Source organism: Sylvia atricapilla, chromosome 21 (genome assembly GCF_009819655.1).
Source record: "Sylvia atricapilla isolate bSylAtr1 chromosome 21, bSylAtr1.pri, whole genome shotgun sequence".
Classification (NCBI taxonomy): domain Eukaryota; kingdom Metazoa; phylum Chordata; class Aves; order Passeriformes; family Sylviidae; genus Sylvia; species Sylvia atricapilla.
Window position 1 is genome coordinate 3,951,238 of NC_089160.1, and position 112,272 is coordinate 4,063,509.

The 112,272-nt window shown below is 53.0% G+C and overlaps 6 protein-coding genes across 15 annotated transcripts; 1 reads left to right on the plus strand and 5 right to left on the minus strand.

Moving 5' to 3' along the window:
- Positions 1-663: 663 nt before the first annotated feature.
- Positions 664-7,146, minus strand: ITGB1BP2 (integrin subunit beta 1 binding protein 2). The gene is made up of 11 exons (XM_066333989.1): positions 6,975-7,146; positions 6,739-6,788; positions 6,584-6,640; positions 6,138-6,286; positions 5,887-5,999; positions 5,588-5,646; positions 4,656-4,726; positions 4,322-4,424; positions 2,299-2,418; positions 1,815-1,877; positions 664-1,088 (listed from the first exon to the last, which is right to left on the minus strand). The coding sequence occupies exons 1-11, from the start codon at positions 7,036-7,038 to the stop codon at positions 822-824; spliced, it is 1,116 nt and encodes a 371-aa protein (XP_066190086.1). The 5' UTR covers positions 7,039-7,146; the 3' UTR covers positions 664-821.
- Positions 7,147-12,665: 5,519 nt separating this feature from the next.
- NONO (non-POU domain containing octamer binding) lies at positions 12,666-27,532 on the minus strand. Of its 6 annotated transcripts, none has more exons than XM_066333997.1 (11): positions 27,509-27,532; positions 25,829-25,997; positions 23,107-23,327; positions 21,812-22,113; positions 19,682-19,777; positions 18,629-18,825; positions 17,933-18,017; positions 16,763-16,865; positions 15,377-15,419; positions 14,919-15,028; positions 12,666-13,714 (listed from the first exon to the last, which is right to left on the minus strand). In XM_066333997.1, the coding sequence occupies exons 2-11, from the start codon at positions 25,986-25,988 to the stop codon at positions 13,577-13,579; spliced, it is 1,455 nt and encodes a 484-aa protein (XP_066190094.1). In that variant the 5' UTR covers positions 25,989-25,997; positions 27,509-27,532; the 3' UTR covers positions 12,666-13,576. The 6 variants fall into 6 exon arrangements, with proteins under 6 accessions (XP_066190094.1, XP_066190098.1, XP_066190092.1 ...); XM_066334001.1 differs by having other exon boundaries at positions 25,874-25,997; positions 27,509-27,529; XM_066333995.1 differs by lacking the exon at positions 27,509-27,532 and adding an exon at positions 26,172-26,313.
- Positions 27,533-27,536: 4 nt separating this feature from the next.
- On the plus strand, positions 27,537-60,759 carry ZMYM3 (zinc finger MYM-type containing 3). Of its 3 annotated transcripts, XM_066333990.1 has the most exons (25): positions 27,537-27,586; positions 38,163-39,059; positions 39,727-39,770; positions 40,172-40,244; positions 41,034-41,325; positions 41,757-41,934; positions 42,300-42,512; positions 43,098-43,248; positions 43,786-43,901; positions 47,401-47,487; positions 47,789-47,939; positions 48,521-48,693; positions 49,121-49,286; positions 52,964-53,022; positions 53,566-53,734; positions 54,332-54,447; positions 54,604-54,778; positions 55,315-55,461; positions 56,186-56,289; positions 56,679-56,847; positions 56,969-57,120; positions 57,574-57,688; positions 58,554-58,808; positions 58,893-59,010; positions 59,416-60,759. In XM_066333990.1, exons 2-25 carry the CDS (start codon positions 38,177-38,179, stop codon positions 59,612-59,614), a joined length of 4,305 nt encoding a protein of 1,434 aa, XP_066190087.1. In that variant the 5' UTR covers positions 27,537-27,586; positions 38,163-38,176; the 3' UTR covers positions 59,615-60,759. The 3 variants fall into 3 exon arrangements, with proteins under 3 accessions (XP_066190087.1, XP_066190089.1, XP_066190088.1); XM_066333991.1 differs by lacking the exons at positions 27,537-27,586; positions 48,521-48,693; positions 49,121-49,286 and having other exon boundaries at positions 37,854-39,059; XM_066333992.1 differs by lacking the exons at positions 27,537-27,586; positions 58,554-58,808; positions 58,893-59,010; positions 59,416-60,759 and having other exon boundaries at positions 37,851-39,059; positions 57,614-57,682.
- Positions 60,760-61,075: 316 nt separating this feature from the next.
- LOC136370543 (gap junction alpha-3 protein-like) lies at positions 61,076-62,276 on the minus strand. Its single transcript, XM_066334014.1, has one exon. The coding sequence runs from the start codon at positions 62,179-62,181 to the stop codon at positions 61,285-61,287; it is 897 nt and encodes a 298-aa protein (XP_066190111.1). The 5' UTR covers positions 62,182-62,276; the 3' UTR covers positions 61,076-61,284.
- Positions 62,277-62,948: 672 nt separating this feature from the next.
- Positions 62,949-65,892, minus strand: GJB1 (gap junction protein beta 1). Of its 2 annotated transcripts, none has more exons than XM_066334013.1 (2): positions 65,826-65,892; positions 62,949-63,933 (listed from the first exon to the last, which is right to left on the minus strand). In XM_066334013.1, exon 2 carries the CDS (start codon positions 63,919-63,921, stop codon positions 63,082-63,084), a length of 840 nt encoding a protein of 279 aa, XP_066190110.1. In that variant the 5' UTR covers positions 63,922-63,933; positions 65,826-65,892; the 3' UTR covers positions 62,949-63,081. The 2 variants fall into 2 exon arrangements, with proteins under 2 accessions (XP_066190110.1, XP_066190109.1); XM_066334012.1 differs by lacking the exon at positions 65,826-65,892 and adding an exon at positions 64,620-64,778.
- A 3,401-nt stretch (positions 65,893-69,293) lies between these two features.
- Positions 69,294-90,648, minus strand: NLGN3 (neuroligin 3). Of its 2 annotated transcripts, XM_066334015.1 has the most exons (6): positions 89,922-90,648; positions 81,817-81,876; positions 79,023-79,172; positions 77,137-77,322; positions 72,435-73,224; positions 69,294-72,025 (listed from the first exon to the last, which is right to left on the minus strand). In XM_066334015.1, the coding sequence occupies exons 1-6, from the start codon at positions 90,397-90,399 to the stop codon at positions 71,188-71,190; spliced, it is 2,502 nt and encodes an 833-aa protein (XP_066190112.1). In that variant the 5' UTR covers positions 90,400-90,648; the 3' UTR covers positions 69,294-71,187. The 2 variants fall into 2 exon arrangements, with proteins under 2 accessions (XP_066190112.1, XP_066190113.1); XM_066334016.1 differs by lacking the exon at positions 81,817-81,876 and having other exon boundaries at positions 89,922-90,647.
- Between the last annotated feature and the right edge of the window lie 21,624 nt (positions 90,649-112,272).

The window sequence follows — 112,272 nt, forward strand, 5'->3', positions numbered from 1 at the left end:
GCGTGTTCGTGTGCACAGGCACAAATATGCAATATCCTTAATAAGGACAATACATCCTTAAAAAAGACAATGCCAGCAAAAGGAGAGAACGGCAAAACCGAGAGACTGCTTTTGCTTTCTCTACCTAAGACTGTCCAATTAGGCGGCTGTGTGGCGGAAGACTGAGGGTTTCTCTCACGGGTGAATGCTCCGTTCCCGGTGCCCCGTTACCCAGCGCAGCTCCGGCGGAGCTCCCCCGCCTCCACCGCCTCCGCCGGGCCCGGGCCGTGTTCGCTGGTCCCCCGGGCGGTCTCAGGCCCCTGAGGGCCTTTGCAGCGAAAGGCACGGCTCCGCTGGACCTGCCGGCGGCGGTGATATTCCCGTGTCCGCGGGAACCACCTCCCGACAAAGAGCCGCAGCGCCCGGCGAGGGAGCGGGTAAGAGCTTACAGGCAGCTCAGCACCCTCAGGAGCGGCAGGGAAGGCTGTGTCCGCCCCCAGAACTGCCAGTGTCAGGGAGGGTGCTGGGCTCGGGACACCCAGAACCCAGGGACACCGGAGGTGCAGGCACGAGGACGGGTCCTGTTGTCCTGCCCCAGCCAGCCACAGAAGAGGAAGTGACAGAAGGCAGGGCTTGGCCCGCTGATGTTTCTTAAGCTCCCGTCACAGATTTCAGAGGACAACCTTTGCTCGGGGTGTTTATTAATTGTCCCTTCTGATCCGGGGAGAGGCTGTGCTGCAGCCTGCACACGGCTCTGGATGAGGTCTGCTCTTCTGGAGCTGGTGGGAAGATGCCCAGCAGCTCAGGAACCAGCAGGGCTCAGCTGCTGAAGCACTTGACCATCAGTTACTCGGTGTTATCATATCCGGTGTTCCCATCTCAAACTCTTCATCTTCCTCCTCGGACCAGCTCAAGCTGTCATCAGAGTCCTCATCTTGCAGAGTCCCAGGCTCCTCTGTGTTTGCGGCTTCCTTCTCTGGCTTACCACAGGACTGCAACTTGCTCTGGGGGAGCTCCAGCCTGGCCCAGGAGCCAGGGCTGGCTTTGCAAAGCGTGATCTCCACCTTGGCTGGGACCATGCTCACAAAGCTCTTCTCCACATCAATGGTCTAGAGAGAGGGAAAGGAGCAGTGAGCCGGGCAGGGGAGGGCAAGCAGCACATGATCTGCCCTCTCCTTGCTACCAAAGCCCTGCCAGAGAAATCTCCTGTGCCAGGAGAAGCCTGGGCTGCAGCTGAGCTGAGTTTCACATTGTTATGTCTCAGCAGCACCACAGCGCTTGCCTAGAGCTCAGGAGAGCTCCGCTTGCCTCAGCCACAGGCGCAGCTGCTGCACAGCCTCTCCCCAGCAGCGAGCTGTGCTGAGACACAGCCATACCCACACCTGTCAGCGCTCTGCTGCCTGCAGGCACAGGCAGCACGCACCAGAAATACAAACAAGAAATGCACATGCAAATTCCTGAGCCTCGCTGCTGCTCCCCAGCCAGCAAGCAGCTGAAAAATCAGTCTCATGGCTCAGACCGTGGCCTGCCTGCAACTCACAGCAGGTTTGAGGGGGGAGACAGGGACCTGCTGGGCCAAAGAATGTTTCGGGCAGCCTGGGACCAAACCCAGAATACCTATAGGGCTGGCAGTGACCTCCAGCTCTGACCTTAGCCCTGGATCAATCAGTGCAGCCTCCTCACAACCCCGAAGGCATTTCCCAGCAGAGATGGCCATAAATGCCTGTCTCTGGGCAACCCAGCCCATGATGAAAAGCTCAGGCTGCCTCACAGAACTGCAGCCCAGCCCCATGCAGACTGCTGGAACAGGGAAATCAAAGCAAACAGGATCTTACCCCCCAGAGCTCCAGTTCTGCCTGGAAAATCTTATTCCCTTCAAAGATGACATGAGCCTCAAGCTGAAAGATCAACAGAAAATTATCTGAGAGGGTAGCACAGCACTGCCAGAGCTCTTCCCCCAGACAGTGCAGTGCCTTTCAGCACCATATTGCCTCCCACATCCTGGCTTTAGTGTAATGGTCTGATGATCCCCTCAATACCTGGCAACATTTCACCCCTTTCAGAGCATGACAAGTTCACCTCTGTCACAGCTCAAGGGATTCAAGGCCAGCAAATCCACTCGTTGAAGCTGAAAGCCAGAGCTGCTGGGCAGATGCAGCAGTGAAGCCAGGGCTCTCAGCTCAGGGATGCCAGGTTGGCAGTGCCAGCCCTGCTTGTAGCAACAGGTCCAACAGGCCACCAAAGAGCACCAGGCACCCAGCTGGCTCTTGGGTCTGCAAACCTCAGACTCATGAGGGTGCACATCCCCAGGGCACTCACCACAGTGCGATTGGCCTTCACACTGCTGAGGGCAGGCAGGGGGTTCTTGGCATAGACTGTCACCACCACCTGGCTGCTGGTTTGGTGCCAATCCTGCCGGCACTGCACTGCCTTCTTGTCCTGTCGAGGAGAGGAACCCATCACGGCACAGCTGGGGCTCAGGCACCACCCAAACAGAGGGGATGGATGTCTGAGCCACAGGATGCTCCCTTGCACATTGTTCTAATTCTGGAAGCTGACAATCTTAGGCTTTCTGTGCTAAAAGGCACTGACCCTCAAGCAAGCACTAACATTTCACCTGAGGCTTCTGACGTTGAGTGATAACCCTGGGGTTGTGGGTGTGGAGTTTGAATAGAATTGTGATATCACAGGGTGAAAAATTCAGAGTTTAAGATTTTAGTATATAGTAATAAATGTGGGGCAAGATGGAGGATTTAAGGCGCTGGCTAAGTCCTTCTTCTTCACTTTCTTCTTCATGGTTTTGGGTGTTTTTTTCTAATTGGATGAAAAGGTCCACATTGCAGACCTCGAGTGGTCAGTTATTGGGTTAAAAGTATAAATAATATAGGTGTCCTCTCATTTTTGGGTAATTAGCACTTAAAAGACCATGGAAAGAGTTAGAGACAGATCCATTTTCTACCTTGTTAGCTAGGGCTCACAACTAGTGAGACTGTACTTTAGATAAGAATTAATAAACAAATGAGTCCCAACATGAGAAAACTGCATGTCCCGTGTCTTAATCCCAGCTCTACCAGGAAGAAAAGAAGATAAGAAACATCACAGCACATCGCCTTTGTGCTGGTTAGTTCAGGTTGTCACCAGCTAAGCAAGAAAAAACCCTGCCTTTTGTGCAGGTTTTTGAGGTTCATGCAGAGGTGGGCTGGCCCTGCCACACTGTCTGTCCCATACAACATGGGACATCTGTGCTGTGCTTGGGGTTGCTTCAGGACACTCTAAGATCAGAGACATCTCCTTCTAGTCCCTGAGTTACTCTGCTATGCCCAAGCTCCTAAGTGCTGTGCACAGTCAAGAAACTCAGCCTGGAGGGCAATGCAGGGGCTGTTGCTGGACATGGATTGTGCCACCATGCTACATTTGGGAGTCAGATGAGCCCCAACTGGCCACATTTCACCTTTGTCCACCTTGTCAGCACCACAAGCACTGACAGGCCTGTGTCCCCACAAGGCTCCTTTCTGACCATCACAAGGACACAGACCCCCTGCAGCCCTCCTGTCAGCAAAAGAAATGCTGCAGGAGGAGTCCTGGCCCCAGACTTAGGTGACAATTAGACAAAACATCTGCATCACAACATCATAGTTCCTTCACTGCAGTCTCCTTTACATTCAGGGTATGATTTCTGCTCCAGAACAAAGAAGAGATTGGGCTCAGAGAGGGTTGCAGGGAGCAGTGCTGACTCAGAGGAACACAGTGCACTTTCAGGCTTATCCTGGGCTGCTTTGGTGCAACTTTCCCAGCTCAACCCTGTTTCCAGTCAAGAACTTTCCTGGGGAGACTTACACACACAGTATGGAGAACTGGGATCGTGTCCCCACTGCCCTGCCACAACACCATGTTGGTATGTGGATGAGCTCCCTCCTGAGAAGCAGCTGCAGAGGGAAAGCTTCAATAAAGCCAAATTCAGTTATCTGCAATCATCTGTCAAAGCCTTTGGGATTTGTTTTGTAGGACTTTTCCTGTGCTCAGCCACCTGTCTCTGTGTGGCAGCCTGCAATGCTGGCTATGCTGTGTCCAGGGCCAGGTCCTGCCTCGTTCAGCTCTCTGTTGCACATCTCCCCATTGGGTGTGAGAGCTGACACACGTTGCAAATGCACAGCAGCATCTTAAAGGGCAGATGGCTGAAGATTAGGCATTCAAACCCTGAACAATCATCTGTCAGCAATTGTGAATATTAAGACAACTAAATGCAGAAACTTGTGTGAATGCAGAGCAAGGGAAGGAGCACTCTCAAATGCCAATAATGCCAATTGCTCTCATGAGTTGCCTCTGCTGAGAGCCCCTTTACCTTCTTTTCTGTCCAGCAGTGACACCCACGGCTACAGCCCGGCTGCTCCATGAAGGCACTGAAGTCTGTGGTTTTGATTCCACAGCAGCTCCAGTACTTCATCCTAAAGAGAGAAGAGGTGACCTGAGTGGGGTCAGGAGCAGGAGAGGGGACCACAGCAGGGTGGGGAGGGAAAGGGGCTCATAACTAAGAACACTCCTTGCCCACCTGTCCCCTTGCAGGGTGTCACCCACAACTGCAGTGAGCATGCTGCTGGGGCCACAGAGCCTTGCTATGCAGCATTTTCAGCCCATGGCAGGGTCAGTTTGCTCTCTGCTAAAGGGTTGTTTCTTACCCCTCATGGAAGACAGGAACGCCAGGATGAAATGTACAAACCTCTGTGTTACTCTCTGGACCCTGGTAGATCTGTGGAGAAAGAAGCAGAGGAAAGCTCTGCCTGTGTCTCTGACACGACATGGCACAGATGTCCACTCATCAGTGACCATCCATGTAGAGCTCACAGCACAATGCCCAACATCACCCTTTTGCCAGGTCCAGCATCTATGAAAACTTACTCTGGGGCTATGCCCAGCCAGCAACCCATCACTTGTCCCTGCTCCCTGCTGGCAGGGCAGCCACCCTGACCCTGACCACAGTGTCACCCCTGTGACCCTGTCAGCAGCCCTTCTCCCAAACACAGCCTGCTCTCAGCCCAGGGACTGGCAACATAAGGACAGCGGGCAAGCTTAGATACCACAGAAACTCACTCTGAGGTGCAAGAGGTCATTTTCTCATTCCTGTCCTTTCTCCTCCTTTCCAGAGCACATCAGCCTTATGCCCTCATCTATCTCCTGCCTTTTGCTCCCCGTTCCCTCACTGCTGCTTTCCCTGCCACAGCTCAATCCCTCCCGCTCACCCTCCAGGCAGGCTGTGGTCCACAAGGCAGCCTCGGGCAAGAGAGCAATTGGGCTGTGCTGCATCAGTTCAGTGCAGTTGGGAATCGTTCCACATGCATTTTGCCTATGTGTCCAGTCCTGAATATGTGCTGTATTTCACCGCAAGCAATCAGCAGCAGTCAAACACAATTCTACCACCAATCTGGAAGCCTCTTGCAGGAAAGTGGTTGGGAGGTGACAGAGGTGGCCACTCCCAGGGTGGGACGAGAATACGGAGCAGGTGGGCACTGCGACGTTCCAACTGCCTAATACCTGCCCTGAACCTGGACCTGGGATGCTCCTGGCCACAAGGCACAGGCTGGCTAAAGATGGGACCCTGCCAGGTACTCACCGCCTTGCAGGCTGCGTTCTTGCACGTGGTGCCAGCTCTCACCTGGGCAGCCTCCTCGCCTGTGAGGACAACAACACAACTTCACCCAGGGTACACACTTCCCCTGCCTGCCCCCAAATCCTCTCTCACCCTCTGCCAGCTCCCCAGCTGAGCACAGACTATCCCAATGCGCCTCCTAAATGCAGTTTTGCAGGTAGCTGAACATGAAGCACTCACTGACTGCACTGAGCCTGTCGTGCAAAACCCCACGCTGAACCTGCCATGTGCAACCCCAGTGCCATCCATCAGCTTGTCCCTACCTGCACAGCTGCTCTCGAGCATCTTGTCCTCGGAGGACAGGTTCAGTTTCTCCAGGGCCTGCTCCAGAGATGTGGATACTTTAACTGGCAGCAGGTGTCTTGGCTCATCGGAGCTGGGAAACAGCAGCAGCAAAGGCCAAGTGGGTTTTTCTGTGGTTTAAGAGTCATTGCCTCTCCTGAGAGAGCAGCAGGGCAGGACACACATGGAAGTGACACAGTAGGGCAAGACTGTTAAGCTGAGCCTATCTCACCTTGGTCTTTCCCGCAGCATCTTCTCAGCTGATTTTGGTCCTTGGACAATGAGCTCTTTCAGTGGTTTGGCCTTTGGTTCATCTGAGGTCTTCCCTTGGCTGGAAGGCTCAGGGGGTTTCTCCTTGCTGTGAAACCCCTTTGTGCATCCCTGAGCAGCAGAGACAAGCCTGATGACTGCTTCGTCCTCCTCAACCTGGTGGCTCTTGCCAAACCCTATGAGCTCCCATGATGTGGTGGCTCAGTGTCCTGCAGAGATGGGCTCTGACCTTGCACTTTGGGAGCAGCACCCTTGCTTGAAGGGTCCGTGGAAGCAGATAGCAAATCCCTGGCTGGCAGGGCAAAAGGGACATCCCTGACACAGGACAGGGATGGAACAGGACTAGGCAGGGGCCAGAATGAAAGGATGGAGGAACAGTGGGTGCATTTGGGCTGGCAGGTCACTCACCTTTATGGAGAGGAACTCAGAGAAGTCTGTTGTGCGTTTCTTGCAACAGGACCAGCCCTAGACACCAAGACATGACAGGCTAGTCAGGTGTGGGCAACCCTGCTGGGCACAAGGTCACTCCCTGCAGGTGCAGCCCCAGCTCCAGCCCCACTCACCTTCAGGGCATCATGGAAGATGGGGACACCTGGGTGATACAGGCAAGAATCTGAAAAGAGAAAACCGGGCAAAAGCCTTCAGGAGCAGCAATCCTGCCCATGAGCCACCTGTGACAGCCAGCAGCTCCAGAGCCAGCTCCTGCCATATGGGCTGCCTGCACTGGGCTTGGCCACACTCTGGGAAAGCAGCACACCATTCCCATTCCCTCTGGTGCAAGGCACACGAATTCACTCACCCTCGGCGTTGTGCTCGGGATCAAACCTCTGCCCGCAGCCCTTGTTGTAGCACAGCAATGCCATAGCTCAGGTGTATGTGCGGCGTCCTTCACTTCTTCCAGAGAAATCACATCAGTCTGATCCCTGCCCGAGATCCTCCCTGTGCTTCCCCACTGCCTCAGCCCAGGCGCCGGGAGGTGGCTTTGCCCGTCTTTGGAGGCAGCTGTGGGAGGAGGCTGGTAACCGGAGACCGGGCTAAAGATGGATAGGGCAGCTGATGGGGCTCGGCGCCGGTGATATCTCCACAGGCATTTCTGTGCTGGCCCTGTGCCCAGCAGAGGGAATGGGCACTGCAGGGTGGCCCCACAGCGGGGTTGCTGTCCCAGTGTCTGCCATCCCTCCAGCCAGCATCGGCACCACCCCAGCGCTCACACAGGCTTCGACCCACCGGGCTTTGGAGAACCCTGAAATTGAAGGGAATTCCCAGAATCACAGGGCAAAACTCATTATGATCTCCCCCAGCCCCAGAAGGCACAACCATCTGCTAAACAGAGGCACCAGCAGACCAAGGCTGTGCATGTGGTCACGACATCTTTTTGTGCAGCCCAGGAGTAACAGAGTGGTCAAAGGAAGGTTCCTGGCCAGACATGAGAAATAGGACACAGTGATTATGTGGGTGATTTTGATTAGATTTATGGCTAATACAGTTTTTAAATATTGCCAATGCAGCATCTAAACAACAACTCTACCATCTATCAGAAAATATGGTATATACAGGAATGGTCCCTCCCATTGGGTCACAAGCTTCAGTGAGACCCACTCACTTTTTAAACTTCTCAGAGAAATCTTGGTGTGGCTCAAGTCCACTTAGTCTCAGATTTGGTTACAGGCTTTGTCTAAAGGATTATAATATTCATAGGTTTGGCTGGAAACATAAAGAGATTTACAGTCTTTGACCTTGCAGAATTCACAGTTTTAAAGCAATAAGGCAACTTTGGAGCTGCTTTAGAATGTCATCTCTGTATTTGACCAGATCTTACAGTTTTTCACTACTCCTCCAAAAGTGAGTATAGTGTGTGTTCCTTGCATTCTGGTTGGACATACCCTACAGGTGTCCCCAAGAGGGGCAGAAATGATAAACACCACCCAGAAGCTGCCTGTGACCTTGGGAGAGCAGTTTGCATGGTTGGCCCAGACTCCAGCAGCACTTTATACTCTTTTGCAGGTCGATGTGCACCACAGTCAATCACAAACAGCTCAGCTCCCCCATCTCTGGTATACATTAATCATGCAAGCATTCAATGAGTTCCTCCTGCAAGACCTGCCTGATGGTTTTATCTTATCTTAGGACAAACCACATTGCCCAGCAGAGATTTTGGAAAGGGAGAGGGAAGGATGCAGGCACAGACTCAGACTTGACTATCTTCCCTTGTCATCACATCAAGGATGAAAATTGTTCCCTGGAAGATCATTGCAATCACAGAAGAACACAAAAAGTTACTCAGGTCCCCTGTATGCAGAAGGGGTTTGTTCAGAGCCCCTGCTCCCTTTCTGGGACCTAAGAGTTTTCCTCTATGAACAGGAAACCCTCCCGAGATCAAAGGTTTTACTTAGTTCCTCAAAGTGTCTAAATCAAATATTTTCTTTGTGCTGTTCCTGTTTGCAGGGACAGCTGTTTCCTGGGTGCTGCCCTGACCTCCAGGAGCACACAGCACCTGGGCACCATTTCTGTCAGGAACTGGGGTCGATATAAGTCCTTGGCACTATCAGACAGTACAAAGAACAAATCCTGCAGGCAGAAAATGCCCAGGAAATCCGCTCAGGAGGTGAGCCCACAGGGTCTGCCATGGCTGATGCAACCCTAACACTGTCCTGCAATGTTTGTTTAACCTACTTAATCCCTCTACAAAGCCTGAAGAATTTTCTGCCGTCCCAAGGAGATCTCCAGAGTTCACAGTTAGGGTGAACTGTTGCCAGAATTCTGGAGCTTATCAGGGATAAGACTCCAGATTATTTCACACTGTCCTGCTACTTCACCTCCAGTTCAGTTCTGCCACCCACACCTTGAGATGCCCCAGCCAGCAGCAATATCAGGCTTTTCCTTGTCAGCCCCTCAGCAAGAAGCCAGCCCTGCTGCAGGGGAGGACATGTATCACTGTCACACCTCTTTGTACCTGGGTCACAAACCTACATCCACCCAAAAGCTGGGAGGGGAAAAAGGAGGCAGTGGGGAACTTGTCACATCAGCCTGAGCCATGTGGTTTCAAAGCACTGTACTGCCTCAGGCCACAACTGACCCAACAGTCCCAAGGGTGCCTAAAAAAATGCTGCTGGAATCCAGAGCCTCTGCTTAGGTGAGAAAGATCACTGGGGACCCAGGGAACTGGGCAGAGGCCTGTGAAGGGGGAATTTGCAGTCCTGGGGGCTGAGCAGAGCTATAATGTTTCAGATCTCCCTGTTCTTTCCACAAGCTGTCAGCAAGGCTGCAGCTGTCACTGAGCCGTGCCAGTGAGAATGTGGAGCTCAGGTTACCCTGCACACCTCAGAGGAAACACCAACAGGATGATGTGGCTGACACACATCGCAGAGATAAACAGCAGGTACCCCAGGGACTGTGGCTGAGGCAACTCTGTACTCTGCACCTGAGACAGGAATCGAGCTCCCAGCTGCCAATTAAAAATAGAGCCTTTATGTACACTTAATTTCATATACAACAGATTTAAAAAATAAGGAAGTTGAAAAAACAGAATAAATTATTCTCAAACCCAGCTTAATATGTTTGCCCTTGAACAATCAGGGTCAGTGTAAGACAGCCTTGCAAGGTCCTGGGGAGAACATGCTGGATACCTCCAGGGAAACAAACCCAGCTCACCCCTGACCCTTCAGTCATTCAAGATGCCCTGTGGAGCCAGGGTAGCAGCAAGACACTGCATTTCTAAAGCACAGAGTAATTCCTCCATACAAAAGGCTTGTTAGGTGAAGGAATATCCCTGAAAAAAATATTACTGCTACGTATGCAGCAGACAAGATTAATGTTTTATTTATTTGGGCAATAAAAGTCGGAACCAGTCCAAAAAGAAGAGTTCCAGTCTACTCTTAATACTCAGTTGTGTGTCATTAACTGGCATCCTGAACCAAAATCTGCTGGCTGAAATCCCCTGAACTGGCACTAACTGTGAGGTTTTAGCAGTTTTCCTTTTGAGGGTCCTGTTGCCCTTACAGTAAGGTCACTGTGAGCTCATAGCAGTGGCCAAATACTAGGGAGGGAAAGTGACTCAAAACCAGGGTTGTGCCTGGCTGAGCTCCTTGCTTTCTTACTCTTTTGACTTATATCTGGCACCAGGTACCCAAGTTACAACCAAGAGGAGGGAGAATGATGACTCCTTTCAGCAAGGCCATAGAAAAATCACATCTTCCTTCTTTCAGCCCTCAAAGGTAGCTCACTGGAGAAGTAGTTTAGCACATGCCATCACTTGCAGCTTTCTATGACAAATTACAGCTGCTAGTGCCAGTAAAAAAAAAAAAAAAAAAAAAAAAAAAAAAGAAATGTTTGTCTACTGCTTTGATATGACAAAATTATTCACATACCAGCTGGATTTTTCAGATTTATCTTTGATTTTTGCAAATGCACTCACTACTGCTGAAGAGGAAGCTGCATAACACACAAGCTGTAACTTCTGAAGTCCACAAATGATGGGGGTTTAAAGCTAAGAGAAAAATGGTAAGAACAAAATTGTTCATCAGTCCTTGGTGTGATGCAAACTGATACTGGAGAACTACATTTTAAACCAACTGATCAAATATGACAGCAAAAGGCAACGGTTTCTCCTTAGAAGAATTAAAATATTTCATCAGTCTGCAATTACATAATAGCCAGCACTCTGGAAAGGCACGCAGAGGGAAGCATTCCCTCCTGCACAGTGAAGCTCAGCACAGCAGTGCTGTGAACAGCCCAGCCCCAGGAGCTGCACTCCCTACCTGAAACAGGCAGAGCAAGCACCAACACCAAATCCAAAGTGCTCCAGCAGAGCAAGGAACTGTTCTGCAGTGAGGCAGCTTTGCTTGCTCCTGTGCCCACTTTAAAAATAACTCCAGTAATAACTGTAAATACTTCTGCATTAGTCTGTCCCTGATACATGCCCCTGAAAATCTTAGTAAAGGTTTGCTTTGTGATTTCCTTACTCAGTCATAGGTTTTCAGTCTCCTCCTTCAAAGCAAATTAAGAATAGTTACCTAGAACATTCATACCAGAATTTAGTTTTCTTCCATTGCTGCCACTGGATCTTTAATTTAGATATTTAAAATCTTGTTAGATGGGCTTTGAGCAGTGCTAAATTCCTCTTTCCTGATGATTTTACACACTTTTCTCCCAGGAAAAGGCAGTAACCAGACCCATCCTTATCTTATACTTGCTCAGGACTGAGGCAGCAGCAGTGATGCTGAATATCTGAGCTCTGCTATTTCACTAGGACAGCAATTTCTTGGACTGCTCAGTAACACACAAGCCAGCTGAGGAACAGACAGGTGAAGGAGGTAATACAGACACCTGGATGCAACTTCATGGTTTCTTCTCCTCATACTTCACACTTCAGAATTAAACTATGAACTTACCCAACAGCCGTGGCACTAGTGAATATCTGCCAGCCTCAAGACACAAGGTACGAGAGCAGATCCATCTTCCACAGGACAACAGAAAAGCTAATTAGCATTCTCACTTGAGATTTTGCAAGTGAGCTGTCCTAGCAAATGAGCCAGATGAAAAGCATCACCAAACTCTTCATACTTCGCTGTGAAGCTGATAACCACATTAGATAACATATCATCTCAGCAAACCAGCTGCTGATGCTTTCAAATGTGGAAAATAAATTAAGAAAAAGAAACAAAGAGCACTGGCTGTAGCCTCTCTTCCATATATCTTATCATCCCCTTACAGGTTAATTAAAAGCCATCCAAAGACAGGGGTAAACCAACCCAGGCTCCAGTGTGATTGTTTCATCTTCCCCCACTTAAAAGAGTACCTACAGGACCAAACCCTAATTTAAGGTTCTTGTTTTGGTAACATTAGGCATCTCAAAAGGTTTCCATCTCTTATGACTTCAGAATTCTTCAAGCCACCTTCTCATGATTTTAGGCTGTAACACTTTCTCCCTTTCCCACCTAAATTTATTTCTAAGCTTCCCCCTTCGCAGTCTCAACTCTAGATAAACTCGGTGTGAGAACTCAAGTCACAGAAGGCTCCTGTCCCTACACATTCCCTCATGTATTACACCAGATAAAGCATCACTGCTGCCACCAGTGAGTCCTCTCCTTTCTGTCCCAGCACAGGAGTTCTGGGAACATCCCAGCCAGAGGCAACAGCAGCACAGAGCAGAGACAGACAACTCTGTACTCTGCACCTGAGAAAGGAATCGAGCTCCAGACTCGCAGTGACACATGGACAAGTCTTGCATCTCAGCACTGCAATCACAACAGACACATCCCAGGTATGTCAGCAGCTCCCTTTCCGCATTCTAACCTGCTGAAGTTGAAGGTCACATTCCAACACACAAATAAAACTTGTTCAGTGAGAAGGAAAACTTAGAAATTTCTCAGAGGTTGAACGTTCTCTTTTTACAGAGCTATGTTTTGTGTCATAACCTGAAGCTTCATTAAATTCAATCCACATGTAGACATTTGTACTCAAAAAAACAGAAGAGACAAGACACCAGATAAAAAAGGCTTAAAATCCACTTTAATAATGCATTCCTGTAACATTCCTTGGACAAACTCAAACTTTTTAGTGGGACAATTACAGTTTGTGTTCAACCAGTTTACACTAAATGAAAAATCTTGTAGTACTTCTACACAAAAGACAGGCAAGGTTAGGATTATACAAACATTTTTTTCAGTTAAATCTTCAGCATGAGATACAGTATCTTTATCCAATAGATTGTACTTTACTACCAGTAAAAATAAAGAGATACAACACGTTATCAAAAAAATTCATCCGAACAAGAACCTCCCAGCCATTCAGGCTGCACGACTGTTAACTACTTCAAAGAAACAAATGGTCCAGGTAAAAAGAGTAACTAACAATATAGGAGGCAAAAAAAAAAAAAAAAAAGGAAAAAAAAAAAAAAGAAAAAAAACCAAAATCTCCCCCAATTCACTACATGACGGATCATTTGGAGCTATATAAATTTACAAAATCATGGGAGCTGCAAAGTACCCAAATGCTGCCCTAGTTCTCCAGAGACTCCCCTGTGCTCTTAAACAAGGTACACTACACTATAAAAATGCCAAGACATACTGAAACTTTACCTAATTTAGTCTCATGATATCAGCTGCAAATAGGAAACCTGGAATGGTCAAGGCATTAGGGTCCTTGCAAGATTTTACCATTACTGAACCACGGCAGCCTCCCAGAATCCATTTTTCACTTTGAAATTAGGAATGCACCACATGAAATTTTTCTAAAACCTTTACCAGTGAGACTGCACTCCCCTTGTCCTAGAGTGGCTTTACCAAAACAGGCCCTAATGAACTACCTTCAAAATGTGCCCTCCCTCCCCCCACGTTGAACCCTGTGTGGCCTGCCAAGATTTCTTTCTTTGGGGCGTGTACAGGGGATAGCTTAATGCTGTTAGTATCTGCGACGCTTGTTAGGGCCAAAATCGCCCCCTGGGTTTCCTCTGTTGAAGGCAGGCGGGGCCCCTCCCATCGCTCCAAGGCCTTCCATGGCTCCACCCTGGCCGAAGCGGTCTGGAGGTGGTGGTGGAGTCTTGGAACCAGGACAAGTGCAGAAGAGGCAGGAAGAAAAAACAGGGAAGAACAAAGGGCAGTTAAAAGCCATTGGAGTTGATTTAAATTCTACCAGGATTCCACAATTCCAGCTGACATCACTGCAAACCTTCACCCTACCAAACACATCCCCATTGTCCGAAACCTGGACTGACAGGACCATTGCATAACAAAGTCCCTTTCCCCACACAACCTGCAGTCAGGCATACTGGGATTGTGTGCATCACCTCTCCGATCATGGCCCTGCCCTGGAGCAGGTGAGCCATCTAAACTCACCTTCCCTTTCCCCTCCTGGCTTCATCTTCCCCCTTAATTTCTGTGTGTAGTGCACATTGCCTTAACCTCAGCTGCTTTGCCGTCCCTACCACTTAGATACAAAAGCTTTTAGATCAATAAAACTGTTCTTTATGATAAAAAAATAAAAAAAATCTGTGTCATAGCAGTCACGACAGAGTAGGAATGTTTGCAGGAAAACTGTTTATTAGACCAGTTTATAAAAAACCACTGAAAGAAGACGAACTTTCAGGACAAGTTTTACTATAACAGCTGCTGTTTCTGCTGGTGATTGGAAGTGCTGACACTGTGGGAGAACCAATCCTCTGTGTGACAGAGAGGAATGACAGATGCCACAAAAGCCAGAGTCTATTGCAAAGCCCTGCAGTAAAGTTTAGAACTAAATCAAATACAAAAATTTTAAAAAGTCAAACAAATATGCACGAACTCCACTGATTCTCTGCTCCTGACCTCCTAAGCAAATTTGCTGAACTCATTCTGGCTTATGAGAACAGGAGATAACTGTTTTCAGAACTGGTGATGAACAGAACACTCCTGAAAGCTTGGCTTTGTGCCTGCAAGAATCTACTCTCAAAATCCTCTCAATCTAACCAAGTGCTTCCCATTAGGTCATTTAAAAACAACCATCTATTATTGCTAAGATCTTTCCAACAAGCATTTAGCACTAGCTCTCTTGGAAGTAAATTAAGCAGTTATTAGACTTGGCTCCATCTCCTGAAAATTATCAGCTAGTATCAAGGCAAGATTAACTTCTAAAGATTCCAATAGGACTGAAGCAACAGGTCTGGGTAGACAAAGAAGCTTCAACTTCAGCAGCTAGTGCTTAATACTGGAAACAACATAATCTGCATTTTAAAGGTGTGCACAAAAAGCAGATGGAGATACACTACCATTCCCATGGCTCCATCAGGGATCATAGCTCCAGGACCAGCAGCAGGAGGTGCAGGAGCTGGGACATTGGTACCACCCATGGCTCCTCTATTGTTCATGCCAATGGTACCTGGAAAAGGAAACTGAGGAATAATCCTGGCACACACACACACACACACAGGGTGACAGGGTCTGCTCCTCCCCCCAGAGCCACAAAACACTGTTCCATGCAGGGACAATGTTGTGTTGTGGGGCAAGACACAGGATAGAGCCCCAGTCTATTAACCAGTTCTGCACTATCAGGTGAAGACCAACTGATTTTGTTTGCCTGTCACATGAATACTTCCTCTTACCAGCCTGGGAGATTACTCTGACTGAGTTTCTAAACAAGAAGCCAATAAAATGAGATCACTGGGAAAAAAGTGCCAATTCTGTAAGAGAGGAAATGAATATGCACAGGAACAAAGAATACTCTTACCTCCCATGCCCATCTGTCCCATTCGCATGTCTGGTGGCTCCCTCTGGAAAGACAGACACTCATTTCAACTGATTATCAGGCTTTAAAAAATGTAATTATACAAATTCAATGAGTTCTGAGGATTTACTACTGAACAATGTGTAAAAAAATAATTCCCAAGGTAAATTTCAAAGAAAGGCAGGAGCAGCCTTCATATGATAGCTGAATGAACAGGTCTTATTTTAAATATCTCATTATAAAAGGTTGTTTTTCAGAATTATCATAAAACATCCAGCAGCAAAGCTGCACACGCAGACTTTAGCAAAGACATCTTGATGGAAATGCGTGCTGAGCAGTAGTAACACATTAGATAGAATTAGTTTTGCTACTGCCTCAGCATAGCTAAGGAGCTTTCCCTGTTGAAAGGAATGCAAGCTTACATAAAGATACAGTACTGGGTCACTTGCATTAAAATACCATTTAGTGAGCTCCATTTTTCTTTTATTAAGCAAGCATCAGAAACACCTATCACAGATTTCTCTCACTGCAAAAACCAGGAGCACCTCCTCACCTCAGTGAGGGCACTACTTTTTTCACAGTGCTAAGTGAAGACAACTTCCACTTCACCTGTAGCTTCAGTGCCATTATTTATCATATGAAGGCAGTATTATTTGTAGGAATCAGGATATCAGCTGCACAAGGAGAATATTCCCACATTTGGCTCCCATGCTATTGGTCCTTTGGTTTGACACACGTTTAGTTATTTTGCCTAGGGGCCAAGTTTCACTAGTAAGCTTTAAACACTTATTGCCAGCTGTATCAATGCCATTTTACCACCTGAACAGCCTTATAGCTGCCTCCACAATAGAAAGTGGCTGAGACTGGAAAAAAATTGTAAGGTGTTTCTCCACAGAACTAGAGACACTGTTATTAAAATGCACGTTAGCACCAGGTTACACTACAAAAAAATACTTGACCAACTGAATTTCAAGCACAAGCATATACCATGCCTGTAACAATGCCTCCAGTTGGGATCATTTTATGATGACTAAGACAGACTACAAGCTAGAAATATTGCCAGTCATATAATCATAACAGGGTTCTGCTGTAGTGCTTTAGGACTCTGTGTGTGTTGCTGTTAGAATTGAGTTAGTCAGCATACATTTTTCTGTACAGCAATACAGCTACAGAGGGTCCTACACGAAGAGCAGCGGAACAGAACTGGGGGATTTATAGTTTCCAGGCTAAACTGTATTAAGATTTAGAGGGAGTCAATAATTTAGGGTAGAATGCACTACTGCTGTACAGTCCTCCAGCCAAGTTGAAAATTGACAGAAAGCTGTGCTGTGGAAGGGAAAAATCTACTGTGAGTGTACAGATGTAATGGAAACGTAGAAGCACTCGTACCGCATCAGCAAAATTCCCTTTAAAGCCTTCCTGCTGGCGTCTCATCATCTCTTCTTGCTGCCTCCTCATTTCCTCCTCACGGCGTCTGCGTTCCTCCTCTTGCCTGTGAAGGAAGTCCAAGGATGCTCAGCACAACAAACACCAACCACTTGCATCACTGTGTTGCAGTGCTGCCTCATGGAACTTCATTGGAAACTTTACACTTCAAACTTTCAGTTTAAAGGAGCTCATTAAAAAAAAAAAAGCACCTGTGTGTGTGTATCTCATGAGGAGCAGCTGAAGGAACTGGGGAGGCTCAGCCTGGAGAAAAGGAGGCTCAAGAGGGACATTATCACTCTCTACAGCTCTCTGACAGGAGGGTGGAGCCAGGTGGGAGTCAGTCTCTTCTCCCAGGTAACAAGTGACACAACAAGAGGAAACGCCCTCAAGTTACACCAAGGAAAATTTAGATTTGGTATCAGGGAAAATTTCTTCACCAAAAGGGTTACAAAGCATTGGCAAAGGCTGCCCAGAAAGTGGTGGAGTCACTAACCCTGGAATGATTTAAAGGATGTGTAGATGTGGTGCTTAGGGACATGGTGGGCTCGGCAGTGTTCCATTTACAGCTGAACTCACTGATCCTTGAAGTATTTTCCAACCCTATGCACACAGCATCTCCCAAATGCATGCTGACTACATGCAATATCATGTATCAAGCCTGAAAGCTCTGAAACCCCTTCTATTACAAACCTTCTGATAATCCTCCTGGAGCTTCTCAGAATGACCCCAAGACAAGGAAGTGCCACAACGGAGAGAGAAATCTCTGAGACTAAGTTACCCCTCAAATGAAAACAAAGATGCTTGAATGGGATTTCCCAATCTGCAGAACTGAAGTCACTAAATCACAGAAGAGATTCTGATTTTTCTATCTGCCTCATAAAGGAGCTTAACTGAGACACAGAAATGTGAAGAAACAAATACTAACCAATGGAAGAAACTCCTAACTCTTTCATTTTAAACCAAATGTACACTCTTTCCTATGAACAAAAAAATCCCAAAGTAACAGCCATACTTGAGGTAGTAATTAAATTGTCACAATGAACAATTAGGTGCAGTGAAGAGATATTGTGCTGTGAATTCACAGGAGTTCTGTGCTATGGATTCACAGCATTTTACAACTTGCCCCCTTACCTGAGTTCCAACTGTTTACGTTTCTGTACTTCTTGGTTATGCAACTCCTCCATTCTCCTCAGCTCCTCCTGGCGTCTCATTAAATCTGTGTAACACAACAGTAAAACACACAATCAGACCCATCTCCCATGTTACCTCTTAGGAATTCCTGAACGAATTCACAACCCCCTGCAGCTCCAGTCTGGGGCAGAGGGGCTGGAAAGTGCCTGGTGGGAAAGGCCCTTGGGGTGCTGGGCAACAGCAGCTCAACATGAGCCAGGTGTGCCCAGGTGGGCAGGAGGCCAAGGGCACCTGGCCTGTCCCAGCCATGGGGTGGCCAGCAGGACCAGGACAGTGACATCCCCCTGACTGGGAGGCCACTCCCCAAATCCTGTGTCCAAAAAAGGGAATGGAGCTGGGGAAGGGTCTGGGGCACAAGTCAGATGAGGAGCAGCTGAGGAGGCTCAGCCTGGAGAAAAGAAGGCTTGAGGATACTCAACTGCTCAACAAGTACCTGAAAAGAGGTTAATGGTTGGATTTGCTGATATTTTCCACCTAAACAATTCTAAGGTTCCATTTATTTGCTGCTATCATGCCTGGTTACATGACAAGCAACCACCACAGCTCCCCTTCAGTGGTCTCTAGCCAGTCTATTGAGCCACCCACTCCTAGATGGTGCAGGGCCCTGCTCCCATCCTGCATTTCTCGGACTGATACCTTGCCGCATGAGCATCACTTGGTGCTCATGGCGAGCTGCTTCCATTTCCATTTCCAGCTTCTCTCGAGCTTCCTTGATGTTGCGATCTACTTGTTCCTGCTGCTGCTTCTCCATTTCTATCAAAGCCTTCCAACGCATGGCATATTCATATTCAAAGCTGCCAGGCTGTGCAAACCGAGGAGGCTGCTCACGCTCCCTGTCAAACAATGAAGAGCTAGTGAATGCTTCAGGAGAGCAAGGAGGAACCAAGAAAACTCCCTGTGACAAATGCAATAGTAGGCCCTTTTAATAGTTAACTGTGCCTGAGACACCAGTTTGTCTGCTCCTCAGGCATAATTTTGTTCCTGCATGGAAGCTGTCTTCCTCCATAACAAGCAATGACAGTGCTTTCATAAGACACCAAGAGATTCTGGTAAAGAGATTTAGAAATACCCTTGTAAGCAACAGCCCTTGCTCCTGCTGCACATCTTATGGACAGATGCACTCCAGAAACAAATACTGACCAAATGTGCATGTTATTTTCGCTCAGCACCTGTAGAATAGGACTATTCCTAATTCCACCTCCTGAAGTTCTAATCTTCCTTACTTGAGAAATTCATGAGCTCACATGGTTTGCTAATGCAAATTGCTCAGATCACAGGATTCCTACCTATACTGGGAAGCCTTTGATGACTCTGGTCTTATACCTGGATAGCTCTACAATTTCCAAAGGCTAGTCACACAATTCCTTAAATTTCTGTTGTAGGTTCAAGTGTTTCCTACATAGACTTTCTGTATTACCTCCCAAGGAATCTCATATCACCTGTGTTATCTCAAATTGACCCCATTTTTTATTCCAACAACTGAAATGAACTTATAAGAAGTACGGGAAGGCTGCCAGTCTTAGCCAGCAGGGTAGATTCCAAATCACTCTTTTCTTTCAGCCAATCATGGCAAGAGAACAGTGAATGCTTCCAGAGTCAGGTCACATTTATGGAAAAAAAGAAAGACCTGATGAGCCACCCTTCTAAGACTAAGGCACTCTCCTCTCCTGTTGCATGTCTGGCACATACTTGTGATATTGCTGGTTTTTGATGACTAGTTTCTCTGGTAAACCCTCCTCATCATCATACTGATCCATGGGCTCCACAGTGACAGGACGAGGGAATCTGTAAAGAAAAAGTGAGGTGCTTTCAAGAAAATTCAAGAAAAAGCTTGCAGTTTTGGAAAGCACAACTTACAATGCTTTTAGCACTGCCCAAATAAACTCAAGAGCAGCTGGGGATCTCAGCCAAAACGAAACCAGAAATCACTGTGAACACTCATTTTTCTTTTTTTCTAGGATAGGAGTGTATCTGTTAAACCAAATGCTTGTTTAATCCAAAACTGTACTGCAAGAATAATATTTGTAGTTACTTGGTTCAAATTAACAGCCTAAGTGGAATCCTGACACGCTCCAGTAGGACCTATGCACCATGAAGTCTTGTCTCTAGAGTGGCACCAGTCCATCTGCACCCTTTTATGGCTGTTTAAAGCAAAGAGTCACTACACCACACCTCACTGGAGGCTCTGCCATCCAGTTACACTCTCCGGGTGAGGCCACCATGTGCTACAGTTGCTTGGCAACAGTGCTCCAGGAAGGTCCACTGGGCCCTCCTCTGAATTGCCACCCCCCAGGGAATCCCACTGGCACACTTCACAACAGACACTGCAGATGTGTGCTTCTGTCTTCTTGGCTTCTGCATGAGGAGGAAAGTATTGCCGTGGTGTCTGAATCAGCTCCCCACACTGCTCGTCCTCAGCACAAAGCAGCACCCCAGCTTCCCATGAGCTCCTCAGTCCCATGTGCCAGGGCTGGGGAAATGAAGAGAGATGATCCTGTTGTGCCAAGTGGCAATGGGTACCCAGGCTCCAGCAGGAAAGCAGGATATGGAAGGCTAAAACCCTTTTCCAAGATCCATAATACAGCTTTTCACTTTCGTGTGACATACTCCGTTATTAATAATCTTATTTTCTAACACAAACCAATTTCAAACTGTTTATGTAGCTTTCTTGTCTTGAACTAGGACAAACCAGAACAGGTTTAATCAAAACCAAACCATAACTAGAAAGGAACAACAGACTTGCTTGTGGTCTTAGGTATCAAAACCTAATGTACTGATAGCTTTAAAGAGACTGAATGTTCACCTTAGTTATGCATTGATAGTGATTAGTTTTGCACGATCACTTAAAAAAAAACCTGTTTTCATGGTTCTTTCAGGTAAATACTTCTGAATCAGCAAAAGCTCCCTAAAGGTAATCCTCCTCTAGGGTACTACTCACTATGCTCCTTATCCTCAAGGAGTGCCAGAGAAAAACCAGGTATTAAAAAAGAAATAAGCAAAACCTGCTTTTTGAAACTAAATGTGCCTGTGTATAGCTGTGCCACTGCAGATGCACAGGAGGTGAGAAGCACAAAACTTAAAAAAAATACTTTAAAAATGAGCAATATAGCCCCATTTCAGAAAGTGGTCTAGTCATAAATTCTAGGAGTGTAATACAAAATAGAGTAATTTTTTTCCATTAGATAATAAATGGTTTCCTCTTAAGAGACCAATAAACTGCTTTGTGGAATGCAGCTGAATTGGCCATTTGCTTGAGCAAGTTCACGTAATTATAAAAGAACATGCTTTTCTGCTTTATTACATTCAAGCACAGGAAAAACAGTTTATTATGATGAAAACTTCAAACAACCCAATCTACCTGAGCAGCCTCTCCAACAGATCCCATGCCCACAGTGGCATTCCACCCCAGCAGTGCATGCTCTAAGTGGAATCCTATCCCAAGACTCTCCTCTTTAGTGACCCAGACTGTAAAATTAAAACACCTTCACTTTGTTTCCAAACAAGTTATATAGATGATCTCTGAAACAGATCCTGCTCTTAAAGGCTGCTTTACTTATCCTAAGGTTATTTTTTGGAGAAAGAGTTATCTGGAAGTTTTATGCACTTACTCCACTAGCAGCTTCCCAGGAGAAAGTTTTCAGACCTGAGCTTCAGCACAAACTGTCTCTTGTTGGAAAGCTAAATAAAATTCTCCCCAGGCCAATCCCCCACCACCTCATCCCCCATCTGTCCCATTGTGCTGTTAAGAACCAGCATTCCCCAATAAAAGCCACCCAACCTGCACATGCCAGCAGAGCCCCTCTCCCCATCCACACTTACGTAGTTAGCAGGAAAGACCCATCACTACATCTATCCAGCGCCTTCCTAGCAGCAGGCTTTCCTGAGAACTCCACAATGCCTTTCCCAGAGGATCGTCCTCTGTCATCCACAATAACCACAGCCCTTTCCACCTGGCCAAACACTGAGAAGGCTTCCTCCAGGAGCTCATTGGACACAAACTGAGGCAGGTTCCTGACTGTCAGCGAGGCGCTGTGGCAGGCAAAGCGCACTCGGAGCTGCTTCCCACGAAGAGGCATGTTGTCCAGCTCCACCTTGGCAATCTCTGCCAGAGTGCGAGTTTCCTGCAGATAAAAAACAGCCACCATTATAACTCCCAGTAAGGATTAAACACGAGCTTATTTCTCCCTAACCAATACTCCTGAGAGAAATAAATGATTCTCCCACAGCTTGGTAAGAAGTGTGCCAAAAAACCACAGCTATTTCTTATCGTGAATGACTGAACAGCCAGAGTTTGGGGGCAAGGAGGGCGAGAAATGTACAACAAATACCTAAGTTTAGTCCAATGGGTAGTATGAACTATGTAAACAATGAAATTCTCATTATCACACATAACTATATTAAAGCTACAAAACACCTTTTTTATAAAAACAAATGCATTTAAAAAATATAATAAAAACTCATCTATTAACCAAGTCTGATAAGGAAATGCTGATAGTATGACAATCCATGAAAGACCTTCTATGCCACTTTTACATCTTCCCACTCATTTAAGTCACTACTCAGCAGCTGCAACACATGAAAGCAGCTCAGACATGGGTGTAGGAACCTCATCCACTCACCTCAGGACTTTCAGAAAGGTGGTGCATGAGCCACAGAAATCTGAGATCTACTCTATAGTGGTAGCTACTTCCCTTCCAGACACACTTCAGCATGATCATCTAGAGAACCCCTACCTCAAGTGAATCAATCATGCCAGAAATACTGCATGACAAACTATGCCCATAGGAATTTCATATTCCAGATATAGATAATTTCACTTTGTCTATGAGATCATCACATTCATGTAGGGTTTTTTCCTGCCTTTTATCAGCTGATTTCAGAACAAATTTATCAGATCTCTCCTAACTCCTGCCACAAGCTGCCTAAATTCACTTTTTTTTCATAACAAGCTCTAGACAAACCCACTTGGAAGCTAATCCCATATTGCAGGTTACTAACATCATCAGTAGGTTTAAACAGCAAGACATCTGAACATCTACTACTTTCAACCAGCAATACTGCTCCAGTGTGAGGCACCACCACAAAAAACTCCCCAAAGGTGCCAAGTCACTCACCAGCCTGATAAAACCAAAGCCTTTGTCCTTGTGTATGAAGACTTCCCCTGCCTTGCCATACTTCTCAAACAACTTTCTCATCTCTTCCTCTGTGATATCTGGGGGCAGATTCCCCACAAAGAGGCGGCTTCTTTGGGTGAAGGTCTTTTCACCAGGTTTCCGGAAATTCTTCAGGTCAATAGTCAGGCCTTCATCTGAGGGGAATAAGGTACACAGCTGCTCTACAGTTGGGGGGATAAATTTTATTAGGTTTCATCAAGTGACCACAGTGACACAGGATAATACAGATAACACCATGGTTCATTTTAGTCTTAAACATCTCCAGCCATCCCTTCAGCAACAAGGGGGTCTTATTTCAGAATGGCCCCACAGTTTTTTTAAAGAAAATTGAACCTCAGTGCTCAGTAACACCAGTGAATGACAGTCTAGAACTGGAGAAAACAACACGCTGCAGCTTGAAATAACATCAGATATTTCACTCAAACTTTTTGAGATCTGGTCAAGATAAGTGGCCCACAAAAAAAAAAAAAAATCAACAGTAGTCACAACACAGGAATTTGCTTGTACAAAACAAATAATTACAGAAAAGCCACAGTTTAGCCAGAAAATAGATTTTTACTCAAAATCACACCAAAACAACTCCAGATGTCTAGAAAAAATGAAAACAAGAGGAAATTTTGTTCAAACAGGTAACTTTCAGATAGCTGTCATTCCATGAGATGGGTTCCAGAGTATGGGTCTCTAAGCTGAAGAGAAGGCTGGAATAGTGAAAATAGTGGGGAGAAATACCAACCCAAAACTCAAAAAACACCCCACTCCAAAAACCAGCCATATAGGTGAGCCCTCAAAAAATTTACAAGATTAATTACAAAAAACCCCAAAACACCAAAACCACATCCTATTCAGTAAGTTATCCTAGAAGGGATTTTTAAAGTTGGAAAAGATCTCAGAGATCAAGTCCAAGGTTAAAATACTTTCTGAGCTATCCAACAGAAATAAACATAAACAGTAACATTCTCAAATCCCCACAGGAATATACAATCTTAAATCTTAGCATCACTTTATCATCCTGTGCCCCATTTTCTTAAACACATGTGGAACTTCAGCCCACAGGACTACAGGGCACAGAAAGCAACTCCTTTGCCTTGCAGAGGACACAAGTAACGGTCACACATGAAACAAACTGTGAACATTAATGGCTTGATTCCAGATTCCAGCTACAAGGCAGGGCACTAAATGAGAAAGACTGTCCATGCAAAGACAATGCATGCAAGAGACTGCAAGGAGTAAGGAGTAAGCACACCTCCATGGCTAACACTAAATAACCAGACTGAGAGCGTGCCCAGAGAAGAGCAGTGAGAGTAAATTATCTACTTCACACAGCAAAGGTACAGGAGTGAAGTGTTTTGCCTTGTTCACAGCATTACCATGAGTATTTCGGGATCAAGTAGAAGGCCTGTGGATACAACAGGAGGCACTTGGAACAGAGTTACACTCAGGGGTACACAGAGTACCACTGTTCTGCCTCAGGAGATCCATGCAAAGGAGTGAGACACAGCCACTCACTGCAAGCTGATCCCTGGGGGAATTCCCCAGTACAGCTGTACTGTTATTGTTTCCAACCTGACTGGAAACTGCTGCTCTGCCACCCTTGTCAGTTATTGTCTGGGAACTGATAAAGAGCCTGTTCAACTCAGCTGCCTAATAAAAACATGCAGGTTTTTTACCAGCCCAGGATCTTTGACACAAAAAAAACCCCACCTGGAGGAGTCACACTAAGCACACAGGTGACTTCTACAAGCTTTTGAACAGCCAAAGTGTCCAAACTTAAAAAAGAAAAATCCACGTCTAATAAAACTAAAGCACTTTCTCCCCTCTAAAAAATGCTAACGGTGATGTCTCCCCACCATATTTCTAAACTATCAGGTTAGATCAGTTCAGGCCCCTGAAGCCATTAACACATCCTGTCCCAGCTCACAAGGGAGCATCAGTCCACACCGACCAGGAAAACCTGGAAACCTGCTGGAGCAGAACAACTTTCATCAAAGTCAACTCGCATTAAATACTAAGGAAAGCCTCCTGGTTCCTCATAAAAAAATCCAGTTTTAAGAGGTGCCTGCAGAGCACGGTAACAACTCCTCACTACAACATAATCTTAACTGAGAGCAAAGCTACTTCTGTATAATCTAATAATTGCTCTAGCAATCGAGCTTCTTAAGGTTCTAGTTTCCTAAGAAAACCTGTATTGAGAAGTCATCTGTTATGCCCGGAAGGAAAACAGGAACCAGACAATGAAAGAAAAAGCTTGTTATACACTGTCAAGAACACACTGACTTCCAACTGTAAGTGGTCTTTTCCTGAAATCTTGAGGCAGAGACAGAACCTCTATATCGCTGCACTGGTTCTGGGAACGCAAGAAACTTACGAACACAAAAAACTAACAAGCAAACACCACAGTAGTCATGTGTACTTTCGAGCGTACTGAGCAAAACCAAAAGAAAACCCACAAATACAACCCAGGCTCAATTAAAACCGTGGTTTCCAACAACGGGAAAAACCTGATATAGCAGGAGATGCTGCAGGCTGCTTAGGAATCTAAGGATTTATTGTTTTAACGTGGAAAACCGGGTTCCTTTTGTTCCTGCCGAGACCTGTTGCACCCCCGAGGGCCGCAGCTAACCCGAGGTTTTTCGCTGCACCGAAGCTGTCGCTCAGCGCCTACCCAGAGCGGGGCCGGGCGGGCCCCCGCGGCGGGCCCGGGACTCACTCTGGCTGTTGGCCTGCTGCCCGTTCGCGGGGATGGACGGCGGCGGGTGCTGCTGGTGCTGCTTGCGCGGAGCGTGGTTCTGCTTCTCCATGTTGAAGCCCTTGTTGCCCTGCATCTTCCCCACCTAAAAGCGACACACGCACGGTCAGGAAGCGGCCCGCAGGTCGGCCCCGGGTGGCTCCCGCCGGCCCCGCGTGCAGGGGCGGGGCGGGCCGCGCAGGCCTCGCCGGGCCCCGCCACAACCCCGGCGGCGACGGAGCGGGGCCGAGCCGCGACCCTACCGCCCCCGCGACCTCACCTGGCGGCAACACCGGACAGGGATACGGACACCGGGACAAGCACCGGCCCCGGACACAGACACCGGGACGAATACGGGCACCGGGACCACGGCGGCCCTGAGAGGAGAGCGCGCGGCCGGAACTCGCGCAGCCTAACACGGCGCCCCTCTCCCTGAGCTCCTATTGGCTACCCGGCGCCCGCCGCCGCGCCGCTAATTGGCCAAGGCCGCCGTCAGTCACAGCGGCCGCCATAGCGGGGCGGGAGCAGCTGGCCGTGCTCGCATCCCATTGGTAAAAGGAGCTTCAGCGCGCGCTGCCAATCACGGCGGTGGCACCAAGCTTGGGTGAGAGGCGAGCGGGGGACAAAGGGAGCGCCGCGAGCGGCCCAGCGCGCGTCGCGCAGGCGCGGTGTGGGCGTGCGGGGGCCGCGCGCTTTTAAAGGGCCAGCGACGGCACCGAGCGCGTGCCGCCCCGCCGCGTCCCCGGGATGGCACCGGGGCGGTTCCGGGCTCGGCTTCTCCACCCCGGCCAGTGAGCACCGGAGTCTAGGCAGCGCCGGGGGGCTGGCGTGTGCTGATCCGGTCTCCTCCAGGTGCCTTCCAGCCCCGTACCCGCTCCTTGCCGGGTCCAGCCGCAGCCTCGTCGTCTAGACCGCGTTCCCCTCGCTGCCCCACTGAGGGGGGGAAGGCGGCTCGGTCCGGCTCGGCAGAAAGGTCCGGCCCTGCCATGCCCCTGGGAGCGCGATCGTATCCTCCCTCGGGCGGGTATCATTTCACCGCCTTGCAATAAAACCTTCCCGCCGCCTCCCCGGTGCAGGTGCTGCACGCCCGTGGCCAGCCCGCTCTCCCGGCGGGGGACCCCCGGGCGGCTCACAGCCCTTGCGGAGCGCCCGCTTTTCCCGCAGCTCCGCCGCCCGCTCCCGGCTGTGCCCCTGGGTTCTAGCCCACGCTTAGCCCCGGCACTCCTGTGTGCTCGCAGGCTGGGAAACCACGGGTTCCCGGGGGCGGGAGCGATGGGAGAGCCCCCCCAGTGGAGCGGAGCGGCCAGGAGCTGGATGCTGCCCCGCTGAGACGGAGGGGCCCGGGTTCCGCCGGCAGGGGAGCCCCCGGGTAGTGCGGGAGCACGGATGGAGGCACGAAGGGGTAGGGGCAACGAGGCCGGGTGGGTGCTGTCATGGCTGAGGAAGGGCGCCCCGGGCTCTGCGCGGTGGTGCGGGAGCGCAGCCCGGGCACGCCGGTGATATCCCGGGTGAAAGCGGGGCTGGGAATGGGGGGCGCCGGCCCAGGAGGTCCCTCCGGGGGGCGGTGCCGCGTCCCGGGCCCCCGCGCAAGCCCCGCCCGGCCGCGCTGTCACTCACCGCCCCGGGGAGACGCTCCAGCTTCGGGGAGGCGGTGGCGGCGCCCGGGCTCGGCCGGGTGGGTCCCCCCGCGTGCAGGTAGAGGCCGTGGCGGCGCGGCTGGACCGGACCCCCCGGGACGGCAGCGAGAGGGTTAAAGGGGGGGCGGGGAGCGGGGTGGCGAGCCCATTCCGTGCGATCCGCTCCGCGCTTTGCGGGTGGCCGCACGGGCACCGGCGGGAACCGAGGTGCCCCGTTTCGGCCCCCGCCCCCCGCCGTGCTCCCCCCCCGCAAGCCGCCGTGCCCCGCCAGACCGAGGCCGCCGCCCGCGCCCGGCTCCGTGCTGCCCGCCCGCCTGGACCCGCTCCTCCACGTAAATCCGCCCCAGGTTTTCCAGCCGCCCGTCGCGGTCCGGGCTGTCGCGCCGATCCCGCGCTCGGGTCTCCGCTCCGCGTTTCCGCGGCAGCCGCTCGCGAGCGAGTCTCGCGAGCCCAGGCCCCACCGCGGCCAATGAGAGCGCGTCCGTCGCTCCGCGCAGCCAATAGGGCCCCGCCGCCGCCCCCCCGTCGGGTTGCAGCGCGGTGAGGGCTCCGAGCGGCGCCTCCATTTAAAGGGGCCGCGACCCGAATCCGGGTTCTGGGTAGAGCGGGCGGTGCAGCACCGGGTGAGCCAGGTACGAGCGGTGGCGGTGGCGGGCGTGCCCCGGCGGTGTCCCGGGAGGTGCGGATGGTGCCGTGGGCCGATCCTGGGGCCCCGCGAGGAGGGGGCGGGGCGGGCGCGTGCGGCGCGGGTACGGGGGTGGGGGGGTGGGTGAGCCCCCTGGGGGGGAGGGGGCGCGCGCCTTGCGGGAGGGGGTGTGGCCGACGCCCCACGAAGGGGCGTGGCCGGTGCCCGTCTCCCCCTCCTTATGGCGGCCGCTTGGGGGCGCCCTGCGGCGGGTCCCGGGGCGCTGGAAGGGGGATCCCTGTGCGACCCTCGCCCCGCATGGGAGACATGCGCTGTGGGTCCCCCCGGGATGGATGGGGAGCCCTAGCCTGACTCTTATCCCGGTGCAGCTCCAGTCCAATGGAGACCCCAAAGCGACTTGCGCTGCGGTGCGGGGGAGGCGGTGGTCTCTGCAGCCCTCCCGCTATGGCTGGAGAACGCACTTGCCTGGCCCCCATCCCCGCCTCGATTCCATGGAGACCCCAGTGCGGCCTTCGTCTGGAGGGGGATGGTCTTTGGAGTCACCCGGGATGGATGGGGAACGCCATGTGACCCCCATCCCCGACCCGCTGCCCCCTGCAGTGGGGAGTTGATGTGACCCTTACGCCTTTTGGGGAGGGGTCTGAGCTCTAGGTTCCCCCGCTATGGCTAGGGAAGCCACCAGCCTGATCCTCATTCCCACCCTGCTTCCATGGAGACCCCAGCGAGAGCCTTGCCCCCGTTGTGGGAGGTGGTCTCTCGACCCCCCTGCAATGGATGGGAACCCCCATCCTGATCCCCATCCCTGGTGTGGGTTTGCAGAGGGAGGCGTGGGGGGCAGCCCTCAGGGGGACTGTGGCTGGCTGTGCCCCTCCAGCCGTGTCAGTGCCCAGGGTTCATGGCTCCTGGGAGGCCCTGGCTCAGCCCAGCGGGGCCTGTCCTTGCTGAGAGGCTGTGCTGAGTGAGCAGTGGCAGCAAACAGCCCTGGCACCCTCTGCCCCAAAGCTCTGCCCTGGCACCCGCCTGGCCTTGGCTCTCCCTGTGTCCCCTGGGGCTCACACAAGAACAAGGTCTGTGGGGTTCAGCAACTGCTGCTCTGTGAACTGCACACCTTTCTGACAGCCTTTCCCCAGTGCGTGGCAGAGTCTTGAGCCTCCTCAAGGCCTGGTGGGTGTGTGCATCCCTGGACACCATGTGCTGCTCTCGAGGATCGGGCCCCAAGAGAGAAAAGTGCAGCCCCACGGGGCTGAAGCTGCCTTGGGCCGCTGTGGGAGGCCCTGGTCTGCCGAAGCCTCCCCACGTGGGGATGTAGCTGTGGCCAACAAGGTGCCCTGAGGAGCATCACGTCCCTCCTGTGTGGTTTGTAGAGGTGAAGGCAGGCCTGGCGAGGCAGGCAGCTGGCTGTGCTGTGTGCCAGGTATGGGAAAAGGCCCTGGCAGTCAGATATGCTTGTGTGGGCAGAGGCAGCGCTGGACGTGGTCTGTGTCAGGTGATGGTGATGGGTAGGATTTTTAGCTGAGTGCTGAGGGCTGGTTCCTGAGGTCTCTTTTGATGAGGATGGGAGCTGCTTCATTTTTGCACTCCTCTTCTCCTGCTGTGCTTCCAGGTATGGCTTTTGTTCTAAGCTGTAACTTCTTTCCCTTTTATTATAGCTGCAATCCCCAAGAAAACTTTTAATCTGCATTTTCTCACCCAATCTTGCCTAGCCTGGGATCAAAGCTGGTGATAAGAGCATGGGCCTGTTGTTATTGTGAGCTCAACCTTATTAAAGGAATATCCAGAGTCTACAGAGCTGGAATGACTAACCTGAGCCTCACAGCTCCATAGTGCATATTTGCACAACCTCTTTTTCTCTCTGCACCAGCTCACATTCCTCTCACTGTGAGTGCCCTTGCTTTGGAAGATGACAGTGAGTAACACCAGATTCTTCCACATCTCTGGCAGCTAGAGCAAGGGCCCAGGGTGAGCCCATGACCTCAGTTTGGGGCTAAAGCCCCTTATATGACATCTTTATGGATGTCTGTCTTGGTTTGAGAAGTCAGGTATCTGTCAGGGAAAGCTGGAGCTTCCCTTGGAATGGAGAATGTAAACCACCACCACCACCCTTTTTCCAATTATAATTTTTTCAGTTAAAAGCTTTTAGGCAAAAAATTTTGGAAATAGAAATAGCAGTTCTTTACTAATATATAACAAAACAAACAAACACAACTACAGCATTGATAACAAAAACAATACCAAGAACTTCGAGCACTTTGCTTCACAAAAACCCAGGGCAGTTTGGTCTCGGTGCCTTTGTAGGATCCTCAGAGCACCAAGCTGGGAAAAGTCTCAGGCTAATAGCTGGGATGGCAGGGTGTCCCAGCGGGGCAGGGGGATGCAGGGTCACTCTGTAGCAGAGGAGCAGCGCTGATGGAACCACGATGGCAGGGCAGGGCTGGCTCAGCTCCCACAGGGCGGCAGAGAAGCTCAGAATTTCAGGGCGAGCAGATTTGCCAAGACTGGACTGCAGTGAAATCCTCCAGCAGGAGCACCAACCCAGCCGTGCCTTCTCCCTAAACGCCGAAAACCAGAGAGAGAGGCTACCTGAAGCTCTGCCCTTTACCTGCCTCAAACCCCCATCCTCCTCCGAGCTTCGACCACCTCTTTGTTTTGTTAAATAGTCTTAAGTACGACATTTAGTCTCCTTGGTAACTTAGGGGGAAAAAATTCTTTAGAGTAAGAAGGAACAAAACCTAACCCCCAACAATGTGTTGTAGTCAGTGATTCTGGGATGTACAACTGTGATGGACACAGATGTGCTGGCAGAACCCTTGGTGCAGAAGGGTTCTGGTCAAAGCAATCTGAGGGAAGTATGGAATAGTCTATAGCTGTGACAATGCATTCGTTAGGCATTGCTAGGAGGATTGCTAGGAGGATTTGACTGGATTTGTGGTTTAGTCTCAGTAGAGTGTTTTATTAACTTCTTCCTCTGCTGATGGTACACATCAGGAAATGGCAGTGTTTGAGACCATCCTCACCAGTGCTGCTGGCCTTGGGCTCTGGTGCTGTCTCCTGGCCATTTGCTGCTCTGCCGGCCCAGCCCTGGGCAGCCCAAGGGGAGATGAGTTGGTCTCTAGACAGGGTGAAATATTGCTCTGTTCAGCACAGCCTTACCCAGGGCCAGTTTGAACAGCTGTTCACGTGAGGTGAGGCCACCCAGTGCTGAGATCCCTTTCCAGTGCCTTAGTGGCTGGCAGGCACCCTGCAAAGGATCTGGGACTGTCAGTGAGGCAGAGGAGACTGCTCACATTGTGTTTCCAGTATTTTCTGCAAGGCCTCTTAGGGAAAATTACATGTTTTGCCCTCAAAGATACATCCTCTCTGAGACTCCACCCTTTTGTCTCCTGTCTCTTCCCTGTGGAGTTAGTTTTATTCACAGCACCACAAACAGATTTGGGTTGTAAGGGACCTCTAGAAGGGTCTGGTCCGACTGCCCTCCTGCTCACAGCAAAGCTGACACGAGGCGTTGTTGTTCAGGGCTTTGTGCAGTGGGTTTTGAGGACCTCCAGGCAGTCTGTGGTCTGTTCCCAGGCTGCAGCACTCCTCTGGAGAGTCACCTGCTGTCCATGCAGCTGTCCTCTCCAGCTGTCTGTAGCTGCTTGTGGGACGTGCCAGAACGCTTTGTCAGGTGTTCTGATGCCTTCCTGCAGCATTTGGGAAACAGGTAGAGAGACCTGATGACCATCTTTTTTTTATCACTTTCAGGTCTTCTATTTTTTTTAATCATTGCTTTGATATCGTTAAGGCAGCTTGGACACACACTGCTCAAACATCCTGTACCTCTGAGCCTTTTTTGTTGTGCTTCTAACAATACTTCCAAAGCTTTTTTGCCCACTCACCCTCTTCCCCTGTGTTTAACACTATTTTGGCTGTACAAACACCAGGAGAATTTTCTGTTGGACCTGATCACTGAGTGGAGTTGGTTCTTGAAGCTGAATTGCTCTCCAGACAGCATTGCTGCTAAGAGTGTACTTAGACTTCTTACACCTTTCTCTGTTGCAAAACTTGACACATAGTGCTTTGGGAGATCCTGGTCTTACAAGATGTGAGGGGATCCAAGCCATTTCAAACTGCTGCCAGGATGACATTCTGGATGGATAAGGATGCTCCTGTTGCCTGTCTTAGCATTTACTGCTGTGGTTAGCAGCAGATAGTGCTGAGATTGAGGAATGTGGTCAGTTATATTTAAAGTGTTGCAGGGAGTCTTCTGGTAAACCCAATTCCTGGTGATTTTGTGGGATTTATTCAAATTTGTCCTTCTTGCATTTTCTTGAAACCGAGGTGAAGTTCCTGGAATGCAAGCTTAAAATCCAGTTTGGTCATTCCTGCCTTTGAGGAATTTACAGGAGACTTATGGTTGTGTTCTGCACCAGCTGCTCAGTGCTGGAGGATTTAGGCTTTCTGGGTTCAGGGTGACTGTGATACTTTATTTGAGGCCTGCAGCCCTGAGCTGGGGCTCCTGTGTAGGAAAATCTAGTGTTGATCTTCTTTCCTGGCTTTGGGACTACCAGAAAACAATTGCTGGAGTCTCGATGCTGCTGCTGAAATTCTGGAAAGGCCCTTTTTCCCCCGTGTTCCAGTTACTGTTGTGTAGACAGTCCCAGTCACACGTGAAGAGTGGCCTGAAGGGGATGTGGTGAAAGCTGCTGCAGTTTGCACTGATTGAGAACCAATAATACATTTGGAGGTGAGACAATGTTTGCCAAACCCTGCCTGCAAAGCACAAGGACTTGACCAGTGGCATCTGCAGGAGCTGTAGCTGACTTGGAGTGAGTCACTGCATGTAAAACATCCAAGTCACAGAGGGCTTGCAAATCCCATAGTTGTTTAATTGTGTTTACGAGCTTGTCCAGCTTTGATTTTCAGCATTTTGCATCCTTATGTGCATCTGCCTGTAACTCTAAGGAGTAGTCTGCTGTAGATTTTACTTTGTGATTTTTTTTTCAGATGGGTCATGTCTCCCTGTTTCTTTTCAGGGAACAAAATAGGTTTAGCACTGGAGGGTATTTTCTAAACCATGGCTGATTCATAAAGCAGTGGGATTCTTGTGTTACTGTGTCAGCTTTTTTTTTTTTTTTTTTAAATTTTTTTTATTTGAAACATCTCAGCTCTTCCAATAACTGTTATCAATTGCAGACAGTAGGCAAGAATGAGACAGTGATGGTCTAACATGGCACTGTGTGCAAGTAGCACTGTACTGAATGTCACCAAGTGGGCTTTGTGCTCTTTGGAGACTGAGTTTGCAGCTCAGAGAGCTACCTCTCTAAAATCACTAGTAAGTAACAAAATCCTTTCTGATCCTTTCTGGAGCATTTTGACTGGACTGAAACATGGTCCACAGTAGTGTGCTTAGTTTACTGGTGATTTTTTGTAAATTCATTTGAGTTGAAGCGAGTTAGCCAATATGCAATAAAGGTTTGCAGTGCTTGAATTTAGAATGCTAACAGCTGTCCAGATAAACTCAGATAGGTCACAGCAGAGAAGTTGGCTTCTGCTGTACTCACCACTCAAAGTACAATATTGTTAATGAAGATATGTTGACTGAAGTAAAGCTGGTAGGATGATATTACTTTCTTGATGTTTTATTGATTGAACTGTGTATTGACACTGTTGTTTTTGTTGAGAAATATTGGGTGGAGTGTTACTGTTTGTTCAAAAATTTGGCACAAAAAAATAGAAGCTTCTTCCAGAGCTCTGCTTAGGTCTTACAGACCTCGTAGATGGGAGGTGGCTGAAATGTTGATTTAAGTTTTTTTTGTAGTTACAAGTAGATTATTTTCATATTTCAAATGATCTCTAATAGTGAAAAAGATAATCCTTCAGCCTTCAAAAGTATTGAAAATCCGAATACACATCCATGAAGAGAAGTGCAGGACAGATACCCAAGCAGTTGCTATTTCTTTGCTAGAGGAAAGCAGTAACTGCACGGCTGTGGGATTTTTTTGTGGGCTGTGAAGTCTTCTGAGATGTTCCCTTCATTGGGGGGAGTAACAACAGCATTTTTTCTTGCTGTCTGTTTTTAATTAAATGTTTGATGGTAGATCCTCATTTCTGTAGGTAGGCCACATATTCCCCTGCTGATGGTTACCTGAGTTACAGCACCACGGATGTCTTTAATAAGCTGGATAAAGTCCCAGGTGGCCACTTGGATGTGCTTAAATGTCCTGGCAGAAACGTTGCACTTTGAGCTTCCAGATGTGAGAGGAGATCCCACATGCCTCTCTTTGGCAGAAAGAGCTGGGCAGGTCAGGTAGTCCCAGTCCTGGGTTTGGCAATCTGTGCCAGTCCTGCACACTGGGGAGGACCCTCAGCTGTCCTATCACTTCTTTGGAAACACTTGCTACCTGAAAAGCATTCTGCTGCAGACTGTTGTGCAAGAGACTTTGCTCTTTCACGTTGTTCTTCCCAAGAATATATCTCTTACTGAACACTCCAGGGAGTACTTACTCCTAAGTTGGGAGTTCCCAAATGGAGCAGTTATGTCTGCTGCTAAGTGCAGGATTTCAGCACACTGCCTCCTCTTGTTTGGACCATGTCATGCTGCACTGTACTCTCCTTGCTGCCTGTTTTGTGACTAGAAAAGAGGAATATTTTGAGCAGACCAGGGACCAAACCCCTAGTGACTGAGCTGTGCATTAGCTGGTCCTGGAATAAGAGAAGTGATGACTTGTGGTGGATCATTTCAGCACCTGCCAGAAACAATAAACTATTCTGTTTCTGTTGTAGAAAGTGAGAAGAGACTTTTCCAGAGATAAAGTGCACGCTCTGTTTGCAGCTTAACATACTGTGAAGCTCAACAGAAGGCCCAGACAAATCTGACTGCCTGGGGCAGACAGAAGTAGAGCTTCTTACCTTGCTGCAGTGAAGCAACTCTAATTTCTTCAGATTGAGTTTGATTTCAGAGCAACGCACGGAACTGGAAAATACCGTTCTTTCCTGCTTTGAGACTCACCTTCCTCATCCTTATCAGCTGGTAGTTGAAAGGCACCATAAAGAATTCATTGTCAGGGACATTCCATGCTTTCCCACTCAAACTGTTCGTCAGCATCATCTTGGGTCCAGCCTCAACTCTTAACTCCATCAGTTTTTCCAGATTATTTTAAATATATCAAGAGTTGACATTCATCTGCCCTGTATCATCATCACCTGCTGCAGCAGGTTGAAACTAAACAAAAGGAAAATACTTCTAAAAACTAAATGTTACGATGCAGGACTTAAAACCACTGGAATTTTAGGAGGTCCAAAGTGTAAATTGGTTTGAAGTGGGATTAGGCAGATTCACAGAGGATTTGCCCAGTACAGACTTAGCAGGGACATTGTCAGTGCAGCTCAAGCAAAGTGCTTCTTCAGCAGCTGAGTCCTTGACTGGAGAATGTGCTGAAGAGGAATATCCTGTTAGTTGTGTTTCTTTTACACTCTCCCCAGGTATCCATCCTTGGTGTGAATAGGAACAGGATATTCGAGTGCATTTCATTGGACTGACTGCAGCAGTCCTCAGCTTTGTACATCCTAAGGAGAAATTTTGGTTCCTTCTCCAGAGTGTGTGAGCTGTTCTGCTGGGAGGATTCAGACAGAGCCAATGAGAGCAGACAGGATCTCATGCTCAGGGGACTGTGCTTTCAAACAGAGCGTGTGAGTGAGTGCTCTTACTGCAGCCTTGCCTCTGCAGGAACGTCTGTCCCAGCCACATCCCCATAGCTTGGAGTTGCCTTAATCTGCAGAATACTTATTCTCTTTAAGACTTTTCTGTTGGCCAAGGATGTTGCCATGAAGTCAGAATTTTGTCTGGCATCGTATCACCCGAAGTTTGAAAGCAGTGCTAAGGTGTACACTGTTAAACCCAGATGCCTTTGGTCCACTTGTAGAGCACATGAGTTACAGGACAACTTCATAGATTGTTGCTTGCATTATGCTCTGAGGGGGAATGCCCAAATGGATTTCTTATGCTCCAAATGTTTCCAGGGTCTGTTTCTACCAAGCAAAAACTAGGCCAGCTGAAAGTGAGAAATAGTTTAAGGGTATCACCTTAGTAGTTCATTGCAAACTTGTGCAAAATGTCTGAGGTGATTTTAAAAGGTATGTTAGCTCTATTAAGTATACCTATAAATAAATTTTCCTTCTTCATCTGGATGCCTTGAGGGTTTTTTTTCTTCTTATTGTAGGGTCTGCTGTGTGTCTGTGAAACTGGATGGGGGATATCTTTGAGCAGAAGACATTGTTCGTATTCTGAGCAGCAGAAAAAAACCCCAAAATGTGTTTATCATCTTGGGAGGGTTCTCATCTCTTTCAAATCCTTAGGACCTTTCTTTCAGATGTCTTTGTTTCTATTTCACTTTGTTGTTACTTCTGTCAGCCAACCTAAAACATGTATTAGATTCTGTATTGCTCTGGAATTGGCTTATTCTAAAAGATTTGTCTCATCTTGTAGCTAAAGTGAACAGAAGTACCGACGTCTTTAGGGGTGAGACTTGCTGAACACTTCTAAAGATTACATTTGCTTTAGTTTCTGTTTGTGATTGTGGGAACAGTGCTTTATCTGTCACCAGGAAACAGAAAATATTACTGTGTATTTAGATAAATTAAGGAGGCAGCAGCTTTGAAATCCAGTTTTTGGTATGATTTCCTTAAATTCCTATAAGTTGCAGAAGTTGGGTACGTTCTCTGTCCTTGTGTGTTCTGTTTAATTCTGAGCAAACCATTTGTGAGTGAGAACTTGGTTGTCCTTTCAGAGGGAAGGATATAAAAAGAGTTAAACAGCCATCATCAGTGGAATTACATCAGGCTTTCTCCTTCATTGATATAGATGAGTTATACCCAGTGTAAGCCCAAATAAACAATAGGACTGTGGCTTCTTATTCAGGTCTTAAAACAGTGCTAAGTTTAGAACTGGAATTAATGTGATAGGGATACATTAGGGATACACTGCCTTACTGCTCCTTCTCCCACTGATCCCAGTTCCTTCTTCCCTTTCCCTCTTTGTGTTTGTCAACCATTATCTCCTTGTGGGGCTAAAATTCACTTTTAGACCATATTACTTGCCTCATCTTGAAGTCTTGACCTTTCCATCTTATGATAATGTCAACCATGAGGAGCTGGGCTGGAAATTCCCCTCTGAGGTTGGCAATCTGCATCACACCTTCCTGCCCAAGTGTGCTGTTTGTGCCCTGCAAAGTCACACTGGTCTTTTTTCCTAACTCTGTATTGCCATGCTTGTGTCTATCTTGCTACTTATTCTTATGACTGCTTTTATCATCAAAGCTTTACCACCTTTCTTCTTGCCACTCTCCAGAACTTCTCCTAGTTCTAACTTAAGCTTTTCCACTTGTTCCATGTCTGAATATTAGCCTACTTAGTTTTGGGTTTTGCAGTAGCTGTAGTTATACTGCAGCATTGTTTATATCTGTCCTCTGACAAGATTAATGCATGTTGTCATCCTCTATCTTGCTAAGACGCACGCTTCAGGGCTTGAAAGGAGTTATTTCTACCTCTTATGTTTAAGAGAAAAAAAGGTATTTTAAAAATTAAAAATGTGTTAGCTCCATAAGAACAGATCAGGAGAAAGGACAGACCAGATTATTTGGATGGAGAAGAAGGCAGGGCTGGGAATATTACCACAGAACATTGATGTAGAGCCTCCTGAATTGGTGCTTGAGTCATTTCTGATACCCCAATGTGTCACTTAGCATAAGCAAGTCTCTTTGCTGTGCTGTGGTGAGGTGTGTGAGGGCTGTAGAGTTCCCAAAGGTCTGTTATACCAAACTGCTGAATCCTGCTGCTGACTTCTGTACCCTCACAAGTGGAGGTGATTCACCTGCTGGTGTCTGTTATCCTGGTTATGGCCTGGCAGCATTCCTGGGCCTTGTTTTGCTCCAGCAGTGTTCAGAAGAGTGGACAGTTCATGTTCTGTGTAGACTACTTTTCATTAACTTTTAAGTCTCTCTCTCATTTCCAGTTGCCATCTTCTAAATGGATTCCAGTGAATTTTCAGGAACTTTGGATCCCCTGTCCTTGCCTGACAAACCGCTCGTTGGTGATCTCCCTGCTGACATGGAGTTTGGTGAAGATCTCCTGGGCTCCCAAACAGCTTCTACCCAGGAAGTTTCAATTCTTCAGCCCCCTGGCTGGGATCAATCCAAGCAGACGACTGCAGATGAGAACTTGGACCTTGTAGTGAAAGCAGACAGCGTGTCTGAACTAAATAAATCAAATGACCGTGTTCTAGATAAACCTGTTGTCTTGGATGTGCTGGAGAAACCTGGTGTCTTAGATGATTTGGGTAAAAGTTCTGGCATGGTGGAACTAGATAAATCAGAGGGTCTGGATGGGCTGTGTAAGGCACAACCTTCTCAGGACGTGGAGGGTGGACCAGCAGACTCCTCTGCCCTGTCTAGAGAAGCTGTTGGCCCAGACACAGGGAAAGAAGGGGAGGATGCACCAAAAAATTGCTCTGGGGATGTAAAGGAAGATGGTGCTGCTGCTATTCCTGCACCATCTGGTGACAATGCCCCTGAATCACCCCAAAAACCTGTCCCTGACTCCAGGAACCTCAGCAGTGCCCCAGCCACAGAAGAAACCACAGCACAGTCCTTGAGTCCCACAGTGCCCCCACCTCAGCTCAGTCTTAAACAAACGAAGAAGATGAAGCTGAAGGCACCAAAGAAAAGCTCACCTGTACAGAGGGAAGGGCTGGCAGGGGAGGCAGAGGTACAACTGTGCCCAGACAACAGAACTGCAGCTTTGCCCCCTGAGCCTGTGGAGGAAAACCGGGCAGAGGAAGGGGATGATAATGGGAAGAACTCACATAAAGAAAACAGTGTACTCAAAGCACAGGAAGCCTTACCACCAACAGGTAAGTTGTTAGCTCTGTAGAAGCTGGCTTTCTTTTGCTCAGGAGGTCATCCAGCTACACATCACTGAAGCTGGAGTCTGCTCTGCATTCTAGCTCATCCCCTGCTATAGAAATAGCCAGCTCTTCTGATGGTCTAGATTTGGGTAAAACCTCTTGTGTAAAGGGAATGTTCTGGTGTACATAAGCTCTTGATCTGGCTTTCATGGCTTCAACTGATTTTTGGTGCTTGTAGAAGCAAGGAGCTTCCCCAGTAAAGCTGTGGCTGCACATAAGCTTAGCTCACACTCTTCATTGCTGGAGCCTTTGCTGGAACTGAGGGTCACCAACAGGTGTTTCCAGTAGGCAAAGTCTCTCTGCCCGGGCTGGCCATCCCCAGGAAATGCTCAGTCTTGGTCAGAAGCAGTTGGAGGCAACTGCTCACCCAGCCTGCCTCCCCCATGCAGGGAGGTCTCCCCCTTACAGGGCTCCTCCCAAGCTGTGTTTTTGGGTCTGCAACTACAGGTAGTGGGTTTAGGAGCCTTCTACCCCAGAACTGTACTTGATAGCCAGGACAGGTTGAGGCTTCATGTGCTGACTGACCCAAAGTGTGGCTTGGAAAACACCTGTGCTCTTCTCTTGGAGAAAAGCAAGATGTTAGATGCAAGCTTCTTCTGTGCTTCTGTTCCAGGAGGAAGCCTGTCTGGGAAGGGAAGTGAGCTGCCAGCTGAGAAGGTGAGGAGAATGCAATCAAGTATGTATGGTACAGGAGCACAGAGTGTGGCTGGCTGTTGTCAGACTCAGAGGGACACTGGCTGTCTTGTCAGTCCTCTGGAGAGGAGTTTGTATGACTCCTGTGACAGAATGATCCCTGTGCACTGCCACTACGCTGTAACGTGGCTTCACATTACAGTGTGTCCCTGTTACCCTCTACTGAAATGTCATTCTCATAAGCCTACTTTCCCATCTCCTCTGTCTTGCCAGCTCTGGTCAGGTGTCCATGGAGTTTTAGCCATTTTCAGTCTAAGTATTGGGAAACCAAATCCCAGAAGTTGGAACTTCACCATAATCTGTGATAATTATCCCTGGTTGTCCTAGCTGATAGTTAGTCTAACTATTTTCTGAATGTCTTCTAGGAGCAGAAAAGAAGTGAAAGACCCAGAAGATCAGAAACTGCCAGGCCTGAAACTGTGAACTCCTCTGAGAGCAGTGAGTAACTGGGGTTGGCCAATCCCTGGGCCAGAGAGAATGGCCCAGATCCATTGGATCCATTCTGGGCAGTTAGTTCATGGTGTGAGTACAGTGGGAACTCTGGAACTTCTGTGCAGGCTTTTCTTCTACGCAGGACAGGTCCTTTCAGCCCACAGGTCTTCGTCCTGGGGTACTTGGCTTGCTTTCTCAGGGCATTTAGGTCAAAATGGGAAGTGTCATATTTTTACAGTGGTGTATGGGCACCAAGCACTAAGTAACAGGATGAAATTTCCCAGGAAATCCATCTTCCATCTCCTCACCAAGGAACTTTCTTCTTTTCTGTCTATGAGAGTAGGCTGGCTGAAGGAAGGTTGCATCTTGGAGATTTTCCTGGAGAAGTACATGAAGTTTCTGTTTTTGAGATATTGAATGTCGCCCTGCCATTCCCCAGTATTTGTGTGTTGCTCCTTTATTGCTTGTGCTGGAATCTGGTGATCAGCACGTTCCCTTTCAGGTCTAGCAGTTCTTACAGGATAGAAGTTCACACTTTGGGCTTCTGCTCAACCTTGGCATATCATGATTCCTAGACAGGAATTGTATTTAAGCCTTGTTTGTTTAAACACCTCTTGATTCATCTCTAGTTACAGCAGAATTTCTTTAAGGGTCCCTTTATCATTCCACTCAGACAGGAACAAAGTACACAGAGGGGCTTTAGAAAGGTGATTCAGAAAATCCCAGCGTGTGTCTCACAGGAGAGTTTCTCACTTCTTAATGAGGAGTTTCTGATCTTCCTCTGCTGCTTTGCAGTTTCAGTCTCTGATGAAGACTCTGATGCAATGGTGGATGATCCCAATGATGAGGATTTTGTTCCTTTCCGTACGCGGCGCTCCACTCGGATGTCCCTGCGCACTCAGATGGCGCAGCGAGCCGCCCGCTCCACCTTCACCAAGATGACCTGTGCCAACTGCAGGACCCCACTGCAGAAGGGCCAGACTGCCTACCAGAGAAAAGGGCTTCCTCAGCTCTTCTGCTCCAGCTCTTGTCTCACCACCTTCTCAAAAAAACCGCCTGGCAAGAAGATATGCACCTTCTGCAAAAAGTGTGTATCTGTTCCCCTTTCCTCAGTGCTCTCGTGCTTGTCACCCCACTCACCTGCTCCACAGCTCTCCTGCCAGTGCCCTTCCTATGGCCCTTGTTCACCCACATCACTGCTGCCCACTGCCAGCTGCTGCTCCATGTCTTCTTCCACACACTGCCTATCCCCATGCTCCCTGCACCCCTTTCACATTCTTGCTTTCCCTGCCTGTCCTCAGACTTAGTGCCCCATATTCCAGCTTTCCCTCAAAGCAACCTCCTGTATACTCTGTCTTCAGACACCACTCCCGTGGGTCAGGACAAAAGCTGCTGTGAGACAGTTCTTGCCAACTTTTTGGGACACCAGAAAGTCCTGTGCATTGCAGTGAGCCATCCTGTCCCTTTGTGGCAGGACACACATGTCCCTGCACTAACACGTGCCCTCCTGATCCCCAGGGAGATCTGGAACACCAAGGACTCTGTGGTTGCCCAGATTGGTTCAGGTGGCTCTTTCCATGAGTTCTGCACCTCTGTCTGCCTTTCCCTCTACGAGGCCCAGCAGCACAGACCAGCACCTCAGTCTGCAGATGCCTCGGACACCAGCCGCTGCAGCGTTTGCCACAAACCTGGCGAGGTAAATCCCTTGTCCTTCCCATGTCCTAGATGAAATGCATAGGACCCACAGCACTTAGGCTTGGTCAAGACCAGGCATTTGCCAGGTTTTCCTGTGGTGTGAGGCCTCAGCCCCTGAGCTGGCTTGGGCTCATTCCCAAGCTTTTCCTTGTCCTGAGGCTCACTGCTTCCTGTCACTCTGCTGTCCCAGTTGCTCCTCTGACTTTTCGCAAGGGAAGCCACCTTGAGTCCACACCAGCTTCCAGTATGGCACTTCCCAGATTTTTAATGCCTGTTACATCCTGAGGGCTATGCTTGTGGTGGTACAGCTGCATTGGAAGGAGGCCTGTGGTGGTTTGGGGAGTGACAGCAGTGATGTCTCTGCAGATCCAGCACGAGGTCAGCAATGGGAACGTGGTTCACCGCATCTGCAGTGACGCCTGCTTTACCAAGTTCCGGGCCACCAAGGGGTTGAAAACAAACTGCTGTGACAACTGTGGACTTTATATCTACAACAAGGGCTTGCCCCTGGAGTACCTCTTCCATGAAGGCCAGCAAAAACGCTTTTGCAACTCTGCGTGTCTCAACAGTTACAAGAAGGTGTGTGGGGGCAGCTGCCTGGGGTGGGAGGTTTCTCTGTGGACACCCAGCAACTTTGTTTGGTGTGGCAAAGGGCATTTTATTAAATAGCAGATGACTTGAATCCCCTTGGTCTTTTATTGCTGACAAAGCAGTTAAAATATTGCTGTGGGGAAACTCTGAAGCAGGCAAACAGAATTTGATTTGATCTGCATGGGGCCCACCATGGGTCAGAAAGTCAGTGAGCTGATGGTAAAGTGACACTGGTACATGCAGTTAGCATGGACTGGCTTCTGGATGTCTCCCTAAAGTTGGGCTGGATATGTTCCTCTGTCACTTGAGCAGTCTTCACTTAACTGTCTTGGAAGGGATTGCCAAACTCTGTCTTCCTGCCAGGCTACCCTTGAAATGAGAAGTTGAAGTGCCAAAGGCAGCTTTTTTTGCAGCCACCACCTGAATCTGCGACTGTGAGCCTGTCCCTGGCATCTGGTGGTCACTGCAGGAGAGCAGTCCTGTAGTGGATACAGCAGTGGGGTGGTATGTGGTAGCTGGACTTTGCCAGCTGTGATGGTGTCCTGGAAGCTCTGTTCTGCTCTGTGTTTGCAGAAGAACACTCGGGTCTACCCCTGCATGTGGTGCAAGACGCTGTGCAAGAACTTTGACATGCTGCCCAACGTGGATCGCAGTGGCAAGATGGGCCTGTTCTGCTCCATTTGCTGCACTACCTCCCACAAAGTGAAACAGTCAGGCTTAGTTGGTAAGAGCAGCTGTGTGGAGGGAGTCATCACCTCTCTGCTCTTGATTCCTTCCTTGGTATTGTTTATTGCTTCTGGATGGGACTGAAAAGGTAAAACCCTGGGGAAGAGTCCAGTGAGACAAGTGGAAGTGCAGAGTGAAGAACACCTGCAGTATGTAGACATCTTAATACAGAGGGTAGTGTACATTGCTGCTCTTGAGAATGCAGGGAGCAGCTGTAGTGCTGGATTGTGCTAGCATTGCCCTTTCCATTACATGGTGTACTGGGGTGTCCAGGAATGGGACAAGTATTGCAGCCTGTTTTGTCCAAATTCCTGTAGAGCCAGGGTCACTTCCTTGAACCACTTTGCTCTCCATCTGTTTAACATTTCTGTCCTAGCAGAATCTGGTGCTTTTAAGTTTCCTAGTGCTCTTGTCCCTCACTTTTTGATAATAGCCTGACAGACTGAGGATGAGTGAGTAGGTTGCATGCCATCCTCAGAAGTCAGTGTCACATCCTCTGCTGCTGCCTTCACCAATTCCTATCTTGTTTCATCAGGTCCCTCTAGACCCTGCAGCTTCTGCAGAAAGAGTTTATCTGAACCCTGCTATTACAACAAGACAGACCGGGTTGTCTACCAGTTCTGCAGCCCCAGCTGCTGGACCAAATTCCAGGTACTGAAATATCCTTCATGGGGGCTGGGCTGTGGAGCTCATGCCTCCTTTCACTCTAAGCAGGCGCTCCACCTTCCTTGAGCCCCTCAGGGAGGATTCCTAAGAAAGTCTCTTCTGGAGCACAGGAGTTGCAGGGACTGTAATTGCTCAAATCCCAGTCTTGGCCCGATCTCCCCCATCCTCCACTGGGATAAGGTGGGCTGTAATTCACTCCTGTCTATCAGGTTATGCCCAGCAGGAGGGCAGTGCAGAGCTGGTGCTGCATGAGTGGTTTGAGATAGAGTGGCTTTATGAGAACACAAGAAAATGCACAAATAAGCCAGCAAAGTGCAAGTGTACACCTGATAGCTGGGTGGAAAGGGGCAGAGCTGCCCTCTCAGCCAGGTGTCACTGAGAAATGTAGGTCTTCCAGGATGTGTTGTCTAAAAATTTACAACTAGCAGGCCTGGATACCTCTTGTTTAATAATCCTCAAAGGCTTGACTGATGATTTTTCATCTTCTGATGTTAGGTTTCCGCATATGTGACATGTCTGTGGTATTCCTAGGCAACTTCAAGAATATTAGTTTTGTACATTTATCAAAGAACAGAGTAACAGCCAGGAAGACATGAGAAACTTAGGCCAGGACATGTCTTGGGCAACTGACAAAATGTAGAGAATCTAGAGGTAAGGGTTAGTTACCAGCAGTTGCAGCATTTCATTTTGAGATTTGGTTTATATGGGGTTTTTCTGGGGGGAGGCATTTGGTTGGTTGTGTTTTTTCTGTGAGTTTCTTTTTGTTTCTTTTTTGTTGGGTTGGTTGGTTGGGGTTTTTTTATGAACCCTTGATGTAATCCCTTACTGAGGCCACAAATAGTGTTAGTAGCGTAGCTATAGAGTTTTTAGCACTGTAGACATCATAAGACTAGAATCATAGAACAGTTTTGGTTGAAAGGGACCTTTAGATGTCATCTGGGCCAACCTCCCCTTCCCCTGCAGTGAGCAGGGACATCCTCAGCTAGATCAGGTTGCTCAGAACCATGTCAAGTCTGACCTTGAATATTTCCAGGGTTAGGGCACCTACCCTATGCCGGTGTTTCACCATCTTCATTGTAAAAAAAATTTCTTTATAGCTAATCTAAATATACTCTCTTTGATATTAAAACTGTTACCCCTTGTCCTGTTCCAACAGGCTGTGCTAAAATGTGTGTCCCCATCTTGCTTACAAGTCCCCTTTAAGTACTGAAAGGCCACAATAAAGTTTCCCCAGAGCCTTCCCTTCTCCAAGCTGAATAATCCCAACTCTCAGCCTTTCTTGATAGGAGAACTGTTCCAACCCTCTGATCATTTTCATGGCCTCCTCTGGACTCGCTCCAGCAGGTCCATGGGGACCCCAGAGCTGGAGGCAGCACTGCAGGTGGGGTCTGACCAGAGGGGAGCAGAGGGGGACAATCCCCTCCCTCCCCTGCAGCCCAAAGGGCTTTTGCTGCAGCCCAGGACACACTTGGCTTTCTGGGCTGTGAGTGCACATGGCTGGGTCCTGTCCAGCCTCTCATCCCCCAACATCCCCAAATCGTTCTCAGCAGGGCTGCTCTCCATCTGTTCATCCCCCATCCTGGATTGATACTGGAGGTTGCCCTGCCCCAGGTGCAGCACCTTGTACTTGGCCTTGTTGAAGCTCATGGGATTCCCATGGGCCACTGCCTGAGCTTGTCCAGATCCCTCTGGATGTCACTATGTCCCTCAGGCATTTCAACTGAAGGACTCAGCTTGGTATCATCTGTAAACTTGCTGAGAGTGCTCTCAATCCACTGTGTCCTTGATGAAGAAATGAAACAGTCCTGGTCCCGCTACAGGCCCCTGAGGGTCACCACTTGTCACTGATCTCCATCTGGACATTAAACGTTTGGCCACTACCTTTTGGATGCAACCATCCAACCAAATTCCTCATCCACCAAACAGTCCAGCCATCAAATCATCTTTCTCCAGTTTAGAGAGAAGGATGTTGTGGGGAACTGTGCTAAAGGCTTTACAAAACTCCAGAGAGATGACACCCATAGCTCTTTGCTTCTCTGCTGATGTAGTCAGCACTCCATTGAGGAAGACAACTAGATTGGTCAGTCAGGACTTGCCCTTGGTGCAACTGTGCTGGTTGTTTTGGCACCTCCTGTCCTCCATGTGTCTCAGCACTGCTTCTGGAAGGATCTGTTCCATGATCTTTGCAGGCACAGCAAAGGCACAGTTCTGTTGTTTCCAGGGTCCTCCTTTCCACCCATTTAAATGGTTGCAGTGTTTCCCCTTTTCCCCACAGGGACTTCATTAGTTCACCTAAGCTGAAATATTGCCATATAAAATCAGCATTGTAAACATATGAATAAACCCATGCATCACCTGGATTAGGAACTGTCCTGCTGGCAGATCTCAGAACACACTTGTCAAAAAGAAAACAACATTGAAGAGACTGTTTCAAGATGGCTTCTTGGGGAGCAGTGTTAAGCCCAAGAACTTCAAGATCTTCGTCAATCATTTGGCAATAAAGTCAAAGTAAGCATGATGAAATTCAACAGATGAAACAAAAACTGGTTAGGCCCTGCTGCGTTCAGGCTAGTCACAGAAAGCAAAGCAGTTGGGTTGATTGACAAGGTTGGTTCCTCCTGATGTGTACTTAAACACAGGTTCAGTGCAAGGTTGTGTGTCAGCCTTACTCAGGTAGTGTGGGGATGCAAATCCTGGGGAAGTAAGGATTTTGAAAAGGCTGTGGAATTACAGCAGATAAACTATTCAGTATGAGCATCTCAGTTTACAGCCACACAGGGAAGGATTAATTTTGTGCAAGTACAAGCAGGTAAACATAGAGTTAATGTTTGAGGGCCAGGGAGCAAAAGACCTACCTAGAATGATGCACATATAGGAAGGATATTTTCCAATGTCCACTTCATTTTCAATGCAGGAGAAAAATTGAAAGCATTCTGAAAAAAACCCAAAAATTAAAATTGGGTTTGAAAAACACTTGTAGTGAGGCACTTGCAGAATGTCTTATCTGAGGTTATCAGAAAGAAAACCAGGAATGACTTCATTAATAAATATATCCTTATGGATAAGACACCAAATGCTAAATGCATTGTGGACAGGACACCAAATGCTGTTTAATCTAGCAGATAATTCTAGCAGAAAATGGGATGAGAGGCTTCTTGAATTCTTAAGTTGCATTATCTTGAAAATAGAAATCAGGCACCTGTGCTTCAAGAACTTTTAGAGAAATCCTCAGAAGAGATAACAGAGCCCTGATCATTTAAGTTTTCAAATCCAGCAGTGTGGCAGCTTGCCTTCCTGAGACGAGCTGGACCCAGCACACTGGAAGCAAAGTGAAATTGCTCTCAAAAATCAGCTCTCCAGGAGCTTGAGACGTGATGTGATGGACTGACTGAGCCCCCACAGTGGCAGCAGGTCCGAGGGGGCCAGGCAGGCTGCAGGCCAATCCAAGTGCTCTCCCCCCATGAACTGTCTCTGTCTCCTGCAGCGCACCAGCCCGGAAGGTGGGATCCACCTCAACTGCCATTACTGTCACAATCTGTTCAGCGGGAAGCCGGAGATCCTAGACTGGCAGGTGAGAACTTCCCCTGGAGGGATGTCGAGGTGGAGGCCAACTGCTGAGAACCTCTGGGGTACTTCCTCTCCCTGCTCTCCTGTGCCAGTCCTCTGAATGCCTTAGCTGCAGAGATGTGCCTGAAGACTGCTGAGTGCTGCACTCCTGATGTTCAGTAGGATGTCAAAAGGGCAGGAGAAGATCGCTCCTGTGCCAGGAGAGCTGGGGACTTAACTCAGCCCTGTAGTCTTTCTCTTGCTTCCCTTATAAGTGTGGGAACCTCCTGCCAGCCTGGCTGACCTGCCTGTGGTCTCTTTGGCAGGACAAGGTGTATCAGTTCTGCTGCAAGGACTGCTGCGAGGATTTCAAGCGGCTGCGTGGGGTGGTGTCTCAGTGTGAACACTGCAAGCAGGAGAAGCTGCTGCATGAGAAGATCCGTTTCTCTGGAGTGGAGAAGAACTTCTGCAGTGAAGGTACTTGGGGAAGGCATGGGAGAGGCAGAGCCCCCATGCCAGCCCATGCTGGGGGAGGAGAAGAGAGCATGGAGAGGAACAAAGGGGAGATTGTCTTAGCCAGGCCCTGGGGCAAGAGCCCTGCCATGCAGTGAAGGGAGGACTGTTGTGGGGATGGCTTGCTGTCCAGCCAGGCCCTAGGGCAAGATCTTTACCGTTCATTGTGTCCTTGGGGAGGGCCTTCTCACAGCTTTTCTCTCTCTGGGGGCTGGGGAGACAGCAGGTGGCAGCTCCGCTCCTCCTGTCATCATGCACTTCTACGCTCTTGCGTCTGGGCTGGCCTGACCTGGCCTTGCCCTGCCTGCTGGGTTCCTGCACACAGGAGGTTGGAGTCAGACTCTTCCTAGAAGCATGGAGGTGAGAGATGGCAAGTCCCCGTGAGGTCCCATCTTATCCCAGCCCCAGGGGCCAGTGCTGGATTGTTCCCTACAGTGTGTTGCGTGTGCTCTGTTGTCTCCGCAGACCTGGATTCTGGTCATGTTTGGGTCAGGGAGGCCCCCAGTTCATCCTGGGAAGGTTTCACTCCTATTGTTTCTCCGCAGGGTGTGTGCTTCTTTACAAACAGGATTTCACCAAGAACCTGGGCCTGTGCTGCATCACCTGCACCTACTGTTCTCAGACCTGCCAGCGGGCGGTCACCGAGCAGCTGGAGGGCAGCACCTGGGACTTCTGTAGTGAAGACTGCAAAAGCAAATACTTGCTCTGGTACTTCAAGGTCAGTATTGGCACTGGCAGCTTGTGCTAAGTGCTGTGGTGGGCACAGCACCCAGATAAGTGGGCATTGCACTGAGGAAGTTCGCACTGCTGGAGTCTGGCTGGCACTGCTGCGGAGAACCTGGCACTGCTGGAGTCCTGCCCGGCAATGACGGGACACTGCTACGGGGAAGCTCATGTAGCTGGAGTCCCCAGCTGATCCTGCCAGACAGAGCACTGCACTGAGGAAGCTCACAGTGCTGGATCCGCGGCCAGTGCTGCTGGGAGAAGTTCGCACCGCTGGAGTCCCTGGCTGGCAGTGGCAGGGCACTGCTGTGGGGAAGCTCACTGCACCTTGTGATGTGCACCTTTCACTGGAGAGTTGTGTTGCACTCGGAGGGGGTGTGGTTAGTTACTCGTTGTTTCTCTCCTGCTGATGCGGGCTTTAGGCAGCTCGGTGCCATGCCTGCAAGCGTCAGGGGAAGCTGCTGGAAACCATCCACTGGCGGGGGCAAATCAAACACTTCTGCAACCAGCAATGTCTGCTGCGATTTTACAATCAACAGAACCAGCCCAACCTGGACACGCAGAAGGGGCCCGAGAGCCTGCTGAACAGTGAGTAGGAGGGAGGGAGGGGACCTGCATAGCTCAGTCTGAGACACACAGGGAAGACTCAACAGCAGGGGGTGGAAGCTGCCTGCCCGGGACTGGAGGAGACGCTAGGGAACAATCCTGCACTGGCCCCTGGGGGGGAAAGGACGGAGTGGGACCTAATGGGCTTCTCCATCTCTAACATCTATGGTTCTATGACACACAGGGCCCAGACGGGAGGAGCCGGTGCCAGCGTGCTGCCTGTAGCTCACACTCTTAGCGAGGATACTCAGGGATTTAACATCCTCAAGTTGCCAGCGGAGAGCTCGATTTAAAGGGTTAGGGGACAGCGTGGTTTGGCATGACAATCCACCTGCAGCCCCACACCACCTCCGAGCTGTGACCTTCTCAGATCTCATAAACTAATCTGGATTGGGCCAGGTCAGTGCTTGGATGGGAAACATTCAAGGACAAAGAAGGGTGCTGCAGGAAGTGGTGCTGGTGATGCTGTAGGTGGGCTCTCCTTCAGCCAGAGCTGAACCTAGAACGGTCTTGAAGGGAGCGCTGAGCCGCTGGAGGCAGTGTCTTGTGATGTTAGATTGGAGTCCTACCACTTACCCAAAGTTCACTGCAGCTTTGGGGAGTTGCCAACCTTGTGTCCCAGATAACCCCATTCTGCATCCATGGAGTTCCAGCTGGAGAGGAGATTTTCGCTGCCTGTTGCCCCATTTCCTATCATTAACTCAAGCCAGTTCCTTATGGAAGATTGCAAAGTGCTTTGGGATCCCTCAGGATGGAAGGTGCTCCTAGTGACAGTGACAAGACACCACGTGGCCTTCGGACACCTGCAGTCTCATTCTGCTTGGTCTTTTGCAAGGCCACAATCTCCTGGGTGACCTGGGGATATAGTTAAAGTGCTTGCAGCTTATGGTGAGACTTGCTTCAGTGCATCAAGCTTCAGCACATACCTGCATCACAGGTTCAGGGCTTTGCTGGCCTCCCTGGAATTTCATGATGCCTATAACCCTGGCTAGGGTGTGCCAAGGAGGGGAAACCAAGACAAGGACCTTCACATGAGAGACCTCATCTTCCATCTCCAGACTCTTGAAGTTCTTCCCCTGACTGTAGTGCGTTGATCATAGGACAGGGGAAGCTCCAGATGTCATTGCTGCTTAGGCAGCAAAGCAGAGCTGCTGTGCCAGAAGCAGCAGGTTCCCCCAGCTAGGGGAAGCCCAACTTGCCTTCCAAGAGCCATGCCCCATAACAGGCTGCGTGAGGTGGCAGCACACTGGAGTGACCTGGATAAGGAACTGTTGGTTTCTGCTGCCACAGGGGTGCCCATGGGAATTCTGTTCAGTTCAGTGTTCTGCTGCCCAAGGGCAGAAGAGGTGTGTGACGTGCTGCTTCCTGTAGCTCACCAAGTGATTCCACAGCCCTAGCCATGCTGTTCCATTTGTCCTCTACTGTCAAAGCATTCACTTTTGAGAGATCTGTAACATGGCTTTTGGGACACAGGCACAGTGGGCAAGCTCTGCCTGCAGAGGGAAGCATGTTTCACGCTGTTTAGCTGTTGTCTCCTTGGAGCCATGGACCACAAGACTGAGAAGTACCTTCACCACCACCACCAACCAGGAGAGTCTCAGGCCTCCACCACCACATCTCTGGAGGCCCCACAGAACTCTGCTGCTTGGTATGTGGGGCACCACTCTTCACTGTGCTTCAGCTGCATCTTTGTGCAACCTCTAAGGACTAAAGCAAGCCAAGGAAAAACTTGTCATCAGCTGTCAGCTGAGCACAAGTTCCAGACTGCCCCAGCAGTTGCTGTGCTTAGTGGATGCTGCTGGTGGAACTGGTCCCTCTGTATGCTCTGGCACACCAGTTCCCTGCCAGGCATGGGGTAGCTGTGGACATCCTTGCCCCAGGACTGTGGCATACTGCTGAGTTTGCAAAGGAAGGATACTGAAGCCAGGACCCCCTTGCACAGAGAGCTTTCCAGCCCAACTGTGCTGTGCAGGGGATTTTGGGAGGACTAGCTTCTGTGTGGTCTCCTGTGGACCTCACAGCTGTGTTGCCAGCTCGGGAAAGACTATTTGGATTTCAGGCTCTTGTTGGACAGAGCAGCTTATTCTTGCTTACTCTCTTGTAGCTATTGATTCCCCAAAACCATTAATTCCTGTGATCCAATGGCTGGTAGCAGTCTGATGATCCTGAGCGTTCTTGTAGCTGATCATAGAAGCAGACATTCCCTTGCTGGGAACAGTTTATGTAGTGTTATGTAGTGTGGGATTGAGGAGCTTCTGCTTCAAAACTGGGTCCAAACGCTTCCAAGAGGAGCTGGCTCTGCACTGGGTTGTCCAGCTGGAGAGGGTAGAAGTCACAGTTGTGGCAGGCAGTGCCTTGATAGCTCCTTGTTGTTGCTGGAATGAGAATAAAGAGCAAGCTGCAGCTTTCCTGGAAGCCTGGACACATAGCACAGGGCAGGAGAATCTTGTTTTCTTTAGTCCTAAATCATTGGCCAGCGGGGCAATCATGTTTGCTTTAGATTCTGCTGCAGCAGAAATTCTGTTCATGTGCCATAGCTTGTCTTTTCTCATTCAGGCCATTGTGTTTCCTATCTGGACCTGCTTTCCATCCCGTTTGGGTAGTCAGGGTGAGTTCTTGGCCCCTGAGCTTGCTGCAGATCCTTTGGCTGAATGCTTAGCTGCAGAACAGGGAGCTTCCTCCAGATGGGATTCATCTGTTGCCCCCTGTGGTGGTCAGCAAGTGCAGCCTGATGGGCCTCAAATTGTACAAGTATTATCCTGCATTTCCTTGGGTCAGAGGAAGTCTTCACAGTGCGAATGTCCCTGTGTTGGACCTTTAGGAATCTGGGTCTTTCCTGAAGGATCTGTCTGTGTATAAGAGCTGTGAATGGACCCGCCATTGCCTTTGGGTGCTGGGGCTTGCTGCTGTCCTTGCAGGGGTCTCCTTCATGCAGGGCCCACCAGTTGAAGGCAATTGTTTTTGCCAGTCACATGGGTAAGAAGGGATCATTGGAGACTGGGATGGAGATGCTCTGTTAGCTCATCAGCCTTTGAGATGGGTGCAGGTTTTCTGCAGAGCACGAGCTGGAATTATCATCCAAGGCAGGGTGATACTGTCACCACCTGAGACCAGCGTCTGCCACATGTGCCTCTTACCTGCAGGTGATCCTCTTTTTCCTTAGGGGAATAGACTGCATCCCTAGGGCTGGAGCAAAGCTGTCTCTCTGCTTTCTGGGATTTCTCATAATGCTGCTACTAGCTCTGTCACCTTCTTCCTAGGGATCTCGAAGCACTTTGCCAAGATACTTGTTGCAGGGATATGGAGGCACAGGGAGGGGCCATGGCTCGGTACAGCAAGCCAATAGGCAGAGCTGGGATTAGAGCCCTGGATTCCTCTCTCTACAAGGGGCTGGGATTTCTCCTGACCTGCTGTGATGGGGAAGGGGTGGACCGTAAGGGAGCACAAAATGACATGGGAATAACTTGATTTTGGAGTTGTAGTGTCTTCTGAAGTGTTAGGGCTAGAGATTGTGGAAACATTAACTGTTCCTGGAGTGGCCAGGAGCAGTTTCTGGGGAGCCTATCCCTGCTCTCTGGCTGCTTGCACCTCCAGTCCCAGCAGTGGGACATGTTGGCCCAGGAGCTCTTGGACTTAAGAATTGTTGCTTTCTCTTACAGGTCAGACTTCAGATCCAAAACCAGCTGTCCCTTCCCCACAGAAGGCAGAAACTAACATGGTAAGACCCAGTGGAGGTAGGAGTTTGCCAGACAAAGAGACTGTCCCCAAAGAGAAGACAGTTCTGCCATTACTCAGAGAGATTTCATTCTTCTACAATCAATGCATTTTGAGATGTCTGTAGTAGTAGGAGATAAAAAGAACTCCTAGGAAGGCAGCATCAACATATCTCCTGCAAGGGGGAAGAATAACTGTTCCCCAGGAATCAGTGATGAACTCCAGAATATGAGTGGCACTGGCTCCTCTTTGCACAGTGCTTTCCTGTGCCTGGATATAGTTGCTGTCCCACTGTTCCCCTCTACCCCATGGGACAGGAAGCCACCATTGCTGGGCTCCTGGCACAGCAGAGGCAGCACACAGGCTTGCAGCCTGCCAGGAACAGCTTGGCAGTCTTTCATCATAGCCTGACGACAGGGGTGTACGTGGTTGGGGACTGCCAGGCTCCAGGAGGTGCTTTGGGAGTCATTCCATCTGCATCTGTAGTAGGGAAGAGACTGTGCTGCCTTAGGTGGACACCAACCTCCTGCTTTCTGCATTTCCCCAGCTGTCAGCAAAGGCCTCCTCAGCCCAAGCATCTCCAGCTGTGCCACCTCCTGCCCCACCTCTGGTTCCAGCCACCCCTCGGAAAAACAAAGCTGCCATGTGTAAACCACTGATGCAGAACAGGGGCGTCTCCTGCAAGTTTGAAATGAAGTCCAAAGGATGTCAGACAGGTAGGAAAACAACACTTAACTGTAGGATTGCAGGGGCATTTTTGAAAGGCAAGTGCCACGTTCCCTGCTCCAGACTAGCTGTGAATCCAGCCTGAAATGCTGCACAGTGGGCTGGGTGTTTGACACTGTGCTGAGGAGTCTCTGTGCAGGTGCAGGGCACCACATGGCAGGGCTGGGGTTAGGGAAAGCAGCAGCATCACCAACAAAAGAGATGTAGAGAGCTCTGTAGCATGATCCTACCTCTTGTGGGACAGCTCCTGTTCCTCTGGAGATCATTAGCTTGTCTGAGGGCTGTCTGCTAAACAGGTTCCACTCTAGTTCCTGTTGGAGGTGTGTGTATGTGGTCTGCAGCATATGCAAGACAACTAGACCCCTTAGCAGAGCTGTGTAAGAGCAGGATTTGTACTTCTGGCTAAGGCAAGCCACTCTTGTTGCTGGCCTTGACTTGCTGCTATTCCAGCTCTGTCCCTGAATTACAGAAGCTGGTGGCTGAAAGGGCTGTGATGCTGGATGGCTGGGGGCATGGCAGCCTGCAGCAGAGTTGGGTGGAGGAGCTTCTGGGATTTAGGTCACTGATGTATTTTTTGCTCTTGTCAGAGGCTGACTGGAAGCCCCAGCTGGTTGTGTTGCCAATCCCCGTCCCGATCTTCGTGCCTGTGCCTATGCATATGTACTGCCAGAAAGTACCTGTGCCTTTCTCCATGCCTGTCCCGGTAAGCAACAGCTTCACCTGCTCGTGTTCTCCTACTGCTGTGATCCTGCCTTGCTGAAGTCTCCCTGCTTCTCTGTTCATGCTTTTCTTCTGCCTCTGCTTTTGTGTCAGTGTACTGAATGTCAGTTTTCTCTGCCTGGTGTGCTGCTGTCCACAGGTGCCTGTGCCAATGTTCCTGCCCACCACACTGGAGAGCACAGAGAAGATTGTGGAGACAATTGAGGAACTGAAGGTGAAGATCCCCTCCAATCCCCTAGAGGCTGACATCCTGGCCATGGCTGAGATGATTGCAGAGGCTGAGGAGCTGGACAAGGCCTCCTCGGACCTGTGTGGTAGGTTCTGCCATGGCTTGGTCTGATCCAACAGCTGGGATCAGGGGGGCTCTATCTCTTGGAGCTAAAACAGCTGCTGGGATTATGGCTCTCTGGAAGCCTTTGAAAAGGAAGCAGGGAAGAGCAAGTCCTCAGCTTCTGCTGGGGAAGTATGAGAAGGGAAGAGCTGCAGCAGGGAGCAGTGTCTCCCACTGTCCGTTTTGGGGGTGCCAGTCTTGTGGCACATGTGCAGCTCTCTTATTCAGGTGGCTGTTCAGATTCATCCCTAAAGCAGCTTCCATGCTACAGAATGGTGCAGCCCTGGTCTTGCAGGTTTATTTACTTGGGGGCTGCATTCCTACAAATCAGTGATGGGGGTTGTGGCTGGGGAGACAAAAGCCTTGCAATGTCTTGCTGCCCAGGGAAAGCTGGACAGCTCAGGTGTCATGGGACTGCTCTGAGCACAGGGACCTCGACTTCATTTTCCAGCTATCACAGGGAAAACAGACAAAAGACTTTCAAGAAAGTTGTGTTTACAATGAACTTCTTCATTTCAGACCTGGTGAGTAACCAGAGTGCAGAGGGTCTCCTGGAGGACTGTGATCTGTTTGGACCAGCACGGGATGATGTGTTGGCTATGGCTGTCAAGATGGCAAATGTCCTCGATGAGCCGGGCCAGGACCTGGAGGCTGACTTCCCTAAGAGTAAGAGCTGGGTGACACGGGTATGCAGGGCTGCTGAGGGTCCTCCCACTGCCCTCAGTTGTGGGCATTTACCTCCCCATGCCCTCTGACTGACCAGGTGTGAGAGCCCTGCAGTGACTGGTTGCAGCAGGAGTGGGGAGGCAACCACTTCTGGAGTGTATGCTTGTCCAGACTAAACTTACCTGTTGTGAACATAAAATCCAGAGAAGGGGGAATAAGAAGCTGAGCAGGGCAGCAGCACTGGTGTATTTATGAATGATGATTCCAGAGGATCCAGCAAAACGAGAAACCTAGACAGGCATGGCATCCTGAGAAATGGCAGAATTGCTGTCTGTTAACAGAGGGTGGAAGAAGAGGCAGGGACTTGGAGGAGCACAACAGTGCTAATGCTAGTAGCAAACAACAGAATTGAGATACCTGTGCCAGACTGGTCAGGACACAGTACTGGCCTGGCACCAGGCAATGAGGAATGTTCCTCAGGTTTAAAAAATAAACCAACAAAAAACTGTCAGAAAGGAAAATGTGGGGTTCTGGATATTCTGAGAAATTTTAGCATTGTCTGCCAGAGCTTTATTTCCTTTGTTGGGCTGTGGCTAAAAGTTCATGCCAGGCAGTGGTAGAGGATGAGAAGTGTTCCATGTTCATTTTGCTGTAAAAATCAGGCCAGCACAGGGGGCAGGATGAGAATTCTCAGCTGAGCCCTTCTGCCTGTGTTTCCTTTCAGACCCTCTAGACATCAACCCCAGTGTGGATTTCCTCTTTGACTGTGGGCTGGTGGGACCAGATGATGTGTCCACGGAGCAAGATCTGCCTCGAGCTGTCCGGAAGGTGAGTTCTCTGTGGGTACTCCCTGCTTAAAGCCCTTTGGGTCTGGAGTGTGAGCTGCCACCTGGGAGGCACAAGGTGGATTTAGAGTCTTTGGTGTGCTGGGGAGGTTGTGCCCTCTCCCTTCAGGGCATGGTTGGCCTTTGGGCCACTCCTTGAGTGAAAATACTTGCTTATCACTTCGGAGGAACTTTGAATGCTGCAAGTCATGTGACAGCTGGTCTCTTTCTTGCCTGTGACACTTGCAACTAAGGAGCTTTGTTGGCTTGGCTGCCAGCAGAACAATGCCTGGTCCCATGGCACACTGTAGGGAGCTGACAGTCAGCAGATGTGAGGGGCAGCCAGGACCTGTCCCAGGTAGGTGCTCAGTCTCACAGAATACCTCTCTGCAGGGGCAGAAGCGCCTGGTGCTCTCTGAAAGCTGTTCCCGGGACTCCATGAGCAGCCAGCCCAGCTGTACAGTGCTCAACTTCTCGTATGGTGTGAATGCCTGGAAGTCCTGGGTACAAGCCAAGTATGCAGGGGGAGAAACCAGCAAGGGAGAGGAGCTACGCTTTGGCCGTAAGTGCCCTGTCTGGATGCAGTGGGATGGCAGAAACCTCCCAGAAACTGGACCTTGGGGTGTTGAGGTGTTCTTGTCCTTGTAGGCTGTTGTCTGAGGCTGCTATGCTTCTCTCTGCAGCCAAGCCCATGAGGATCAAGGAAGATATCTTAGCCTGCTCAGCAGCTGAGCTCAACTATGGCCTGGCCCAGTTTGTCAAGGAGATAACGCGGCCCAATGGGGAGCGCTATGAACCAGACAGCATCTATTACCTCTGCCTTGGCATCCAGCAGGTGAGAGAGGCCTTGCTGCCCTCAAGTCCTCTACAGCAAGACTTGGGGGTCAGATTTGGTAAAGGGGAGCTTATACCCTTCATTCTGCCTTCTGGGGACCCAAAGAGGCTGGCTGGACTCTCCTTCAGTGCCTCAGCCCAGGACAGCATCCCACGTGGTTTGGTCTTTGGTCCCAAACTCAGAGGGTAGGGTGGCAACTGTTCCCCAGCCTTGCACCCTTCTTGCACATCTCTAAGGAGGGCTGGGAGATCTCCCCAAACTCAGGCCCTTCTTCAGCACCAAATTTGCTTTGCCATGCCCCAGAGTTTTCCTTGCAGCTCTCAGAAGTGCCTGCCCAGCAGCTCTGGTGGTGCAAGGAGGGGTGCTCTGCATGTGTGCTCTGGGCTCTCTGGGGAGGGTTTGCCTTCCAGGTGCTGCTGTGTTTCTCTTGACTGTGTGTTCTGTCCTTTCTAGTACCTGCTCGAGAACAATCGTATGGTGAATATATTTACAGACCTTTACTACTTGACATTCGTGCAGGAGCTGAACAAGTCTCTGAGTGGCTGGCAGCCCACAGTCTTACCAAATAGTACGTGTCTTCAGAGTACCTTCAGTCCCCACATATATCCAGTTTGTGCTTGTAGCCTTGGATCCTCTGGCCTGATTGTGCTCCCCCAGCTTCAACCTTGGCACAGGCAGCACAGTCCTGCTGTGTGTTGAGGTCATACTGACCCAAACCAACTGCAGAGCCAGTGTGGTTTACGCTTCAGCAGCTTCTGTTACCCACAGTCAGGGTAGTTGGGAGCAGAGCATGTGTGCTTTGTATCCTGGGACAATTTGAAAACCCTTCACACTGATGTCTCCACCCTTTGACAAAGGAGGATGCCACACCAGGAGGCACATGGATGGGCCTTGCACACGGTGCTAGGCCTTGACCAAGGTTGCTGTGCTGCTGCCTCATGAATGGACCAACTCAGAGCTCTGCAGAGGCTTTTCATGATGCTGTGATCTGGGCTGCCTTCCCTGCTGTCTTGTCAGTAGTTAGTTCATAGATGCAGCCTCATCTCTGCAGATTGCCTATCCCAGGCAGAGGCATTTGACTCCAGACCTGTGTATCTAGGCAGGAGCTGGCCAGATCTCTCCTGCCTGCTGCTTTTCCTTTATCATCTCTTTATGAGTGTGGTGGAGTACTGACCCGGAGCTCACTTTTTAGCCATCTATAGTGATGAGCAGTTAGGATTTATTTGGGTTCTCACCTGTGGTTTGGCTGGGATCTGGAGAGGTTTATGGCTGGGCAGAGCTCTAGCTCTGCTGGTGGCTCTGGAGAAATAACCTTGTGAAAAAAGAGGTGCTGTGAAGCATGAGTCTTTTGCAGTGAGTTTTCCTGGGCAGGGTGAAGGGATTGCCACAAAGCCACTGCTGCTGTAACCTGGTTCTCTCTCTCTCTCTTGCAGACACAGTTTTCTCCCGTGTGGAGGAGGAGCACCTCTGGGAGTGCAAACAGCTGGGTGTTTACTCACCTTTTGTGCTTCTCAACACCCTTATGTTCTTCAACACTAAATTCTTCGGGCTGCAGACAGCAGAGGAGCACATGCAGCTCTCCTTCACCAACGTGGTGCGCCAGTCCCGCAAGTGCACCACGGCCCGAGGCATGACAAAGGTGGTGAGCATCCGCTACTACGCTCCTGCCAAGCAGAAGAAAAGCCGAGGTGGGTCTGGGGGGACACGTCTGTTCCTTTCCCTGCATCCCCCATCAGGATCCAGCCATGATCCAGCTCTCTCCCTTTCTGCAGATGGCGGGTCGGGAAAACGGAAGCGTGATGAGGAGGTGCCAGTGCTGGAGCAGCGGGAGAACAGGATGAATCCTCTCCGATGCCCAGTCAAGTTTTATGAGTTTTATCTCTCCAAATGGTGAGGCTTTCTCTGGAGTAGAGGCATGTGTCATTTTGGGGTTACATGTTAGTTTTGATGGAAACCTGTGGAGTGACTGCTGCTCTCCAGACATTTGTACATGAGCATGCAGTGTTGCCCAGGCTCTGTGCTGCTTGACTAGACCAAGTTTAACAGAATGCTTCTCTCTGGCTTCTTCCACTTCTTGCCCTTCTCCAGATTGGCAGGAATGTGCAGTAGGAGTCCAGTGCTTGGGTGTTAGGGGATTTTAGCCTTGAACAAGGAGCTGTAGCTGCTTATCCTACTGAATGATGAGAGGCTGTGATGAGGTGTGAACGCCCCTTTCTAAGCAGACATCAGACCAGGCTGTCTGAGCCCCTGAAGCTGCTGTCCCAGGTGATGTCTCACCCTCCTCTCTCTCCACAGTCCCGAGAGCGTGCGGAACCGCAACGATGTGTTCTACCTGCAGCCGGAGCGGTCGTGCATCGCCGAGTCCCCGCTGTGGTACTCGGTGATCCCCATGGACCGCAGCATGCTGGAGAGCATGCTGAACCGCATCCTGGCCGTCAAGGAGATCTACGAGGAGCACAGTCGGCTCAGCAGCCTGGAGGATGACATGGACTAAGGGCGAGGTGCTGCCGGACTGGCTGCACTCCAGCCCTGGACACCTCATCTTGCTGCTTCCCATTGCAGGGCAGGGGCCGTGCAGCATAGGTGGGGATGGTGCTGCAGCACTGCTGTCACTGCATCATTACCAGACTTGGACCTCTCATCCTGCTCGTTACAGGCATCCCCTAGATACGTGGCCCCCTCACTCAGCTCTGTCTCCAGTTTTGGCTGCTGGGTGAGCCATCTTCCCCAGGGCCCATTCCCATGGCACAGGAGTGGCAGAGTCCCTGGGGCAGCTCGCCTTGCCCACCCCTGTCCCACCCCTGTCCCTACCCCTCTCTCCCCATGCCCCAGAGCAGAAATTGCACAAAATCCAGTGCACCATTGGACCAGTGGCCCCCGAAGCTTTTACTTCCCTCTTCCTTTAGCATTCCCTCACAAGGCTGGAGGTATCAAGGCAGGAACACTAGCTCTGCTGCTGGGGCAGGATTGTCTTTTCAAACCAGGGGGCATGGGCCACAGGCAGCCTGAGAATTTTTGTCCTGGGTTGGGAGGGATTTAGTTTGATTGCAGGGAGTGGATGGAGCTTGCACTGGAATTTGTGGGCAGAGATCTGGCCTTGCCACAGGCACACCTCCCTTGTGTGCAGCCAGGATCCCTGCCTCTCTTTGGTCAATATTTGCTGAACCTGCTGAAAATTGATGGGGATGGGTCTGTGCTAGTGCTGCCCCGCTCTCCCCAGTGTTCCCTGTCGTGGTGTAAGGACCCTCCCCTGTGCAAGGTGCCATCAGTGGGAACCTCCACTCCAGCCAGGGGCCCAGGCATTTGCTGGCAGAAGCAGGGAGCCCTGCCTGGCCTCCCCCTCCCTCCCACAGCCACAGGCTGCCAGCACCCTGCCCAGGGCAAGTCTGGCTCCAGCTGTGCCACTCTGTGCTGCTTCCTGCCCCTTCTCGTGTTCTGGTCAGTTTTCTTGAGCTGTACATGAGTCTCCTGTTGAGCCTGTATATATTGTTCTGGGCTCTGGCCTGAGGCCATCTGTTCTCTGTGTCCATGTGGAGAGTGAGCTGCTCGCCAGTCTTGTTGTAGTGATGCCAGGGCGGTAGGACTAACCCTGTGTCTCTGGAAAACATTCATTTCAAATAAAGATGTGGAAAACTAGCAGCCCCTGGTTTTTCCCCCTGGGCATTGTAGAACAGTGTCCCTGTGCTGCTGCACACCTTGTTCCTGTCCATCCCAGCCTGCATTTCCTACCTTGCCTGGCCCCTGCTGTCCTGGCAAAACTGGCATGTGGTCATGGCCCCTGCCCCAGTGGCTACTGGTTGCCAGCATGGCATGCCCTGCCTGTCCCTGCCCTCAGTCCACAGTGTGCAGCCCCACCCAACCCAGCAGTGGCCCTGCCCTGGCCATGCAGGGTGGCTGTAGGATGGAGCAGCCGGAGAACAATGCCACAGTGCCTGTGAGCAGAGCAGGAGTCAAGTGAGGTGCAGTAAGTGTTTTATTTTCTCCCCCTTCCAAGCTCTACTCTCAGCCCTGCTGCTCCCAGGAGTGCCAGGAGCAGCTGAGCAGTGTCCCCAGGGCTGTGCCCAGCTCTCATGCTGGCCATGGGGTCCATGCCTTGGACCCGGCAGACGCTGGAGACGCAACCACCACTGTGCCCACCCATGCATTGACCATCCCCATTGACATTTACACTGCCAGGTCTGCTGTTCGCATGTCCCTGTGGGACCCACCAGCCACCCCTAGCCATGCACCTGCCTTCTTCAGTGGTGCCAACCCATGGGGGGGTCTGCCAGCAGGCAGGGGGCTGCCACTCCTGGGCAGAGTGACATAGGTGCTGCCAGGCCCTACAGGCCCACCAGGAGTGGTTAGGATGCGGGACTTGGGGCCTGGCCCCCGACGGCACTTGGTGAGACCCAGGTGGTAGATCTCCACCAGGTTGAGCAGCAAGGACACGCAGGCCACCCCCAGCATGAAGAGGATGAAGATGGTCTTCTCAGTGGGCCGGGAGATGTAGCAGTTGACTGTGTTGGGGCAGGGCCAGCGACTGCAGGTGTAGAGGGGCTTCAGCTGGAACCCATACAAGGCGTACTGGCCCACAATGAAGCCCACTTCCAGGAGAACCTTGAAGACAATGTTGCAGATGTAGGTCCTCAGGATGGCCCCCTGCATGCACACCCGTGCCCTCCTGTTCCCTGCAGGGAGCTGGGGCTGCCTGGGGCGCTGCCGCCTGGCCCTGCTGCTGGCCAGTGCTGCCGCTTGCTGCTGTGCCTTCTCCTCCAGATGCACCAGGTGCAGGATGTGGCCCAGATACACAAGGCTGGGGGTGGAGACAAAGATGATCTGCAGGACCCAGAAGCGGAGGTGGGAGATGGGGAAGGTGCTGTCATAGCAGGCATTTTGGCAGCCGGGCTGCTGCGTGTCACAGGAGAAGCCAGACAGCTCATCACCCCAGACCCGCTCCGCGGCTGCCCCCAGCACCAGGATGCGGAAGACGAAGAGGACAGTGAGCCAGACCTTGCCCACCACCGTGGAGTGCTCCTGGGCATTCTCCAGCAGCCGGCCCAGCAGGCTCCAGTCCCCCATGGCACGTGCTGTGGTGCCCTGCAAGACAGCCACCCTCCAGACACAGCCACCCCACAACCTGCCAAAATGCCACCCCACTCCCTGGTCAAGCAGGTGTGCACAGACCCAACCCAAGGCTGTCCCAGGGGTTCTCACGAGGAGGGCAGGGGGAGCAAAGGCCTCCAGCAGAGAGCTGGGAGCGCCACAGGGAAAAATCATGGTGGCAATCCAGCATGGGGACCTCTCACCGTAGATGGTGCGTGGGGCAAAGCCCAGTGCCTCTGTGCCGTCCCCTCCTGTCAGTGGGGTGATGGGGGATGATGGTGCGAGGCCCCTTCCCAGCAGCTGGTCCCCAGCTCCTCCGTGGGGTGTGGACAGGTCTGCCTGCTCCGTCTGTGCGGTCACCCAACGGCGGATATGGGGTTATTGGGGCATGAGGCAGCTGCGTGCCCCATTGGCTTTCATTGTGACTGGCACATGAAACAGCCACTGGGGAAACTTTTCCCCTCTATTTTTGGTCTGGGCACTTTTCTAATTATATTCGGGGCTGCAGGGGCTGATGCTGGGGGAGCGCAAGCCCTTGGACACTGATCAATGCCACCCAGGGGTCACTGGTTGCTGCTGGCTGCCAGGACAACACAGCCACAGCCCCAGCTCAGCCTTGGCACTGCAGCCCCCACAGCCCTTCGTGGCACCCACCAGGGCTTGGGTGCAGGGATGGACACCCCACACTGGCACCCCAGCTTCTGGCATATCCCAGCCAGAGCAGAAAGGAGGGAGGCAGCACCTGAGAATGGAGATTTAATGGCCCAAGATGCCCTCCTGGCCATCTAGGAGAGCCTGAGGGATGCTATCCTTGGGACAGGGACAGTAACAGGCTCACAGGGTGACTGTGGGGCTGGGGCCCCTGCAGTGGTGGCCCTAGCAGGCAGAGCAGCGGTCACCCTTCTCCTGCAGCCCAGAGTTGCGGCGCAGCATGTCCTTGAGGGAACCGTCCTGCTCTGTCAGCAGCTGGTTGATCTCGTTCTGCTTGTACTCAGAGGAATGCTTGTGCCCATAGAAGGAGCTCTTCCCCGACGTGGGGTTGGAGTGGTGCTGACCTCGGCGGGCACAGGCCCTCACCACCAGGTAGACCAGCTCTGCCATGTTGAGGATGATGCAGACACTGGAGGTGACCAGCATGAAGACAGTGAAGATGGTCTTCTCGGTGGGCCGGGAGATGAAGCAGTCGACAGTGTTGGGGCAGGGGTAAGCCTCGCACTTGACCAGCCGCATCATCTGGTAGCCTGGGTAGAGCATGTAGAAGATGTACATGAACACAGCCTCGAAGAGCAGCCTGAAGACCACGCTGCAGACGTACGTCCACCACAGCGAACCCGCTATGCGCATCTTGTGCTTCTTGACCTCTTCCATGTGCTTGGGATCCCCATGCCCTGTCAGCACCAGCAGCTTCTTCTCCTGGTGCTGCTGGTAGGCCACGTGCATGGCCACGAGAAGGGCTGGTGTGGTGACGAGGATGAGCTGCAGGGCCCACAGACGGATGTGGGAGATGGGGAAGAAGTGGTCATAGCAGACGCTGTTGCAGCCAGGCTGCTGGGTGTTGCAGGTGAAGGCAGATTTCTCATCCCCCCAGACGCTCTCGGCTGCCACCACCAACACCATTATCCGGAAGATGAAGATGACGGAGAGCCAGATCCGCCCAATGGCCGTGGAGTGACGGTTCACCCCGCTCAGCACCGTGTAGAGGCCGGCCCAATTCATCTTTTCTCACGTCTGCAGGAGAAAGCAGTGACAGCGTGTTAAGAGCAGGAAAGACCCCTGGCGGAGAGCCAGCAGGTCCTGGCTCCAGTGACAACAGCCCCAGGGAGGACCTGGGAGCAACTGAGTGGCAGCCCTGGTGGGTGGAGAGCAGAATCAACAGACAGGAAGATGGACAGACAGGAGCATGACAGCATGGCTTCTGCCCCTAACACATCTCAAAGCAGCGTTTTGGCCAGAGCAGGCAGGAGACTAGCTACCCCAGCAGTGCCAGATGCTCCAGTCCTGCCACCCTACACTGGCACAGGAATCCTGCTGCCGCAGAGAATGGGGGTGAAGCTCCCACACCTCCACAGGGACTCTCAGTACCCAGTGCTGAGCTCTTTGGCTAGGAATGATCCCAAGGAGCTTCATGGGCTCCACTGCACCAATGCGTCCCTTTGTCCTCCCATTACCTGCAGCAGCAGGGCCAGGGAGCCCTGAGCTGGGGGGCTCCCCCTGTGCAGCCCTGCACTGCCACTCTCCCAGAGCCATCCTTGCCCAGGGAACACAGGACGACCCCACTTCCCGAGCACAGACACCCACCCCACCAGAGCCACCCACTGGCACTGAGCAGCCCCGGGAGCCGCTTCCCACTCTCGCATGAGTCTGTGTGGCTGGGATCAGCCACCCCCCGTGCGGAGGGTCCTGGCCACGCGTACCTGCCGGTGAGGAAGGGTCCTCGCAAGCTGCCCTCAGCGACCCCTCTAAGGTCTCATGCCTCCCGCAGGAGAGCTCTGCTCCGCCTGCCCTCGTCTCTCTCTGCCACTGCCCTGCACTGGAAGTCATATGCCGCTTTATAAACTATTTACATACAATGGGGCCTTTATCAGCCCCTGAACAACACACTTCAGCATTCAGATCTAACGCCCTGACTTCCGCCCACCCTGGCCAAACAAAGTGCCTGTGTGCAGCATTCCCGCTGCTCGGCCCTGCACCCACTCCCACCTCCCCACCACGCCCCGCACCGACCACGGCCACAGCCCCCCCAGCCGCGGGCCACTCGGGGCTCTGCCCGGCGGGACCCACGGCACACACATCGCTGTGCCGCCCAGGCCACCCACGGGGTCCGGAGGTCCCCTTCCCAGGAGGCACGGCCAAGCTGCGTGCCCATCCCGCATGGACGGCACTGGAGCAGGGGTCTGGCAATGAGGACTGGTGGGCTACCGTGGGGCTGGGTGGCACCGGGTACCGCTGCTGTGAGTCCTGCCATCTCCTCAAGGCTCTGGTGCCAGCAGCGGCAGCGTCTGAGAGGGCATCGGAGCTGCCCCGCCTGTGCCGCTGGAGACGTGGGAGAAGGTCCAGAGAAGTGACGCTGGCTCTGCGCTTGGGGCAGCGTTCCTCCCCCGAGATGGACTCACTGACTTTGCCTTACTGCTCGGACTTGCTGGTGGGGACAACAATCCCTGTGCTCGCACAGCCCCCGTGCCCCTCAGGACTGGTGTCCCAGCCACACCGTCACACTGTGCCCTATCCCCAAAGAACAGTGCCACGTCCCTGGGGTTTTGTCCCCAGCCTCAGGTGAGGAGCAGCACACCCAGTAAACCCTACCAGATGGGTGCCTGTAGGTTGGCAGGGCAATTAGTGCCTTCCCAAATGCAACCTCCTCCCCTTAGCCCAAGGTGCGAGCACCCGCAGCTGTGCAAACGGTGGCGGCCAAAGCCCGTCCAGCAAAGTTGTGATTGCGCCGCTTGTGCCCACGCTGCTCCTCTCTCCCCACTCCCGCCATGAGGGCCAGCACTGCCGGCTCTCCTCTCCCAGGCCAGGGCCGAGCCCGCCTGTGGCCCCTACTCTGCCCTCCCTGGTCCTCCCCAGCTGGGGGACGTGCGGCCACCCTCGCAATGGTGCTGCGCCCTCCAGGTTCTCACCTCAATCACCGGGACAATCAATGCTCTTTGGTATTGCAGCACGCAGCTGGACTTTATACTGCCCTGCAGGCACGTCACCCACCCCCCTCCCAAACAGCCTTGCTCCTTCCACGGCTCGCCCAGTAAACACCGCAGGTGTGTCAAGCCTGGCTCCTACCCACCCACATCCACCGCCGCAGCTGAGCATCCCCTGGGGCCAGCCCTGGGGCCACTGCAGCATCGGGGCAGGGCCAGCCCCTCAGAATGGTCCCCGGGGCGATTTCTGGTCCCCGTGGCCCCACTCCCCTGCTGTGAGCATCCTTCCCGCTGCATTCCTTTGCAAGCCAGGCACATGCACCGTGGCGGAGCCCTGCTCTCTAGCGGGGGTGACTCTGAGTATACCCCCCCCGCTCCTGGAGCACTTCGATTCGCTGCTGCAGGCTGCCGGCTGGTCCCTGGGAGGCACCAATACCCAGATTTAATGTGTAAAAGTCCAGCCAAGAAAAGGCAAACAGCTCGTCAACGATTAACCTGCTGGCCCGCTTCAAGGTCCCGGCGCCGGGCACCCCATGTGGGACACAGCGATCCTGCGGCTCATCCTGGGCGCCAGGGCTGCCGGAGCCATTGCATAAGGGTGACAATGCTGCCGGTGTCTCCCGCGTGGGGACGGCGTGGTGGCACTGTGGAGCGGCTGAGATGCCCCCGCAGTGGGGCGGGGGACAGTGAGATACCGGGGGGCCGGTGGTGCAAGACTGGTTGGGGTTATCGGGGCCAAACTTCTCTCCGATAAGCCACCGCCGCCTGAGTCAGCAGTACCCGGCCAGGAGCGAGAGCGCCAGAACCGCCCAGGTGCCGCAACCTGGATGGGTTCTGGGGGTTATCGGGGCAATATTGGGGGACACTATGGACAAGGGGTTAGTGAGACCAAGCTGGCGTGATCAGGCTGGGCGGGGGTCACTGGGGAGAGCAAGAGGACGGCAGAGTGGTGAGCACTGGGGTGGGCTAAGTGGGACGAAACACGACCGGGAGTTTGGCGCGGGGAGAGGGCTCCCTGGCAGCCAGTCTGTGGGTCTGACTGGAGGGCGCTGGGAACCAGGCTGGAGGTCACTGGGGGTCACTGGGGGCAGGATAGGGGTGACAGGGGGGCGCTGGTAGCCAGGCGGGAGGTCACTGGCGATCATTGGGGGCCAGGACAGGGGTGACCGGGCGGAGCCGGGAGCCGGGCTCGGGGCGGCCCGGGGGCTCGGGGCGGGCGGTGGTCGGTGGTCGCCGGCCGTGGCACCAGGTGGCGCTGCGGGCCCGGGCCGGGGGCAGCGGGGCCGCACCTGCCCGCGGCAGCACCGGCGAGGCTCAGCGTGGGAATACATCTAAAGTGTAGCAAAAATGGAAAAAAAAACCCCAACAAACCAACAGGAAAGAGGAGGAGGAATACGGCCCGTTGCTGTCCAGCACGGTGCCCGCCCACTGTCCTGGCAGGGAGTTGGCTGGGAGGAGCAGAGGCCCCGGGGCTGGGCGGGAGCGGGGGCAGCCCATTGCCTGTTGGCTTAGGTTAAACTGCAAAAGCCATCGGCCAAGGACAGGCTGTGCTGAACAGTGGCCGGCGCTGCCTCCAGTACTCAGAAAGGTGCCCCGCCCGCGACCACGTGGGACAGAAACAGGCTCTTTGTTAATGACGCTAATTGTGAAGTTAATCGGTGTGTGAAGTTGCAGCGAAGAGGTCCAAAACGTGGGCACGTCTAACGCAGACAAGCTGATGAGATGGCAGGACTGAGCCAGCATGCGGATGGCGGGGCTTGGGGTGACGCAGCTGCTGGCACCCTGCGAGGGTCAGAGAACTCGCAGCCCACCAGTGTGTATCGGTGCGATGGACGAAATCAAGCTTGAAGCATCGCTGAAACATCTCCACGGTCAGGAGGACTGTGGAGGAGGCTTCCGGAGTCCCCTTTCCCCGGCTGTTCTGTTCCAGGCAGGGCTGGCCCTGTGAATGGCTCAGCCTCGTCACTGGATGGCCACTGCACTGCAGGGGCTGCTGGGCTTCCAGGATTGGACTAGCAGCAGCAAAGGCATCCCTGGATCCAGGCTGCTGTTCTCGGAGAGACAAAAACCCTCTGGTGTGAGTCAACTGCCAGGAAGGTCACTGGCAGTGGGTGAGCACAGAAATCCTTTGTGCTGCTGCAAGCACAGGGCAGAGGGGGTTGCAGCATAAAACTTAACAGCTTGTCCTGTCTGCCTGTGTGTCTGCGCTTCTGGGTACATCAGAGGTGTGGGGAACAGGACCAGGGCACTATCCCAGTGATGCTTCTGTGAAGAGCAGCATCCCTCCATTCCTGCTGGCTGTGAATCCTCGAGTAGCCAGAGGCCAGCCACAGGTCACTCACTCCCTCCCATGCCAGGGACACCTTTGCAGTTGAGTTCCCTTATGGTTCTCCTTGCCAACAGCCCTAAACATGTCCCCTGAAGCAGAGGATGTCCCTCAGTTGTCAGACAGATGTTAACTGTTCATACCCTCTGCGATACAGTGTCCCTTGAGCTTTGTCAGGTCTCCAAAGAAAAGCTGTTGATGGTCAAGGACACCCTGGACAGATGGCAGCCTCAGGAGTTTTGCAAAGGCAGTAGCATGATAGCAGTGGGTTGTCTGTCACCAGCTTGCCTTGGGGTCCTAGTAGGGTTGGCCAGGCTGTCACATGTGGCAGCATGCAGCTGAGGCTGTGCAAGGATGAGGAGAGGGGACAGAAAGGCAGGACAAGCCCCTAATCTGCAGCAGAAAGGCATCGCCCCTTCAAGAGGGCACTAGGCACCCTGTGAGGTGCCACAATGGGCAGCACCAGGGCTTTTAGGGGGGTCCAGCACAGAGTCTGGAGCATAGTGCTGAACAGGGTGACATGTGCCTGTGGCACTGGAGCTGCAAAAGTCGTCCGGGGCAGAAGGGCAGAGCCCCACACTCAGCTTTCTGCACAGCCTGTCCCCCTGCCTGCCCTGGCTCCCCTGGCTCGGGGCCTCTGCCCTGGCTCCAGTGTCTGCACGCTGCCTGGAGGCAATTCGGCCCCCCCACTCCGTTCCTGGTTTCCATGGCAACTCCAGTTGAAATTATATTAAAAAGAAATGAAACCAGCAGCTTTTCTGTTTGGCAAGGAGGGGGAAGGGAGCTCAGCTGGGAAAGGCTGGGGAAGGAGTTTGGAGTTTGGAATGGGCTGTGGGACAGATGCATCCTCACATGGGGCCCCAGTTCTGCGGGCAGCAGGACTGAGGGGATGTGGGGACACCTCCCCACTGTGGCACTTGCTGTTGGCAGTCCAGGATGGTATGGTGAAGCTGGCACGTGTGCTGCACTGGGGGTCCAGCACCTTGACATGGTGGGGTGATACCAGGGTCCTCCTGCTGCCTCTCTGGGGTGGGTGCCAGGGACATGAGCACCAGCACAAGGCACCTCACCCAGCCTGGCAGTCCCCAGGCTCTGCACGCTCCAAGAAGAGGCTAGACACACTGCTATTAAAAATATCATTTCTGTTTTATTTGGAATCTGTTACTCTGCGCGGGTGACAGGGTATAAATACATTCTCCAACGAGCATCCTCACCCTCAGCCCTGCGCGGGGTGGGGGCTGGGGCGGGGTGCAGGGCAGATGTTGTGCTGGCCCCAGGCAGTGGGGCCAGCAGGGCCATCGATGCGCTGGCCCCAGACAGTAGGGCCAGCCGGCACCGGTGCGTCACGGCCGCCAGCACGGGCAGCGTCTGCCAGCCGGACCGTCTTGCACAGGGACAAGATATGGTGTCTCCACAAGGACCTGTCCCTTTCTCCTGCCTCCCCATGCCTCAGATGCTAGTATTCACCTTGGGGGGCTGAGACTGGGGTACCCCCACGTGGGATCCCCTGCAGCTCCTTCTCCATGCCCAACCACACCAAAGCCGCTTGCCTAGAGCCATGTGTGGTTCTGTGGCCACAACAGCCCAGCAGATGCCCCAGCCCCACACAGGCTGCATCACCCCCAGAGTCCCTGCCCAGGCATCCGTTCCAGCTGCACATCCTGGATGCCAGAGCTGGGGTCACCCCACGATGGGGTAAAGGCCCCAGTGGAAGCAACCTAGGAAGCAGAGTTGACGTTGGTGAGCAGCTCGCCGTGCTCCTGTCACCCCACTCCTGCCGCAGGCTGCAAACCACTGGCTCTGCTCTCGGGCAACAGCATGGGCAAGGAGGGCACAGCATGGCCCTGGGGCAGTGGTGAAGGGATGTGGAATGGTCCTGGGGGAGCAAGGCGGGGTGAGGAGCATGAGGGGCTATCCTGGGTTCACCAGAGTGAACAGACAGTGCTTGGAGCAGGTGATGCCCACGCAGGGCAGTGGGTGGCAATGGCCAGTGGTGGCAGTGAGGGACTGGGGCAGGGGTGCTCGCAGGCAGGCCGTTGGATAGGCTTTTTGGCTGAGATACGTGGGCACGGGTGACAGAGGAGGGAAAATATCAAAAAATACAAAAGAGCGCAGCCCCACAGCGCAGGAGGCACTGCCCTGCCTGGTGCCCACCCATGGCAGGCAGGCGCCATGGGGGGCCGGCACCGTGCGCACACGCTGGCTTCTAACTGGCTTTTTATTTTATATCAAGAACACTTGGTTTTAAAATCTTTACAAAGGACAAAACGCGGCGACTCCGTTAGTGTGTAAAGAACTAAAGATCTGCTTAAAAAACGTCTCTGCAAAGAGAAATGACTGACACAAAAGAGATTCTCTGCAGCGCAAAGAGGGGCAGAGGTGCCAAGTCTCCAGCCCAGGGCCCTGCTCCCAGGGTCCCTGAGCCCCGGCACCAGCCCCAGTGCCCGCATCCAGCACAAGGCCAGGTCCCTGGACCCTGCCCATTCCCTCTGCCTATAGCACCATGGCCTGGGGCCACTTCTCAGCACAGTGAAGGAGCCTTTTCCAGGGCTGTCAAGATGCCTGGGGATGTCTGGGCACTGGCCGAGAGGGATGCCCAGCCCCGCTCCTCGTCAGTCCCAGGGTGCTCGGTGGGCTCAGCACTGGGGATGTGATCGCCCCACTGGGAGGCACAGCCATGGCACTGGGAGCCCCGTGGCCATTGACAGTGGGGTACCCCTGCCCACCTGCATAGGTGGGTTGTGCAGGGTTACACCATGTCCCTCCTGCACCCCACTGGCGTCCCGGGGCAACCCGTGGGATCCTGAGGCCAGGAGAGTCAAAGCACTTCTCAAAAGTTAGATAGGAACAAAAGAAAGCGCTGGGGCCGCTCTGGGACCCCACAGGTCTCTGGGCTGGGAGCTGCACCATCCGTGGGCGCCGCCCCTCCATCTGGGGGCTCCGTGGGCGCCGCTGGTCCCTCTGCCAGTGTCTGCTGCGTGTGTGTGCGTGCGTGCATGCGTGTGCGCCGGCGGCGGGCAGCTATACCCTGGTGGTGGAGTGTGAGTGCGGAAGCCCCGTGCTGTTGAAGCCGGCGGTGAAGGTGTTGTAGGGGTGCAGGGTCTGCAGCCCCACCAGCGAGTTGGGGATCATGGTGATGGTGTTGGGGGTCATAAGCGGGATGTCATCCGGAGAGCGGCGCAAGGTGAGGGTGTAGTCGGGCAGAGCAGCCAGGCGCAGGGTGTCGTGGGATGGAACGGCTTCGCACTCGTGGTGCCCCTGGCTCACCTGCAAGGAGGGCATCTCCTCATCAGGCGCGTGGGCGATGTCGTTGGAGGCGCCGCGCTGCGGGCTGGGCTGCCGGTGCGTGTCCTGCCGACGCTTGTCCTTGCGGTAGTAGAGGGCGGCGAAGGCCAGCACATTGAGGAAGAGGAGGGAGGCGCCCACGGCAATGGTGACGCTCAGTTCGGTGGAGTAGTCGCGGGGGCTCTCGAGCAGCGTGCCTGCCTCTTGCTCTGGGCTCCACTTCTCCTTGCTGTTCTCGCTGTTGTAGGCGGGCGAGATGGCGGGGCGCTTGGTGGTCCAGATCTTGCTGTTGGGCCGGCGGGTGATGTGGGAGTTCTGTGTGGTGTCGGGTGGTGGCACTTTGGTGGTGGTGGAGGTGTAGTGGAACATATCGTGCAGGTTGTACAGGTGGGGAACCAGGTGCTTCCAGAAAGCCACCTTGGTGGCCCGGTAGTGGTCGCGTACCCGTGGCTTCAGCCCAATGTGCAGGTACAGCTGGTCACGGGGGTTGTACTTGGACCAGGCCACCTCCTCAAACCGGTTGGCCTTGGTGTGGATGAACTTGGTGTCCTGGGGGACAGGCTTGTTGGGGTCCCTGTGAAACACAGGTAGAACAGAACTAGCACTGGGAAAAGCCAAAGATGCAAAGAGGGAGAGCTGGATGCAGAGACAGACACTGAGGGGACCTTTGCAAGTGGTGGCACAGGGTGGGCTGGCAAAGGGTCTTGAATGCAGCACCCAACCCTAGATTAAGTCTCACCCATGATAACCAGGGCCAAAAAGCCTCCCCCACCCCTGTGGCTTGGCTGGGTCCTGTCCTAGCACCTGGCCATGATCTAAGCTTCTCACTTTGTGGTTGTTGCCATGGCCCCAGTGAAGGTGCAGCACACGGGGACCTCTGGACACAGGGAGCTCACTGCCCCACACCAGGCATGATAACCCCCCACCACAGCACAGCCCCAGCGGGTGCAGACCCCCAGGGCACAGCACCCATCCCCACTCACCCTGTCTTGGCAAAGTTGGTCCAGTAGGTCATCACTACAGCGCTGAGCATGACGTCGTTCTTGGAGAAGTTGCAGGGAAAGAGGTCTGTGGGGCCAATCATGGGGATCCCAAACACGTAAGGCACCTCATCCCCGTGGGCTGCATCGGACCATGCAGGCTTCATCAGGCTCTGGCAGTGGTGGTAGAAGGCGTAGAAGTAGGTGGGGGAGCCGTAGCGGGCATGCAGGTCAGCTGTCACCACGGATGGTTCTACCCACTGGTGGTCAGTGAAGAGGGCCACCAGAGTTTTGCGACGTGTCTCAGGGTTGTCCCTGTCGGCCCAGTCCGTGTACATGAACTTGATGGTCTCTCTCAAGGTGTCCTTGCCCTCAGGGTAGCCATACAGGTTGTCTACAAAGTTGGAGACTGAGTAGTCAAAGTCACTGCCTGAGACACCATCCTCAGGGTCCACCACGCCCTCCACAAACTTCAGCCCTTCACCCTGGTTGACCCCCAGCATGATATCATAGTTGAGGAACTCGCCCTGCTCCATCAGGATCTCTGGGTCATCCGGGATCACATCCCCGTCAATGACTGGCCCGAAGGCCACGTGGTAACGAGCTGGCTGGATGTCTTGCTCTACCAGCTCCTTGGCACTCTTCTGCCGCAGGCAGTCCACCATGTCCACGGTGTCCAGCACATTGCAGCCCACCTTGTCAGCCAGCATGCTGGTGTACTTCACAGGCTGGTAGTTCACTGCCCAGCTGGAGAGCGCGGAGCCGCTCTGGATGATGGCTCTCTGGAAGAGACCTGCAACACAGGCAAGGAGAGGAGGAAGCTCTCAGCAGGGTTCCAGTATCCCAGTGCTGCAGTGCAGGATGCAGCACGGAGAAGGCATTGATGCTCTTGTACCCCTGCAGGGACCCAGCACTCCAGCCCACACCTGGCCTTGTCCCTGAGCTGTGCTGCCTGCTGAGCTGGGCTCACACAGGGCTCAGCTCGGGGCTGCTGTGGGGATGGCAGGATGACAGCTGGGAATGCAAGTGGGTGCTCCTGGAAGCACCCAAGGGCTGCTGTGCTCGCTGAGGATCCCACTGCAGGGGATGACCCAGCATCCCTGTCCTGGTGTGGGGAGAAGAGGGGCCCTGGTTGCATTACAGCCTGGCCTTGCCAAGCAGCCTGTGCTACCCCAGCCACCCCAGGGATGTGTTACCTGAGCCCCCGAGAGGCACATCCTGCCCTGGCTCAGCACCATCCTGCAGCCAAGGTCAGCACCTGCTTCACTGAAGAGCCAGGCTGTGGGCTGGCAGCAGTGGGAGGGTTAATGCCTGCTTGGGGACACTTAACCCTGCCGTGTCCCACCCCACTGCTTTGTCAGAGTCCCCCTCGACCCCCTCCCTGCTGCTTCCTGCCCAGCTGGGGCTGCTCAGTGCCAATCCAGCCCTGCAGGAGCATGCTGCCAGATGCACAAAGAGGGCCTTTCTGCCACCAGGAACACAGAGGGAGTGGACTTTCGCCCTGGAAAACGAGGCCACAAAGGCCCTGGCCCAGGCAGAGAAATGCGTGGCTTCGCTCCAGTCCCATGTCAATGGTGCTTGTGCTCAGAATACAAAGGGTGGTGAGGAAGCAGAGCCTCTGGGCCGTGAAAGGCAGCCAGTCCAGGGTGCACCCAGAGGTCCCTGCTCTTTGATCAGCCCTCTCTGCACCCCAAGTGCTGCCTGCACCCCTGCCAGACCCCAGCACTTGCTTGCCATGAGGGACTGTTCCAGGTGATCCCTGAATGGTGCTGGCACAGCAGTGTGGTGGCCATGGGGCTGCCCCTGGCACCCTGAAATGCAGAGAACCCCTGTGCAACCAAGGCTGTGCCGCTCTGCAGAGAAGCAAAGCAGCACCTTCCCGCAACAGAAGTGTTCAGAGGCTCCTGGCTGCCAGCCACCATGTCGATAGCTCTTGTCTGCACGCACAGCCCTCACTCTGCCAAGTACCTGACGTACAGTCCCATGCACTGGGACAAAGAGAAGTCACAAGCTCTGTTTGTCACCTCCTGGTGCCCTAGAAAGCCATACCCAGCCTACAGGCTGGAGACTGGCCATGGGTTTGCTTGCTCTGCACCATCATCCACGTGCCAAGGAGCCAGGATGGGGTTTCCTGGCTCCCTGGAGATGCTGTCCCAGCAGCACCTATTGCGCCCTGCCAGCAGCATCACTTCCCAGACAGACCCACCAGGCTGGGCTCTGGCTCTGCCCACCACTGCCTGGGGAAGTACAGGGCACCTGATGTCACCAGTAGCTGGTCATGTCCCTGATGGAGCCCCTTTGCCATGTCTCTGCATGGTCACATCCTGATCCAGAGGGAGCCAGGACTCTGTGAGACTCATGTCCTCCCTCTCCATGCCAGCACCTGACTGAAGCCTGACAAGCACCCCAGGGAGGCATCAGCACCCTGCACTCCACACTGGACCTCTCCAGCCTGCTGAGGTCTGGGCAAGAAGGTGAAGTTCTGCCTTTCCTTCCTGTTCCCCTCTAAGGTGAGGGTCCAAACACACCCTGCCTCCTGCAGGACTGGCTGCCACAGGATAGTGGAATCAAGTGGTGGGGCCAGGGCTCTGCCAGAGCGTGGTTAGAGCTGCAGATTGCCACCAGCTGCTGCCAGCTCCTGATTTCCTCTTTGATTTGCCCAGTAGCTGAGACTGGAAACACTTCTGAGGGTGTCTGGAGCAAGGCCTGCTCAAAGCAGAGTGCTGGGTGCCTTGTCCAGTTGAGATCTGGAGGGCTGGCAGCAAAGGGCAGAAGCCCCCATGGAGAAAGGGCAAAGGAAGCAGATAAAGTTTGCCTGGCAAAGACTCCTCCTGCCCTGGCATGGCTGGCTGGGGAGGAAAACAGCACTTTGGTCACTGATGAGGGATCAGAGTGACCCTACAAGGCCTGAAGCTGGCAGGGAGCTGTGGATTTCCCCAGCAGCCAGACCCAACATGTGCTGTACAAGCCTTGTGTCTGCCCCTTGCAGCACCTGGCAGAGCAGGCACAAATCAGCAGCTTCATTAATGGCTTGTGATCACTGGAAGTTTTATTTTGATGCAGTAAAAACAAACCCACCTGTTCTGCAGGCTGCAACTTAGCACAGCTCCCACGCTGTGTTCCAGAGCCAGCTACCCATCCCTGGGGATATGGGTGCTCTGGCACAGGGAGTTTTTTGAGGTCATTTTACGGCCATTTGGCTTTATGAGACACTGGCTGAAGCACTGAGCACTCCCCTGTTGCCTCACAGCATTTACAGCCAGCAGCAGCTCCCCTGGCCCAGCAGTGAGGACACCAGAGGCACTGGGGCTGGATGGGCCACCAGAGGATACATCATGCAGGTGAAAGGCCTAGTGGTATTAAGTGTAGCATCACCTGAGAAGTGCATATACAGGCAGGACTATTTTTCATGGCTGAAAAGTCACAAGGAGCAGCCCCATCAATCCACTCTCAGCCTCTCTTCCATGCTGCTCCATTCTGGACCCCTGCAAGAGGCTGGGGCCACCTGGGCAGCCAAGCACACACTCCTGCACTCCTATGATGGAAAGGAGCACCCTCAGAAGCATTGAGAGTGCATTACACCACAGTGTTCCCTTCCCAGCCTCTCACACACAATATGGGCAGAGAAAACACTTCTTCTTTCTGCAGCAGCTTTCAGCCTGTAAAAGACTCCCCATCATCAGCCATCAGCCCTGTTGAGGTTCTGGAGGTCTCTGTTCCTGTGATTCCCAGGCTGTTGAGCAGGGCAGCAGCTCTTCACATCAGCTTCGAGTGCAATTTGCTGTGTGCAAATTTCTGCAGGGCAGACTCATGCCCGTGTCTACTGCTTACACATGTCCTTTTCTCCTCAGCATCACACTTGGGGACACAGCACTGGAAGATGGCTGCACCCTCATATAACACTCATGAGCAGATCCCTGGCAGGCTGCTCCCCTGTGGAACATATCCAGTTCAGGCTTTACTCCTATAATTTTCTTTAGGAGGTTTATCAAAAAACACCTCTAGTCTCACAGTTATTTTTTTCCCCCTCAGTACTTGATGTAAATGTCTTTGCAGGTGGTTTACATGCATTTGCTCTTATTCCAACGCAATCTTTCAGCATAAATAATTCCCTTCTTTATTTAGAGTAAACACTCTGCTATATTTACAGATATTAATCATATTACTTCCACCTGTATTTTGCTAGGCACAGCACTTCCAGCTCTCCCAGTCTCCCAGCATAGGGCCTTCCATCCCTCCCCAGGCTCAGGAGGGAGGTCTGGGCTGCTCTGTCTTCCCCTCTATTTCAATATGAGTATCTTTCATTTGAATGAAATCTTGAATGAATATCTTTCCTAGTACTGAGATCCTTGTTCCCAGTGCCCTGCATGATGCCCTCCACCACCTCCACACCTTGGAAAACCTGAACACCAGGGCAGTTCACCACAGGAGGGGTCCACACCTCTCCCCATGCCCAGGTGCTGGCTCTGGGCTGCAGCTTTGTTCACAAGGAGCACCCACTCCATCCCTGGCTCCCACATGCTCTGCCACTGGCCTCTTTCTGCCCATGAAGAGAAGGTTTTGCTTCCCAGTCCTGGTGCAGGCTCTCACCGGTGACTGATTAGAAAGCAGCCCTGACTTTGTCAGGACCCGGGTGGGCTCCCCTCCCCATGTTAGCATCAGTTTGCTCTCAGCTGCAGCAGCCTCAGGCACGGCTGACACCTACCTTCCGAGTGGTGGGAGAGGGTGAGCAGGCTGACGCAGGAGGCACCGATGCCGGAGCCGAAGACTGTGATCCGCAAGGGATCTCCCCCAAAGAAGGCGATGTTCTCGCTGACCCAGCGCAGCGCCTGGATCTGGTCCAGCAGCCCGTAATTGCCCTTGGCAGCCTGGTCTCCCGTGCTCAGGAACCCTGAGGATCAAGGGGAGCCTGGTTAGGGATGAGGAAACAGGGAAAGTCTTGATTTCCCACCTCCCTTCCCCAGACATAGGGCAGCTTCTGTGGGACCCTATCCCACCGTGAGACCCCATCCCACCGTGAGACCACGCTACCAAGAGTTTTGTGAGTTCTAAGCTGGAGCAGGGACACCATTGAGCTCCAGCCACTCTCTGCACAGCGCAGAGGGGTGAAAGGCTGAGAGAGCAGCTGCAGACCTCTTTGGCCTCTTTGGCCAATAACAATCAGTGCAGTGACAGAGTAAAGTGCACAAAGCTCTATCTGACCCATATCACCACCTGTGTTAGAACAGCTCCAGACATCTCACTCAAGCTCCAAGGAAAGCTGAGAAAGCATCGGTGGCTGCAGGCAGGGCGAGTGTGTGCTCAGCCAATGCTTTCCATGGACTAGTGTGGACTGGGGGAGGCTCTATAAATGTAAAGAGGTGGGCTGGGCAGAGAGGAACCGACTGCAGCTTAAAACACAAAGGCTCTCACTGAGGAAGAAGGTGAGAAATGTTTTCAATAGCACAGGAAACACCCAAGATAAGTTATCACTCTTTCGTTTGCTTCGACTTTAAGCAGGAAGCGAAAACCATGGGCCTGAGGTACAATCCAGGCAGGTAACCCCAGCACACAGGGAGCGGCCCCAGGGCTGTGCTGGCGCTTGGAGGTGGTCTGGCTGGGTGTGGTGCACCACTTCGAAGGAAATGATGAAGGTACCACCTAAGTCTAATGTCTCATTGTGACTCATGTGTCTTAACTTTGCACCTATCCCTCTTAAAGGCCAGACTTTTACCATTTAAAAGTTTTGAATAGGTTAACTAGCATCTTCCACCAGAAACTATGGGCTCTGGAGGCCATTAGAGAGATGTGCTGCCCCAGGTACCAGGCAGGAGCCCAGCTGCCAAGGGAGAGCACCATGCTAGGCTGGATGGCCAGGAAAAGAGCCAGCAGCTTGGCTGGAAAGGAGCTTTCCCCAAACCCCTACACCCCTTGTTCTCATGCTGCTAAGGGAAGCAGCAGTGGTGTTCCACACAAGCCTCCTGTGTCTCAACCCCTGGGGCCTTCTGCTGCTTCAGGCAGGGGACTGCGTCGCCTTTTGACCCTCTGTCCTCATTTTGCCTCTCTAAGTCACCACTGCTTTTGGAAACAGGACTGCCACCCTCCTCTGCGTGGCACCTGACACCCTTCTGTGGTCTCCACTGCAGACAGCCACATCACGATGGATTGTTGAGGGGGTCCCAGCAGTGCAACTGGCTTGGAGGCTGCCCGTGTCCAGGGATGGAGAGCTGCCAGGTCCCCAGGACAGCCAGGCAGCACCCGCTGGCACCTCACCGCTCTGAGCCCTCTCAGGAGGAGATGCTGGGTAAACACATTTATTATTCATTGAACCACAAACCAATATTTGCTTTCAGTTGAGCCAGTTTGTGTAAATGAGCCGGGGGGGGGCTGGTGCCAGGACCCAGACTAGGCTGTGACCGTGTGCTGGGGGCTCTGCCACGTGGCACTGGCTGGGCTGCCAGGACAGAAGGCAGGGACAGTGCTCACAGAGCATCCCTCCGGACTCTAACACCCCTCTCCAGCCCCTTCCCGGCTGCTCTGAGCCCCGTCACACACAAGGGCTGTCCCACTGTGACGGCACTGACGGCTCTGCCCACGCCAGGCAGCTCGTACCCAGCACTCCAACGCGGTAGTTGAGGGTGATGACAATCACGTTCCCGTAGCTGGCCAGGATGCTGCCGTCTATCATGTTCCCCGTGCCCTCCATGTACGAGCCACCGTGGATGTACACCATCACCGGCTTGGCTCCGCTGTCCCGGATGTCTGGAAGGAGAGGTGGTTAAACACAGGACAGCACCGATGGCCACAGCACCCTGCCCGACAGGCAGACCAAGTACAAGGGCAATGCTAGCTGCCAGGACCAGGGAGGGGGCTTAGGAGCCAAAGGCAGAGCTCTCCTGGGGGCCACAGCATGGACCCCCAAAGCCAAACACTGCGGAACCAACCCTGCCAGCCCCTCTCTGGGAGGTGGCTGTTGCTGCACTGTCCCCACACTGCTGTCCCCTCAGGGGTCTGAGCATGTGAGGGAGGGACACTTGGCTGGACCCCACTGCTCTTCCCCAGAGCTGGGCTCTGGCGTTGTGTGGGAGCCAGATCAGGTGTGCCGTGGGTGGGAGCTGCAGAGTCCAGCCCCAGGATGCAGCCCCATGTCCTGTCTTTGGCTGGACCCAAGCACTCCGTGAGTCCTGGAAGCTGGCATTGCGGAGGGGGGCAGGGATGGGGGTGTGCAGGACCTAGAAGGCGGTGGGGGGGCACTGATGTGTGCTCCAATGTCTTTACTCTCCCACTCCCCATTCCCCTGGGAAGGCAGAGACCTGCCTGTCTGGATGTAAACCCACGGCACCCCAGTGCCCAGACACAGACATGGTGATGAGGCAGACAGTGTATGCACGTGTGCGTGTCAGGGAGGTGAGCACTGCGTCTGGACGAGGACAGAGCATGAGGCATGGAGTGAGGATGAGGAATGGGACCCTGTGGACCGGGGAGGAAGGACTGTGGGAGCCTAGAGCACAGGGAGCAGCCATGCTCCCTCTCTCAACTTCTCCTGTCCAGGGGACATCCTGCCCCTAACTGCCCCACTGGCTGGTGACCCCTCACAGAGCCATGGGAATAACAAGTGAATAACATCTGTGCTTGGGCTCCTGGTGCATCCTGCCTGTGTCACACAGACGAGGCAGCAGCACCCGCCATGGAGACATCACCAGGTCCCACATGCCTGCACTGCCCAGTCCTGTCCTGGGCTGGTGACCCAGCACCGATGGACTTTGTCCTCCCTTGTGCTCACTCACGCCCAGCACCTTGCTGGGGTGGGCTGGCAGTGCCTGCTTGGCCTCAGCTGCCCCAGGCAGCTGCTACTCCCTGCCTCAGCAGTGCAGCACAGTGTCCCACCAGGATGGGGACTCTTGGGGCACAGCTACACCAACACCAGTGCCTGGCTGGGCTGTTCGTGCTCCCTCACTCCCACCTAACCCCTGGCCATGTCCACTCTTCCCCGTGGCTTGCCCATTGCAGGGGGCTGCAGGCCAAGCTGATGGGTATCTCTGGCCATTCTCACCTCCAGCTGTGGCCCACAGCATGGCTAAAGGTGGCATCCCATACAGAAAAACCTCTTTCCTCCAGGAGAACGAGGCTATGCCAAACCCAAAACTTGTGCTGGCTCTTTTCCTATTGCCAGAATGTAGCCAGACAAATGCACAGACCAGGGGAGCAAAAAGTGCTTGCAGCTCCTCCAGGACAGACATTGCCTGTGAGGCAGAGCTACATCAGGACAATTTATTTTTCAGGATCACCTGAAATATGAGGGGCAGGAACATTAGTGCCTGTGCCCATGTCTTCTCCTTCATCCTGCACCTGCTCCCTGACACACAAAGGGCCCTCCTCACAGCAGAATGTACAGAGATGTACCAGGATATAAACAGCTCTGAACTGCTGCAGCACATTTTGGTGTGCGTGGATTTAGCACAGTCGAGTCACTCAGGCTGAATGCCAGTTTACACCCTGGTACAAGAGATCATATGAGGCACAGGTTAGCTGGAGTAAACAACAGGGTTTTAGTACTGCCAAGGAAAAAGTTTTTCATTTATTTCTCAGATCTTAAATGCCACCTGCCAGGACTTGTTCGAGCTGCCCTGGGCCTTCTGCACCCCATGAGGCTTTACTGTCCTCAGCACATTAGGGCTGCACCCTGGCCAACCCTTCCTCCTACCTGCTCATCACATCTTTGCAGCCAAACACGCCGACACCATAACCTGCAGACAAACCACCCTGTTCTACTAAAAACAGCCCATTCTGCAGCTTGCTTAGTCCTGGCATACATCTAGAATCACATCTGCTTGAAAGGCTACTTGATCTGTCTTGGCTGGTGCTTGTAAGCAAGACCTCACTTCCAGTGGGTGAGGAAGAAGTGAACAAGTGCACCCCGCGTCTCCTGTGCATGGCCAGATGCCCTTTGGCTGCCAAGTGTTCAGGCTGCTGCCACAGCCACAGCAGGGCCAGGCAAGGGTGGATGGGGAGGTCACTGACTCTGGAGGGATGAGGCTGGAGGTGGGATGTGACCGGGCTCAGGGTGAAATGGGCCCAGGTGCCCGAGGGCTTCTCTCCTCCCAAGCTGCCATGCTTCCTCCCTGCCCTCGCTCCAACTGAGCAAGGAGCCAACTTCTCCTAAAGCAGAAAAAAAAAAACCCACACCCCACGAGCTTTCCCCCCCAACATCAGGAAGAGGGGAAGGTCCTGGGTGCCCTGCACAGCCGGCCAGCCTGCCCCCCACCCCGCGCAGTGCCTGGCACGGCAGACAGACACACACAGGGCTCCCTGGGGGTGGCAGCGGATGGCGGGCAAACGGAGCTGCTTTGCTTTGCTTTGCTTTGCTTTGCGTGTCATGCAGTGGCAGCCTCGAACACACAAATACCTTCATCTTCATCACCGTCATTATCCGCTAAGTCCTCGCCCTGTTTCTTAGCGCTGGCTCCTAGGGACCAAACATGAGGAGACAGAACAAAAAGGAAAACGAAAGGAAATAAAAACAAACCAAATAAAAAAGAAAGGAAGAAAGAAAAAGAACACACACACACACAAAAAAAAGAGAATTCAAAAATAGCATGATAGCAGAGACAGTGGGGCCACGCCTGTGCCCCGCAGCACTGCTGGCTACTCACACTGCACCTCTCCCAGAGCCAGGGCAGTGTAGGGCATGGGCAGGACTGCCCCAGGAGTGTGCCAGGATGCAGCTTCACCTGAGCCCCTTCCCAGATCCTCCCTGGGGAGGGCTGGGGTGGCAGGGAAGACGTGAGTGGGGCTGTGGTAGCATCAGCGCTGGTGATGGATGAGTCTCTCAAAGCACTTGCCGATCCTCCTGCATCCCAGCCTGGTCTCCACCTGGGCATGCACCCTCAGCTCCAGGCAAGGCCCTCTCTCCTAGCACCCAGGTGTGAACAGGAGCCCTGCTCCCAGCTCTGCTGGCCCTGGGGACAACTGTCCTCTGCAGAGCTCACACCAAGGGTGGCCCTGCATGGCCACTGACCGCAGGCAGGGCCCTGCCCATCACCTGCACATGCTGTGTGGCTCCTTCTTGTGCCTGGCCACAATCCACTGGTACCACTGCATGAGACCACCACAGCACAAAGGGGTGCCTTATGACAGGTGCTCCCCTGAGCTGCCAGGCTCCATCCTGCACCAACTCCCTCCATACAAGACCAGTTCCATGTTTCACTGAGGATTTCAAAGGCACCAATCAGCTCAACCTTACCAAGGCAGAATCCTAAACATATTAGTTCTGTAACATCCTGAATGCCTTACAGAGTTGTTCTGTGTCCCTTCACCAACGTGCAGTGCTGGGGCATGGGCCAGCCCAGCAGCCCCAGCTGGGCACTGTGGATGGAATGCTGCTGTGGATGGCTTGCAGTGAGCCTGGCACTGCCCAAACTGCAGCCAGCAGGAGCCAGGAGAGATGGCCTGTGGGCTGGCAGGGAGCAGGGGTGCTGAAAAACCTGTGCCAAAACCCCACTCCTGCAAAGAACTGCATGCCGATGTGGACACAAAGGCAAGTGGTGCCATCCCAGTGCTCTGGAGCTCTGAATTTCAGGAAGAGGCTGGGTGTTCTCATCCCCTTAGAACTGCAGACTAATGTCTGCAAGTTCTCTGCTCCCTAATGCCAGAAAAAAACCCAAAACTTCCCTGGGTGATGGTGACTCCAGGATAAATCCCCAGGCAGGATTTATCCACACAGTGCTTACACTGCCCAGTGGCTTTCCCCTGAGACAAGGGGCTCTGACACGTGGCTGATCCCAGGGTCCTGCTGTCCCCACCAACAGGCCCCAATGCCACAGAAAGGGCTTTCACAGCCCCCAGAAAAGCTCCCACGAGCAAGGGGCAAGCCTGTGGCTGCATGGAACTACAGGACTAAATGCACAAAACTGGTCAGAAAGACAAAACTGGGGAGCCGTGCTCACTGTCAGTCTGGGAGTGGCATTCTGCAGGTGACACAGGATGTGGATAAGAGATGGCAGCATGAATGGAACAGAATTTGAATTTAAAAGGAATCTGTGATGGGGGAGGAAGAGATCTGAAATGGCTGTGAGGCAGCTCCATCAGGGGGAGAGGCTTGTAGAAGGCCTTAAGCAGCCATGACCTGCTGAAGAAAGTCTGGAAGAGCAGTAACCAGACACCTCAAAAAATCCAGCAGGGCATGAAAAGTTTGCAGAAGGCTGGGTCGAATGAATCCTGGGAGCAGAGGCATGACGGGAGCTCCAGCAACATCCCAACACATTGAAAGACTACTGTGAGGTGGTGAGGTGGAAGAGCAAGTCCCTCTCAGGCAGCCCTGGGGCTACAGGAGGCAGGATGAGAAGAAAACCTTTATGGCAGAAAGGACAGAAGCACTCGAAGAGGCGAAGAGGCAGCCTGGGGAGGTGTTTAAGACCAGGTGGGACACACTGCCAGAAAGAGGTGAGGTAGAGCTGCTCCTGCCAAGGGATGGATCAGCTGTCTCCTGTGCTGTTCTGATTTTCTCCAAGGCAAGTTTTACCTCCCGACCTATCCCCACCGTGCTCCAGCCCCACCCCTTCGCCTCTTGCTTCACCACCCAGCCATCCTCTGAGCATCTCACATCATTCTCCTTTTTTCACCCAGCACCAACCCATCCCTGTCATCTCTTGCCCCAGCATCTCCCCATTCCTGCTGCCTTCCCTCACTGCCTCCCCAGCCCACCCCCAGCCACACACTTGGCTGGGCTGTGCATCCACAGCCTCTTTGCAGGAGGCTGCAAGCTTGACCTACTGTGTCTTAGGAAGAGCTGCAAGTGCAGAAAGCACTTAAATGACGAAGTACTCAGGCAATATTTGCTAACTAGTGCAATGCACCAACCTCTTGGTACTTTTAATGGAGAGGGATTTCTCTCTAATGAAGACCAGAGCCAGGGAGCCTTGATGCACACCGTGCTTCAGAGTTGAGAAGCTGACCACAAGCAGCTGGAGATCGTTTTCCACTGCCAAAGGCCCTGGTGCTGTTAAAGCCCTGGGTCTGGCCAGGCTGCAGCCCTCCAGCCTGGTCTCCTTCAGGGGACAAAATACTCTGGGCAGATGAGGATGGAGGAATCAGCTATGAGGACTTGTCAGGTTGTAAAAGAGGGCAGTGGACAACATCTCTGTGGCCTGAGCAACTGTCCTGGCTGAGCAGGGAAGGATCCAGCTGGAGACTGCTGCTGCAGAGTTTATGGATGCCAAGGACAAGCCTCCAGCAACCTGAGCTTCAGGCACCACTGAAGAGATGGCAGAAAGTAGCACTTGGGAAGCTGAGCAAAGCAGGAGTGCAGTGATGCAGGTCAGGGAGAAAGGGAACAGCAGTGGCATGTGTGTGTGGTAGATGCAAAGCACAAGCCTCACCCATCAGCAGGAAGGTGCCAGGGTGGTTATGGCCAACACAGACTGTTGTGACCAAGTGGGCTTTCTGCCTCTTGCTGCAATGTTCACCTCCAGCACAACCCACCAAAGCCCCACAGCTCTTGAGAGCAATCACAGCTTCACTTCCCTTACCCAGTCCCACTTTCCACTGGCTACTGTCATGTTCAGGGACACCCAGGAGATCTTCCCCTGCTCTAAAAAAGGCCACCACACAGAGCCCTGCAGCACCCACTGTCATGGGGATGGGTTTAAGCCTGTGGATTCACAGCTGGAAAAACTACAAGTGCTCATGGCTCTTATTCTCCTTACCATCAAAAACACCCTCCACTAACCCAGGTGAATGCCTGTTGTGCCACTTCACTTTAAGCTGACTGCAAAGTGACATCGTTCAGGCCAATATGAAGGATACACACACTATTATCTGAAGGCTCTAGGAATATTTAAGTTCAAGTTTAGTTAAGAAAAAAAAAATCACTTTGCCTGAAACACGGGCATCCATGTTAGATTTATGCCATGTTAAATAAACCATACCAACAGCACTGACACCAGTACAAACAGATAAAGCAGGGTAAGGAGCCTCAGTCCTTCATAGGAGCCTTAATTCTCAGCATTGTGTGGACAAGAGAAGAGTAGGAGCCTGAGGTGACACCTTTCCAGATCCAAATGTCTGTTCAGGGCACCCACAGACAGCTCCAGCACCCTCTCCTCAGTGCGAGCTCCCTGGGGCACCTGTGGCAAAGCAGCCACAATGCTGCAGGGAGCAGGAGCCTCTGATAGCTGCATGCACCTAAAGGTACATTTGCTGCTGTCCACAACATCTCAGCTGCTCCTCTGGGAGTGACAAGGACCAGGACCAAGAACGGTGCAGCTGTTGACCCTGCTGCTGCACAACCCCAGAGGCAGGGACAGCTCAGCTGGGACCTCTGTCCGAGGGCCCTTCCAGCCATCAGCCCTTGCTCCAGGACTGCAGCACACCTTGGTGCTGGCCTGCCCCTCCCTGGAATGATGCAGAGGGGTTATCTCCATCCCTGAGCGGACTCTAAAAGCACTGCATCTTCTCACGCTCTGCTGCCTCTGGCAGCACAAACACCTACCCTCACCTTTGCAAATTGCTCCCTGGAGTGGAAGCGGAGCACCGGGGCGGTGGTCTGCCCTCAGCCAGCTCTGCAAAGCACCAGGCTTCCAGGGGGCTGGGAAGAAGCTTCCAGCAAGGGAGCACTGCAGAATTTGTGCAGCTGTAGGGAAGCCTCAGCTGGTACTTGGACAAGTCAGCTTCTTGGAGAGCGGCGGAGAAGCCACAAGGCTTTTCCCGCAGAGCTGCCAAAGTGCTTCCTTAGCCCAGGAGCTGCTGGGAGCTCCAGCCATCCTCACACAGCAGAGGAAGACGCTGGAGCTGCACATTTGTCTCTGCAATATCGCAGACTCTTCACAGCCCCAGCCAGAGACATTTGGGCATTCGCTAATGAAAACCAGGAAGAGCTGCTAAGTGCAGGGCAACCACATTTTTTCCCCTCCAAAAATGACATCCACCTCCTCACGCCCTGCAGCAAGGCTTGCCCAGGCTGCTGATGAAGGGAAGGAAAAATCATCTTAGCATCTACCACAGCCAAAAACAGACTGGAAGTGTTGGCAGCACAAAGCATGGGGTAGAGCTGCATTTTGCACATAGGTACTGTACTCTCAGGGTGCGTGTGTGTACGTGGTCTTTGGGTGGGCAGCACTATTTTTGCAGCAAAATCTGAGCCTCAAATGAGCCTCATTGCTGTCAGCTCCCCTGGCACCATGCATGGTGCTCTCAAAGCACTGCTGCCCTGTATTGCTACCAGAGAAGGAGCCAGTGTGTATGGAGGAGACTGGCATTTAGAAAATTTCCATATAGGAAATTACTGTGGGCAATTGGCAAGGAAACAGGGATGTTTTTCTGTCCCAGAGATAAACAAGCATGACTGATAAATTCTCAGTCCTTTGTCTGATCTGAAATACACTGAGCTTAGGGATGGCAGAAGTCATGAGAACTCCAGTAAGGTGGGAGCTGAGGCATTTTCAACCACCAAAATACTGTTCTGTGAGAGGAGCGCTTATCACTGCTCGTCTGTGGCCTTAGAAATAGTAATCATGATTATTCCAGAATGAGTCAATGTTCAAACGTTCAACCTGAGGAAATCAGCACTGCAGGTAAATTACCCTTTCCCCAATCATTACTAACCTAGGATACACAATGAGGAGTGTGGGAGCTTCTGCATTTCATCACAAGTGACTCAATTAATTCAAGCCAACAGCTACCAGAGCCTGGCCAGAGCTGCAGGGAAGTGCCAGTGTCGGGGTGCTTTAATTCTCAGTATGCCACACCTGGATGTCCAAATAGTTGGCACTGGGGATCTGCTGCTCCATGAGTCAACAGAACCCAGTGGGGGCAAAGGGAATGTCTCTCACTGGGGAAGTGACCAGAGGCAACCACAGATGGGCTGCAAGGAAACCCTGCCCGTGAGCAGAGCCAGCAGGGAGGAAAACCCAGGACATGAGCACACCCGAGGTGTTTTGTCACACCTTATGTCATCATCCCCTTCTCTGTGCAGTAACCTGGAGCCTGCTCCCCCTGCCCTGGCTGTAGGGTGGGGGTGGTGGGGGTCTGCCAGCCCTGGCAGCCGGTGGGAGGGCCGGGAGAGGAAGTGCTTTGAAGTGGCTGGTGATCACTGGCACAGCCGGCTCCGGAGGCAGCGTGCAGAGACTCCCTAATGTGCCAGCCCTTTCAGGGGCAGCCTTGGCACCCAGAGAGATGGCGTGTGAATAGCCAGGACAGCAACAGGAAAAGCAAAGCAAAGAAACCAAACAACAGAACTAGGGGAAACGGCTGGAAGGAAAGCGCTCCCCAAACCTCCAAGCCCAGCTGCACCGGCCCCGCCAAACCCAGGGGTGCAGGGAGACAGAGGCTGGGATGCAGGGATGCTGCTGCTGCTGCAAGATGCCCAGGACAGCAGCCTGTGCAGGCCAGCTGCCCTGTACTGGGCCTTTCAGAAGAGCTTGGCTGCCTGAACGTCCACACGTTCATCTTTGGGATGCACAGAGCAGCCAGCTCTCCCTGCCTGCAAGGGGGCTGTGTGGAGGGATGGGTGAGGCATTGTGTCTGACACGGGGCCGAGCCAGCTGCCATTTGTACATCTCTACTCCCTTGTGCATGTCACCGGTTGGGAATACAGGATTGTTTAGGGGCAATGGGGGAAGGTCAGGGGAGACAAGGCAAAGCAGAGATGTGTCTGAACTGGAGGTGCTTGGCTGCCCGTGAGGCAGCTAGGGTTCAGGGAAGCTGCTGTGCCATGGGCTGGAGACCAAATCCTTACTGGCAGGACTGGCACTGGCATGGGGGTGTGAGCAGTGGGGAGTAGCCTTGGCAGGCACAAGGCTCAGGGCAGAATCTGCAGCATTTACACAGCCAGGAGAGGCTTTTCACCAAGGAGCTCTGGATGCAAAACGATCAGGGATGCAATGAGGGAAAAGCTCAGCCCAGGATGGACTGCAGTCCCCCATCACACAGGTCCTTCCCTGAGCAGGTCTGTACACTCCCAGTGGGGTAACCCAACCTAAGGGATGGATGCATTAAGTGCTACATGCCCTCAGAGGCTGCCCCTCGTGGCCAGAGACTGGGAAGCTGTCAGTGCCAGTGGGATTAAGGTGGGAGTGCAGGCTCAGCCCGAGAGAGGCTGTTCTGAAAGGCCTGGAGCAACATGAGCATCCTCATGACCAGACTCCAGGCCTATGCTCCCAGCTGGCCAGAGCATCTGTGGGGCTCTTCCCAGTGGGAAGCAGGGGGTGGCAGGGTGGGCTGCTTGGAGGGTCCACAGTCCAGGTGGCAGCACAGAGAGGTGCTGGAGGAGTGCTGCAGGCTGGGGCCCAGCCAGGCACCCTCTCACTCTCTCACTCTCTCTCTCTTTCCTCTCTGTGCCTCTCTGCCGGTCGGCTTGCTACATACCTCCTTTCCTACATATTTTCTTGTTGGGCTTTCGGGTGCATTCCTTGGAAATCCGTTTTACTGTAAAATGAATAAAAGACTACAAAATAACAGGAGGCTCCACTGAGGGGAGTGGGCATGCAATCACAACCACGCTGCTACCCTCCCACCGCCCCCGGGACCGCGGGAAGTGGGGAGGGAGCGTCGCCATGGGAGGAAAACTCTGGGCCAGCCGTGCTGGGCGGGAAGGAAGGCATGATGCATTCCATGGGCCCCAGAGACCGAGGGGTGGACCCAGCCAGCCTGGGAGAAGCCACCGGCCCGCCAGGCTGCTCTGTGTGCAGCAGACCGGCTGCGGGTCCCTTCGGCCCGCTGAGAATCCCTGGGGGCTCCCGTTGCGGTGAGGCTGGGGCGAGTGTGCGGGCAGGCGCTGCCTCCTCTGCCCTCTACTTACAGTTCAGGTGGGATCCCCTACAAAGGAAAAGGTTAGACAAGGAGGCGCCCAGCGCCACTCAGCCTCACCCCAACAGGACCATGCCCCCGTGTGTCCCCGGCACCCCAGGCTCATCGCTCTGCCGCTGTCCCACCGGCGCGCGGAGGAGCAGCCAAGCGATGTGTCTGCCAGTGCATCCCAACCACCCATCCGTACCAGGGCCCAGAAAAGGCCTCTGTGGACCCTTTCTTGCCGGAGCATCTTCCCAGGGAGAGGCAGAGAGTGTTCCTCCCAGCCGCAGCCCACGCCCACAACTAGCGCATGGACCTGGGGAGGGTGGGAAGCAGGGAGGAAGGACGAACTCGAACCAACTCAAGACAGAACCTGGCACTCGGCGCCTGTGGGGAGCACAAATCAGCTTGTCACTCTGTGGATCTGCGGTCAGAGAGTCGGATTCAGATTTAGCAATACAAGAGAGGAACCCGTGACGATGCCATGGAGGTGGAGGGGTGGGACCAGGAGGCGTGGAGGAGCAGGAGCACGCGAGACAGAGATGGCAGCTGAGGGCAAGAGGGCAAGCTGCGTGGCCAGAGAAAGCTTTCTACAAACAGACAGCATGCTGCAGGGTCCACAACCACATGCTTCAAACACAACACCCAGGTGAGACCAACCACTGCTCGGGAGGGGTGGAGTGACCCCACCCTCGCTCTCCTGCGGTCACCCCAGAGGGGACTCACCATCCTCCGTGGGGATGTAGATGTTGAGGTACAGACAGTCCTCGTTGGGGTCCTGGATGTACGTGGCCACGATATCCAAATTGGAGGTAAACCAGATGGGCAGCATGATCTCGGGAACGGCGTTGTGGATGTTCTGGGGGCAGACTGGTGAGAAGTGGGTAGCGTTCCTGATGCCCGACCAGGACGGTGGTGGCTCGGGGGGCATGAATCTCTTCTCCCCGATGGGGGGAGCGGCATAAGGAACCCCCAGGTACTGGTCCACGGGCCCCAGGATCTCACTGGGCAATGGCACGCGCACCCCTCGTAACTTCCCATAGTGCGTGTTGACAGTGGGCGAGTAGACCTGGCCCTCCATCTGCACAACCATCGAGGCAAAGCTCAGGACCCAGAGGGTGAGACGCAGGTCCCAGCTGGCCACCAGCTCAGGCACTTGGAGAACAGGGGGGAAGAGAGGGCTTCTCCAGAGTATCAGCCACATTGTCCGGGAGAAACAGCACCAACATCCAGGCCTGAAGCTCCTGGGGCGAGGTCTCAGAGCAACCCCATCACACCAAGCCTCCGGTTTGCCCACCAGCAACAGACGGAGCAGAAGAGACAGGAGTCAGGAGTCCGCAGCCCAGCCACACCTTCTTCTGGGTGAGTCAGGAGCACGGACGCAGGGAAATGTGGCACCAGCTCCTCACAGCCTCCCAGCTGCCTGCTGCTGCCTGCCTGCCAGTGGCCCAGCCTGGAGGTGACTGCTGATACTGTGGAGAGATGGAGGGAATTAACAGCAGACTTGCTCTGGAAGAGTTGAAGATCTGCAGTGCAGAAGGAGCCAAGATCTCTGGCTGAGCCTCCCACCCATGGGTGCTCATTGGCTCTGCCACCACCCAGACAAGTGGCTCTGGGAACAGGCAAAAGGGGGCAGAAGAAGCAGAGCCTGTGCAGACTCACACACTGTCTGCCCATGCCTGCAGAGCCTGTCCCCCGTGCTCAGGGGCTGCCCAGAATATGGGTGCCAAGAGAAGCAGCCAGTGCCATGTCCCTCCCCAGAAGGAGCCTGTTGGACACCACTGGGGTCAAGCACAGCCCATGCACAAGACCCCACTGGCACCTCTCCTCTCCTGGCTGAGCCAGAGCTGCCTGTGCTCCCTGCCTGGGCTCCAGCACAGCTCTGCTCCCCTGTTCGGGTGCCACCAGCCCTCGTACACCAGCAAACTCGACCCACATGGCAGACACCCATGTCCCCCTATAGTGGGCAAAGCAGTGAGACCCCAGGCAGGAGCCGGGTGCTGGGCGGGCAGGAGGGGCACAGCCGGAGTTCCTGTGTGCATCTGCCCTACGTCCCAGCGCGGGGAGGCAGAGCTCCGCTCCCACGTCCCCGCCCGGGCTGGCAGCATCGGGAGGAGCAGCTGTGGCAGCCCCCGTGGGGAAGGGAGGCGCTGCAGATGGGGACCCGCGGATGTGTGTCAGCGAGCACAGCTCCTGTGCCAGGGAGCCCTCGCTGGAGGCTCTGTGGATTCTCAGTGCTCTGCCCTTCCCGCACCGCCTGTCGCATTTAGGGCTTATGTAAGGTGGCCCCAGCCCCGGCTCCCCCCGCCAGCACCGCTGCTCCCGGGGGACCGGGGCACGGGGAGCCGCGGGCGCTGCTCCGCCCGGAGCTCCGCTCACCCCGGGCATCAGCCGCCGGGAGGGCGGATCTGTAGCCGGGTCCCCGCCAAAAGGCTCAGGGGATGCTCACTGGTCCTGTCTCAGCCACATGTCCTCAGCCTGGGAGACACGGCAGCGCTGGTGGGGCTGTTTTGCCCCAGGGCATCCTTGCATGCCCACCCGGTGGATCTCTCGCAGGCTCAGAGGGGAGCAGAGCTGCCTTGAAATTATTGGAGCACAAAATAAGGGCTGTATGCAGATGGGAGTTTGCAGCTCTGGTGGAGAGGTTCAGTTGGGCAGGGATTCCACAAATAGAGAACACCTCATCCAATGAGGAAAATCTGCAGGAAAAAAAAAAAACAAACCCACCACCACCAAAAAAACCACCCCAAACCTCCCTGACAGACAAACAGAAACCCACAAAAAAACCCCATCCAAACAAAACACAACCAAAAACCCCCACAGAAGGTGTCTCAAATCTGTACTGCATATGTGCAGGCAACTTACTGCTGGTCATTAAGGAAATGGGCCCATGCTGTGCCTGCCCTCCTGATACGCCCAAAGAACTTGGCAGCCTCAGAAATCAGGGTAACACAGTAAACAGAAATACTCATCTCAGAAAATCATGTTACTGCATTCAGCCCACCCAAGCAGCAAGGCCTCGCAGGGCTGGGCATGCAAGCACCTCTCCAGAGCCTGCCAAGGGAATGCAGGTAAAGCCAGACAAGGAGGGCAGCACATCTCTGCACATCACCCCCCTTCACCTCCTCCTGCCCCACCAGGCAGCGACAGAAACACACCAGCAGGGGCACGACACTGCTCCATTATCCCCCAAACAGATGCCAAAGCCTAAGAAATGAAAGCTGAGTCAAGGGCCAGAAAAACAGCTGAGGCACCCAAAGACCCCAAGCTGAGCTCTGCCCACCACTGCTGGAGCTGCCTCTGCAGCACAGTGCCTTGGCTGCCCTGTTCTGCCTGCAGCTCTGGAAGAAAACCATCATTCATCTCACATTCCCTGCCGCAATGCTCCTCCTTCAGCAGAGAACTGACCTTTGCCTGACAGTGACATCCCAGGGGTGTGCTGCTGGCCCAGGACCCCCCAAAGCTGTATTCCCAAGCAGGATCTCAAAGGTGCTTCAGACCCACCACTCTGCCTGACACTGCTGGAAGGCAAAGTGCCCAGTGTAAATCTCCTGCTCAGGTTCCTTCAGGTACCACGGGTTAGGATAAAGCTAATTAATGACTGTCATATCTAATTTGTATGACTGGAAGCTACAGGCAGCTTCCAGTCTTTATGATAGTGCATACAGTTCTCCCTGCAGAGCCATTTCAACTGAGCAGTTATCATTTTCTGTCTGCAGGAACACCACAGCCCTGCCAGTGGTGGTTCACCAGCTGATTTCCCAGCTCCAGAGCTTCCCCACGGCTGCAGGCACACACTGCCAAGGGCACTGCTGCTCCACCAACTCCTCCAGGAAAGCAATTTCATGGCACCAGGCAGTGCCACTACACAGCTGCCCAGCTGGGCTGCACACACCAGTCACAGGGCTGAATTCACAACCCACTTTGCATCCATGGAGCTTCTGCATGCCCACTGTAACCATCCTGTCCTGACACAATGAGGAATCTCTTCTTACAAAGCACAGCCAAAAAAACAGCTTCTTGCTACAGCTCCTCAGAACTATGCTATGATGATATTCCTTTGGGTTTTTTGTTTAATCCTCATCCAGCTCTGAAAAAACATGGAAATTTGAAGACAAAAAAAAAAAAAAAAAGCTGAGAAGAATTAAGTACACATTCTTAACTTAAACAAAACAATGCTACAGGTCTTTAAAACTGTCTCTAATTACAAGTTTTACAAAGCATGAAGCACAGAGGTGAGCTGCACTAGTGATAGCCAAATATGTCCAGATATGGAGATGCACAGTCAAGGCCCAGCAGCCCTAATGTTACCCTGGAGAGCCACAATGCCTTAACACTCAAATACAACTCACGGTATTTTAACATTTGTAATTCCACATTTGGTTCCATCATTTTTTAAAGACTCTTTGCCTCCATCTGCCCCGTGTCCCCACAGCACAGAATAAAGCCACCCAAGCAATGTCAGTGACATGCTTCTAAGCCTTCCTATGTTTGGATTTTTTTCAATTACAAACCCAAAAAACGATGCAAACCCTATATCTGAAATTCCCTGGGTTTCAAATGCCTGATTTGGGATAATTACAATACCCCTGTAACACATCTGATACCCTCCTATTGCTGTTCTGTGCTCTGTGCTTTCTGATGTAACTTCATGTTAACATAACATTTAGGATGGGAATTTAGCCTTAATTTAATGCTGACAGACTGCCATAAAAACCCAAGCTTAATCCCTTTCACTGTGGGTTGTTGCATGTGCCTTGCATTGCTGCCTGCTGCCTCAACAGCTCTTAAGCTTCTCAGTCTTTCAAAGCACAAGAAAGAACTGAGAGACCAGAGAAAGGACATTTCGTTCAGGGAAGCAATTCCCTTCACATCCCATGGGAGGTGGGAGCAAAACTTTCCCAGTTTTGCTGCCCACGGCGCTCTCACCCTTCCCTCCAGCAGGGAAGCCAAATGTGTCCCCCAGCGAAGATGGGCTGCTGCCTGCCTGCAGCCCTGTGCCAGGAGCCATGCCTGCCAGGAATGAAACCAGGCTGGGCTGGGCAGACACAGCCAAACTGGGAATGCTCAGACAAGCACGCAGTGAGGAACTGGGAGCATAAAGACACCGCAGGCATCCCAGGTCGCTCTGCCAGGCCGCTGGTGGGTGAGCAGAGGAAGTGAGGCTGCTAGCTGTTGGGGATGTTATTCATGTGCTTCGGAAAACAAATGCCCCATAGGTATTTCCACGGCCACACTGTCTGCCAGACGGCTTCCTCCTCAACAAAGAGACGCTCTCCATGGAAACCTGGGCGGGTGGGATCCTCTGGAAGGCTCTCTGGCAGATGCATTTTCAGGCATCTCAACACCAGCCAGACGAGCCGGATCCACACCTCCTCTGGCAGGCGGCCGAGGAGATGAGAGCAGGCAGCCTGCTCTGCTATTGGATCCTCCATCGGGCCCAGCCTCTTGCCCTGGAGCAGCAAGCCCAAGTTCAGCACACTCACTTTGTGGCTCTGTGTCCCATGAGGTTCAAAGCTAGGACAGATGGAGACCTCCGAGCACCCAGCTGGCATGGATGGATGATCTCCTTCCAACAGCAAGCAGACAGGATGTCCCATTGCACCCTCCAGCCACTGTGCCTTGTGCAGCTCTGCTCACCATTTGACCCCCTTGTACTTTGCTGAGGGCCAGCCCATGCACCCTAGAACAAACATGCACCCAGCAAGCAGCATGAGAAACTTCTGCCTTCTGTTCTCCAGGTGAGCTCCAAACCTTTCCAGCCTGTGCTCCAGGAGCTCAGCTCTTAGGCAGCAACACCTGCCAGACCCACTCCTAACCTGGCCTCTCCCCTGGGCAGTAATCCCAGCTCTCATCCAGCCCCATCCTACCCAGCCTTACAACACTGAAGAAACCTCACAGGAAACCCTGGGGAGCAGAGAAGCTGCAGCACAACTGGACCAATGTGCTTATGTCCCTTGTGTCCCAGCAGCCCCTCAAAAGCATCCCTGTGCTTGCAGGTCTCATCCCAGTTTACCCACCCATGCCACAGGCACATGTTTCCTGGTCCCACAGCACTGTGGGGGCATTTCCCAGCTCCATCACAGAGCTGGTGAACAGTGATAGATGGCTCACAGTTACACTGAAAGGGACATGTAGGGTTTCAGAAAGGTCTGCCCTGCTGCTGCTGCTGCTCTGCTTTTCTATGAATGACCTAAATGACAGAACAGAGTATGTTTCAAAATCTGCACGTGATGCCCCAGCACTTTAGAGGCCAGAATGGGAATTTGACATGTTCCTGACAGACTGGGAAAAGGGCTGAGAGATGATGGGCAAGACTCTAACGCATAGGGAGGTAAAAATTTGCACAAACAGGCCACAGAAGAAAAGACAGCAGCAGTTCTGCCACAAGGGTCAGGAGGGCTACAGGTGAGTACAAACTGAACGTGAGCCAGCATATCATTGCCACAAAAAAAGGCAATTACAGGAGGATGTGTGAAAGGCCAGCTTACACGTGAAGTAATTATTCCCCTTTCAGCTCATAAAGACACATCAAGTAATTTTACTGTTGTCTAGAGAACCAGTTCATTCCCCAAAAGATTTGGACTGAGAGAGGCCATGGGAGACCAGTAAGATCATCAAAAAGCTTTGGAGAAACGTCTGGAAGATTTGGATTAGTCTAGACAAGGAAAGTCACAGGGTAGTTTTATAACATGCAAAGGCCACTGCAAAAAAGTTCAGAACACTCTGCCCTTTTGTGCTAGGTAGGAGACACATCCACATTAGGAAAGAAAAGTTAAGTGTACACCAGGAAAAGTTAAAGCACTCCATGGCTATCTGCAAAGGATGCTACGTGGCAGATGGAAGGACCAAGTGACTCCCAGCAGCCCCTCCAGCCCAGTCTCCTACACTTGTCATTACCCTGGCTGGCAGCTCTGCCCCTGCCCTCATTCACTCAGCATTTGTCACCACGAACCCTTCAGCATTTAGGGTGCAGAGCAGAGCACTTAGGAGGCTTCCCAGCACTATGGAGCCCAAAACATCCATTCTCCACTCTGCAGAGGCCTCTCCCAGAGTCCAGTGTTCCCCACCTCACTCTCCTCCTGAGGCACATCTGCAGCCCCCCAGTAGTGAGGCACCACAGTCACTCTAAGAGGACAGAAGGAAAACAGTTACAAACCTCACCCTTGTTTGCATCAAGATATGTCCCTGTGCCTTGCCTTTCCTGGCTCCTAACCACAGTACCACCAATATTTAAAGCAAGCTGAATGTCAGAAGCCTATGAGACACTCCACTGCACATCCTTTGCCCAGGGGAGAGGATGAGGGACCACGTGAGAAGTGTCAGTTAAGTTCCTCATTGCTGCAAGAACATATGTGGGACAGAAGCTCTCTGACAACTCCCAGACACATGCCAAGAACCTCGAGAGCTTCCATTCATAACAGAAGAATGTTACTCAAAATCCCTAGAAACAGACAATTTCAAGAGGCACTTCTGCTGTGGTGCCAAAGGCCTCCCGCTGCAATATGGCCTGTCACCATGTGCTCTGTGGCCTTTAATGAGTCCTTCATGAAGGAGCCAAGCCTGCCTTGGGAAGGACACCATGGGCAAAGCAGACCTTTCCCTTGCCCACGTTTCAGCCTTTCCAGATATTTTTGGCATTGAATGTCAGCACACTGCTTGATGCTCGGCTCCAGAAGACACAGTACCCAGCAGGTGAGACAACCTGGATCATTTCCAACTCTTGTTTAGCATCAAGAGCTCCAAAAATGCAGGAGGTTTCTCAGTGTCACTGAGCTATGACTGGTGATGCTGCTGAAGGACAGCTCGTGAGCAATGCAGCAGGGACAGTGTTGGGATCAGCACCCAATACTGCTGATGCAAGAAGGTGACCACTCTAGAGGACCCAAGGACAACTGTGCTTGAAAGTCTGGTGTCTTTTGGAGTGGGCTACATGCTCACCTTGAGTTAGTCTAGATTCTGACTGACCTTCTCACTCACTGCTTCCCAGGAGCCTGGTGGAAAGCTGACAGGGCCACGTGGCACAGCCCGCAGCTGGTGTGTGAGCAGGAGGCTCTGCCAGCATAGGAAGAGGGCAGTGGCAGCAGCTCTTGGTGGACTGGCTGGCTTCCACATGGCTCAGGGATAGCCGCTGGAAGTAGCCTATTTATTGATAGAAATAATCTAGATTATCTCACCTTATGGCTTTCCTGAGCCCAGCATGATTACATAGCAGCAGCTTTTGTCTCCCTCACCTTGCTGTTCGCAGTTCCAACGTACCAACAGTGGCCTGCAGGGGCAGAGGTTAACCAGATGCACTGTCCGAGCGAGCTCAATCTACACTAGCTCCCCAGCCCGAACTCAGCCCGGAGGATCTCAGAGCCCCGGGAGGAGGATCTCAGAGCCCCGGGAGAAGGATCTCAGAGCCCCGGGAGGAGGATCTCAGAGCCCCGGGACTCCCCGCGACTGGTGACATTTCGATGTAGTGGCATCGCTCTGTCTCGGCCAGGAGGGATGGCGTGATGGAACCGGGCTGGTTCCCGGAGCTCGGTGCTCCGGGGAGTTTTCTAACATGTAGTTTTATAAGATGCGAAGCTGAGCGCCGCCCGCGGGAGCTGTCCCGTCAGCACCGCCCGGGCCCGGCCGCTCCACCCCGGCAAACAGCAAACCACAGCTCCGGGACCTGCGGAGGGGAGACCTGGAGGCTCCTGACAGCTTCCTGAGCACAGCACGGGGAGGTGCTGAGCTCTCCACCCTGGTATCCACCATAGCACATTAGGGAACGGTTCAAAGCTGGGTCGGGGAAAGTTTACACTGAACGTTAGGAAGAGTTTGTTTAGCCAGAGGGTGGTCAAACACTGGAAGTGGCTTCCTAGAGAGGTGGTCATGCCTCAAGGCTGTCAGTGTTTAAGAGGCATTTGGACAACGCCCTTAACATGCCCTAATTTTAGGTCAGCCCTGAATGGGCCAGGCAGTTGGACTGGATGGTCATCATAGATCTGTTCCAACTGAAATTATTCTATTCTATTCTATTCTATTCTATTCTATTCTATTCTATTCTATTCTATTCTATTCTATTCTATTCTATTCTATTCTATTCTATTCTATTCCATTCCGTTCTGTCCTGTTCTGTAGCAGTGCTTCACAAATAAATGTTAGAATTACTCTGCCTCTGGCTTTGTGCAGACAGGTGACTGACAATGCAAAAGTGCATCCACAGAACCCTGGAATTTCCAGACGAGTACTCAGGAGTGAGCTGACAGACAATCTGCTTTCAGCAAACCCTTGGCACCAGCACAAAGTTCATGCCAAGACAACTTGCTCACTCTCCCACACATCACAAACAAGCACCAGGCACCTACTCCAAGGCAATATAATCTCCCTCAAATCTGTGATCAACACTCCACAGCTAGCAGCCCAAGTGCCAATCTCACCCAGCAAAGAGAGAGCTGACTCCGCCAGCAGCATTCCCCTCACTTCCTTCTCCAGCTTCAGGAAGCTGCACATTGACATTATCCCACCTGCTCAGCACCATCCCCCTCACATCTGCCAGAGTGATGCCTCCTCTCCTAAATAATTGCCCTGGAAACTGCCATGGCTAACAGGGGCCATTTTTAAAGTTAACATGGTTCATTATGACTGAACGGTGTCAGGGAACAATTACACAAGCACAAGGCTCTTATCAATAAGCTTCTAAAAGTCTAAGTCCAAACACATTCCTATTTCTTATGTTAGCAAAAGCAGATTTGAAGTCTAATTAAGCAAGCAGACTTTGGTTACCCAAAGAGGCTGGCTCAATGAATGACACCTCCGTTTCTGAAATGCCTGAAACTAAGAGGCAAGTATGAAACCAAGTTGCTGATGCAATGTCCTTCCCCAAAACTCTGTCATAGCCCAGCCTCTCAGGCTCCTTTCTGGGCATCCAGCTACACAAAGGACATGAAGTTCCCACAAACAATGGGCCATGAGCAATTTGCACAAAGCTCTGTCCTACCCATATCACCACCTTTGCTAGAACAGCTCAAGACATCTCACTCAAGCTCCAAGGAAAGCTGAGAAAGCATCGGTGGCTGCAGGCAGGGCGAGTGTGTGCTCAGCCAATGCTTTCCATGGACTAGTGTGGACTGGGGGAGGCTCTATAAATGTAAGGAGGTGGGCTGGGCAGAGAGGAACTGACTGCAGCTTAAAATACTTGGACTTCCCGCAAATGTGATTAGGGAGGGTGGGCAACAAAATCCAAGAATGTTCTGAATGGGAACAGCTACATCCAAAATAAGTTGTCAATGTTTCACTTTTACTGACTCAAAGCAGGAAGCCAAATCCACTTAATCAAGGGTTGAAATCCAGATGGTGGCTTTGGAGCCTCTGGTTTCAGCAGCAGAGCTAGTAAAGGACTGCTTCTTTTACCAGCATCTGCCCCAAACACCCATTTCTGCCTAACATCACTTCACTTTTGATCAGCTCAAAAAGGTTTTGCAAGACAGAATTGTTAACAAGTCATGGAAGCAATCTAGGCTAAAGGTAATAAAACCCAGGACAAAGAGCAAAGATGAAGGAAATAGCTGGAGACATGCAGGAACTAACTTTCACACAGAAGCTGAAACATGACACAATAAGTTTTCTTGTGAAGAGATAAGGTTACAAGTTATCTGGCAGCGTACAAGGTGCACATGTATATTGTACCAGGTCCTACCACCACCCTGACTTGTAGCATGAGACACCAAGCCCACGGAGCAAGGTGGCTCTGTGGGGAGAGCACATCCCTGTGGCAAAGGGTGGTGTGGGCCATCCTGACAGAGCCACCCCACAAGGGTCACAGTGCAGGCAGCAGACCCACGTGTGCTCCCTCAGGATGCAAGAAACCCCAAGCATTGCAGTCCAGCACCACATTGTTTCCTCACTGCAGGGTCTTTGCTCAGGAAAGCCATCCCAGGAGATGTCTGACTGTCCACACCACCTCTACCCTGTTACAGCAGTCCCTACTGCCAGGTGAAACAGCAGGCAAGCTCTGCACAGACACAGTTGCCCAGAGCCTGGGATGCAGGGCTGTGCAATCCCATGCTCCCCAGTTTCCCATAGCTGGGAGAGCTGCAGGTCCTGTCCTGTGGCAGAGAGATGCCCCAGCTGAACTGCAGCCCCAGCACATCCCACTGGACTCCAGATGTTGAGTTTTATGTTAATGTGAGTGTCCTTGACCAAAGACCAGACGTGATTTTTTTACCATATTGCAAATGTCCCTTTGAGCCTACTGGCATCAGCAGTGACCTACTGCTTCATGACACTGCAGGCTTGCCTGGGGGCACAGTTAGTCCCAGCTCTGCCTTAACTGGCCTGGGAGACCAGGCTCCCCTCCTCACAGCCCTGCACTCTTCATCTACACCAGAGGGCTGCTCTCTGTGAAGCAGGGAGTGGGATATCCACACCTGGACTAGGGCAGGAGATGGGGAGCCGCGACCACTGGCACCAAAGTACAGGTAGGACAGAGCATGGGTCAGTGCAAGCTGCATTTGTTAATGCACATTCCCTCTGTTCCCACCAGCGAGCAGGTTTCACTGGAAACATCAGAAAGATCCAGATGTGGGGGCGGGAAAATGCCATTGTTGCTGGAAGCACCATGTTCTCCTCCATCCATCCATCCATCCATCCATCCATCCATCCATCCATCCATCCATCCATCCATCCATCCATCCATCCACATCACCACCCTGCAAGCTGCCGGTGGCAGAGGCCACCAGGTCCCTTTCCCTCCTGGCTGCATGGCCCCCGCGGGGCAGGGGGACACCGTCCCGGGGCAGCATCTCTTGGCAGAGCTCCTGCGGGAGCCAGGGCCGCACACCCAGAGCCAACATGACACAGCGTCAAGCAGCCACATCCTGCAGCAGGCACGGCTCCTCCAGGCTGACGTCAGCCTCCGCAAGAGCTGGCAGGCAGGACATGCTGTGCATGCCGGTCGTGCTGCTCCCAGACACCGCCTGGCTCCGGCACACACTCCGGCCTGTGTTCCTCACCAGCCACCGCTTATCTACAAATTGAATTTCACACTCGCACGCTCCAGAATAAGGCACAGGTGCTAGAGAAGCCGCCCTCCCCCTTTGCACATCTGCCTTGCCGCTCGCCCCACGCCGCTGCTGAGCGCCGGGATCGCGGCTGGAGCTCTGCAGGAGCTGCTGGGCAAAGCCTCGGCAGGCACAGGGCATCATCAGGGCCAGGGAAACCCTGGCGCCCCTGGCTCACAGCGTCCAAAACCTCCCATTTGCAGCTGAATGAGATAAGCGCCCATCCCAGAGTTACTGGTTTCCCCAGAAACCCTACAGGCTTTCCCGGGAATTCTGGAAACGCACAGATTTGCTATGTGCTCCAGTAAGCAACCCAAAGAGTTCATACAGTTGTCACAGCCGGAGACCACCAGCAGCACAGGCTGTGTGCAAAGCTGGCAGCCCAGACAGATGTGGTGACTGTCACCTCAGAAGGACCTCAGACAGCCCATGGTGCAGCCCAAGCCCACCACAGCTCCACCCAACTAAGAGGAGCAGCTTCTTTAAGCAGAGGAGCCTGCCCTCAACAAGGCCATAAGCTGCTCACGTTCCCAAACCAAACCCAAAGCTGGTGTGACTAAGTAGAAGACCATGGGAGCACCCTGGACTGGAGCCTGCAGCCACGGCAGCTCCACAAAGTCTTGCTCATGCAGCCAGGGCTCACTAGAGACTGTAGGTCAGACAAGCCAGCAGCTAGAAAGGAAACCCATTCAAATTTAATCCAAAATGTATTTTCTATTTTCCCTTGTAAATTTATCCTCCCATATTTCTATCTTCAAGCACAAAAAAAAAAAAAAAAAGCAGAAAGCCTAAAACCTCTAGCAAAAAAAATCCTTTAATGTGTTTTACTGCAAATACCACCTCATGTTGAGAAATAAGCTGGACCAGAGCAAATCAGGCAGCCTGGGGATGCCCTGTCTCTCCTGAGGGAACAGACCAGAATGAAGCAGGACAGACAGGCATGCTGCAAGGACCAACAATGCCAAGGAAAGTCAAGTTCAAGTGCCAAGACGGCTCTCATGCTACTCCTCAGGGGTCCCTGAGCACAGCTCTGCCTCAGCAGATGCCCACTTGGAAGCATTGCTCCCAGCGGACACAGGAGGAGGTTTTTTGTCACAAAGAGTAGCCAACCAACTGGCTTCTCCTAAGGTCATGAGCATCAAAGTACAGCAGCTCCCTGCCCAAATCTGCAATCTCAAATTCTCGTCCAGAGACCCCAGTGGCAACAGAAACCAAAAAGACAGGACAGAAACAGAGATTGTTTCTCTCTTGAGGCACAGGACAGCTGCTATCCAAGGGAAATTTTGGTTTGTGGTTGCAAAGACACCCTTGTGCTGCTGGCTGGACACTTCTCTCAGTTCTCCTGGAATTCATAAGGATGAGAAACAGCATCCTCTTCATAAGCAACAACCTCACTTGACCTCATACTGCTGCCTGCCAGCCAAAACCCACGGGGGACTGCTGGATCCCCAGCTCATCCCTGCATCCTCCTCTCCAAGTCCACTTCTTCCACAAAACGCCAACTGCTCCCAAGCCAAGGCTCGCATCTCCCTGTTGTCCTTGCATGTCTCTGGACTGCTCAGGATCTGGGGAACAGCCTTTTGGCAACCCACATTTGCCAAGGTAAGGCTGAATTGGACCCTCGTGGGCAGCAGGACATGAGTCTTTTCTCATTTGAGGATAAAACCAGGAACAAAACTGACACTGATGTTTCCTGATGTGTATGAGAACAGGCAGAGACAGGGGATTGGAGGAGGGGGAGATGAAGATCAGATCCCTGGTGATCCCACAGTGCCTATCATGTGCAGCAAGTACCAGGGAATTGGGACAGCACTAAGATGAGACTCTAGCTCTGCTGCCAGTGTGCCCCTGTGCCCAGGGAACCAGAGGAAGCAGAGCTGTCAGGGAACACAGCAGGAAGGGATATTGCCATTCATTTTTAAACCAAATGAATTATTATCTGTCAGAGGTCTCCAGCAAAGGGTCCTGTGAAGCCAAGGCTTGGTGCTTAGCACAGGTCCTGTATTTTCCAGCAGCTGCACCTCCATCATGTGGGAAAAGCATCCCATGCTCTCAGCGAGGAAGCAGGACTGAGCATGCATCTATCACCCTGTGCCATGCTGAGTGACAAAACTGGATGGGGATAAACCCATTCTTCTTTACCAAAACCCAGGGCTCCCTCCTGGCTCCACACTCTCTGGTGGGGAGAACGAAAATATGAAAATAACCGAGCAGAGCAAAAATCCACCTTACTCTGTGTACTTGCAAGCAGTCAGAAGCACAAGTAATTCACAGCTCAGCAGCTGCCCAAGCCAGAGGTGGATCTCAGTGTATTTATTAGTTCTGAGGGAACCTCTTGTCCTTCTTGAAATCATCTCATTTCTCCTGAAACTAATGCAAGGTTTTGCTGTTCATGACACCTTGTTCTGAGGACTGTGATTTGATAGCACATCTGCAAGAGGCAATGCCCCTCCTCCTGTTTGGCACCTCCTGAGAGCTTAATTTGATGTGACCTTGTACTTGTATGAAAATAAACAATGAACAATTAACCTCCATCACTTCTCTCCTGGCCTCCTGTAGACACATCTTATCCATCTTCTATTGTTTCTTTTCCAGTCTGAAGAACCTTGCCTTATTTAGCTATTTTTTTTTTGCAGAGAGGCCACCAGACCTCTGACCAACTCTGCTGCAACTTCCAGGCATTTGACTCCACAGTGATCTCAGCACTCACACATCTCTTCTGAGCTCTGGAGACAGAGAGCAACCCCTGTCCTTCTCCCCCATCACTGTCCCATGGGTCCTCAATTTGTTCAGTGGTGCCTGGAGTTATGTGAGGGCAGAAAAAAGACACAAAGACTGTTGGAGTCACACATTCACCTTCATGACTCCTTCAGCACTGGGTGCCAGCACCAGGACATGGACAAGACCACCTCCAATGTGGTGCCACACAGACATTTTGGCCACATTTACAGACTTGGGTGTCTTCTTCCACTTCTTTAGAGCTGCACCAGCTGCTTGATGAAGGCCAAGCCCCTGCAGCCCCTGATCATCAGAAAAAGGCATTCTCAGCAGTCCCCTCCCCAGGCCCATCTCAGAAGCCTCCTGACCAAACTTTTCCCAGCCATCCTTGCCCTCAGCAGCCCAGGCCCAGACCCAAACAAGGCTCATGCACTGTACAAGCCCTGTAACACACTCTCTCTACAACCTTTCCCAAACTTTGCCACCTGCTCTCCTGGCATGGCCAGAGCATCTGGCCACTAGGCAAAGTTTCAGCCCTGCTTGCCAGGCACCTTACAGGATATGCTCGCAGTGAGAGGCAGTTTGAAAATAACAGATGTCACTCCACTGTTCTGCATTTTGCAGTGTCAGGAACAAGGTTTCTTTACCAACAATCTTCTGAGCTCCTTGCCAAGGCGGTCTCATCCCAAACAGCACTCCCCAGCACAAAATCCTGCTCACAGACAGCCCCTGATACGTGCTGTCCCTGCTGCCAGGCTGACAACATGGCAAAAGGAATATATTGCAAGGGCAGAGTTTCCACACACAACTTCAAGACCTAGCAAGAACACAGGTTACATCCTGGACTGCAATACCACATGACTACTGAGCCCAGACAAGCCTCCAAACTGCACATAACCTCCCATCCAGGGAAAACTTCCAGCAGCTACACAAACCAGACAGGACCCGGCAGATGGAGCCAGAAGCACCCATGTCTTTCCACGGCTCCCTCTTCATCCCTGTTTCCTCTCAGTCAGACTCGCTCCAGGGTCTGAATGATGTGGGTTCAAACTGGCAGCTCTGGGAGTCGCAGGACCATTTATTCATTCCCCTCACACCCACAGCAGAATCCTGCTGAGGCCAGCAGCACACAGTGCTGGTCACAGCCTGCTCCCTGCCCCCAGCTCTGGGGAGCATACCCATAGGAGACCACCAGAGCATTCAGTCCCCCACACAGCACCACCCAGCTCAGCTCAGCCCTCAGCCCCAGCTCTCCTGCAGTGTCCTGGTACCAGGATCCTCCTGCTGCCTGTGACCACCTCCCATCTGTGCCCACCCAAAGCCACAACACCCTTGGCTGCCTTTCAAAGCACTCTCAGTGGCAGCCAATAACCACAGACCACAGCAGGGGATCTGGGATCTCACAGGGAGCCGCTAACTTCCATCCCAGTGGCACTGGGAGTCTAAGGCCAGGGCCAAGCTGTCCCTGCCCCATCCCTCTGCACTTGGTGCACAGCCCCAGGATGGCAGATACACAGACCCTCTGCGCTCTGCTCTGAGATTCCACAGGCTCCTCTGCAGCTCCACAACTTGTTGCACAGACACACGCTCCATGGCCCCATCCCCACCACTTCCCACCATCCTTCCACCCTTCTGCTGTTACTGGATCCCCCCAGCTGCCACCAGTGCAGCATGGACACTTTCACACGGCTCTGTCTGAAGCCACAGTAGCTCCTGGACAGCCAAGAGAGCTTCCTTTCTCCCCTGCCTGTTGCAAAGAAATAGCTTCTAGAAGGCAGGATACAGGAAGATGGTAGCAAATTGCTTCGGAGGCAGCAGACTCGCTGTGGCTGGGGGAGTTTAGGAGCTGGCTGAGCTGAGCTGTTTGGGAATTGTTTAGATGGAGCTTAGAGACTTGATGACCTCAAAGTCCCTTTCTTATCAGCTGTCCTAAAACGCCTCCTCCCTTGACACAAAGGCCAACGTGGACCTGCCAGAGGATTTTGGTAGTCACTATCTCCTTGCTCTTGTTGGCGGACGTGATCCTGATCAAAAGACGCCTGGAACAAATCCCTGTCTGTGTTGGACATGAGCACCCAGAGCAGCCCCCACAGAGAGCCAGGACAGACACAGCCACCACATCTGGAGCCTCAGCACAGTGCTCTGCCAATTCTCACGCTGCCTTCTGAAGCTTTGGCAGGCCCCTGGTCCTGGGCAGCCTGCTCAGTAGCTCCACTCATAACTCCCAGGTTCTGGCTGCCATCACCACCCTGCTCTCGAGCACCTTCCCTCCAGCCCTTTGGGACAAAAGCCCCCACACAGGGTCTGGAAAAGAGACAACCCCAGATGAAAAGGGCAGAGCAACCCCCTTGGCATGGGCTCAACCTTCCTCTCTAACAAGGCTGCCCTAGATGCTCACTGCTGTCGAGTGTGGGCAATTGGGGGCTGTGCAAGGCAGCACCATGCAGACTCTGCCACCATGGGCACTGCAGCTCCCATGTGCTCAGCACAGCGCTGTGCAGGGCCCTCACACCCATATCCAGGGGCTGCCCTGCACCTTAGCAGCTCCTGCTCGTGCTCTGGAGGTTGAGAGCTGCATGTTTGCAGGTGTCCAACCAAACTCCACATCCCGACTGCATGCGTAACCATGGCAACTGCACATGCGAGTGGCAAAGCCTCGAGCCGGGCTAACTGCAAATGCAAATGAAGCAAACACATGCACAGTGCTAAAAGTGTGACCTCTAAATGTCAGCCTTTAACCATTTTGCAGACACTAGCTCTGGTGGCGGGCACCTGCAGCCTGCAGAGCAGGAGGAGGTCTGGTTCCAGTGGGGACCTCTGGGTGCCCAGCCCTGCACTGGGTGTTGGCATGAGTGCTTGGGTGCACCCCTGGCACAGGCATTTCCCACAGCCAAGAGTGACTCCTGCCTCGGCAACCGGCAACTCCCTCTCTGAGGACACGTCCACTCCTTATCCAGCTGGCAGATACTCCCAGTTCCACAGAGGACCCTGGTTTGCAGAGAAATGAAGGTCCCACCAGGCTGACACAAAGCATGGCTTCGTGGGGAGCTGCCTCTGCCATCACCTGGGGCTAAGCCAGCAGCAGCAGCAGAAGAGGCACTCTCAAAGGAAGGAAAATCCCAGCCTTTCAGGGATGTCATGTCAGAGCCACCTCCCTAAGGGAGGTCTGTGGCCTTAGGAAAGGCTGCTGGTAGAGGCACAAGGAGGTGTCACCATTTGGGAGAGTGTAATCCAGAAACTGACTGGCTGCCCAAGGGCCTCGGGTCCCTCATTATTTCTCTCCCTTGCTGCTGACAGCACCAGATGCAGCCAGACCCCAGCACGGACCATTACCCACCCTGCCTGTCCTGCTCCATGGCTTTGAGCATGACAGAGCCAAGCTCAGGTGAACGGTGCCAACTCCAGCCACAGCACATTGCTGGGGCCACCAGCACCCCCTGCACCCAGCACCCCGCTCAGGGACGGGTGGGTAGATGGATATCTGGCCTGCTGCCCCACTCATGGATGAGAACGGCAGCTGTCTGACAGCAAGCCTGCCTCCAGCTCGGTCCCTAGCCCAAGAGAGAAACAGGGAATGTCCTTTCACTCCAGGAGCCCAATGGCTAATGTCATTCCTAATGCTATGCCAAATAAACTGAGCCAAGGGGATCTCCTGCCTGCCCTTGACCCAGGGATGCTCACACCAGCAGCCTCATGCCTGTCAGCACCAGGAGCATCCTTGCACCTCAGATAACCCACTCCCCAGGACCTACACCAGCACCCACACCACAGCACAGACACTCCAGAGCCCTCGGGAGGATCCCAATCCCCGGAGTGAGAGCGCTCCAGCCCGGCGAGCCCCTGCTCCCTGCTGGGTGTGACGGGCCGGGCGGAGCGGGACCGGGCGGCCCGGCGGATGCGGGGCGGGGGCCGGGATGCGGGCCGCGCAGCTGAGGCGGGCGCACAATCCCCCTTTCAGCACGTCGCCATGGCAACCCGCCGGCTCGCCGCGGCCGCTCATCCGGCCCCGTTAACCCTCGCCGTTACCCGCCGCCGCCGCGCTCGGCCCCACCCGTTAACCCCCGCCCCGCCGCCGCCCCGCTCCGACGCCCGACTCCGGGCTCGCGACCCGAACCGGGAGCATCCCCCCGCGCCGAGAGCCCCGCGGCCGGAGCGGCGGTCGCCGCCAGCCCCGCGCCGTGGGGTCGGTCCGGTGCCGTCCGGCCGCCCTCCCCATCGCGAGCCGCCGCGGGCCGGGCCGTGCCGGTCCGTGCGGGGCGGGGCGGGCGCACTCACCGTCGGGGGCGGCGGCGCGGCTGGGCCATGCCGGTGGCGGCAGCGGCTGCCCCGCGCTCCGCTCGGTCCGGCCCGACCCCGCACCGGGAGCGCGCGGCGCGTGCACGGCGGAGGCGGGCTGGGGAGGGGCCGTCCCGCAGCACCCCTTCGCTGCCGCCGCGCTGCCCGCCACCGGGACCGCCCTGATCGGACGTCCCACGGCCCCGTCGCCGAGCCGGCCGGGCTCGGTACCGCCCGCCCCGGCACCTGCGCCGCCCCGGTCGCTGCGCCGAGGGGATGCCGCACCCGCCGAGAGCAGCGCAGTCCGGTACCCCGCCCTCCAGGTACCGGCACCAGCCGCACCTGCACCCCGGGATCCCCCAGACCCCCCAAACTGCCCCGCTCACGGCACTGGCACTGCCCTGCTATCGACCCTGGGCGGAAGGGGTTACCCCCACCTTCCCGATACCTGCACAGCCTGGGGCACACCGCGCCGCCCCGGTAAACGACCCCATCTGTGGGGGCACCCTGGCACGGACCCGGGCATCCTCCACTGCTCTGTGCATACAGAATCCTCCCATCACTGCAGCCTGTGCCTGCCCCAGTCACTCTGCAAGGGTCTTTTCCACCCTCGCAGCCCTGGGCAGTGTTGTCCCGGCACACCCCACAGCAGCTGGAACACCCTTCAGCCCCTGCACATTTCCCCACAGCCAGGGCAGCGTAGCCTCTCATACAGCTCCGCAGTGCCCAGCCCGACTCCGGGAGGATTCAGCAGGTACTCAGTATGGGATGCTCCATCCCAGCCTCAGCCTTGGGGCCCGGCCCAGCCCGGCCACGCACCGCGCTTCAGTGTCAGCAGCCACAGCCCCACAGGCTCCCGGCAGCACCGCGCAGCAAGACCCAGCACCTCTGTCATTCCCCTTCCCAGGATGGGAGTATTTTCCCCTCCCACTCATGGCCTCCTCGCAGGAGCCGCTTCTCCCACAGCCTGCCGCTGCCCATAGCAATATTTCAGTCTTGCCTGATGGGATTACAGAAATCATTTGATGGATTTGGGCATGGATTTGGGTCTTGATGGATGTATCTGATTGCTGCCTCCCTCTGCCATTGCCAAGGTAGCATCAGCTGTGATGTCTTCTCAGAGCAGGCACCATTTCCTGTTTAAGATGTTTGCATGGCAGAGTCCTGAAGGGCAGCAATTAATTTCGAGTCTCCCACACACCCCTGGCACCTGCACTGAATCTGTGACTGTGCAGTGTGGCAGGGAGAGCCCTGCGACCCAGTGCAGGTTGGGCTTCACCTGCCCCAGTGCCTTCCAGCTGCTGCTGCAGAGCACGGCAGAGCTTTCCTGCTTCCCCTGCCCTGCAACCTCTCCCAGGGACTGCTTATGAGTGGTCAGCAGCTTGACTGGTTTTGTTGCTGGCCTGTTATGCACAGAATGTATATAGGTTATACCGATATAGCTCACCCTATTTATACATATATATATATACACATATATATATATATATATATATACAGAGAAGAGACAGAGAGAGAGAGGGTGAGCTGCAAGCTGCCACCCAGTATGCCATTCAGTAGGCAACATGGTCCAGCACTGCCCAGGATGGATGCACAACCCTGCCCTGTGCTTATCAGGGTTCGTTGGCTCTGAGAAGCATCTTGAAGGGGGCCCTGGACCGATGCTGAGCTGCCCTGCAGCAGGCAGGGCATCAGGCATAGCTCTCTGGGTCTTGCTGCCCAAAAAAAACCAGTCCAGGATTGGGCCATGAAGCACGGCTGCAACAGTGCCTTGTTGTCCAGTTCACACCGCGAGCACTGCAGGAGAGCTGGCTACTCACACAGCTGCTCCACACCCAGCTTCAGTTGCTTGACTGAGCAGTGTTCGATTTTCTTGCACAACACCAGTTCTGACAGTGTCTGACAAGCCACCTTTGCCCAGGCTATGGTCCATGGGGACCCTCCGTGCCAGGCTGCTGGGTGGGGTGGATGTGTAGGGTAGAGCCTACTTCATCCACCCCAGTGCATCAAGATTTGTGGCAATCTCAGGCTTCTCCTCAGAAGCTCGGCACAGCCCGTGTGGCATCGCCTTCAGCATCAAACAAGCACACCCCCACAGCACCCTGTCCCCGGACTGGTGGCCGCAGCAGGGCAGCTGCGTGCATTACTCAATTGGCAGTGTGTATTAAAATGCCCCCGGTTGCCTCTGGCTCTGTCACAAGTAGCATTTAGCCACGACTCGGAGAAGGAGCAGAAGGGCTGGAAGCTGTCAGACCTGCTTAAAACAGCCGCGGCTCAGCGCTAATATGCAGCACAGCAGCTGCAAGGCACGTAGCCAGGCCAGGCAGAGCACAGCTCCCCAGACAGCCCTGTGCTGTGACCAGGTATTACACCGGTCCCCACGCCCCGCTGCAAGCTCCTGCGCCCACTGAAAACCTCTGGGCAGGCACCGAGGGTTGTGTGGGATCTTGGATACTGTGACAGCCCGGCGTCTGTCACCACAACAGAGCTCTGGAGTGCCGCTCATCCCACACAGACCTGGCGTGCCAAGCAGCCGGCGCAGCTGGGGGCAGCCTTTGCCGGAGCAAGAGCAGGGCCAGCGCTGTTGCTGAGCCATGCAATGAAGGGTCCCGTGGCAGCAGAAGGGACAAGTCACCCCCTTTTTCCCAGAAAGGTGGGGTGGCTCCTGGGGTGCTTTCACTAGACCCCCCAGCAGAGCTTACAGCAGGAGGCTCATCGTGTTGTCTGCAGCGCTCCCGTGTCGCTGCAGCTGCCGTGCAAGGGCCACCTCAGCGCACCCCTGTGCAGCCAGCTCCGGCTGCTGCAGAGCCGCCCCCCTCCCACCGCCGGCGCGGCAGCGATGCAGAAGGAGCAGCCAAGATGCCGCTTGGCGCAGGCTCAGCTGCCTCCCAGGGCCGGCAGAGGAGGGGGCTGTCGGCCATGACCGCACACACCGGGAACAGGGGCGTGTTAGGGCACAGATAGTGCCCGGTGTCCCCAGGCTGCGGCACTTCAGTGTCCGCTCCCACTCCCGGCAGGATGACGGGAACAGAGTGCTCTGATACAGCCATGGCCAGGAGCAGGGCTTCCATCTCTGGGCCACCGAGCACGGGCTGCCGGCAAGCAGATTACCTGGAGGCAGGGGGAAGAGGGGGAATTCAACAGCCAGACCAGGGCTGTGCTCCAGGCTGATCCACACGGAAGGGGCTAAGCAGGGATGCAGAGGGAGCAACCCTCTGTCCCCATGAACAACTGAGTCCCCTCCATCAGGCCTGGCCAGCAACACCTTCCATCGGTCCTGCAGCCACACAGCAAGAGCGTGGTGTAGGTTGTAGGAATTTGGGGACAAGGAGGGTAGAGAGGGTGTAGTGCCAAGCAAGCCCCAGAGAGCAGCTTCACACGTGCTCCCAACGAGGAAAGGGCTCAAGCTCCAGCTCTTGGGACAGCACATAGGCCCATCACTGAGGACAAGGGGCACTGCCATCCCTCACAGCTCTCGGAGCTTGCCTTCATGCTGTGGCCCACCCTTCAGAATTTGCCCTCAAATAAAGAGCAGGTGCAGTTCTGTGCTGAGTCGTTGCATCCTATCCCACACAGATGGGACAGAAGGAAGAAAAGCTACTACAGGTCCAACTCCTGAGGGAGAACCCAAGAGAGAAAAAATGTGCTGGTGGCTTCCAGGTTCAACAGAAAGCAGGTGCAGTAAGCACCAAGAAAAGACCTCATGCCAACAGGCTGCCCTTAGCAGGGCAGAAGTTCAGAATGCACATCTCCCATGCAGAGAAGCCCTGGTTGTCAGGAAGGAGCTAACAGAGGAGCCTTGGTGCTTATCAGCCAAACCTTGCTATGATGGGAAGCAAGAAGCAGCACTGTGAGTGCACTTAGTCTGCAGCTCCTCCTAGACTGCAGAGGTAAGGAGCTTTTGCATCTCTGTAACTGCTGTAGTGGGGAAAGCTGGGCTTTTTAGAGCTCAGAATTACCCTGCAATAGAAGTCCCTCTTCACTTTATAGCTGTGTCCTGGCGGAACATGCAACAGGACTACCAGTAAAGCCCTTAATCAACATATAAA

Excerpts from the sequence above, each read along its gene's own strand:
- LOC136370543 (XM_066334014.1), bottom strand. The coding sequence starts at position 62,181 with ATGGGGGACTGGAGCCTGCTGGGCCGGCTGCTGGAGAATGCCCAGGAG.
- GJB1 (XM_066334013.1), bottom strand. The coding sequence starts at position 63,921 with ATGAATTGGGCCGGCCTCTACACGGTGCTGAGCGGGGTGAACCGTCAC.
- NONO (XM_066333997.1), bottom strand. The coding sequence starts at position 25,988 with ATGCAGGGCAACAAGGGCTTCAACATGGAGAAGCAGAACCACGCTCCG. Across the intron at positions 23,328-25,828 it reads CCCGCCCGGCCCCGCTCTGG|AGCAGCTGTGTACCTTATTC; the intron begins GTAGGCGCTGAG and ends CCCCAACTGTAG. Across the intron at positions 18,018-18,628 it reads AGTGATGCTCATGCGGCAAG|ATTTAATGAGACGCCAGGAG; the intron begins GTATCAGTCCGA and ends TGTGTTACACAG.
- ITGB1BP2 (XM_066333989.1), bottom strand. The coding sequence starts at position 7,038 with ATGGCATTGCTGTGCTACAACAAGGGCTGCGGGCAGAGGTTTGATCCC. Across the intron at positions 4,727-5,587 it reads AGAACGCAGCCTGCAAGGCG|ATCTACCAGGGTCCAGAGAG; the intron begins GTGAGTACCTGG and ends CTTTCTCCACAG. Across the intron at positions 1,089-1,814 it reads CAGAACTGGAGCTCTGGGGG|ACCATTGATGTGGAGAAGAG; the intron begins GTAAGATCCTGT and ends CCCTCTCTCTAG.
- ZMYM3 (XM_066333990.1), top strand. The coding sequence starts at position 38,177 with ATGGATTCCAGTGAATTTTCAGGAACTTTGGATCCCCTGTCCTTGCCT. Across the intron at positions 53,735-54,331 it reads GTCCAAAGGATGTCAGACAG|AGGCTGACTGGAAGCCCCAG; the intron begins GTAGGAAAACAA and ends TGCTCTTGTCAG. Across the intron at positions 56,290-56,678 it reads TGCCTCGAGCTGTCCGGAAG|GGGCAGAAGCGCCTGGTGCT; the intron begins GTGAGTTCTCTG and ends ACCTCTCTGCAG.
- NLGN3 (XM_066334015.1), bottom strand. The coding sequence starts at position 90,399 with ATGTGGCTGATACTCTGGAGAAGCCCTCTCTTCCCCCCTGTTCTCCAA. Across the intron at positions 77,323-79,022 it reads CTACCGCGTTGGAGTGCTGG|GGTTCCTGAGCACGGGAGAC; the intron begins GTACGAGCTGCC and ends CTTGATCCTCAG. Across the intron at positions 72,026-72,434 it reads ACCAACTTTGCCAAGACAGG|GGACCCCAACAAGCCTGTCC; the intron begins GTGAGTGGGGAT and ends TGTGTTTCACAG.